This window comes from Drosophila tropicalis, unplaced genomic scaffold (assembly GCF_018151085.1).
Source record: "Drosophila tropicalis isolate 14030-0801.00 unplaced genomic scaffold, ASM1815108v1 contig_845, whole genome shotgun sequence".
Taxonomy (NCBI): Eukaryota; Metazoa; Arthropoda; class Insecta; order Diptera; family Drosophilidae; genus Drosophila; species Drosophila tropicalis.
In genome coordinates this window covers 9750898-9890322 of record NW_027173338.1, presented here as the reverse complement: position 1 = coordinate 9890322, position 139425 = coordinate 9750898, and the positions used below count along the sequence as shown (strand labels likewise).

Below are 139425 nucleotides of genomic sequence, written 5' to 3'. Positions count from 1 at the left end.
CTGGGGGATGCCATGGGAAGGAAGGGGGAGGCGTGTCTGCTGAGATATGGTAACCTAATACGATCTAAAGCTGCAAGATCTTTCGGCATACATAACGCACGCGCCCTCAATTTGCAATGTGCATCAGAGTCGAACGGAAGCAGCGCAATGCGCATGGAGAGATATCCTCATCTTTATCATCAACATCATGATCATGGTTTCCTGTGCCTTTGGCACACTTTCGTTTACATCTGTCTCCCATAAGGGTGGTTATAACCTCAAATTAATATCATATAGATAGATATTGGAAAATTGCAAATGTCACTCACATGTAACCCTTCCTCAGGTATCTACAGAAATGCGTTACGTTTTCTTAGGTTTTTCACTTCACTTTTGAAATTATTTTGTACAATTTTTTGCTTTGTTTTTTTAATTAGCGTGAGAAATATATTTCTTATTTTCATTTATTTTTGCACACTCTCTCAACTCTGTTTCCATTTGCACTAGATATTCTTGTTTTTCTATTCTATACATTTATCATTTATCACGCCTCTTTGAAGCGATCTGGAGAACTCGACATTTTGCCGACGCAAAAATTGTCACAAACTAAGCGTTTACTTAGCCTGCTACTTCACAATTGATTGCCGTCTCCACCCTCCGACTAGAGGGAAGCTATACCCTAACCCAACAGCGGACAACGCTCAGTGGGTCGACGGCGCTCCACCAATACCAGCACACACACTCATTTCGGGTGACAATCTACATAAAAAGTCATAGAGCAGCAGAGCAAAAGAGACTGAGACGAGACCAACAAAAAAAAAAAGCCTCTCGACGGCGGTTTTCTGAAGTGCCATGATACCAAAACTCCTAAAAAAAACCTCATGAGTGGGAGGCCAGCAACAGAAAGACGAACGAGAATGAGAACGAATCAAAGGCGTATAGGCATCGGGCTTTGGGATCGGCGTAAGCGTCTATCGTCACGTCGTCGTCGTCGTCGGCGTCGTGGAGCTCATAAAACCCATAGGCACTTGTGTATGCCATAGAAGTGTAGTCTCTCTTCGATCGTCTATATATGTATGTATATATAGAAAAGTGTACTATGCACTCTTTCCTTCTCACTCGCTCTCTCACTTGGGCTGATATTTTGCTATCTGAGGCAATGTTTTACTTATTGTACTATCTATTCACACATCACTTTTAAGGGGAATTCAATCTAAAGACAAGAAGAGCAAACAACAGTAAATGGGTTAATTAGAATGGAGAATGCATTTTTGCCTCGTCTCTGCTTCTTCTTCTTCTTCTCAGATGTGTAATACATTTAATGAATGAAAAAATCCCAAAGAGCGTAACCGTAACCCATAAACCGTAACAGCTTTCTAATCTTTACTACATTTATCGCTAAAAATAAAAAGGCAAAGAACAAATTATCAACTAATTAACCAATGTTTATATTTATAAGGCATGATAGTTCAATTACAAACTAATATGGTTACAAAATTGTAATCACAATTCCAAAGATTATCTATTTTGAAAATTGTTCATCCGACTAGCCAACTTGAGTAAATCATTCACACTTGGAAGTCACTTGCAGGTTTCTCTTATCAAATGTGATTTCCTCTCTTAAACACGCGTTTCCCCGATAAAAATGAAGCGTGCTGACTTAGGGCAGCATTTTTTAGGCTAATCTTAACCATGTAATTGTGCAATATATATTTTATCCAGCTGGCACAAGCCATTTTATTTAGTTCATGGATTATATTATATCAGAACTTTACCAAATTCTTAGTTTGACATGTGCCAAAAGAAGCGGAACTAAAATTATAGTGCGTACACGTATCGTTAGCAGCCTTAGTAACTATTAAACTAGTTATATTCCAGTTTTTGACAAGTGTTCCTTTCCATCAAATGATGAAGAGTGTGCAAGTGAAAGGGAACGATAGTCAACGATATCAACAAATTTAATATAGAAACATACGAATAAAAAGAGAGTGAGATTACGGTTGATAAGAACAATCACTTAAAAGATCCTGAAAATCAGCTCTAAGCAAACAAAATTATGTGTAGAATCCTTTTGAAAAAACTTAGTTGGGTATCGAAATATTTATTATTTAAGATAAATTAGCACTCAAGGATCAATTTTCAACAAATTTTTAAACATGGCCTTGATTTTTAGCCATATATACACGATAAGAAGAAATGCAGTCATTAGCCATAAATTTCAAGTTATCTAGTTAGATATAAAAGTAGAAGACAAATAGTTGTTTAGTTCACTGCTAATCAATCGTTTAGTTTGTAAGCTAACTAATGGTTGCATTTATTTTTAAACATGTCCATGTCCATATCGTGTATGCATTTATCAGTTGTCTTATGCTAGAAGCACTCGATTACAAGCCAACATAAATAAACGAGGAAGAAAAAGTCCCACACTCATAAACAATGAACCAGTGACAAGATACCGATAATGCAAAGCCATTCTCTCCAGCCTCAAGTCTCAAGGCGAATATCACTTCCAAGAACCTCCAGTGCATCTAACAAAACGATCTGACGGAGGCAATTACCCAAGGCGACATTATTTACTCTATGTAGTATAGTAAACACGATCTGCCTATAAGTTTTCTTTTCTTTCAGTATTCTCTGTAAATATGACTCTGAGTGGGTCGGACAGATAAAACCGAAGCTCGCTTAAAACAACAGTATTGGAAATCCCCAGGAAAGAAGATGTTTACTACCAACTTGCACGACTTGGTCTTGAAAATTGACACATACAACACAATAGAAATACGAACCCGGACTGATTGACTGACTGGTACTGTCTTTAGAATGACAATTCGATTGATTGATTATTGGCAAAAAAAAAAAAAAAAAAAAAAGTTAAATATAAAAAACGGTGCTTAACTTTTTTATGGACGGGCAACTGTCATATAAAATGCCAATATTAAGTATACGCAGGGTATGCCAACAGGGCTATCTCTCTTCTTCTATCTAAACAACGACGACGATCTAAAAAAAAAAAAAAAAAACTCAACTTAAACAACAAACAAACTGTTATGCTTTTGCTTTTTGGACAGTAAAACGTCTCATTGAATGTTGGAAACGAGGAAAACGAGCAAATAAAGTGTTCAAAGTATGTGTATTTGGTAATAAATTGTCGAAATTGGAAGAATAATTCGGGTGTTGTAAATTCATAAAAATATCAGGTGCGATGCATGTGCCTTCGCCTCTCCCCCTATCACTCACCCGTTCTGTCTCTCTCTCTCTCTCTCTCTCTGTTCATTTTGATGATATTTGGTTCTGGTTCTCTACTACTGCGTTTCGAGTCGATGAAGCAACAATCCAAACGAGTGCACAATAAAACTGTTGTTAGACTATTTTTTCTTTCTGATAGATGATATCATCAGGAAATACATATACCATCACGTCGTCCGCTTAGCCGCCTCTCGTCTCGTCTCTTCTGCTCTCTTCTTTTTTTTTTTTTTTTTTGGTTATTTTGTTTATTTAACCCATTTTCTTGTTATTGTTTTTTTTTGAAGAAAAGACATTGGCAACATTTATGAGAAAACAAAAGTCAAGTAGCTGAAAAGGAACTTCATAAATTATAGCTGCTTTTATAGAGCATCTGTGGTTTGGCTTACCAAAAAACCACCAGCTATAAACATAGCCACAATAGAACTGATAACCACGTCCAAAAACAAAAAACTAATCTTGATCCAAAAGCTTATCTGGCGTTTATCTCCCTCTGCGCCACCTCAATAGAAAACAAAAACGAAAAGGTGCCAAAATAATCAATCCAAGAGACTTGGAAACGCTTTCTACATATTGTCTAATAGCAAATTGTATCTCGGGGTTTTCAAATCTACTCGTCTTTGTGACGAGTCTCTTCCACATTATCTGCATTTGAGTTGTAAATTCTCTCCCAAGTGCGACACTTTTATTTTGATATATTTATGATGGCCTCTAATTGTGTTTAAGGTTGATTGGTTGTGTTCTCCTTCTTCTATGCTCTCGACTCTTCGACTCCTCTCCACAATTCCAATTCGAATTCATTATCAGCTTCAGAATGTGCTATGTTTTATGATCCTATATATAGCTTTTTCTTGCCTAATTGAATGATATGATAGGAGGTTTTAGAAAATATTTTAATAGCTGTTAATACAATCGATTCACAGGTAATAAAATACTGCCTGATACCGATAGCAATTGCCGACAGTTTGGGTTCATTTCTTCATTATCATCATTATAATGATAATTATGACTATAATTAAGAATGTAAAGAGAGAGAGAAGAAGTTGATGGCTATCAATTGAAGATTATACACGCGCTAAGTTAGGGAATTTTGCCAAATGAGTTATAAGTTTTTTTAATGCCTACTCCCAGACCTTTCATCAATTTGAAATTTTTACAAGGTCTAAAGGTTTTGTGGATTAAGAATTCGGCAAGATGAGACAACTCGAAGACAAGAGTCGGATGGAGGGAACTAGAGGATGAGCGAGGATCCGATCAAAGACATACATATGTTGGAGGTTGTCTCTTGCCTTTTCTGGACTAATATGATCTGAACGAAAGGAGCTTTTTGGCATACTTGGTTAGTCATCAATGACCTTGGGAATGCCCCAGATAAATATATTTCCCATATTTCTCTCTAACAACATCTGTTCCTTCCACTCTTCCAATCTTTATTACAATCTCTAAGCCATTAAAAAGTTAAAGTAACAGTTTATTTTGTTTGATTTACGATTTTGAAAAATTCCCAATCAAATCCCATTGCCTCAATAAGTCATATCAAAAGTGAAAGATATAGAGAGAGAGGAGAGAGAGAGAAAGAGAGACCCCCAAAGGAACAATATCAGAAACTCGCTGCATAATTAACAACCAAGCATATTTGCATCATCGTTATAAATACACTCAAATCTATATAAATATATATATAAATACATATCTTCATATACAGAAATACTTAAGTTGAAAGGGAAGGAGGCAATTACGTACATTCAATTATCCGGGAAGCTCGAAAACGACAAATTGATATCCAACTGATGATGAATTAATGTGAAAGAAGAGTAATAACGAATTCTTGGAACTCTATTTGATATCCAAACAGTTTGAAATAGTTTTCCCATAACTATTCCCCAGAGAACTGGGTTAACAAAACCATTCACAAGTATTCAGTTCATAACTCAAATGTGCACATTTCGCAAGAAATTATTCAAATACAAGTTAAACCTTATCTTGGGCTCGAAACACTTTCAATGTCAGACAATTGCCATGCGATTCCGCCACGTCCACGTTGACGCCTCCATCCCGAAACAGATTGCTTAAATTTGTTTCGGAAGTTTTCGACTGATAAACCAGACTTGAGGCGGCAAATGTTATCTAGAAACCAAAGCAGCAAATAAATGAAAAAAAAAAAAAACGTTACTTTTCCAACTAATTGAAACAGATGGAGCCAGATGAAAGCAGATTAAAGCACAAGCCCAGTCCGTCCCAGCAACTATAAATACTCATAATGGAGGCAAAATTCTGATCACCAAGGGATTGGATTAAATAAAGTGCCTTTTGGTTTAAATAAAAGTCGAAAACCAAATCTTAAATGATTGAATTAAGTTTGCTCATACAAGTCTGAGCAATTCTGACCAGGTATACCTACTAAATTTGAAAAAATTCCACGAAATTCCATTGTTTGGTAATTAATCTTATAACTGGCCTTAATTAGCTTTTCTTTATAAACAAAGTCTAGTCAACAATCTTGCTAGATCAATAACAATCAGCCGAAAAGATGTTTATTTCACAAAAAGATTTTGTGATGTTTAACTACTTCGATTGACATTGATATGAATCTATTGAAGTTAATATATCTCAATTGATAAACAGAATTAGGCTACTGACTTACTAGAATTGTCGTGCAGGTGCATTTAGAACTCATTGAGATGGACTTGTGACTTTTCAAGACTCAATCAATGTGATATTTGTTAACAAAAGTAAGTTCTAAGTAAGTTAACCCAAATACAGCTTATTGTATATAAAAACCAATGTTTACTTATATAGGAAGTAAAACTAAATCTTCTGAAGTCTTTTTCAATATAATTTTAGTCTAAACTATGCTTAAAAGGTGTGTAATCTAAATTGCTTGCTTTTTGGCCTATTCCTGCAACATTTCAAGAGATTTAAGTAATCGAATTGATACTTAAAAGTCGTGTGAACTTAAGGAGTCTTTAGGAATTGCACAAATTATGCTCAGATCCAACTTTAAGTTTGTTTTTTTCTTATAAATTTTAAATTTGGTGTCAGGAACAGAATTCCAGTTCTTGACAAATTTACTGGTTGAACAGTGGGACCACATACAATGCATTTTGTTTAAAATTCATTCATTTTTCCCATTAAGCTGAAACATCAGACTAGATACTTTGGCCTTTTGACTTTTTGTTTTTCAAAAATTTCGTTATGTATTTCAAAATTGCCTCAAGTACATGCTAAGAAAGAGAAACAAGAAAGGACAATTTATCATTTATTATAGATATTAAGAATGAGCCTTGTAAACCTTATGAGGGCTGTGATATTATATTTTAGGGTCTATTATCTAAATGTCAATGATCCTATAAGGTGTCCATTGTACTTAAAGGCAAAGTCTAGTCTCTTTGTTTTAAAGGTGAAACTTGAGTCGAACTCACCTTGATTATTAAATTTTCTAGCAATCGCTTTCGATCGCATGATAATCTCTAGTAGTGACGTCATTAATCTACAATTGTTCTCCGATTTATCCAAAAGTATATAAACTCGTCGTCAATTGAGAGCAGTAGAAGCCCTTTAAGAGTTCAAGCCACATCCATTGGGCCATTGGGCCATTGACATTGACATACAGGTGAGCCCGGTTAAGCCTTTGGGAGCCTTGGGCCTGATGCCTCAAACAATATATATATACACACACACACACACACTAGAGAGCTGCTCGGCTTCACTCAATACATATAAAGAAATGAATGGACTCGAATTGAATTGAATTGAGTGAGTGCTTGCTAATACTAGAGTGAATGTGTGTGAGTGTGAATGTATATTGCTTCTCATAACTCACAGCATCCAACGAAAAAAGTTCGAATGAATGAAGTATAAAACCGAATGAAAAATTTGGCTAACACAATTCGAATTCGAATTCATTCGAGTTATAGCTTACAAATTTTGTACAGTCATTCCGTTTGTGTCGTTGAAAAGATTTTGACCCATTGGCTTGGTGGAATTTGCATGCAAATTTTTTTCCTCTGCTTTATAAGACAAGTTGCAAAATATTGTGTATTCCAGCGAGCAGCGCAGCTTCGGAGCGAACATTTTCCAACGCTAGAAATTTGATTTCAGAAAAGTGTTGTCTTATTTCTAGTAACTCAGAAAATATAAATAAAATTATATTCTTGCATTCCAATATAAAATAGAAATAAATGTAATAAAATATATGCAAAAAAAAAATAACAGTTTACATTTCATTGGTTTTTGTCTCTTTCTCTCTTTCTTTTCTATTATACAAATAAATGAAATGAAAAACTACTTGGCAACTCGAATCCATTCGAAACCAACTCACTTTTCTTTACCTGTCACAATTCATTCAATTCTCTTATGTGTTTTAGCTTTGTGTGTATGAGTCCTGTGCTAGAGCACTCACTCACTCATACTTTTTCGGCCTCGCACTCGAACTCACTCAACTCATTTTGAGCATTGTCAATTCGAATAAGGTTTTTTGACTACTCATGCAGCTCTCTAACACACACGCACACAGTGAAAAACTCACAGGGTAGCTCAAAAACAATTAGAAATCACTTTTTGCCTGTTGTTTTTCTTCTTTCTTTAATCAAAATACACAAACCGAGTCCGAGAGGTTGGACACAACCGACACAATTCCATTTGCATATATGTATAGCTCAAGGGGGGCTAGGAGCGGGGGGTTCTTAATGTTTTTTTGTTTAAATCTTGGCAATTTTTTTTTGTTGTTTGGGTTCTATTTTGTTATGCACACGCGTCTCTTTGGGATGTTTGTGAGTTGTTTGTGGGGGGGCGGTAGGGTGGGGTGGCTGGGGTATTGGGAGAGTATATTGGTTAAAAGAAGCACCCAAACAAGCAATAACAACAATTATAACAAGAACAACAACAACGACAACAACAACATCGACATCGAGAGCAAAACGAAGACGAGATGTAAGTGACGAAGAGAACCGACGGCAAATTGGCAAATGAAGTTGCTTGATGTTTACTTGCAGCAGGAATAACAACTTTTTTTAAGGCACTGTAAGGTCTACAACGTTTTGGGTCTATGTTCTGCCCGAGAAAGGAAAACAACAACTGAAGACTATTGCAACAAAAACTTTGTTGTGTGTATCGAGAGTGTGTGTGTGTGAGAGTTTGTGTATGTATGGGTGTATGTTTGTGTGTGTACGTGGGGAACAACTGGAGCGACTTTTTCTTTTAGTGGCGCACACACCTGCCCATCGAAGCTCCTCAGACGCGACTGACGACGACAACGGCGACTGACGACGACCAACGAGACACTACGACTATTTCGTCTAAGCGGTGTTTGCTGCCTGCTGCTGCCCTTGCCTCTGTGTGTTATAGTTCTTTCTGTCGGTCTTTCTTTTCTATTTGCTATTTTCTTTCTTTCTTTTTTTTTCTCTCCGCCGTATTCAACAAAAAACTTTTTTTAGAGACTGACTACTCGGCGCGGTGACGGTGGCAATTATAAGCGGGTGGAGCAACCGCCAAAACCCGCCAACCACCAACCACATCACATTCGGCTAGAAGGCCTGCAGCCAAAGGACACTAACGACGACGCCAACGACGACGACTTGGACGACATAGTTCTCGAGGCTCTCACAATGAGAAGGGAGCAAAAAAAAGCAACGTAATTCATGCAAATGAAGTCACGCAAGTTTACAAACACACAAAAGTCAAGGAGTGAGTGGGTGTGGGTGTGTGTGTGACTCGACAGAGACTTGGGACACGGGCCAAGGGAACTGCCCACCCAATAGGCATTGACCAGGCGGGGTGGAGCAGTCATTAACAGGAATGGAGTTGGGGGAGTGCCTGAATACAATGGCAAACGGAAGAACTGTTGCTCATTTTCCGAGAGAACCCACAAAAAAAAAAAAAAGAAACAGGGAAAGTGACTTTTCAACTCCACTAAAGAGAAAGAGATCATTCTTACAAAAAGTTTCAAAAGGCTCAAGGAGTCGAATGCTTAACTTTAGCAACATTAAAACAAATAATTATAAACATTTCAATACATTTAGGACTCTAAATATATTCCTTAATAATATGACTTTAGTGAGCCCAACTAAAGGTTGATTTAACTCCCCAAAAATGACTTCAGATCCGCGTTTGTTTGTTGGCTGTCCTTTTTGTCCTTTTTCAGATGCCAGTCAACATAGTTGCTTTGGTTCGTTTGTTTGTTGATGCACTATCATTTCCTTAATATCATTAACCTTATTATTTTAAGGCATTGTTAATCCTTCATCCTTACTTCACTTTAGAACCCTTTTTCATTTGCTTTGTGAAGCTGGAAGAGAATCTAGTATCCTTTTTTAACACTATTTTTTACTACTATTAATTAACAATTAGTTAATAAAGTTAAATTTCGTTTCTGTTGATCATTAAAACCACTTTAAAATCTTAAACGAAAGCTTGGAAAGTGTTTAAGAAAGATTTTCTGATCATAAAGGATCTTATTTTAAAGTTATATCAACTCGATTTGTCTTAAAAATTTTAAATTCCATTTACGTCTTTCGAACGTTAAGGATAAGGATAACGATAACATATATATATATGTATCCTACTATGGCTTAGCACTGCCTTCAAGATCACAATTCCATGCCAATTTCCAATCCCCAACATAGACTAAGGTCATTACTGTAAGTTAGTTTCTTTCTTTGAGCCTTTTCGGTTCATATTTATTTACTGTACTTGAAACATTGTGGTCAATTGTGAGACCAATTGAAACGTGAAGCAAAAGTCGTTCGCCTAACCTGGCTATCTATGCCATCTATCTATATGGCAGTTATTAAAGCCCAACAACCCATGCACATGCCAAGCGAAATCCTGCTGCCCCTCTCTAGACGAATCTACCCCAACTTAGCTAAGAGTGGAATGAAATTTATGGCTTGTCCTGCAAACCCCCCAAGCAAAGTGTAGAGGGAAAGGACCACCCTCTGACCAATGGTCATAGTCGAGGGCCACCCCCTCTACCACATTGGGCAGTAAAGTGGCCAAGCTGAGGTGAGGGAGACTTTTGACTTTGGTTTTTATCCTTTTGCATTTGTCGCCTGCTCAGGCCGCGTGTCAGTCGTTTGTCATAGGGCAGCCCGACTGACTTCCTTGTCGTTGTCGTTGTCGTCGTTCTTGTCTGGGGTTTTGCCCAGTTCAAGTACATGGCAATCAATATTTTGCTAACATTAATTATTCATGCTAGAGTATGCACACTCCCCACAGGCACCCCCTCCTCGTCTAGTCACCACCTACCACCCACCTGTTCTATGGTAAGTCTGGACTGCTTGAGATTTTAGATTTTTCTTTCAATTTTCTATTTCATTTTTTCTTTTGTTTTCCGTTCTACGTTCCAATTCCAGCGCATTGCTCACATTTTTTCTTTATTACGAGTAGAAAACTCATAATAAAACTAAGTCAGCCGAGTGAAAAACATTTGTTTGTTGTTGTTGTTGTTTTTGCCATGTCGTAAAATGTGTAAAGACTTGGCCCGGTCAGAATTGAAGCCACCCCCCTCCCTATCCGCCCCTTCTACACGATGCTGGAGCACTTTTGGCAGCTTTATGAAACGTATAATTGCTCGAATGGCTTTTTGGCATCTCATCCAGAGAGTGCGATGTGCCTTATTAATAATCACAATTCTTGCCACTTTTATTTTCAAATTGTTTATCTAAGGTTTCTCTATGTAATTTGGGCGCCACACACGATTGTGCGAAAGAGAGGGAGAGGGAGAGAGTGACTGCAATCTCTTTTTTCAAGTGGTACAAAAGTCCATTGTTCTAATTTTAAATGAACTTGATCTTGTGATTGAATTATACATACGTACATATGTATGTAGATAGATTTCTGTTAAGTATATAGATTAATTTAAAAATACACACACACACACAAGTGAATAAGTGAGAGCAAAAATTTCCATTTAAATGATCAATCAACTGCATGAGAAATAATGTTTTTCATGGTCAAAGGAAACTTACACGAGAGTTTTCACTTAGTTTTCTTATCTAACTACGCAGTTAGAAAACTCTCTACACAAATTTCATCAAATCTTTTAAATCTTTTTCATATCCTTTGGAGGAAAGGGAATTTAAAGGAATCTGCAGTTTAATTTCTCTTACTAAACTTAAGAATGACAGCGAGGACTTGGTTCGGGAGACTATCTATTAAATGTCTTAGAACTCTGGATTCTTGGATAAAGCGATAATTTTTTTGAAATGGCCATTTCTAATCAGTTTAATACTTTATTTAATATACCAATGACCCAATTAACTAAAGAATATCAAATAATTTTAAATTCTTTAGTAAATTTTTTAAGTTTGAAATAAAAATATTAAGATTTACATTCGGTAATAACTATTTTTGTTTATCTATTGATCTACGTACATATGTATGTACATATATCTTATTTTAGCTATGAACAAACATAGAAAATAATGAAAAATAGAGTTTCTGATCAATAAAGTGGAAATACAGTAGAATCCGGTTATAACGACTCCGCTTATAACGTCCGTCCGGTTATAGCGACTAAAGTTCGAAGAGTGATTAGTTAGTCCCAATACAAACTTATATGAAAGGACCTCCGGTTAGTAAGTCGATCCCTTGAGCGTCGTTATAACTGGATTCTACTGTAGTCCTTTGAAACTCGAAAAACATTTATTTAAAGAAACATTGACGTAATGACACAATGATTTATTTTTAAAATTTAAACAAATTTTATTTGTTTTTGTAAAATTAAAATATCCATTTAAAAGTTAATTAATTTTGAACTAAAATTTAAAAAAAAAAAAAAAAAATAAATTAGTTGTGAAAAAAGGAGAAAAAAACATTTAAAGTAACATTTCGGGTTTTAAATTAGAAATCGTTGTACTTTTAGTAAAAATTTTATTATAATAAGTAGATTATTAAAACAATCTACAATTATCTTATATTAAATCTTCATCTTGGCATTATTTTATAAGAATTATATTTCCTATTTTTAGTGCATAAAATAAAATACTTGGACTTATTTAAATATAGAATTGATACAATCTGGGGACTTAATGGTAATTATAATTGCATTACGTTAATAGGTGAGAATATAAATTTTAAATACATTCATAAGTTTGTTTAGTAAACATTTGGCTTAGAAAATTTCTTTCATTCATTTAGCTGGCCAACACACTGGCCCACACCCAAAGAACGAATTGACCTGAATTGCTGAAATTTTGCTTGCCTCAATTGAGAGGCTAAAAATAAGAAATAAGCCATTTTTTGAAATTATTCTGAAGGCCTTTTTCATTAACCGACTTGTGAGTTCCTCATTAACCCAGTGCCTCCCCCTACCAACCGGATAGCCAGACATCTGAACTCTGGGAGAATGGCAAGAGAAATGAAATAATTTAGCTCACATATTATATAATAATCAGGAAATAACATACACACACACACACACACACACACACACCAAACTCATGTGTGTATACACAGACATTCATGTACATATGTATGTATGTATGTAGACGGACATTTATGTTATATAGCGAGAGATGCAATTTCCAGTATGAGGTAATCGTAAATTGCAGCGCTATACCCCCCACTCCCCCTCTGTCATCGTGTCATTCTCCCACTGACTATAATTGTGACTCTGCACAAATACACAGATACCGAAGCGCTCACACACGCGCACAGAAAGCAACAAAAAAGAGGAAGAAAAAAAACAACGAACGCTTCTGACTGGCGGGCATTGGATGGGAATCTTGTTGTTGTTGCTGCTGCGCCATCGCTGCTTCTGCTGCTGCCGCCGTTGCTTCTGCTGCTTCACGCTGTTGCCAGTCCGTCGTCTCCTTATCTCTTTGTCATTATCTCTCTCCCCCAACAACAATAACAACAACCATAGCAATGACGACGACGCCAACGACGACGATGAGCGTGTCTGTCATTCGTTTGTCATCGTTTCACCTCATCCCCACACACACACACACAAACTCGCACACTCTAACAGTTTGTCGTAAAAGCAACAGTCAGCTTTTAGCTCTTTCTCTCTTGTAGATTTTCATGCGTCTGCGCTTTAAAAGTTTCGGGGTGGAGCTTTGCGCTCACACACAAACACAAAAAGGCAGAGAGTTAGTCTGTGATTGTGTGTATGAGTGAGAAAGAGATAAAGAGCAGAAGAGAAGTGGAGAGAGAGAGAGAGAGGGAAAGAGTGAGAGAGATTTGTCTTGCACTTTTTGCTGCCTTTTGGCATATGATTAATGAAGTGTGTTAAGAGGCCACATCAGACACACACACACACACACTCACACATATCTGAGCAAGGACAATGCCTGAAGTGGTCCTTGGCTGGAGGTTAAGCCTAAAGTGGCATTGGTTTGGTCAGACAATGCGTAGGCGTGGCATAGACAACGTTTCGCTGCTGCTGCTCAGTCACTGCTGCTGCTGCCCCGTTATCATATCTCTCTGCTGGGCTGCTCATTTTGCGCTCTCTATCTATCCAAATATGGCCATCTCGCTTGCTCACTCGTTCATCTCCATCTGTTTGTCTCTCTGTTGCTCTTTCGCTTTGACCAATGGCGCCAAAATGTCGCCACCGTCGTTGGTCCATTGATGTGCGCTGATAGCGACAGTTGGCAGCGACTGCGACAGCGGCAGCGGCAGCGACTGCGAAACCGACAATCGGAACATTTTGCAAAATGGCGTTTTCCTAGTACATAAAATGAGCAGCTCCCCATCCTCTCTGCTCCGCTCTCCTCCCCAGGAGGGTGGGCCCTCCGTTAAGCACATTTTATCTTTCAGATATGTATCTGTTTTCTTAGAGGTTTTTCTGCAACTTTCTTGTTGGCTTAAAAAAATAAACACTGACTCTGCCCGATTCCCTCTTACCACAAACAACAACAAGCTGCTGCTGCTGCTGCCTCAGTCTGCTTGTTTTTGTGTTTCTTTTATGACCCTCAGCTGCCGTAGAGCTGCCTCAGAGAGCTCCTCTGAGTTTTATGTCTTCATTAACTGAAAAAGTTATGAGCCATAGAGGGCAAAACGGCAAACAGTGGGCGAGTGAGTGGGTAAGAGGAGTGGAATAGGAGGATGACTGACCACAGCACCCATACATACATATGTACGGCAATTGTGACTGACTGACTGCGTTGACAAGGCTCCCCCCCTCTTCCCACCGCACTTGGCACAAATCACTAACGACGCGTCGCTTCCTAGTCGTTTTCATGTTAAAATCCAATGGAAATGGCAACAACAATACATTTTTGTGATCTGCGTCAGGGTAATCAGTTTTACCTATAAGTATTTTCCAACCATATTCTCAACTCACTGGCACAGTGGTTAAAAAACAACCTACAAACATTAACTTCCTCCTAGTCATATGGTTTTTATACATGGAAGGATCCCTGTCGGTATACCCCCCAATTTAAAGTGGTCGCTTAACCTCGATATATCCCCATATAGACAAAATGTCTTCATCGTAAAATTTCCGAGCCGAAAATCTTGATCTTGATCGATTTTCTCTAAATTCTTTCATATCGGAGAGGCACATCTAGGACTAGGATTGGGGAAACGCTGCCCCTTAAAGTATGCAATAAACTGGAAAAGTATTCATTGTTATATTTTTTATATACCTGGTAACTTGATCAGCCATTGGTAAGTAAATTCTTATTAGATTTATATAATTAACCATTTCAGGACCAAAATTACCCTTTGGTAACATTTTCCGGAGGATAAATTGGGAAAGTATACCAATAAATAATTGATTTGTCTGATTTGATCTGATTGATTTCACACTAATTGTAAGATCAACAAATATAGTTAAATTTTACAACAATTTTGATTTGATTGCAATGCTTTTTGCACCACTGTAACCTGACAAGGTTCTTTTCACGCTCAGCTTTTGTTGATAACTCATTTCACGTGTCTAGATAGTATTACATTAGTTCAACGAGAGAACTCTGCCCCGTAACTGCCTCCGTTGAGTGACTTCAGACAACGGACACTCCATGGGACAGATCGTTCGTTGTTCACTTTTTGAAATGCCCTTTTCCAAGTCTGGGTATATTAGATGCGACAATAATTTTGCACTAAGTCGCCTTTGATTTGCCCGATCAAAAGCTGTAAAAAGTAAGATGCAGTTAAGAAATTATGTATAATCAATTGGAAACTAAGTTTTTGTTACTAACTAGAACTTATAGTAAGTCTAAATGTCCTCCTCTAGGATTGCTAATTTTAACCAAATCCATTAGGGCTGTTTGTCTAAATTTTGAGGATATCTATTTATATGGAAGGATTTACACAAGACTCATTGTCTGTACAGGATAAAGAACAGGTTCTTTTCGCAACAACCTTTAGAAATTTTTAGTGCTGATTTAAAAACCTTTTTTAGTTTTTGGGATTGAATTGAAGTAAATAGGATAAGCAATCCTTTGGTATATCTATTTTGAAGCTTATTGAGATGGATTTTTCTAAGTGTCGTTTAATTCCAAGGATTTTCTGTGTTTTCAAGAAAATGAAAACCGATTTTTGGATTGAAATTACTTGAACTTTTTGTGAGAGTGCAGAAAACTTCGTGAAGAAGAAAATAATTTGCAACTCTTTTTGTTTTTGGTTTTTGTTTGTTGTTCCTTAGTGGCACTCGTAAAAGTCAGGCACAGTAGCTTTGTTGTTGTTGTTGTTGGCATCAGAGAGTGAGTGAGTGAGTGAGTGAGAAAAAACTGTCGTCGTCGCTGTCCATTTTCTATGGTTGATTCCACACAGGTCTCACTAGTTAACTTCGCTTCACTGATGCGCTTTTTTCAATTTGTCACGTACAGTAGAGAGATTTTGGTTTTTCATTTTCTGTCGCTTTGGTCATTACAGAGACCTGCCAGCCAGCTCACCTCACCTCAGCTCTACACTCCTCTCCTCTTGAATGACAGTGGGACAGTTCAGAGGGCTGTAATGGAGGGACCTACTTAATTATTATTTATGAAATTCATGGAAAAATTTTCATTTGTCCTGCTAATCTAGAAAAATCACAGGACGTTTGCATGTGACTGGTCTATCTAATTATGCAGCTAGCTAGATTTTTATACTCACTCAAGTTCTTTGACTTTCCAAAACTAAACTAAACTAAACTAAACAGTTTTCTAGGCCAAATGATATTATATGGATGGATGGATGGATGTATGTATGGGTTGGTATGTATGTATGTAAAAATATGATGTAATGTTGACTAAATTATGACGTTGGGAACGTGAGCCCAGGACATTTATCATGGTCTTCGGTTGGCTCAAATTCTCAAAGCAAAAGCAATAATAACTTTATGTCTTTGACTTCTTGTGGCCACAACACGAGCCTTTGAGTGCCTTCGCGACTATGATAGAAAATTGTGTCACGACAGGAAACGAGATAAGAGCGTAATTTTCTTTCAACGTCCCAAAACCCCCAAAAAGCTTTACGTTTTCAGGCCAGACCTTAGTCCATCGAAAGGACTAAGGTCCGGATGTGAGCTATCGTGGTTACCGTTAGTCATTTTCAGTGATTGTTCAACGTTGGACGACGTTCGTCCACCCAGCGGTTGACTTTTAATGATTGTCACGCTCCCTTACCACCAGGCCGTTGGTGGCCTCTCCCTCTCTCTCTCTGACCACAACAGACAGGTGGATGGACGGTAGGGCCAACCATAGGCCTAGCTATGCTCCGAAAACTAATTTGCATTTATATTCATAATCTCAGGCATTGCGTCATGAAATATTGCATGTCCCGAACTTGTGACACTTTAATTGCCCATTTGGGTGCCACCTACAATAGTCCATAGTCTGGTGAGGAGGGGGGTGGGGAAGAAAACAGATCAATGCCACGTGCTTCGAGAAGCTCTTCCCTCCATACCTCCGAGTCCCTATTCACACCCTTTTTGGCTTATGCTCGCATAAATCGTTGTCTATATGGTTATATTATGAGTTTGTCTGTTCCGCTGACTACGTGACTTTTGCGCAATTTCTGTTCTACTATGTACTCACTGGCTCGAGATCGATTTTCAGACAATCCCCCGAAGACAGAGAGAGACCCATGCGGGTGCATAAAAACAGATACACAAAGACATAGACTGGCTGGAGTGCGTTGTGTCTGATATAGACTGAGATGGAGATGTGTTTGCTGATGGAGGGGGTGGAGAAGGGGGGAACTGGGGCGAACTGGGCACAGACAAAACAAAGTTAAGATATTAAGTTGTTGCTTCGGTTTTGGTTTTTGTTTTGTTTCCCCTGATAAATGTCTAAAAATATAAACAAAACACAAAACCCACTGAGTAAAAGATACTTACTTGCCGAGCCTTGGCTTGGCTTGCACTTACACATCAATATGATTTACTATGCGAGGGCCAATCGCAAAGTTTGGGATATGAGAAAAATAAGTTCTCTGTAGAACAAACCAAACCTCAATTTCTCAAGCAATTTAAGGACCAACCCTTGTGGCCTTACAATGTTTCACAGCTGAGATACTGCGATTGCGGTTGTAATTGAAATTGCACTTGAGATGCAATCTCTGCACTTTGTCGACAACATTATCACAACTCCACAGATTTTTGTGTAATAAACAATTGAATTTGAACATTAATCAAATATTGAACATGTGTTTTATATCGCACTCGGAGAGCGGGCGGGAGGAGGATGGCCATTTTGTGGTGTAGCACTTTGATTGTGGCACAAACGAAGCGTAAAAAGATGTAAAGACATTCTGAAGTATGCTACTCAATGTGGCAAGTTGCAGGCAGGCACAAGCAGGTAGTAAGTAGGCATCCATCCATCCATCCAACCATCCATCCTGGCAGGCAACAGGACAAAATGCCAAAACGAGCGTAAGCTGCCATTTTAGCATTTCAAGGAGTGGCCCAGCCACAGCAGAACAACTCGAATTGTATTTTAAGAAAAATATGTATATATTTTCATATTGTACTTTATAATTTCATTGAATAGGTACATTTTACCATATATTTTAATCGGAGCGGGTAGCCAGGGGTTGACTTAAGTGCCTCTCCACCCCCGCACCCACACAAGTGATAGACCTCGGGTTGGCTCTCCACTTGCTCGGTTGCTTCTGTGGCCAGTAAATTGGCTTAATTAACATTTATTACCTATGCCTGGTTTAATTCTTGTTAAATACATATACTTATAAACAATTGGCCTCCCCCTCAAAAAGGGCAACAGTTTTTCACCCATTTACCTCATAGAGAAAAAGGGCTCTTTGATGCAATTCAGGAGTTTCGTTTGACTCAAATCACAAAAGAATTGCATTTTATTTCATAAGAAGTACCACGAACTTAAAGAAAAATTCTTGTTAAAACTCTTGATCCGATTTTTTATTGTTGCACAGGTTTTAATCATTCGATAATCAATGTCTAATGTCATATTGGGGTTTTAATATACCTCCTTATTAAGCTCAAGAGGGTTTTTTTTTAGGATAAAACAATCTCTGATGAAATTTAAGTAACCAAAACTATAGTTTGTATAAAAAATTATCATTATAAAAAGCCTTTAAAACCTTTTGATATTGATTTAATCTAATTATATTTCGAAACAGTTAAAAATTAATTTTTGTTGCCTACTTCGCGGGTGATTTCTGCTCTAACTTTAAGCACTTTCTTGACTCATCAAAACATTTATACTCTAGACTAAATAGTGATTAAATTTTAAAGAAACTAAACCCGTTTTAATTAAAAATACAACAAAAGTATTTCACGTTTTGTTTAAACAATTGAGTTAACAGTAAATAACGAATAATACGATATCCTTAGCTCCATTGGCAATCAGCTGACTGACACTAAATGTCCTTAACTTTTGTTGTGGAAAAATGAAGGAAAACTTATTGGGATCTAGTGAATTAAAAAAAGATTATAATTTTAAGATTTCAAACCTCTTTGCAAACCAAATAGCCTAGATTAGAAGCAAATTCAAGAAGAACTAAGAGAGAGGGATTAGCTTTTTCATTTTGGACATATTTAGGGTCAAACTATTCAACCCATATGAAGTAGTACTTTGAAAAAAAGAAAAGAGAAAATATTTGAAAACAAATTAAGCCAATTTTAAGAACCAAACCAGAAATATTCTGAGCTTGCAACTTTAAATGCAATTGCCACCAACTCAAACCAGGTAAAGTCAGCCCAACCCCTCATAAAACTTTTGCCAACGATTTGATCAAGTGATTTTAGAACTTTATTGCCCTTTTGCGCTGTCACAAACAAGTGTGAAGTGTAAAGGCTGTCCAGAGACGTTACGCCCACTTGGTAAGTCCGCCCACCAGCCAAGATATAGTCAAAGGAAAAGCAAGAATGTCTCTGCAGCTCTCGATGGCCAATTTAAAATTCAATTTAATTTCAATTGATATTGGAAAATCTTTTACACTGCGAACAACCAAACAAACACAGCAGGGGGGAAGGAAGCTCCATTAACAGCCAAGAGAAGAAGGGACAGAGGGGGGCGAGGGGGTTTCCCACTCGGACTTTTGACTTTGTGGTTTGATAAATGAAAAGGTAAAAGCAAAAGTAAAAGCAATTACATGCCAAGGCTTTATTTTTCTGTTAGTTGGGGGGCACTTTATGTATATGGCAACATGGCTTCATTCCCAGACAGAATCCCAATCCTGGAATCCCAGTTAGGAAGTAGCAAAGAAACAATAAATTATGCACAGGACATAAAAGACAGAAGCTGGTTGAAAAAGAGACGGAGAGAGAGAGGGGGAAAACCTGTGCAAACCATAACGACAAGAGCAAAAACAACACCAACAAATCCTGGGAATCCTGGCCACAACCCCAGCAGAAAGTTACACTAATTGCCTGAAGGGGGGCGGGTAGTACCAAGAGCAGCAGCAACAATGGCAGCAGCAGCAGATTGCTTTTGTTTTTGTTTTCTTAGCGACGACGTCGTTGTCGGGTTCACTTGGTCCTGCCGGAGGTCTTTATTTACCCTCTCTCCCTCCCTCTCTCTCTTTCTCTGGGGGCTATCTACCAACATATTTTCTACACGTTTCAGTAATCTCATAAATAAAAGCAAAATTTCATTAAGACAAATTATTGTCTATCAATATGTTGCCGCAACTTGTCGAGAGTTTTTGGATTCCCAAATTTCAGGAGCGGAGTTACTTCTTATAATTTATTGAGTGTTTATTAATTAGCTTAAGGGTTGGAAAACGATATTCCTTGCATTTGGCACTATGTCTTAAAGTTCCTCTGATAGTTTCTCTTATCAAGGGGAAAGGTATAGTCTTAATTCGGTGTTATCATTCGGTGTTTAACTTCTCCAGTTCAGACATATATTGTACACAGTATCTTAAAGTTTACCCCTTAAGGTAGGCAACACATTTAGCTTCTATTTGTAATGTTGCTGCTGTCTTGTTAATGTATCAGAGTGAGTTCAAAATTTACTTAACCGGAATGGTTACGTTAATTCCATAGACAAGCTTCACATGACTCGAGGGCTAACGGGATGTGTTTCTGTGTGTGTGTGTGTGTGTGTGTGTGCTGCTCATTTGTGTGCCGCGCGACCATTCCCCGCCCTCGCATGTATTTGTGTGTTTACATAATAATATTTGCGGCTCATAATTGCATAAATTTTTAAAGTGAAACGCATTTGGGCTGTGAATTCAACCCATAAGTTCTCCTGCCATGTCCATTGTTTCGTCAACTGCTGCAGAGAGACTCAGTTCAGTTCAGTTCAATTCAGCTCAGTTTGGCCAGGTTGAGTTGAGTTCTGTTCTGTTCGGTTTGGTTTCCTTTTAGGTGAATTACAGTTGAAATTAAATTAAATATGCCCGCGGTTAAAATGCCCTAAATGCATTTCCATCCATACAAAAGACCCTGGCCGAAATTGAATTACGCTACACAAACACAAGTCGCGTGTTTAGGCCTATCTGAGGAAGGGTTGCACTCCTTCTCCAAGTGGCCAACAGACACTACAACTATCTCCCTTGAAGTTCTCACAGTCAACAACCAGCACTTGACTTTCCTTCTCTAATTGTAATGGTCGCATAAATTAACTTTTCCTCAAACTATGCGCTTGTCAGAATGCTCATCGATTTCCTCATCTCAAATTTGTCACACTCTGTGGAAAATAAAGAAAGGAAAACTAAACGAGTGTGAAATTCGATAACTGAGTGTGGCGCTGCGGCGTTGTCTGCAAGAGAAGATGTTGGGATGGATCTCACTCTGCTCCTACTTCAGCTGCTTGTTGTTTGCCATTGGGATTGGGATTGGGTTTTGGAGAAATAAAAGTTATATTTGAATTATGAATTACGCTTCAGTTTATGTTAGTTTTATGATGGCCATAAAGAAAAAGGAAAGAAATGAAACAAACAACGCCAGTAAAACTTTGATTCATGTTTGGTAAAGTGGTCAGAGAATTATACATTTTCTTTTCATTCTTTTCCCATTTTATTGATTGCTGGAAATGATTTGGAAAAGTTTTGAACCTCAAGATGATCTAAAAGAGTTTCAGAAAAAGTGGAAACAGATTGATCTGCCAATTCTTATTCCAATGATCTCTATTCCATATTAGAAGACAATAGAACTTACCTGAAATTCAAATCTGAATCTGAATTCCCTAAAGGAAAAGTGCAGATAATGGTAAATTGGCCTAGAATATACTCATATCGATCTAGTGTATTGCTAAGAAACTTTTTTCAACTCCCCAGTAATTGCTTATTTTAGTTAATACCTTGTGGCTAATGGAAGGGTTAAGGGTGGATGAGAAAGAAAGTTGTTGATGGCTAATCGGCCATTACTTTTACCTAACAAAAATACCTTCTCATTCTAATGACAATTCGAGAAATGATTTCCAAATGACCAAGCAGTTGGAATGCCAAGAAATCAGCTCTTGGACTCTTGGGTTGAATTAAATCGCTACTAAGTATTATACTATTTAGATTATAGAGTTGGCTACGCATACAGTAACTGTACACACACACACACACTCTTATACAACTAGAGAACACTAAAGACACTAAGCACGACAAAAAGACATTAAACACGACAACGAAATAAAAAAAAAACATTGAAATTCCTTATCAGCATTTCCGCTTTTCGTGACCAATGTCTTGGACTGAATGTGTGTGTGTGTAATACACACTATGTATGTATGTGTGTGTGTGTGCGGGTCATAGAGTATCAGTTTCGCACGCTCTGCGAACCACCAAAGTTTCCTCAGCGCATGCAAAGGTTATAGAAATGGAAAAGCCAAGTCTAAGTTGAGGCCTCCAATTCCAAGTTAACCTGTCATTGGTGGTTGAAGTGGTTCAACCACATGCTTTCACCACCCATGGGCGTAGCGATAAAAGGGAGATTGCCATAAATCGAAAACTGTGAATGAATTGGAGATAACAATTCAAGATCAGAGATATTAATTGAGAAGGCAAACAAAAGAACAACAAAACCGAGATGATGGATGGACACCCTGTTTCCTATTTCAAACTACTCCCATGACATGCTGGTTCTTAGCACACTTTGGTTATCCTTCATAAATATGCAAATAAGATTCGACTTTTGGTATATATGTAATAATAAATCCTTGATGCATGGCCAAAGGCTTCAGGTCAATTTTGGTGAGCGTGAGTTTGCCAACCAATTTGGAGCAGAGATCCCAGGACAGGGTCCAAGCATGGTAATCACCAAGAGCATGTTTAGCACTCAATCTGAGGTTACTCCCAGTTGAAGAGGGAGCAGCAGAAAGTACTCAGAGTAGGAGCAGCAGCATATGCCACATTACCTCCGAAACAAATTAAATGAGACTCGTTAGGGGCGGCGTATTTCGTTGGCTGTGATGTGCGTTGCATGTGCTGGGCGTGGCACACATTCAATTGTGAGTGTGCATGTGAGTGTGTGTAATCTGTGGAAACCACACACACACACACACACACACATGCACATACTCTGCAGGATATGCCAGAGAGATACGCGCAGATGCCTTGGGAAATTTTCAACTGGACATGGTTGAGTGTGAGAGACGAGAAAGAAAGCGGGCAGAGAGTGGTGTGGGGTGGGAGGTGGGAATTACATAAATCATAAATTTTCTTTTTGCTCCATCTCCCCCTCCCCCTACGGAATGTACCACCCACAGCAGATCCAACCAGACTGTGTATAATGCGCACAATCACTGCCAGGACACGAAGTCGGAAGTCCTGTTGATGTACTGGCTTGGATAGAAGGGAAGGGGAGGGGGACAGGTGGGGTTGCTGTTTGCGCAGCATAAAATGAATTTTCTTTTCGCCTGCTGTTCATGTCCTTTGGCATTGCCTTCCTTCTTTTGTCTGCCAGAACGACATTCGTCGCTATCGTTACTTACCGACATTCGACTTGGACTCGAGCTCGAGCTTGAGTTGCCCTAAGCAAACAAGCGTATAAATTGAGTTATAATTTGTTTCATACTCCTTCTCCTCCTTTCTTCTCTAGCGAACTGCCATTTTGTGTATTCCGGAAGTTGGCTTCTCCGTTATTTAAATGATTCCACACACACAGACAGAAATAGAAGCATACCAAGACAAGGATACATTGAAGCACACATACATTCATACATATTGAAGCATTGGTTTGTTTTTTGGGAAATGATAAGAAATTATGTAAACGTCGACTTCGGACATGTGGCAATTGGTTGTTATTTTCTCTAATCCTTTGCTTGACTGCATTCCATTCAAGCAAATTAGACACGGACTTTTCGGTACTTGGATCGCTCGTCGTCGAGCCGAATGGTCACAGTGTAACGGAACTTGGTAATTGAAGGGAAAGAAAAGGAATGGCTTCTATATGGAAGTGAATCGGATTGATTATGCAGATGTGGTTACAGCTAATTGTCTTAGGACTTAAGTAATGATCAGCTGTAGAAAATACAAGTCCTTTTAGAGAAGAATATAAAGATTAGGTGCAAAATAAGTAAGTGGGACAAGGATTTAACACATTATTTTGACCACAAATGTTAGACCAGTTAAATAGATAAACCTTTTGATAAGTCTCACAAGGCATTCCTCTGTATTATCTTTCAGAGTTATATCAAATTGGTGTCTAAATTCATATTAAGTGTGACGAAAACTAATTCTAAAAGAGCTGTCTTTAATTCGTGCTACAAGAAGTTTAAGACTTTTTCACTAGTTTACATTACTTTCCATCCCAATCGAAACAAGAGACAGAGACAGGATAAACAACTGTCTAAGTGCTTTCATCATTACACTCGTCCATGGGTTCGACCTCAGCAAGGACTTATCTTACGGACTATGACTGATCATGATCATAGAAAGATCTATATAATATATCGTTAAAATTTCGTATCTATTATTAGACGAATAATCAAAACTAAAGATTAGACTTAACTGTCATGACTTGGCCATGACTTACCCAAAATCTTAAAAGTAAATTGCAGCATATGCATAGCATAAGTTGAACCCACTCATTAAAGGGACAAGGCGAATGCGGAGAAGGAGGACGAGGAGGAGGAGGAGTAACCAAAGATCGAGGGGATTTTCTGTTTCTGGCTAGTGAATAGACTTGACAGCGAAACGCCTCTTCCCTGCCCAACGAACTCGAAACTAAACAAAAGTAAAAGTAGGCATGATGAACGACAACGACAATGAGTAAACCTCACTCTATGAATCATATATCCATCCATATATGTACATACATATGTATGTATATTTCTTTGTTAACACAGGACCTCAGTGCTCTCTAAAACCTCACATCGTTCGCGTTTGCTATTGTCGACATAAATGCACAATTTGCACATAAAAGCACTGCCAGGGAACACACACACACACACACAGACATACAAACAAGGGCATCTCCACACACACACACATACTTAGACACATATATAAGTATTCAATGTACTTCCGGTGGCAGGACCTATGCAGAAACACACCGGTCCTAGGGAGTGAGCGAGTGAGTGGTATGAGTTTTCAAGGCCCTTTGACAGTGCGCGGTGTTACCTCACGGATAATACACACTTAATTGCTCAAAATGATGCGATTGTGGAGCGATGCATATGCCCAACCAACCAGCCAACGAACCAACCAACACACTCACAACAAGCACTCATATATACACCCATTTATATCCCAAACATACATACATATAATACATATTGAACCACCCGAGCAGCGAATGGTTAAGTTCAAGCTTCGTCACAGCTTTTGGCGCGCTGTTTTGATGAGAGAAGGCGGCTGCAGGAGGAGTAGTCACCCTCCAAGCTATGCATATAGCATATAGCATGTAATAATGTATGTATGTCCGCATTTAAGCCACAACAAAAGACACTCGACAGCGTATCATTGGCGGTTTTTGTGACGAACTGCAGCAACAGAAGCAGCAGCATGAGCACATGGACCATAATTGTATTTAAAGGTCCTTTTTTCTCTTTTGCATGTGCTTGAAAACATGTGAGAGAAACCCACTTCCAGCAGGCACTAATGATTCGTGGCTGGAGTTTGGGTAGAGGCCAGAGGACACTCTCTTAGTAAGCTCTGCAATTGATCTTATTACCCAGCGTCAGAAGGTCGGACAACAAAGAATACAAAGTCCTAGAAGTGGTATCAATGTGATCTGATAAAAGTTATTTAGAATCTAATAGGAATATTAATCTATTTCAAGGATTTGTAAGAAGTAGAAACCAATAAGAAAACTTATCTGAGAATTTCGCGAATGTATGAACCACCAAATTCTATCATCCTCAGACTTTGCCAAAGAATCCTGAGTTGTAATGGCCATACCAGAAATATGAGATATGAGAAACAAACAGGATAAAGGACAACTTAAAAGATAAGTGAAGAAAAAGTAGCCTCACTCTCTCAGTTTCATTATTTTGATTATTCCCATCAACCGTAATGTTTTATCAATTTTAAACTCTCAATTTCACCCCACTCTCCACACCACAGACTTCATCATCACCCTCACTGACGAGACGTCCCACAAAAAGAAAAAAATGAGGAAAAAAAGAAAAATAAAAAAAAAAGCAACCGCATTTCTGCGTTTTTCTCAAGTGCCCTCTCCATGCACTCGCAGCGAACCAAACCAAACCAAACCACTCCACTCCAGACCCCAGACCGTAGCCAGACCGACCATGCCCCGTACTCCGACCCCGCCGAATCTGGTCGGAGTCTTCGTCTTATTTGTTGCTCCCGTTTCCACAGGGCAGGGCAGAGCGTCCAATTGCGACTCGCAGGCATTGCCATTGTTTCAGTTTACATGTTTTCATCTTGATGACCTCGCGATATTTTCGAAATCTATAAATACAAACCAAATACAAGCAAAGGTCTCATATTTTTATTGCATATTTTATAGAGATTTGAATGCGTTGCATGCCCCTTGCCAGGCCAGCAGCGGCAGCAGCAGCAGCAATCCAAGTGTCATTCCTGACAGCTGTCGATCAGCTCGAACACAGAGGAAACAGAAATGGCGGAATGAAAAGGAATTCGTGTTTGTTTTATTTGAACAACACGGGCGTGCTAGGGGGGAGATTGCTTTTGATTTTATTGGCAGTTTGCCCTTCTTCCCACCCCGCCGAGAGTTCCTTTCATTCCTGTACTCAATTGAATTGAGATTTTCTTTTTGGTTATTTTTTTCTGGTAATTGCCACCTTTTGTTTGGATTAGTTTGTAAATTATACTTTTGATATGTTTTGGTTTTTGGGTATTTGCATAATCATGATCAATGTCAGAGCTTATATCTTGTAATAACTTGGATATGATATATCACTTTGATGTTTATGTAAATTACGTATAAGAACTTGTTTTTTGGTTTGGCATAAATTACGATGGAATAAGAAAAACCTTTGGAAAATGCTATAGATAATTCAATCACTTTCTGAGACAGATAAACCTATATCTTCCTCATGATTTTCCTCCCGTTGTGTAACCGATGGTTGGACCTTTTCCTAGTAGTAGTGTCTATATTCCTACTCTATTACTTATGAATGATCAATGAAATACCAAAGTATATACATATTTCTGCAAGGGCATGGCCAGGTTCGAACAGGGAAGGGAAGTTGTCAACAAATTAAGGTAAACCCTGGCTGATAATCCCAAGGAGATTCCCAAGATCAGGTCAAATTCGAGTAGATTCCCCTTTGCTAACTGTTTAATGCCGCCATCTGGGTAAAGGTTATACTAAAGACCAATTAATGTATACGTCCGTCTAGTCGAAAATCTAGACCTTGGAGACATTAAGATTCATCCAGCATTCAGTTTCGCTTTAATATGCATTAAATGTATAAAATCAATGATGAAAGAATTGCCAGACAATCCATCAAGAGAAGAGTGAAAGACTTCCAACAGTTGCCCCTCATATGTGTCAACGGATGAATTTGAAATTGCACATTGCGAGTGTAAATAGAATATAAAATTGCGAGAATTTGTTTGCTGCTGCGTCACATTAACACCGAATCGCACCTTGTCTGCCATGTGCCGATGACATTACCTTTGCCTTTGCCGTGGAACAAACCCACCAAACACCTTTTGCCAAAATGTCAACGCCCGTACATATTATCATGTTCGAGTACATTCAAATACAATTCCAAAAATCAGCGACAACGGCTGCTGTCTGGCTGACTGGCGGACTGGCGGAGACATCCGCGCTAAGGAATTGCCGAGGCAATTGTTTCGCAAAGCGAGGAAGGCGGGCGGGCGAGCAACTTGTGTTCCCGCAGAAAAACATCTGTCGGATGTCGGAAGTTGTATCTGACGGCACGCCCCACACTTCGTTCGAGTGATAGCAAAAGCGGGGAAGGGAGAATGTCACAATTTTTCAATGCAATGTGCGTCTGTGTGTGTGTGTGTTAGGGATTCAGATTCAGTGTCTCGACAGAAGTTACGGATATTATTCATAATTTTCCACGTGGCATTTGACATATGTATGTTTGAATGCGTTTGTTATCGGGGAGGAAACCCCCCCATAAGGGTTGTCTTTCAACAGAAGCCCGTTTTCAGAGATAGAGATTACAGTCTTTGTGGACAATCACAGAGTAGATTCTTCTGTTTTGGCTTGACCATCATAACGAAGAAGAATGTTTCGAAGCACGTGCTGAAGACAGAGATTGGAAGAGGGGACTGTGAATGGGCGAGTGGGATAAACATTTGTGGGTTTTCTTGTGATAATGACGTGATAATTGCTTTTCCATTTCGCGCCTCTGCGACTTCAAATACGGACCGTTATCCATCCGGTTTCGGAATGAAGCCTTGCAAGTGACATATTCAACACAATTTTATAGCAAAGTTCAAAGGACACCTGCTGAGTGGTTTTAATTGCATCGCACACCAAAAGTGACAAATACACAGAGGCGCACAGGGATTTTCAACCAGCTAACAGATTCAATTAGTCCTCAGAGCTAAATATATTGGTTTGTTTAGAGTTTTTTTTGAATGTCCTTGTCTATTGATTGAGGAAATGGTCGACCGACTGTCCTTACCCTTTTGCTTGAAATCTTTGTGACGCCTTTGGAAAGATGCCAACATCCAGAGTTATAGACGACCGCCTGGCGCTTGGAAACAAAGTAATTACAAGGCGAGCAAACAAAAAAAACATAATAATAATGTCACGGGAAAAAAAAACAGTAAGGTAAAGCTTCAATTAGATTGAAAAGCATCGGCATCAAGTGTCGCACAATCTGACAGCTGCCCCCAGGAAGGAAGTCCAAAACGCCACAACATTTACAACAGAGATTGGGAGAGAAAGAGAAGAGATTCATGAAGAGGAAGGAATTCTATTAGCACATTCAAGGAAAACGTTTTTCCTAATAGTCAGCGCCACGTGCTTACCCCTTGTGTTCAGTCGTGTGTCAAAGGACAACCGCAGCAGCGCCCTTACTGGAAATTCCTTTCAATATCTCCCTCTCTCCCTCTCTTTTACCTTTAGAAGAAACCGCCCAGTGGCAAACAATACAATTGAAAAATTATAAAAATTCGCACTTCTAATCCAGCCGTAACGTAAATTCTAACGGCCAGCTACACATCCAGTGAGTCAGTCACTCTGGCGTAACGAAAACCGGACGTCGTCGTCGTCATCATCAACAGAATTGAGAGCCTGTGGCTTTGCTAGAGATACACTTGTTCGCTCATCGGCCAGGACACGCGCCAGTTGATAGGAAAAAGGTTGCTGTCGCCCTTGAGACGACATCATCAATATTGCAAACGAACAGAAAGACAGAGCAGTGAAATTGAAGGCCACATTGAGTCTGTCAAATAAGCGTGGCTAATGTGTATTAAGTGCACTTTCCCATCATTCGCATCATCCGATGTGAGGTGGTTGCTCGCTGGCTGGCCTTGGCTTGCCAGTCAAGGGTCCATAACATAAGTTGGCCTAATCACGCTAATAGCCGCAATTCATGCAAATGTTATAGACAGTTATTTATGCGATGGCATAAGTCAAGTGGCAATGTTTTTACCATGGGGTTTGAGTTATTGATGGATTGACGGCAAACATCAGTTTTGATTTTCTTCGTGTGGGATAGGTTAGTTAGTTAGGATGGAGTTGGGAATTCAACCTTTGTCTTACCCTCTAGATTAGCATAGATCAACATTCCTTTTGAAAATCTGGTTTTACCAGGAATATCTATTCCATGTCATGTCAACTAAAGTCGTTTATTATATTGATTGCATAAGCATTCGAGTTTTTATTTGCATATGCAATTGCGTACTTTTACTTCGTATTCAAATACCCTGTAGGAAAGGGCCATCAGAGAGGTCTACCAAGTTATGTGAACCACAATCAGCTGTTTCCATTGAAAATATTTGGTTTTCCAGGGAAGTAAGGAAAAATACTTCTAATGAAGAGAATCCAATGGACTTAAAATCTACAATTTCCATAATTCTTTTATAACTTATAAATTTGAATCCATTCATTTGCTATAGTAAAAAGTAGTAAAAGTGAATGACTACTAAGAAGACATCTCCAAAATCTTTCAAATCGAAATATCCATACTAAATATACATATCTGTTTAGATAATAGAGATACATATATATTCCCTATCCCTTTTTTTGAGCGATATTCTTAACTTGTATATATCCTCCTTCAATGTACATAATCTGAATTTGAATATTATAGTATAGAAAAAAAGGGGGAAAATGTTGTTTGTTTTTCTTTTTTGCGCATCTCTTTTATATTTTTACTTCACACTTTTGTTTTTTTGTTATTATTTTTTCATCAGTATTGAAATGTTGATGTACTTAGACTACTACGAACCCATAGAAACCAGAAATAACAACAATAATCTAAGGTATCTAGTATATATCACGTAACTATAATAGGCAAGCTCCGCCCCTTAGTTAGCCCCCCTCACATCACATCACATCACATCACCACTCCCACTACCACTTGAGAGGGTGTGACTTCTAGGAGAAGTGCATGCCATTGAACTTGTCACGATTATCCTTGACCATATTGTTGTACTTCCATTTCTCGTCACTCGAGGCCTTACTGCTCCAAGCGCCGGAACTGTGACTCGGCTTGTGGGTTGGCGTCGAGTCGATTTTGGGAGCGTCCTTGGGACTGGCTGAGCATTTGTCGGTGCGTTCAGAGTAGACCATTTTGTAACTAGGTTTTCGTTTTTCCAAAAAGAATTTTCCAAAAAAGTATTTGCCAATTAAACAGAAAGCTGGGCCTTCAAAATGGTTTCAGTGAGTGTTCAAGGTTCACGGGACAGTCTGCAGCAGGGTCAGCACTTTAAGTTCTTTATTATTGGCCGAGTTGCCGGTGCGAGATCCTTTTCTGGATGATAGACTTTTGCCCAATCTGCAAGGAATAATAATTCAAAATTAATGTACCTCCAGAGAGACAGTGAGAGATCCTCTTTACCTGGATTGTTTGAGAGATTTTACTTTGCTAATTTTTGGCATTGACACACAAATTTTGCACTTTGCACATTGAAGGAAATAAAAAGAATAAATTTCGAAACGAACGGAAACCCCTCAGCTGCAGTTGCGCTCGACTCGCTGGTGAACTTTCTACTGAACCTCTAACGACTCTTACAACTGGTTTAAATACGCCAGCCAGCCACGATCGCAGTGACTCGAACGAACGGCCTGAACGATGCAACGGCAAGTGGTTTTGTTTTGTTAGCAGAATGTCTGCCCGGACGAACTGCGTCATTATTCTAACCAAACAGCTGCAGATGAAGAAAGCCCTCGCCCTCACCCACACTCGAACCGCTTCCTCCCCGTCTGGTACTTCCTCTGTCTGCCGTTCCCCTGAAGTTTCTCGGCTAGGTCTGACTGTGGTCTGAGTTGTGAACTCGTTTTGGTCGACGACAATGCAAATTAGAGTTGCCAACCAACTGGTTTTTATCAGCGAAGCATTTGCAAACAAGTGAGAAGGTTTTGCTTTACATTCCTACGCAATTAGTCGACTCGATGATACTCTGTATTAGCAATAATCATTATTATTCAGCAGAAGATTGAAATTGTGAGTTTTGTCGTCGCTGGCAGGACTGCCAAGAATCTTTTTTAGGGAAAGGTAGTGACCTTATAAATCGATCAACTTAATATCCTGTGATGGTTCAGTGCATTCTTATCCTGTTCTTGGTATTGGCGACTAGTTAAAGCTATATTAACCGAATCATTTGGGAATCAACTAAACCGATACAAAGCGATAACCGATTTTCAAAAAAAACTTTGATAATCTTCGACTTCCACATGAGTGTTTTGTCCAAACTACCCAATCAAAATAATGAATTCATTGGCCCCGTCGGCGACTGAGGCCCCATTAAACCTGCTAATGCTCACGTAGTATCCATGTGGGTCTGGTTGTTTACGAACGTATTATCATCATCATCATCAGCGCAGCATCATCATCATCTTGAACATCATCTTTATTATCTATAGACGACCGGCCGGCACGTCAACATTTTTTTTAAAGAAGACACGTCAGCAATCCCTTTTAAATGAGGGGTCTTTCCCTTATTCTAATGAAGAGAGACTTTATTTTCATTTCACTGATTTGTTGTTCCAAGTTGTCGCGTGGCAATCTGGCCATTATCGTATCGGATAGATATTCGTATGAATATTTATATAGGGGGTACCAAGTATATCAAGATATTATGCATAAATTGATGGCTTATGAAAAGTTTACCCTGCATTGCATCAGCCAATTTCAGTTAAGAAAACAACTGAAAAAAAAACAGCTCAAAAGCCTGTTGCGAATTTTATAGTACATATTTTAATGTTGTTGTTATTGGCATTCATATGCGCTATAAGTCTGATCGATCTATGCTATACGATCTTGGGAAATGACTTTTAACTGACCCTGTCGAAGGAAGAAAGCGAAGACCGAGAAAGAGTTGAAAGAAGAGAGCTTATCATAACCTTATCTATCCAAGTTCAATGATCTGTCTGTCTTGGATTGCTATCACCCGAAGGCCGTTAAAAAATCCCCTTAGAAACAGATCCAAAAATATACTCTGACCGTCTCCCATTCGCAAAATGTCAAAATTTGCATCTATTTGTTATTTCTTATTCATATAAATTATTTGTCTGCCAAAAATTCCATTGATTGCATTATGCTAATGAGCCAGACATATGGCTTTCTCATGATCAAAGAGAAAAACGTGCTCGCTTTTTGCAAACAGGTTTATTCGCAAACCAAAAAAAAAAGAACCTCTAAAATCATTATATAAATTGTAAACTGAACCAATTGGCAAACATTTTGCTTACATCTCTCAAAAAGGCAATATCCTTGCTAAAGTGTCAGGTGTTAGTCCATGGCAAAAAAGTGGCTATATCTTTTAATCAGAGACTTTTTTAACTTAGACAAATATTCGTTTGACATCAATCCTTAATCAATATATCGTAACATAATCAACAATACGATACATACACGGTATTCTAGATACATAGAAGGCAAACCCAGGACTAATATATATTTCTGGATAAACCAAAAAAATAGTCGAGCAACAATATTATTATTTGATATTTGTCTAGATCTCGACCTTATTGAATGTTAATCAAAACTGGATTTTAGTTCGGCTTCAGGTTAATAAATCTTAATAATTTATAAGAATTAAAATCAAAAGGTGATCAGGTTGTCTGTATAGCTATTTCAAGAACCACCAAGTTCTATCATCAGCAGACTTCGCTAAAGAATCCACAGTTGTATTGGCCATACCATATCTTCAACGCTAAAAGTAGTTGGCAATTCAAACTACATGAAGCGAAAAAAGAACGGCAATGCTTGACGTTCCCTTGGGCGCCATTATTTGATATTATATGTATTATATTCTTCTGTATATAGAACCCTTTTTCCGGTTACTTTTGAAGGATAACTATATATTTATATCAAAGGTTTTGAGTATCCTTTATTATTTCTTTTGTCATAAAACTTTGTTTCAAAAGGTTTAAAAGTTATGAAGCACTAGAGATTGATAGATAACAATACTTGTATATGAAAGCCGTCAGAACAGATCGAACATTGTGAACTGATAACCCATTACCAAACCTTATCGAAATATTGTCCGATATCTAGAAAGTTGTCAAAGGGGTTTCAAAGATATTTTGCTATATGTATTTGGATATTTGTATTAGCTTTTAATGATTAATAGACTGAAGATAAAAGTAAATACGAAATATTTACCAATATTGAAAGAAAACAAAGTGCCAGAAAGGGAGCTAATTGTTAGATTATACAAATATTGATAAATAAACAAAGAAAACAATGTAATGTCACTTTTTAAGAGTTAAAGACAAGAATATATTTCTTGATTTTTGTCAACAAATTTGTAGTAAAAACTCTTGGGGAAATCCCTGGTAAATTTTGTTTACTTGCGACCTGTTTACGCATTTCTTCTCAGCCATGACGAAGAGGCTTGTTTTCGTTTGTTTCATTGACGCATGGCCTAAACGTTAGAGATCAAATGTTTGGCTAATTTGTGCAAATCTGGTTTGTTTTTTTGGCACATGTCTGCTTCGAAATTTTTGTTTTCGCCATGTTTTCATAACAATGCCAGAGATCTGCGTCTGTCGTTGGCCAGAAACCCGTTTTGTCCAGCGTCTCGACTGCCAGCAGTCACGCAGTGACCGCATGATAAGCACAGCCAGATCAGTCGACTCCGCGGGGTATAAAAGGGCCTCATCACAGCGGCTTTCTAATCAAACTAAATCCACCAACGTCGGCGTCTATATCTTTTCGTGAGAAGAGAAGAACGAGAAGAAGTCAAACATTTTACAAACAGTGGTGCAACAAATGTGTCAATGAAGACACCGGACACCAAAGTCAAACTCTTAAATAATATAAGGTGAGTTCCGGAATCAGGAAACTATATACTATAAGGTTGACTAACTGATTGGTCTCTTGCAGTCTCTCTAAGCATCTGTCTTCGAAAAAGGGCGGCTCTAGCACCAGCAGCTGCGGCAATTGTCTAGAATTTGCAGTCCTCACTCGTCTATCCAGTGTGCCCTGAAGGATCTTTTCCCCCTATTCATATCCTTGAACGATCAACTAAGTCTACAAAAATGGTTCATCAAACCCGTACACCCAGCAAGGCCATCCCAGCCAAGCATTTGAGTCCCATGCGTAGCATGGACACTCCCATGGGCAAATATGCTGTCTCCAGTAGTCCGGCAGACAGTTTCCTGCGGAACACTCGACTCACTGTGAACGCCGCAGGATCGGGAGGATCCAATGCATCGCTGTATAAATACAACAACATGGTTAGCAATAATCGGGAGCAGTTCAATGCCCTCCATTTCTGCTAAAACCTCGAGATAGATGCTGAAGAGAGACGAATGAAGTGAAATAAAATAGAATTGTTTCAAATCAATTAAGCTGCCTGTTTTTTTTGGTTCGTCCCTGTCATAAATCGCAGTCACGTGTCTCGTGAAAATTGCAATATTTATTGCAGATATATTTATAATTTTCTTTTTTTTTCTCTGCTTTGCCAAATTAAATTATTAGCGCAGGGCAAAGGGCAACTAAGCCGCCGCCGCCGCCGTTGCCTTCATTTGAAGTCATTTTTCATTGTTTGCGGCTGTCTGGGTTCACTTTGTCACATGCAAATGTTTGACACATGGATGTGTGTGTGTGTGTGGGTTGTGCGAGTGTGTGTTTATTTTTGCATATGTGAATTTCTGTCTTTTTCTGTACATGGAACATATTTTTACATTAACGCCATTTCAAAAAGCTTAAACTTTTGCCTCCCTGGATTTGCATAAATCTTCATTCTCTTTTCGCTTATGATAAATACATATATAACGTTTCAATTTCACATGGGATTATCCTTCCTGTCACTTGTTTTGGTCCTTAGTAACACCATTTAGGTGCTTAGAATCCTTTGATAGCCTGATCAGTGATAGAAAGAACATTTTCTCAGATTCAGAGAAACAAATTCAAAACTTGTAACTTTATTTTTGAGTCCCGATGTTCCAGAAATCGAAACACAGTGAAATCTCAAACGAAATAAAATGAGAAACAAATTTGAAGGAAGTAAAAAAGACGAATCCAAAAGATTATTGACGATTTAGCGGCTTAATAATGAAATATATGATAAAATGATAAAATCTGTGTCATATAAAATAATATCAAATAAACAGTTAGTTAGTTCTCCTACAATAAACAACATGAGAAAACACATTATAAACAAAGCTTATGTAGTTCTTGAAACAAAATAAACAAAAAATCCGGTTTTCAAAATTTTCGTATTGTTTTTTGTTTGTTTCTTATTGATTTCCTGGATTCTTTTGACAATCAAAGCATGGGAAATGTATTTTAAATAGATAATAAATAAATTAATATAAAAATACCATAGGGAAAGAATTGGCAATATAAAAATTGAATAAAAGGGAGTAAATCGTCTCTCAAATAAACTTATATAGAAATTTAAAATATGAATCAGATGATAGAGTAAATATTTGTCCTATATAGATCCTGTAAATGTTGTGCCTAGTTTCAAACAGGATTAACCCGTGACATGTAAGCCAAGGAAATTTACTATGTAACCTTGAACAAATAGAAAATCTCAAATTTAAATGTTTAATTTTAGATTTTGAATTTCTAAACATTCACTAAACTGGCTTCGTCTAGTCTAATCCAAGCACGAAGATCTCTTCGAGTTAGTTACAAACTCAAATAACCCAAAAAACAAAAAACTGTTACTATACTTAGTTACATACATTAGAGAAGACGCAGTGCCTTGCCTGCTAAAACCAGTTACTTCATTTGCAATTTATATCAATTTGAAGTCGAGTATGCAAATCAAAGATAAAGAAATCATTATTCTAAACTGGTTTCTATCTATCAGATGATTTCATTATCACGTGGAATAGAAATAGTTCAGATTTTATTCACAATGACTAAGGCAAAAAGACATCTTCCCACAGGGGAATGAAATCACACAATTCCAACCACCACCAACAGCAACCAAGAACGGAAATTCAATGATGTAACTAATAATTTTTGGACACACTTGGCTGGCTAGATTCCCAATTTCCGAATTGGAATCATTAAAAGACAATCTGTTACATCAAAAGTGCACAAATCATCGGCAGTCCACAGCAATTTAATGCCCCCAAAAACGGAAGAAAACATTTTTATTATTCCACTAAATTAAACGTTCAGCTCAAAATGCTTTGGAAGCTTCACAAAAAAGGAACTAAGGACAGAAAGGTCCTTTAAGCGATGCATCGTTGTTGTTGTTGTTGTTGTCGTCGTCGTCAGGCGTCGACAGTCATTAAATTATCACACATTTAACATAAAAAACAATTCAAAAGTAAGACACCCTCGACCCACAATCCTCCCAGCCCCCCGCCTCACTCACAGTCAGTTGGTTTGGCCTTTCCGCCCCTGCAACTTGACTTTCACCCCCTGGTTGTGTGTGTGTGTGTGTGAATGTTTGTTGCCCTGCCGCATTACAAGCTGAAAACATGGTTATTACATCAGTAAATGCCAAGCTATGGGATAGAACCCATAGAGCACATGTGGGCGTTGCAAAATGGATGCGATGAATGGATACGATGGATGGATGGTTGGACGAATGCTGTCTTGTGATGATTATGACAGCATGACGGCGACGTTGCTGATGCCGCCGATGAAGACCTCTTTGTCCGCCACCCTTATTTGGCTACTTGGTCTAATTTGGTTTTTGTTTTTGCATTGCCTGCAATATGTCGACCATTAGGTCGGTGAATAGAAGGGAATGACTTGCTTAAGTAAGTGACGATAAATCATAAACGAAACATCAATTCCAGCACTTGACCCCCCACAATTGGGCCAGCGATTGCTGATAAAAGTATGATTAGATACATATTCCCAATAGCGGAGTAAGAATGGAGTGTGACTAATCGTTGTGACTGTGTCACATCAATGTAATAACTCAACCATTCACTAAACACCAAGTAAGTGACTATTTAAGGTCCACCATTTAAATGGCTTTCGTTTTAGAAGACGCTATAAAATCGTAAGTGCTTACTTGGCTTACTCCCGCTGACCTTCTCAATTATTGAATCCTGAAATCCTTGAAGAATTGTCGACTTTCATTCAAGAATCTCCTCAAAATCATTTCAAGTTGTCGCATCTCTAAAGTGGTCCAAAAGTTGCAAAAATAGCGTGATGGTTGATAACTTATTTTCATTTCTTTTGTGGGTCACGTGACGTTAACTTTCGGCAAATTAATTAATTGACAAGAAAAGAGGAAAGAAATGGAAGAGAATGAAGAACTTGAGGGAATGAAAAGATTGATTAATCTAGAATTGAAAGACAACCCTTGCCTTAGTCTGGCTGTCAACTTATCTATCACGCCAACATTCTGCATGGGATCCGTATATGTCGATGTCGGTGTCGGTGTCTGCAACTACAATTTTGGCCCAGATGATTTATCGACATTTCTGCGGAAATCGCTATGCCAAAATGAAATGAAACGTGGCAAAAAAGTTGATCCGAGGAGTGCACAGGTTCAGGTTCGTCGATGTTCTCTCTCACTTGAAACGGAAACGCAATCGGCGCACTGCCAAAAATAAATTGATTACTGTCACGGAAATAGCTACAAAACCCAACATGTATCCCATGGGCGGAGGGTAGGCAACTGAGACTGACTGCTTCAGGTTTGTTTGTTAATCGATATCGAGACGACACCTGGTTTGAGCAGCACAGAAAACTCCTTAAATGTCTCAACAGACTTAAATCACAGCCGCCCACCAAAGTGAAGGAATGGAGCGGAGGTGGAGAGGGTGTGGGTGAGACTGTCTTCAGGTTGTGGCGTCACGTTTATAGATCACGTGACGTGGCAATAAATAGTTTGGCCTGTCAATTAAAGACACCTGCAGTAAGTGGAAGAAGCTTCTTAAACCAAAATCCAAGGGTCGACGCGGTTGGTAAACTGAAATGGAGAATGGGTAATAGGCATTAAGGGATGAGGCTGGAGTAAGGCACGGGCATAAGCTTGTGGGTTGCCAGAAGGCACAAAACAATGTTTACACCTTCAATTTGTGTATGTTTTGGTTGAATATAATTTATGAATTTCAATCGAGGGCTTGAATCTCAATTACTCTTAATTAATATAAACATTTTGTTTTGTTAAAAGTAACTGATTTATTATCGTAAATATGGGTCAAAGGATCAACCAAGTAGTCTGTAATATTAGTTTAACAGTTACGAGCTGAAAAGACTTCTTTTAAGTTGATTTTTTAGAAGTTGGTTCTAGGACAGCTTATATAACAAGTTGACCATAAGGCGAGATATTGTATACCCAATAAGACGATCAATGAAGTAATTCTTTAGAAAAACGTTCCATTGTTCATTCATTTTTTAGTACCAGGTAATGTCTGAAGACTGAAATTGATATCTTTAAAAAACAAAAGTAGTTATGAATTAGTTATTAAAGATTAATGAAATAGTCATTTGATATGGTTTTGTTTATTTACAATATTAAACAAATGTTTTAATAATGAACTGTTTTGCAACTTTCGATAACGTCTTCTCTCTTCTTTCACCGCTAAAAGTCTCTTCTTCTATCTGACGCAAAAAGTTTTCGTTCGACCAAGTTTGAAAACCCTTTTTGGTCTGGTCGGTAGACCGGCCTATAACACCTAATGCTAAAAAAAAAAAACGATTGATTGGCGGTAACAAATGTATTAGAAACTTTTAGCTGTATAATTTCCGCGTTTACCATCCAAAGAAGGGATCCGATGGTGGAAGGGGAAAGGCTGAAGCTCAAGCATTCAGTTCAAATTGCACTTCCGTGCGAAAAATTGTTTATCGAGTAAAGTTCGTAGCCCCCCTCCACCACACTCAAACCCTGTCACACACTCACACCCGCACTCATGTGTCAGGAGCAGTAAGTATGTAGTATCAATGGAACGACGGCGTTCACCGTCGATAAAGTTGCACCTATTGTCATTTTATTGATTTGTTATAAATTTCACACATTCGCACGTGTGTAGAAACTTTTCCCTCTAAACCACACTCCAGTGGGAGAAAGGTCGGCTGCTCGGTCTTATCTTTTCATGCACTTCCATTAAATGTAAATGGCTGGAAAATTTACAAAAGCCCCGCCCCGCCCTAATGAAATCGAATGGACACGCGCCCTGGTAACCCTTTTTCAAGTTACATATCTGCGATTTTTCAATGAGATTTCTATCATTTTAAATTTCGTTTTATTGCCATTAAAAATAAATGGCAATCGATTCAAACTTGAATAGAACAGAAATTCAGGACGTTTAAAATAAATTGTTGCACGGGCAAAAACTCTTTGCGTTTACTTTAGATTTGTTTGATATTGATTTTTGGATTTTAAAATATCTCAGGGAACTGATTAGAATCAGTAGTTTTGAATTTTTGACCCCATTTTTGAACTGGAAACATTTGAAACTTAAAAAAAAATAAAATATTTGAATGTTACACATACTACAGATGGAAAAACCTTAATAAAGAAAACTTTTAACTCATTAAAAAACAAATAAACACTTAAAAAACATTTCCAAAAATAAAATGTCAACTCTTGAATCATATAAAAATCAACTCCAAACGTTGATGATTTCAATTTGTTTTAATTGCCAACATGAAGTTCCCTGCAGAGGCGGATCTACGGAGGAACTTCGCCCCTTAAAGTATGCAAAGCTTTTCTTTTTTTTGCCTTTTGCATATCTTGGAGGGCAAATCGTCCCCCCTTTTCACCACTAAAGGTCCGCCACTGGTTCGCCGTGTTCTTTTTCTCCAATGACGAGAGAAGGACGGAACATCTGTTGATGCTTCGCAACTTTCACACTTGATTTGATAATCTGTTGTAAATTTTCACTTGCCACTTGTGAAATTTTAACAATTAAGTCACAATTTAATGACGTGCAGCAAATATTAAAACAAAACTCACCCCCTTTATGCCGTCCCACCCCCCTCCAGGCAGCTGTTGACATCGCCCGTCCGCAGCGTCCAGTTTAACCGAGATGCCAACAAAAGTTACAAAAATCTCAACCCAACCAGTTCCGTCTCTGGCTGCCGCGGCTGCTGCTTCTGTTTTGGCTCTCTAATTAAGCGGGACGTGAAAATTTTTCCTTATTATTTTCCTCAAATTTTTACGACTTGCCTCCGTAACGAAACGGAACGGAAATGCCATTGAGAAAGATATTTTATATATGGGAAATGTTTAGACGGGTGGTGGAGAGGGGTGTGAGTGCACGAGGAGGGTGCAACATTTTGAAATTAGTATCTTAAAAATTATGGTTATTATAAGACATTATCAAAGTCAATGGGAATTTTAATTAGGCAAAAGTCCAATTCAAAGTGAAAACTCAAAAGTTTTTGCAAGGCAAAAACACTCTCGACTAATACTTCGAGACGCGAGTGTGAAATTTGATGACTGCCGAAAAGTATGCCATGAAAAATGTGCGTTTGACAGGCATGGAAAATCGTGGAAAAAATATTTATGGTTATTTTGTGCGCACTTTTTTTTTTTTTTGTTGTTTTGCCGTTTGCAGGTGAAATTATTACAATTATAGACACAAAGCGAAAGAGACAGAACTAAACTAACTTGGCTTATACCAGAAATACATTTTGTATTTGTTTCCGAAAGATATTTGAACACTCAGATGGAGAAAAAAGGAAATCTTCGATATTCAATAACTAAAATGAGTTTGAAAAACAGAAAACTCTTTTCGATTAAATTTGATCAAATTTATTGCTTTCGACAGGATTAATGCACTCTTTAACCTACTTAAATGCTATTCAACGTATCCTTCTTATGATATAAATTCGAGTTGATCGTTGCAGACAAGAGAACAAGTTTTTAATCAAGGGACTAATTTGAGTGCAGTCAGACAATCAATTCTATGGTAATCCCAAGCCAAGATCCATCTGCATATTCCATTTGGACTGTGTTTCCCTTTACTTGGTCTGTCTCTCACTTATGATATTAACTCTCTAACGGGGAACAACTTAAAGAAGTTTCATATAATTACTGTTTGTTTTCCAGGTTAAATTTTTGTTGAAAATGTTCTTTAGTTTTTACATTTTATTTATATCTATCTATTTATTAGTATTAACTAAACAATGTTTCTCTCAAGTTTCACTTATCATGTTTAATTCGAATTGATTTGCATATTCGTTACATCAATTCAATAGAACCCTACCATACACCCCCGATCACCTCCCCTCGCATCAGGTTGATTAAGTAATTTCAGAACTTACCGCAAACAAATTGCTTATGACTCGCCACATGTGGAGAGGTACACTGAAAAAAAAACCAATAGCAAACTTCGTTCTAAGCTAAGGTACAATGCTGGAGGAAGGGGAAAGTGCAAATTTAAATTACATTTAAATTAAATCAATGCGAAGTAACAGTAAACGTTTATATTTAGTTTAGCATCCAAAGGCCAATGCAGTAGATAAAAATAGAATAAATTCATTCGAAAATATCAACACATGATTTGGTATCTTAGATTAACATTAAGATATATGAATAGATTCATTTACACAATGAACTCAAATCGCAAATGAAAAATGAATACTTCTATTCGTTGTATCCTATACATGGCCCATGAGTCCATGAGTCCATCAGGTTTTCTATTACTTTCAAGAAATCGAATCAAAGGAAAGAACAAAGAGTTGGTAATAAGATCATTAAGGTTTAGCTTATGAAATGCATTGATAGGAAAGTTTTCCTTTAAGATCAACAAAAACTTTGTTTAAGATTACATAATAATTGATTTAATATTAGAGCAAACATCGAGATAGATTCTTATCCCTTAAATTTTTGACCTCGCGGGTCATGAGCCCTAACTAAGAAAGGAACCAAGACCCCATAGAGCCTAAGACTTCCAATCAGTTTACATTTGAAATCGATTGAAGATTGCATTCTAGTTTTGTTTTAGCCAATTCAGGCCTCTTTTTTTTTTTAAGTGTAGTCTCATCTACTGCAACTTAGGGCAGCATTTGGCCTCAAAGCACTGCAGTTCTCTGTAAATGTCTGTGCTTGACTTGGTTTTTGTGGCGACTTGCAACTATTTTCAGTTGATCGCGAATGGCGGCTGTGACTAGTTGGTTAGAATTTGGCTTTTGCTTTGTGATGTAAACCGAAATTGTGATAATTTTAGTGGAAAAGTCTTGACGATGGCAATAAAAACAACAATGTAACGTTGAGAATTTATGCAGATATACAGAATTATAGTTAAATATTGGGGGCGTGGCACAATTTAAATGTTCGCTACTCAACACCCGTCGACAATTACGGAACAAGCAAAAAAAAAGGTCTCCAAGTTGGCAATGGCTTAAATGCTGGTCACGATCATTTTGCATACAAACACAAATACACAGAGACAGAGATTGTTGGCAATTAAAGTTGTTTTTTTTTCGTGTTGGTCCAACTATCGGACCCAAAAAAAAGACAAAGTATCTATATCTGAAATAACTTTTGAACTTTTGAGGAGCGACGAAACCTTTAGAATGCTTCTGTGGCGTTTAATAGCCATTTCGATGCTTTTGGCTGCATGGGGCCCAGTTAGAAACGAATCGGCCCAAATTCTTGGCCTCTTTCAACATCCCGGCAAGAGCCACTTTGCCTTCTTTCGTCCCATATTTGAGGAGTTGGCTAAGCGCGGGCATAATGTCAGCATGTATAGCTACTTTCCGCTTAAGAAACCCTTGGCCAACTACACAGACTATGTGTTTGAGGGCATGGGATTGCTTACGGATGTGATTGATCTAAAGGTAAGTCGTTTTTCAACTTAGTTGCTAATAAATCCGACTATTTGTGGTCTTGCAGTTTTTCGAATCGGAATGGAAGCCTTTTGGTTTGCCTTTCAAGATACCCACCTACTTTAGGCTCCACGATTGGGGCATGAATGCATGCCGCGTGGCCATGAACTCGCCGCTGATTGACCAACTTTTGAAGTCGCCCCAACGCTACGATTTGATCATCTTGGAGAACTTCGCCAACGATTGCATGTACGCGGTGGCTCATCTTCTTGAAGCTCCTGTAATTGCCTTGAGCAGCTGTGCCATTATGCCGTGGCATTATCAACGCATGGGCACGCCGTCTATTAACTCGGTGATGCCAATGAACTTTCTGCCCCACACGGATGCGATGACGTTTATCGAACGCTTGAACAACTTCATACATTTCAATACAGTCAATTTCCTATACAAGTAGGTCATCGGAATACAATGACAAGACCTTGAATTCGCCTAACTTATCTGTTGTGCCTTTTTGCTTACAGCTTTGTAACCCAACCGGCCACAGATAAGTTGATTCGTGAACGATTTGGTGTCGGCTTACCCCCAATTGACGACATTGTAAAGAACACCAGCCTCATGTTGATCAACCAACATCATACACTCACCGGCTCGTATCCCTATGCTCCATCTGTGGTGGAAGTGGGTGGCCTACAAATCGCCCAGGCGGAAGAGCTACCTGCGGTAAGTGTTGTCGCATAGGTGTAACCAGATTTTGATATTCATTCCATTGAATTTTCAGAATTTTAAAAGCCTTTTTGAACGATCGCATACTGGCATTGTGGTGATAAGCTGGGGCTCCATGATAAATCCAACCACTTTACCAGCAGCCCAGAGACGTGCCCTCTTCGACAGTATTTCCAGCTTGGACGACTATAGCTTCGTGATGAGGTGGGCCAACGGAACGCCACCTGAGCAAAAGCCGCAGAATCTTCATACTTTCGATTGGCTCCCACAACGGGACTTGTTGTGCCACCCACAGGTTAAGGCCTTCATCTCACATGGTGGTCTAATGGGCACCACCGAGGCGGTGCACTGCGGTGTACCCATTTTCGAGAATTCGATACGGATCACATTACTAAGGCGCTTCATGCCATTCTAGACAAGAAGTAAATGAAACAGATCTTATAATTAATATGTTAACAAAACATGACACTTTTCCTTTCGTAGCTTTGCCGACAATGTCAAACGTCTGTCAAAGTCTTTCCGTCAGCGTCCTCAAGCCCCAATGGACTTGGCCATTTGGTGGATCGAAGAGGTGATCACAAGTAAGGGATCGCCTCAATTGCTCTCTCAGGCCAGACATAACAATTGGTTTGTCCAGAACTCAATCGATGTTTACTTGTGTTTGCTTGGCATAGTCTGGCTATTGGGTCGTTGTATACGTCATGGCACTAGGCTTATCAGACGGGTCTTGGCCCTACGGAGACGGAAACCCGATGTGGACAATAAAATGAAACAGCATTAATTGTAATTCATTCTAGAAACAATTCATTTGCCAATATTGTGAAATAAAATTACTCTCAATATCTACAAAACTTGACCTTGAATGGTCGTTCAATATTACTTGAAATGAGTTCAAGAATCTTTTTAATCTGAGAAATCTTTCTGAAGAGCTTCTACGAACATGCATATCATCTACGGATCATCATTTAAAAATCATTAAAGAATTCATTTTCATTCAATCTACATTTTCTATATCTAAGACACGATTTTCTTTTCAGTCACTATTCCAGGGGGATGATAGCGAAGGTCCACAAGCTTCCTGAAATTTCAAACTTCAGTCTTTATTCAAGACACTGTCCTTTATCTAATCTACCTATATCGTATACCTTACAAGTTTATCACACTTTATGCCTTATAATTGATCATCTATCGATAATTCTGTTTCTGTTTGATGGAAATCCATCCCTTTTTTCATTACTTTAATCAACCACTTAAATCAACCACATCTAAAAGATAGGGTATAACTTTAAATGTTTAACTTATCACATTGTAATTATAACTTTTAAATCTCTTAATCTAATATTTCTCATTTCCCTTTTTCACACTTTATCGCCAATCCCCAACGTTATAATTTGCAGCATTCATCTCGCAGATAGCCACAAGCAATTAATCGTTGCACAATTTGGTTGTGAAATTCATTTTACATAATATAAACAAATGAATGAATGTGACCCCGTTTCAAACATTTACACAACTGATTGATAACAAAATAGAGTGGCAATTTATAAAACAATCAAAACACCTTTTCAGAACTGATAAGGAACTAAAGACACACAAAAACCCCCCGAAAATTATAAACAAATCAGATAACACGCATTTCTGTTTGAGTCGAGTGCGATTTGACCGATTTGCCATAAACAAGACTCTCGCGGCAAACACACTAGTAATAAGTACAAACTTATATACATATATGAAACACAAATTCATCACCGATCTCTAACTGAATATGGCACTCATTTCTCTTTTCATTGTTTTTGTTATTCGTTTGAGGGGGGCCCGAGCATTGCCCTAGCTCCCACTAACGTTTTACAGCGCTTACTTTCTCAGTCGTTCATCTAACGTCAAACAAGTAAGATCAGAAATGGGTCATTGGAAAAGTACTGAGCACTTTTGAGCTATTCAATTAAACATTTAAATAGAAACAGTCAAAAACATTAAAGCCAGATGGAAAAGTACCATCCTCTCAGTGATGCCATTGACATCGTTTTTTTCGCGCGATTTCCCTTACATAACTTTCGTGTTTGTGTCATTTGCGAAAAACAACAACAAGGTCAGATAAAGAAAAACTGTGTGCTTGATTTCTAGGTGACGATGTTCGTGTCCAACGTTGTGCTAGTCCTGCTCTTGGGAATGGCCATTCCAGCGGAGATCGAAGCTGGATCTCCGCTTAAGGTGCTGGGTCTTTTTCCTCATCCCGGCGTTAGTCATTTTCAATTTTTCTATCCCATCATGCGGGGATTGGCGGAGGCTGGTCATGATGTTGATGTTGTCTCACATTTCCCAGAAAAGAATCCAATCGAACACTATAAAGACTTCCCCTTGTCAGGCGCTGAGAAGTTAACAAACAGTGTCGATGTAAAGGTGAGTAAACAAAATTATATACAAGTTTCGTTGATAATGAAATATATGAGAGAGCCTATGTATATACGATTTCTATATAGGCAGGTGAGGAAATTGAGAACCATTTTGTTCAGTACAAAGAGTATAAGGCAGAACCTCAATAAATATCAAATTGATCTATTATTATAGATATAAATTAATTTACTGTATTTGTTTTTAAATTTTTGTTTAGTCCTTTGAGAAACGTCACACCTTCTACAATCAATTTTTGGATTTCTTCCTCTTGCACGATTGGGGCACGGAGACTTGCAATTTCACCATAAATTCGAATGCCTTGCAGCAGATTCTGAATACCCGCAAGAAGGGCTACTACGATGTGATAATCATAGAACAATTCAGTACGGATTGCATGATGGGTGTGGCCCACCAATTGGAGGCACCTGTCATAGCTCTGAGCAGCTGTGCGGCACTGCCATGGCACTACGAACGGATGGGGGCTCCGATTATTCCCTCCTATATACCTGCCATGTTAATGGGTCAGTCACAGGATATGGATCTGGGTGGTCGTTTGGCCAATTGGATTAGCTTTCATATCCTAAATTGGATGTACAAGTGAGTAGAGGATCAACACAATATTAAATATTTCAATGGATCATATTTTGTCCAGATTAATATCCATTCCTGCCGCTGATGCGATGGTGGCACAAAAATTTGGAGGCGTGGTGCCTTCGGTGGGTGAGTTGGTTAAGAATACATCAATGTTCTTTGTGAATCAACACTATTCGCTGAGTGGACCCAAGCCTCTGCCCCCCAATATCATTGAACTGGGAGGAATACACATTCAGAAAGCGAAACCCTTGCCCGCTGATCTCCAACGATTGCTGGACAGTGCCGAACATGGAGTAATACTCATTAGTTGGGGTTCCATGATAAGGGCCAACTCCCTGTCCGAGGACAAGCGAGATGGCATTGTGAGGGCTGCAGCTAGACTGAAGCAACTGGTGATCTGGAAGTGGGAGAACGACACTCTGCCCAACAAGCCGGACAATATGCACATCATGAAATGGTTGCCACAGCGCGACTTGCTCTGCCATCCAAATGTCAGGGTATTCATGTCACACGGAGGACTGATGGGAATATCGGAGGCGGCCTATTGTGGTGTTCCAGTGGTGGCCACGCCCATGTATGGTGATCAGTTCCTCAACGCAGCTGCCTTGGTGCAACGTAGGATGGGCACTAGACTGTACTATAAGGATATAAGCGAGGACACGGTGACAAAGGCGCTGAAACAGACTCTGAACAAAAGGTGATCTGATGGCTTTATCGTTTCAAATATCATTATACTATAACCCGTTTATATTAACAGCTATGCCGATGCTGCCAAAGCCGTTTCCCAATCCTTCAAAAACCGTCCTCAGCAGGCCCTGGAGACGGCCATTTGGTGGGTTGAGCATGTGGCCAGTACTGGTGGCGCTCCTTTGATGAAACCCAGTGCTGTCGAGATGTCCAGATTCGTTTACTACTCACTCGATTGCTATGTGGTCGTTGGCCTTGTGCTGACCATCTTCATTGCCCTTTTTGTATCTCTACGGCGTTGCATCTGCCCCTCTAACTCTTCCAACAAATCTAAAAGGGATTGAAACCCCAATGAGTTTTATGTGATATTTTCTAAGGACTCTACATATTTAGAGATTAGGTTTATTTCCATAATAAATTTTTCAAACAAACTACAAGCTAACTTAAAATTAAAATATAAAAAAGGGTTCAGGCAATTCCAAATGCTTGGTCTAGTTGTAATTCCCAACTAGTTTTAGGGTTCTTCTTGGTAGACAATATTCTTGCCCTGTTTGGCTCCAAAAAATGATCCGGGACTGATTATTAAAAAAAAGTTCAGCCGATGACAATTTTGTTCGTTTGTTCTCTTATCTAAATGCACTAATAAATTGTTTTTATTTATTTTAAACTTATCAATTAATACCTATCACTTTCTAGCTTCTCTTCATTTTTTACTGTTTGCACCAACTAAAAGCCGAGAGAAAATTGAAATTGAGAGTATTGAATAATTTGAGTATTGAACATAAGAGAATTGACTGCATATTTAAAATGTTCTCTTTAATATTTTTCTCTTTGTTTATACGACAAAATGTTAGAAGTAGCTATATAATTTAAGATGATTTACTTGGAAACGATATTGTTAATTAGTTAATTTCAAAATTCTTATATTTAATATTTTTATATCTTTCCATATATCCGAAGATATGGAATATCCTACACAAAATGAGGAAAGGAATATTAGTACTTTGTCTAAATCTTTTAGACTTCCCTCTTTGACTTATAAAGGTCCAATACTTCACTCAAAAGAGTGGACGAATGGAGTTTAGTACTTCACGAGTAATGCCTTAACAATTCACATTTAAAATATAGTGACTTTACCTCAAAACATAAGTCTTTGTGTGGATACAGAGCATTACTTTCGTCTCAAGTAATGAGGTAATTATGTAGCCAGTTTTATACATTTCTATCCTCCTCCTCTCGCTTGCAGTAGGACTTGGGTAATCTCGTTCTGACATCTCATGATCTTTGGATTAAAAGGAGAGTGGTATAGGAGAAACTTCGTGAATCAGCCATGAAGAAAAAGGAGTAAATGTATTTAAAAGTACTTATATTGATTAACATTAAAGTATATTGATCTTTTGCTGATCAAACGTTGGCAAGATAGCGCACAGTGAGGCAGTGTTTTATTAGCCATGTTGTGAATACGAGATTAAGTTATATTTGTATGTATATTTCGAGTTTATCAACCAAAACACGTAGGAATCGGTTGAAATTCGATAATTGTTTATGCTTTCTGTGTTATCCGAGTTCTCCCTTAGCCGCGATACTTTGCATATATGAAGTTCTACTGTAATTCAATAATATTCCTTAAATATCTCATGGATATACAAACTAATTATTGTGACTATGCATTTTTGTTGTTTTAGAGGTAAGTATGTCTACTTTGTTAATGACTCGACGATTACTTACTCATCCCAAAGAAAGTGTCATCTGGAGACCACGTGAAGTCGTCTGACTGATAAGAAAAATTTGAGACAGACCGAATTAAAGGCAGCAGACAACCGATAACAGATAGCCTTGTTTGGGTCTCGTGTGAGTTCCATAAAACCAGGCCAAGTGGTCCCCCTCTCTCTCTCTCTCTCAATCACTCTCTCTGGCCAAGGCCTTCGGCAGAAACATGAGGACGGAATACATATCAACGAAGATTCGATGTTCGATCGCTGACTGAGCATATTTTTCTTCTTTTAGGAAAGCAACCTGTAAGTATATATGTAAGTGTATATGTATGTGCGTAGGTATATGTATTTTTGACGCTGCCGCTGGCTGCCGTCTCGAGCATTGACCGAGCGTTTCTCAGTTGCCTTTCTCAGTCGTTCGCCAATAGTCAGACAAGTAAGAGCTCGAGAAACAGTGGAGGGAAAAGAAGAAGAAGAAGAAGAAGGGGAGCAGGAAATAATTGAACACCCCGTTTTGGGGGGGACTGAGGACACTTCCCGTGGTCATGAACCTGAATGCATTACAGTCTCCGTTTTCAGTATACACACACAAAGTGAATTTTCGAAAACGTGACAGAAGGAAAATCAGAATTCACAACCTTCTGAGGCCTCAGTTCTGTGTGTGATGCAATTTTCATTTGGCTTTTGTTTTGCTTTCTTTTTCACATTCTTTACATAATTTAACGTATTCGTGTCATGCGCAAAAACCAATTGCACTCAAGGTCAAATTCAAAATAATAGAAATGAACACAAATCGAAATCGTAAATGCAACAAGTGTTTTTCCGTTTGTTTTCAAAATGTTCGTAGATGAGAATGCTGGTGCCAACTGTAGTTTGTGTCCTCCTATTGGGACTTGCCAGTCCAGTGGAGATCGAAGCTGGATCCCCGCTCAAGGTGCTGGGTCTGTTTCCCCATCCTGGAGTCAGTCACTTTCACTTCTTCTATCCCATCATGCGGGGATTGGCCGAGGCGGGACATGATGTCAGTGTGGTGTCCCATTTCCCGGAGAAGAATCCAGTGGCCCACTACAAGGATTTTCCCCTTTCGGGCATTGAGAAACTCACAAATACTGTGGATCTTAAGGTGAGTTTTCCATTTTCAATTATTTTTTCAACTCATTTTATAAGCAAAACTTTGAATTAGTTTGAAAAATCAGCTTTTGAACCCTTTTTTGCTTACAAATATGTAAATTAAAAACAAACGCGTGGCAATTTTTGTTAGTTTTTTCAAATTTCATTTGTCTTATAAATATTAATTAATTAAAACACAAGTCAGAGCGTCTGTTTACATTAAATTAAATAAATGACTTGCAGACAAACCATAAATTTTCGATGAGTATTTTTAAAGGGAATCGAAAACAGGTTCAATACATTTCAAAAAAGTTTATAAATATTTGTTTTGTTTTTCTCTTTCGTTGTGAATTAATGGATACAATCCAATTTCAAACTGATTGCTAAATGGAGATTGTTTTCAAAAGTTTTGTCATAGTTCATTACCGTGAAAAATTGCAATTGGCTAACGAATAACTCGGAAAATAGAACAGCTGTTAATTTCAATTCGATAGAATTGGGAAAAGGAAAATGAAGTTAAATTGGAAATGTTTTCAGACGATTGACTATTACTTGACAGTTGAGATCTTCTATTCTTAAGAAATATAGGTACATATATATAGAAATTAAATATATTTTTAGTTGGTTTCACTCTCATCATTTTGTCATAGACATAGATTTTTAGTACGAGTCACTTAGTCATCAATTTAGAAAGGTCATAAAGTTACTATCAAGTACCTAAGAAAGGTGCAAAAATCGTAGCTTCAATTATTTAAGTTAAGTTAATGGAAATCTTTAAAAAAATCAATTCTTCTTTTTGTTTTTCTAATATTCTTTTCAAGATGTTCGAGAAGCGTACTTTTTACAATCATTTTGTAGAGTTCTTTCTCCTGCACGATTGGGGCAAGGAGGCGTGTAATTTCACCTTGAGATCAGATGCTTTGCAGCAGATCCTGAAGCGGAAACAAGGATACTTCGATGTGATAATAATGGAGCAGTTCAACACGGATTGCATGATGGGTGTGGCCCATCAACTTCAGGCCCCCGTGATAGCCCTAAGCAGCTGTGTGATGATGCCCTGGCACTACGAACGAATGGGAGTTCCGATCATACCCTCGTATATACCGGCTCTGTTTATGGCCCAGTCGCAGGATATGAATTTCGGAGGACGTTTGGCCAATTGGTTTAGTTTCCATACCCTCAACTGGATGTACAAGTGAGTAAAGTGAGATTCTTTGAGAAGAAGCATAATTTAATAATGATCTCTTTGCAGATTGATCTCCACTCCAGTGGCAGATGCCATGGTGCAATATAAATTCGGACATGATGTGCCCTCAGTGGGTGAATTGGCTAAGAATACTTCATTGTTTTTCGTGAATCAACACTTCTCGTTGAGTGGACCCAAGCCTCTGCCTCCGAATGTTATTGAATTGGGCGGAATTCACATACAAAAGGCCAAAGGATTACCCGCTGATCTGCAGCGTTTGCTGGACAATGCCGAGCATGGAGTAATACTCATCAGTTGGGGTTCGATGATTCGGGCCAATTCCTTGACCACCGCCAAACGGGATGGCATTGTGCGAGCTGCAGCTAGACTGAAGCAACTGGTGATCTGGAAGTGGGAGAACGACACTCTGCCCAACAAGCCGGATAATATGCACATCATGAAATGGTTGCCACAGCGCGACATTCTCTGTCATCCCAATGTGAAAGTTTTCATGACACATGCTGGTCTCATGGGCTCTTCGGAGGCGGCCTACTGTGGTGTTCCAGTGGTGGCCACACCCATGTATGGTGATCAGTTCCTCAACGCAGCTGCCTTGGTGCAACGTGGCATGGGCACCTTATTGAACTTTGAGGATATCAGCGAAAACACAGTTATGCGGGCACTGAAGAAGACCTTGGACAAAAGGTGAGTTGGTGGAGTTAATCCATTAGAAATGGTCATCATATTGCCTCTCTATACTTTTAGCTTTGCTGATGCTGCTAGGGCGGTTTCCTACTCCTTTAAACACCGTCCTCAGCAGGCCCTGCAATCCGCGCTCTGGTGGGTGGAGCATGTGGCCAATACTGGAGGAGCCCCCTTACTGAAACCCAGTGCTGTGGAGATGTCTAGATTCGTCTATTACTCACTCGATTGCTATGTGGTCGTTGGCCTTTTGCTGACCATCATTATTGGCAGTTGGATATGGTTGATCCAACGCATTTGCGGCTCAAGTTCATCGAAAAAGACTAAAAAGGATTGATAACTTTTGTATCATTTTCTATTCTTCTATGTATGTATGTGATATTTTCTATGTTACTTGTAAGAGAATCTGACGCCACTTATACCAAGTGTATCCTTTAGCTTTATCCCTTCTGACTTTCATATTTGAATAAACTGTAAACTGATGGCGCCCACCTGTTTGAGTGTTTTGACCATTTGGTCATAGGAGAAAGCTTTCTTTTGAAAAAGCTTTAAGCCTTTTGTTCCTTTTATTTTTGTCTAGTCCTCCAGCTGAAAAAATCTATTCTATTCTAGTCGCAAGAATATTTTTCAAGATATACATTTAAAAGGATTATTTTTTAATCTGATGTTTCGATATTGGAAATTGAAACTCATTCAGGTTTATCTCTACACCAAAAAGAGGTAAGTAAGATAATTAACATAGAAGTAAATTAGAGGTCAATTTTAATGAGCAACTAAAAAATCAATAATTTAACACTTTAATTATGACGAATGTTATTTCACTTTTGTTTGGACTTTGCAGGCAATATATGGCTAATAATGACTAATTCATAACTTGTCTATAAACAATATTTGCTTCTAGGATTATAGATCATTCACAGGACAATCAAAAATGCATTTGTCTTTTTCAAATGCCAATTAATGGGCTGCTTATTGCATACGTTAGGGAGCGAATTCGTAGTACTGCTTTGATATTTATTTAAATGAAGAAACTTTATATTTCTTTCATACAATTTTCAAAAAAAAGTCCTACAAAGGAGTCCATTCTTGAGCTACATAAAATATGCACTAGTTTTTTTTTTCTATTTTGCCCTTATCTATTTTGTCGGTACTTTTCATTCGGCTTGTTTCTCTTTAAATTAAGTGAACTGAGAGTCGAAATGAACATATGATTTTTGATATTTAAGAGAAATTGGTCTCTGATGTGTGTTGTTCTCTTAATTATTTTGTTTTGTGGTTTTCTATTTATTCTTTTCTTCAAATATTCGAGGTTCACTTTCGCTGACGTTGATTTTTGGATACATCTATGAGGGATTAGTTTATTCGTGTAGTGGGTCACATATAGACGAAAAAGTCGCACGAATCATTACAAAATAATATATAATAAAAAAGCGGTGAGTTTTTTCTTGGGTTTTGTTAATTGTCCCATGTGAAATATGGGATGAAATAGGCGAAAATTAATTTTAGATGGGCTACATACATTTGTGTGGCTATATTCGTACATTCGCAGGGTATATAATGTAATTCCATTGATTTACTAGATATTGAATAACAAAAAATGTAAAGTCATAAAATACGTAAAGTAATTGTTTTAGAATGCCTAATGACTAAAGCGTAACGAAATGGGCAATTCATCAAATGATGTTCACACTCTCACTCTATTTCAGATTCAATATGCCTCGAAATGATCTGGGGAACTGGTTTTTTATGCTCTTGTTACTGGGCCTTGGGTCTGAGGTTAGCCCTTTGAAAATATTGGGAATGTTTCCCCATCCAGCCATCAGTCACTTTCAGTTCTTTCATCCCATTATGAGAGGATTGGCTGAAGTGGGTCACACAGTAGATGTGATAAGTCCTTTTCCCGATGGGCAACCTCTGCCCGGCTATAGGGATTATCTCTTGCCTATGGCCAATCTAAGCAATGCAATTGGTTTTGACGTAAGTTGGATGAATCGACTCTTGGTTCACTTGATAATCCTTTCCATTTGCAGTCGTTTGAAGAACAAAAGTCTTTGAATCTGATTTTGCATTATGGCGAATTCTACTATCTGCACTCATTTGGGAAGGATGCCTGCAATCTAACACTCAATGGAGAGGCATTGGAGCAAGTCCTGAGAAATCCTCCTGGCTACTATGATGTCATCATGATGGAGCAGTTCAATACGGATTGTCTGATGAGTGTGGCCCATCAGTTGCGGGCACCTGTCATAGCCATGAGCAGTTGTGCTCTGATGCCCTGGCATTATGAGAGAATGGGTGCCCCGTTGATACCCTCATATATATCGGCTCTGTTTATGGGTAAATCCCAGGAAATGTCCTTCGGTGGACGTCTGGCTAATTGGTTTACAGTGCACTCACTTAATTTACTCTACAAGTAGGTGAGATCGTTTACGGATTTACAAAATATATAACGTTCTTTTCTTTAGACTCTTCAGCATTCCCGCTGCAGATGCTTTGGTTCGACAGAGATTCGGTCCTCAGATGCCTTCGGTGGGGGAAATGGTGAAGAATACTTCCTTGATGCTAATCAATCAACACTTTTCACTCAGTGGACCGAAACCTTTGCCGCCCAATGTCATTGAAGTTGGAGGAGTTCACATTAAGCCGGCCAAAGCTTTGCCCTCCGAGTTGCAACATTTGTTGGATAATGCCACAAAGGGAGCCATCCTCATCAGTTGGGGTTCCCAGCTGAGGGCGACTTCTTTGCCCACTGCCAAGCGAGAGGCTGTAGTCCGTGCCCTGGGACGTCTGGAACAGCAAGTCATTTGGAAGTGGGAGAATGATACTTTGCCCAACAAACCTCAGAATGTGCACATTATGAAATGGTTGCCCCAACGTGATATTCTATCCCATCCGAATCTCAAAGTGTTCTTCTCTCATGGTGGTCTCATGGGCACCACTGAGGCAGTCTCCAGTGGTGTTCCCATTGTGGGAATGCCCATATACGGTGATCAAAGCCTGAATATCGCCTCCTTGGTCCAGCGGGGAATGGCAATTAATTTGGATTTCTATAGCTTAACTGAGGATGCGGTCTACGAGGCTTTAACCAGAGCTCTAGATCCATCTTTTAAGAGGAATGCTCGAAAGGTTGCTGCCGCCTACAATGAGCGTCCGCAGAAGCCGTTGGAGACGGCCATTTGGTGGGTGGAACATGTGGCTGAGACCAAAGGAGCCCCTCTCACCCAACCCAAGGCAGTTCATCTCTCACGTTTTGTCTACTATTCCCTGGATGCCTATGCCACTGTATTTGGAGTCTTGCTTTTGCTTCTAGCTACTTGGTTAAGCTTATTCCGCCTTTGTTGTGGTAGAGGAAATCATCAAAAGGGCCACAAGACTAAAGCCAAGAGCAACTAAGTTAAGTACGAAGAATTAATAAATGTTAAATCTGATAATTCTAAAGATTAACAACTCATATTATCTTTGTCTTCAACAACTTCCCTCAATCGAAATATACCTTGTTATTGTTTATATCATCCTCTGATAAGATAACTCTAAAGGTGAATTCCCGCTATATGGATCAATTCTACGTACTTTGGAATCCTTGGCAGAGTCTACAATTCATTCTTCATCTATGGAAGTTCTTAACAAGGATTCTCTCTATGGTATTAGCAACAAAGACCTCTTAAGGAATATAGAAAAATAAGTTTACATTTAATATACAAATTCAAAACCATCAAGGAATATTTTATAGTTTGGCGTTGGCTGCCGCTGGGAAGCCCAGACGATACAAGGCTACGACAACGGCTCCGCCCAGACCAAGATTATGTTGCAGAGCCAACTTGGCTCCATCCACTTGACGTTTCTCGGCCAGGCCACGCAATTGCCAGCACAATTCGGAGCACTGGGCCAAACCAGTGGCACCCAGAGGATGTCCCTTGGAGATCAGCCCACCACTGGGATTCACCACGAATTTGCCGCCATAAGTGTTATCTCCACGATCGATGAACTCGCCAGCCTTGCCCTCGGCACAGAGACCCAAAGCCTCGTAGGTGACCAACTCGTTGGCCGAGAAACAGTCATGGAGCTCCACAACCTGCACATCCTGTGGCTTGTATCCACTCTTGGCAAACAGACGCTCTGTGGCCAGACGAGTCATGTCATAGCCAGCAATCTTCATCAGACTCTTGTCGGCAAATGTGGACTCTGGATCGGAGGCCATCTCCATGCCAACAATTTCCACAGCCTGACGTTCCAAGCCATGACGGCGAACGAATTGCTCGGAGGCCAAAATGGCAGCACCGGAACCATCCGAGGTGGGGCAACACTGCAGTTTGGTCAGAACACCCTCCACCACCTGAGGCGACTTCATAATCTGCTCCAGGGTGTATTCATCACGGAACTGGGAGTAGCTAGAAACAATGAGAAAAGTCCATAGATAAGCCAAACGACGCGTGTTGGGGTTGGACTGCAGTGCAAGCAACGAAGTGGATGAAGGCAATGATCATTATGATGATATGGTTTTGGTGTTCTGTGGTCGGACCCCGATAAGATAAGCGGGGCAAGGAGCGAACTTTCGACCGTACTTACGGATTATTAACTGAATGTTTGTGATTCTTCCATGCAATTTTACCGAAATGCTCGGGTTTGGTGCCATATTTCTTCATGTGCTCCTTGCCGGCATTGCCGAAGATTTGGGCAGCCATGGGTCCAGCGCCAATTTCAGTCAGTTCACCCATCTCGGTGATGTGACGCTCCATGGGATTGGCACGGTCAAAGTACTAAGGTGAGATCAAGACGTAAGTTTAAAGCGTTTATACTTCTTTATTCGACAATTACCTTCGATGAGAGGGAGCCACGTTCCATCTTCTCAAATCCCAAAGCGAGCACACAATCTGAAGTACCCGATTCGATGATCTGTTTGGCCAAGTATAAAGCACTCGATCCTGTGGAGCAATTGTTGTTCACATTGTAAACAGGAATTCCAGTCATGCCCACTTCATACACCGCCCTTTGGCCACAGGTGGAATCACCGTAGACGTAGCCCACGACAGCCTGTTGAACTTCCTCGAACTTGATGCCAGCATCAGCCAGAGCCTTGGTGACCGCTTCCTTGGCAAAGTCCGGATAGCAGACATCAGCACGACGTCCAGGTTTCTCGAACTAAAATAGGAGTCTAAGGTTAACAGTCCATGAATCCACAAAGCTCAAAGTTCAATACCTTGGTCATGCCCACTCCGACGACGTAAACTCTTGTTTTGGTCATGTTGACTTTGGTTTCTTGTTTGGCTGGCAAAGAACGCTGCTCCCACTTCGGACGACAACTGCGGCTGAACTAGGCCCGGTCAGTCCATTCGGTTTTATATTATATAGAAGAGCACGATAATGCTTATCTCATTCTTTATCAGCCATGTTAACTCGCTGTTAGATTACCCTTCCATTACGATGAGGTACATTATTTTTAAATCCATTATGTTGATTGGATTTGACCAACTGGGAGCCCCTTTTCTTTTTGTTTACTCTTTCAGAACCTTGACCTTTTTGACATTATCAATATTATAACAAATTAACAAAGTTTAACAATTCAAAATGTAGTTTTAGTATTCTTTGATCCTTCTCAGAGTTTATTCTGTGTGTTTCAACTTTGTTTAGCTTTGTTTTTAGAAGGATTATTATGAAAATGCATTTAAAAATTTTTTAACATAGAACATAACCATATACAAAAATTTATTCTTATTTAAACTCGTATTAAAAAGATTAATTTTGAGAATTAAACAAGTTTTTATCACTAGAAATAATACAAAATTGTAGAATATTAAATAGTATATATAAAAAAATTAAAACAGATCCAAAGCCCATCAAATATTGCAAAAGATATTGTAGGGAATGCACGTGCATGAGACAACGTGTCCCAACTGCTTACAACTTGGAGCGCAGCTCCTCAATACGTCCTTGGGCGGAACGCTGCAAGTCCATTAGCTTCATGGCGAAGCCCATGTTGCCTTGGATCTTGATTTTGCCCTGGAAAAAGGCCTTCTGTGGGGGCAGTTTGCCCGTGAGTAGCTCGAACACATCGTCATCGCTGATGACGAAGGTCACATCGCACTTTTCTGTAAGCCAAAGAGATTAAAAACTGTCGCAAAGCTTAATAGTTTAGAGATTCAGTTCATACGTGTGCCATTAAAGGTGATCTTGCCCTTGCCCTGCTTGGCATCGATGACCCAAAAACCGCTTTGGCCATTTGGTCCATTGTTTACTTTGAAACCATAAATGGCGCGCACCTTCTCGATCAGATTGTCCTTGTCCTCCTGCATGGCCTGCTCCAGCAGTTTGAGTAGAGGCGCCACTTTGAATCCCTCCTCACTGGTGGCGGCCTTCGAGGCAGCGGTTAAATTATGCACCACATTATTTGAAGCCGGGAAACCCAGTCGATAGAGGCCCACAACAACAGCTCCGCCCAGACCAAGATTGTGTTGCAGAGCCAATTGGACATTGGGCACTTGACGTTTCTCGGCCAGGCCACGCAATTGCCAGCACAACTCTGCACACTGAGCCAAGCCCGTGGCACCCAGAGGATGTCCCTTGGAGATCAGCCCACCACTAGGATTCACCACGAATTTGCCGCCATAAGTGTTATCTCCACGATCGATGAACTCGCCAGCCTTGCCCTCGGCACAGAGACCCAAAGCCTCGTAGGTGACCAACTCGTTGGCCGAGAAACAGTCATGCAGCTCCACAACCTGCACATCCTGTGGCTTGTATCCGCTCTTGGCGAACAGACGCTCTGTGGCCAGACGAGTCATGTCATAGCCAGCAATCTTCATCAGACTCTTGTCGGCAAATGTGGACTCTGGATCGGAGGCCATCTCCATGCCAACAATTTCCACAGCCTGACGTTCCAAGCCATGACGGCGAACGAATTGCTCGGAGGCCAAAATGGCAGCACCAGAACCATCTGAGGTGGGGCAACACTGCAGTTTGGTCAGAACCCCTTCCACCACCTGAGGTGACTTCATAATCTGTTCCAGGGTGTATTCATCACGGAATTGCGAATAACTGGAGAAATGTTAAAACATTTAGAGACCGAATTGCAAGAGTAATCTATTCCACTTACGGATTATTAACAGAGTGTTTATGATTCTTCCAAGCAATTTTGCCAAAATGTTCGGGTTTTGTGCCATATTTCTTCATGTGCTCCTTGCCGGCGTTGCCAAAGATCTGAGCAGCCATAGGTCCAGGTCCAATTTCAGTCAGTTCAGCCATTTCAGTGATGTGACGCTCCATAGGATTGGCACGGTCAAAGTACTATAACGGGATTAAGGTGTTAGTTTGGAGGATCCCCATATAATCAAAGAGAATTACCTTCGATGAGAGGGAGCCACGTTCCATCTTCTCAAATCCCAAAGCGAGCACACAATCTGAAGTACCCGATTCGATGATCTGTTTGGCCAAGTATAAAGCACTCGATCCTGTGGAGCAATTGTTGTTCACATTGTAAACAGGAATTCCAGTCATGCCCACTTCATAGACCGCTCTTTGGCCACAGGTGGAATCACCATAGACGTAGCCCACAACAGCCTGTTGGACATCGGTGTATTTCAATTTGGCATCTTGTAACGCCTTTGTGACAGCCTCCTTGGCAAAGTCCGGATAACAAACATCGGCACGGCGACCAGGTTTCTCGAACTGCAAAGAAAGTTATACACGGGCATAAATAACTGGTTTATCAATTTATTAATCGCGGCATAAAAATACAAATTTAATCGCGACCCTTCAGTGGGGGCAGTCCGATAATGATAATACAGGGAGCTATAGCTTAAGCTAATGCTGATTATTCCGTCAAGTGCCCCTCACCGGTCAAAGTCCGGTGGCGATAATTTGCATTGCTCAACTCCAATTGTCCAACTTTTTGTTTTGCAATTCCAGATTCTGCGGCACTCGATCTCTCTTTGTCCTCCTTTCAATCAACCTGTTTCCACATTACCTTTGTCATGCCCACTCCAACAACGTACACTCTGGTCTTGGTCATTTTGTAGCCGTAAAATAGTTTTCCGTTCGAATTAACCAACCGCAGCTAATGCTCTTAAGAAATCGAATAAAAAACAAAATCCAAATAATGTAGTTTTTCAAAGTGAGAAAATAACAGCTGGCCCAGGCTCAAATTGAGTCTGTAAACGGTCTGTTAACTTTTAACAGAGTAATACCCATCATCGGGAGAGTACATTAATTCATTACTCGTTATGATTTTGCTGAGGAATACCAAGAATAAAGATTGTCCCATCGATGAAATGAATAAATTAAAGAAAATTAAGGTATAAAGGAATAAGAAACCTATTGTTTCATAAATAAACACAAGTTCCATCGGATAGTCAAAGATTTGCAGGCCAAATTGCAATTCAATTATTAAATTTCCGTCTCACACATCGATTCGAAATTTGATTTTTCAATTTATGTGTATATTTTTTTTTTCATAAATTTACCATACAAATGTTATATAATTAATATTCTGTGTTGTAATGCAATTCCCAAATTAATCAAGTTAACTGTTTTGATATATTCGAACACAATCACTAACATATTGTTAGAATTTGGATTTAGGCAAGTGAAATGGAGAAATTTCGACGCTCAAAAATATGAAGTATAAAGAGTATTGAACAAAAAACAAATTTAATTTAATAATGTTTGAAACGAGTGTAACTTTTTGCTCCAGGACATTAAAAAGTTATTTACAATTCTATAGCATACTTTAAGGAGCAAACTTGCCCATTTCACCTTCTAATCTTATCGGCTTTTGCATTTGTTTTACAAAACTGTAAATTTTATATATGTATGTATGTTAACAAATCTAAATTTGATGTAAATATTCCTTGAGTTGATCTCGCTCTGAGAATCGCTTAAAGTTGTTGTTAATTGTATTAAGGTTTATAATAATAGATATACATATTATCTTTATCCTATGGTATAGGTGTGTATATAGTCGCCATATTCTCCCTGCGCATGATGAATCATGGAAACTAAGGCAGCAGATTTTGTTATTTTTTTTTAAGATTTATTCGCCAGTTTTGGATATCATAGGCGTTAGTTACTTATAACAAGAGCTTTCTAATATTTAACATTTGTGTTTTCTTATTTTTGTTATTATTGTACGATCAGAATCTTTATTGATTTCTTCAACGTATGTATAAGGAGGTGGTGGCTTATCAACTAGTACATTTGCTGGTTGTGTGGGTGTGTCTGTGTTTACATATATTTATATATAAATTATATATTTATATGCTTCTCTCAATGTATTCTTCTAAGGGGCTTTACCAATGAGTTGGCACTTTCATCAACTTGTTTCTCTTTTGGCTTCAGGATATTAGGAAACATTTTCCGTATCTGTAATACTTTCCAAGTGACAGCCTTTAAATCGGAGCGATAATTTGGATCTTGATGCTTTAGAAATCCTTTCTTGTTTCATGCAATAAACTCCCCAAAAATCCCTCAAGTTCTCTGCCAAATTGTTTATTGGTGTAGCCCCTTCAAAACCTTTTAGTAAAAGTCTTTAAAAACAAAGTAAAACTGGGACCTTGGTCTATCTGAATACATTTGCGGTCAATGTGCACATACAAAGGTGTGTGTGTGTGTTATACATTTGATTATATGCAACAAATTCTTGTATCTAAACAGTGCTTGATAAATAAATTAAAACATAAAGAAATCGAAAAAAAAAGAAATAGAAATTGTGTTCTCTAGTTTACTAAGAGAAGACGTGGTCTTACAACTCTAGAATTATTAGATTTATATAAAATATATGTAGTAGGGGGTGCTGTATATAGTAACATATGTATATATATATGTAAGTAATTTTATATAAGCCTTTTGTTATTTACAAAAAAAGGGAGCGTTTACACTGCGATCGAAAAATTATATATATATTTACTTTAAGTACAAATAGTTGTCAAAAAATAAAACAAAAAATAATTTTTGTAATAATTGCACAATAAATCAAAAACTTGTAAATTTCGAAAAAGAAATGTAAGGAAACTATAAATAATGATAATTGCCAAGTATTTATGGCTTTTAGAAGCAATATCTACTGCCTACGATGGATATGCTTCTTCGATTCCATTGAGACTAAGGCTTAGAATCAATTGGGATGCAAACTTTTCGCTTAATTAAGTTCTTATAGTCCTACCTACTTATAATTGTCTGTTGCAAATTGGTTCGAAAATACTTCAAACTTATGAATCTAATCTGTAGGATTTTGCGATTGGGATTAATGGTATACATTTTATGTGTATAACATCCAAACGATTATTATATAATCAAATATAACTTAGATATTTCAAAAACTTAATATTAAAAAAGGATTACAAACCGAAAAAAAAAATAATAGAGATCGAAATATTATTTTTGGATTTTTAAACTTAATGTTAAGCGAAATCGAGTGAATTATAGAAAATTTTGAAATATTTTGCGACCTAATGTCCCCTAGGGTGTCTGTTAATCTTATCGGGTTGCCATTGTAAATTTCTATAAAACTTACTTGTACTAAATGTCTATATATATAATGTGATTACAATCTTTCCTAGTGTAAACGTTCCCCGCCAACTGTTTTGTTGGGCGAGGAGTTTTGAGCTCTCTCTATCATTCTTGATCTGCTTCTTGGGCTTTGCGTTAGACGACATCGCCCAAGGAGGAGGATTCTCAATTCATTTAATGTACAAACAAGTAGAAGGGAGCCTCTCGCAGCTCAGCTCTTGTGTCACTCAATAACTATTATTGGACTTGGCATAAGAGTTTAGCGAAGTATTCGTTGTTGCCGAGGATGCTGATGATGACGATGATGATGAGGTGCTGCTCGTGGTGGTAACGGCTGGTTTATCCATGCTGGCCATTATGGAACCCAGTAGATCGACTGGTGTGGTTGCCGCTTTTGATATTCTATTGGCTGAATTTGTCGTTGCTCCCGCAATAATGATCTTGTGTGGTGGCAAACTGAATGTTTTATAGGTGGGTTTCAGTGGGCTACTGTTGTTGGAGAAGGGTGGTGGGGGTGGTGGTGGAGCGGTTACCCTTGAAGGTGGCAATGGTGGTAGCGGGGGCATCAGCACTGACATTCTACCAATTGGAGTTAATGCAGCGGCAGGCAGGACAACTTTAACAATCTGAGGGGCAGCAGCAGCTTGAGGAATAGTAGGGATAACAAGCGGAGCTGCTGCTGGGGTGGGTTGAGGAAGTGGTGGTTGCTCAGGTACTGGAGCCTCTTGCAAGGGTATTGGATTTGTTTCCACAATTTCCTCGGCACACACCTCGGTAACCTCTTCCTCATGATCCACGTCCAGTTGAGGAGTACTCTCCACAATTAGCTCTTGGCCCACATCTTCGACTTCGGGATTAGCAGGGGATTCGGCAGGTGTGGCGGTGTTGGTAATGGAGGTGTTATTAGTATTATTTATATTGTTGATATCACTTTTGCTTGTTGTAGTCATAGGCGTCATTGTCGTCGGCTCATCGGATACGATTTTTACTTGAATTTTGATTTCGGGTTCCTTTTGATTTAAGCGGTGAATGAAACTCGTCTGAGGCACTAATGGCGGCGGCAATCCCGGTAAAATGGCAAGAGAAGGCGTTGGCAGAGGCAAAGGCAAGGGCAAAGGTTGAGCTGCAGTTGAAGTTGGAGGAACTGTTGGAGTTGCAACTTGTGTATCGTCATTTGTGAGACGTATAACCTTTGCTGGAGTTGGCGCAGTTGTCACTGCATTTTCTGCTTTCTTTTTGGGCGTATTATTTTCTACTTTCCGCTCCTTTTCCTTGTTTCTATCCTTTTCCTTGATCTTTTCCTTCTCCTTGTCCTTTTTCGGTTTGGCCTTGTCCTTCTCTTGACTGTTTATCACTGCCGACTTGGTCAGTTTGTATTTATGCTCCAAAATCATTTTACGCATATCAATTTTGGAATCATCTTTGCTGAACTTCTTTTTGGGTGTTCCACCACTTTCTGCACTATTGCTATTGGGACTACTCTGGCTACTGGAACTACTACTATCCTGTCTGGGAGAATTGCAGCTATCTTCCAGACTGCTCTCACTCGAGCGTCGCTCTTTGCCATCCAAATCGATGAGTTTCCTCTTGGCCAATTTGCCATCATGCGTACGCTTTGAGGGCGTCTTTTTGCCACTCTCGTCATGACCAACAGGATTGGGTAGAATTGTTTGCTTCTCTTTGTAGTGCGGTGTCTCAGCCAGAACTGGATTATTCTTCTCATTGATCACCTCCTGGCCGGGATAATACTGTCGCAGACGCAAATGCCAAGCTGAAATTGAGAAATTCACATAATAGATAAGAGAAATGCAACTAAATTGTTTCAATTAGCTTCTTACCAACACTTGTAACAGCCGTTACAGTGCGGAACTGATGGATTATGTTGCGTGGCAGAAAGTAAATATCATTGTCGCATAATTGTATGCGTGCATATCGTATGCCATCCCGTCGCAGTTGATTGAGCTTGGCATCCTCAATCCACTGAACACACTGCGATATGGGTGGCTCATGGAGATCCAATTGTAGCATCTCCACCAGCGTATTAAAGTCTTGAGCGGCAAAGGCAACCACATCTTTGGTTATACGATTCTGTGTATAGGATTGACCACTGTGAACAGCTTTCAAAATGCCTGCGAAATGTTTAATGTGAGAAATCATTTCTTCAATATATTAATATCTTTAAATCTTACCAACTGCAGCTGTGGTAATGCGTTCGTGTCCATGGCCCACATGATCGGCATGCGCCTTGGTCCGATCCTCAATCATGGTCTCACGAGCCTCTGATAAACGTGGCAAATACTGCAAATTGCGAAGCTCATTGATGCGAGTTCTAAATGAAATTAAAGTGAGTCTGTTAATATCTCTTTGTGGTTTAAATATGTTTTCTTAAGACCCACCGTTGACGCTTTAATGGTGTTTTACTGTTCAATTCAGCAGTAGGCACCAGTTGTTCACCCGCACGAATCCACAAGATGGGACCATCATTCGATTGACGTGGATCCGTTTGTAAAATAGATTTGACACCCCAGGGCATGGTCTAAAAGGAATGAAAAAAATGTTTAGTTTGTTTATTAATCTGTATTCATTTTATTCCTACCTTGCGCAGAAACGGATTCATTTCAATGCGTCCAAGCAGATCAGGAAAATAGCCGCCAACCTCTTCGTGTACTTTTCCCACCAAACTGATCTGATGCAGTGGTCCATAGCGAAAAGTGCCCTGGCAATAATTTCGAACAACCTGGAAAGATGAGGAATAAAACATTTATTTTTCTATTCAAGGGTTTATGTCATCTTGGACTCACCTGCTCATTGTACTGGGCCATTGTGCAAGTCTCAATGTCAGAATTTCGGCCCAATACGCCAGCCTTGACGGTCAATGTGGAATAATTCTCGGCCATATGTTCTAGCAAGTCGGGTATATAGCGAGCGGCATCATGTACGATGCCCATGACATGATGGGCAAAACCTTGCTCATCTTCGGCAAAGCAGACGCTGAAGAATTCATCGACCAATTCATCCATCTCATCCGGAGGAAGGGCATCGATCTCGTGCTGATACAAATGGACAATGGAGGCGCCACCATTGGGATATTGCTCGACTTGAATGTATTTGCCATATTTGAGATGTTCCAAGCCAACGGGAGCCTGGCGATTGGGTGTGGGGGGTAAGCTCTGCACTGTCTGCCAGGGACCAGCAGTCGGGGCATGTTGGAGGCACTGAACTCCGACACTCGTGCGACGAATCTTGGAGCGTTTGTAGCATTTGGAACAGTCACGCGATGACGATGACGACGAAGACGATGAATGTCGCGACGACGACGATGAGGATGAGGAGCTACTTTTATGATAGCTACTTGACGATGAGGACGAGGAGGAGGAATATGATTTGCGGCTGGACGAGGTGGAATGATGATTACTGCTGCTACTTGTCGACGACGACGAGGACGAAGAGGTCTTCGGTGCCGGCGAGGGCATCAACACCGAACTGGACTTGCCAGAACTGAAATTTAATTGACGTGTGACCTCATCCCGGGTCTTGGTCGACAACACCGCTGACACATCCCCATTTAGCAGAGGTTTGCCTGGCGTTTCTGTTCCAACAAGTTCCTTTTTGATATCCTTCTCAATTGTATTCACTTTATGATGTCCATCTTCGGTTTTAATGGCATATGAATCTCCTGGTGGTTCCTGCTTAATGTCTTCCACTTTGACTTGCTGCTCAAAGGCGGCCACGAGAGCCATTTGCAGCATTTCCCGAGCATTTGGTTGATGGTCCTTCGTGCTGCTGGCCTTACTCGAACTATTTTGACTACTCCGACTACTATCGGAGCTGCGGCGTCGATGAGAATGCGATGAGGAACTAGACGATGATGAAGGTATCTGAAAAAATTGAATGCATAATTATTTGAAGCTTTAGAAAAACCAAATGATGTCGTCCAAACCGTTTCAAACCTAAAATATAGATATAGTATAAACGAACCTGGACAATAAAGAATTGAATCGTAGTAGAGACAACTACAACAACATTGGTATCTTAATTCACTTTACGAAATGATAATTAGTTAAATTTTTAACCATATACCTAAAGTGTAAAACATTCAATACACATTTGCATTTCAAAAGCGAATTTAAGTGTAAATCAATATGGCTTTTGACCTACAACGTTTTTTTTCGGTATTTGAATTCACAAACATTTCACGTACGTCATAAAATTGTTTTAGAAAACGCTTTCTTATAAGTGAAACAACAGTTTTTGGTAATTATTTTCGTATTTAAAGGATTCCTTTTTCATTTTAGTGCTAGTCTTTATCTTTAGAACTTCAAATATTTCTAAAGTTCTACAATGATATTAAGGCGCAAATAGTTTCAATAAGAATCTTTCTTATAAATTATATGTATTTGTTTCGATATTGATTTAGATAGCAGAATTTTTAAATTCAATATAAATGCTTTTCTACTCTCCGAAAGTCTTGATTTATCGCTAGTGTCTTCATAGAATTTGCTTGCATTTTTCTAGACTTTTCTTGAATATGAATGTATACCTTTTCCCGGTCGCGCTCCCGTTCTCGTTCCTTATCCCTTTCCCTGTCACGATCTTTCTCGCTTCTGTGATATTTTTTATCCTTGCTGTTGCTGGTGCGGGATGAGCTGCCGCTGCTGCTGCTACTGCCATTTCCTCTATCGCGATCTCTATCCCTTTCTCGATCCTTGCTGCTGCTGCTGTTGTTGTTATTATTATTGTGACGATTCTTATCTTCCTCATCTCGTTCGCGTTCCTTATCTTTTTTCTTCTTCTTGTGATTGCGTTCGGCTAAATAGAAAGAGCGAAAGAGAATACCATTTGGCATTAGAATATATATTTACTTCGGGAAATTCTTTTCATTTGCTTTTCTTCATACCTGTCTTATTGTTGCTGTCTGATTCTGTTGTGGTTGTTGTCGTCGCTATTGTTGTTGTTATTGCATTCTCAGCGCTTGACGACAACAACTGCGACTGCGACGGCAGCGGTGGCTGCTGATGTGGTTGTTGTTCTTGGGGCTGTTGCTTGCTGCTGTTGTTGTTATTAAGGTTCTCATTTGCTGCTGCTGTTGTTGTTGTTTGTATTATTGTTGTTGGGGCATTTCCGCGGGCTGAATTAACATTGTTTTCAACTAGCACTGCTTTGTTAACTGATTCCGTTTGTTGTTGTTGTTGCGGCTGCTGTGGCAAGGTCATCTCAGGGCCATTGGTAGCTAGGATGACTTCGCCTATCATCATTCCCTTGCCTTTGTCTATGTCCACCGCTTGCAATTCCTGAGAGGCGGCAATTTTTTCGCCCTCGTCCCCACCTAAAATTGTGTTTTCCATTTCGTTATGTGTGTGCGTCTCGTTCACTATATATTTATGTGTGTGTGTGTGTTCTGAACGTGTGTGTGAATATCGATCAACCGCACTGGGCCGCCGTCTACGTGACGCCTATCAGCAAGCCGTTTTCCTTTTTATCTTACTTTCAGTAATTTATTGTTTGCAACTCACACAAACTAATAGTGCTTATCTGTGTATTAGTAAACATTTGTATTTGTTTTTTTCCCGATTTTCTGCGCAATTATAGAATTTTCGCCAGTGTCTGGTGTTGACTAATTTCGACTGTTGCAGTGTTGCAAAGTGTCGGCAGACGCTTCGAATTTTGTACACAGGGTTGATTTGGATATAACACAAACGTTTATTTTCAATTGCAAAAAATAATGTCATGTCCATAAATTAGTTTTGTTCTACTTCTTTGAAAATCTTTTTGTGAAATTTTCTTTATCGTTAATTTAATGAGTTGTACCATGGTTAATGTAAGATTTTTACCATATTCGTCTCAAGTCGAAAGACTCAATTTAATGTTATTGATTTTCACAACACAACTACACAAAGTTTTAAATAAAATCATTTTATTGTAAATTGCTTGTTTATTTTATTAAATGGTTCGTTTTGAAATTTAGGGTTGTCTCTTCCAATTTGAAATTCAGCGGTTACCATGACTTCCGGCCCAGACCTTAGCACTTTTAACTGGACCTTAGGATTTTTTACTAAGACCTTAGCACTTGACAGCTGGGCGCCACCGAGCAGTAACGGTTATAACGAGTATAAAATTTGAAACACATTTTAAAAATATGAAATGTGCGCCAATTAAGAAGCTAGATGTAAGTGTTGATGTAGAAAAGAAAAGCGAGTTTGAACACCATTTCGCTTAAAAAATTGAGCTAAGTAAAATTGCAATAAAAGACAAATCTTTGTCCAATTGTTTCTTTGTAATCCAAACATTCTAAACATTAAAATTGAATCATTTATAAAAATCGAACTAAAGACTAAGTTATTATGTTATGTATGTAGATAATTGATTAGTTTATATATAAATAGATAGTAAATTAGTAGAAAAGATAACCACATTGGTTTATCCCTTAGATCCACTATTAAATCTAGCACATTGCAGCTAATTAAAACCGCTTCAGCTAGGAAAAACGATAATCCAGTTTGTTGCCTTTCAATTTTTACGGTTCGTTTCGGACATGCAGCAGCTGCGGGTGACAACTCTTTGGACACAATAAACATTCGGACATTTGGCCAAGAGTTCGGATTGTGTGCCATATTTGTCACTTGTGTGTGGGTAAGTTTGCTCACTCACTCCCAAAAAAAAGGAAAAATTGTAACTCCTGCCGCATATTTTGATGGCCAAAAATGTTGCAATTTGCAACTTTTGTCGTTTGCTGTTGCTGTTGTTGCTGTTTTTTGGCGCCTTGGTTTAAATTATGCATACAAAAGCATCAGAGCTACTTAGAAAAGTAAGGACAGACAGACAGCAGGATGGTCAGGGGCAGGGCGAGCGAGAGGGATTGAGAGTTACACGAGATTATTCTTTGCAGCGAGGAAAACTTTTCCACTGTTTTGGCACTTGGCGAATTTTCCGCATGAAAAATACTTTTAACACTTTCTGTTTGCCTTTTCCAGCAAAATTGAAAACGAAAATAAAGTATTATAAACGGGGGACAGATAAATTTATGTATGTGTATATGGAAAGGGAGGTGGACACAAAGTGAGAAAGAGAGGGTGGGCGTGTCAGAGCGAGGCAGGATTTACTTGTTCTTGTTGCCGTCTCAGTCTTGTCGCGACAAATCCTTTTACACTTTATTAATTTTATAATTTTGCAAATTTAATTTCTTTCCCCTGCATCGCATCCTTTCCTTTCCTTTCCGTTTGGTGGTCGCGTCTGGTGACGCACTTCAGAAGTTCCACACAATGTTTCCGTTGCCGGCGCCGACTTCATTGGGCGTTATCCTTTATCCTTTTCCACATCAGCGATTTGTTATTAATGAACAGTTTTGTGCTTGGCTGGCCTTGTACTTGTGGTTAATTGCCAGGGAGCAGTCATCAGCCAGCCTCAGTTTGGCTTCTCGATGTCTAAAAGAATTGCCCAAGCTCTGGAAAAGTATTAACCTTTTCATATATTCTATATTTGAATATTTGAAGGTCTTTGAATATGTTTTGGATTCGGAAACTGACAGCAAAATTTGTTGTTTATTTAAACATTTCGCCTACAGTCAATAAGAAGTATTTCGGCAAGCTTTTAGCTAAATCTGGATCGAGGTCAGAATTTCTATAATCTGTTACATGCATTTGGTTTAGCTTAGTGGACAAAATTTAAGGAAGACAAGGAAGGAAATTGCAAAATGCATGAATTTACAAGAGTCCTTCAAGAGAAGTCAAGAGCTTAGTGAGCCAAAACTTCTTACTGAGAACCCAAAAAAGTTAAAGTTATTTTACCATTTAAATATTAGAAATATAACTTGGCTGGTCCAAGCCAGCTGAAGGCCCAAAAAGGGCTATTGTGACCAATGAACTTTAAAATTGAGGAGTATTTTTAAAAAAGTTTCTAAAATTTAGGTAAAAATTGAAATAAGGGTAATAATTTTCTTAAACCTTTTTAGATTCTATAGGCCCTTCTTCTATAGAATTTTCGCTTTTCAAAATCTAGTCTTGATGTAAAATCAAATTTATCCTTGATAGGTGATTTAGTTGACTATTCTCATGGATTACTTTCTGTCTTTTCATTACTTAAAATACTTTTTAAGTATAAAATCAAGACTAATATAAGCAAAACTCCATTTAATTTGTAGTTCTTTTTTTAAAACTAATTCTAAAATCGAATTTTTAGTCTTGAAATCTCATCTTGAACTTTTAGTTCAGAATGATTTTAAGGAATTTCAATGCTTAATTTCGATTTCTTATCAATGTTTAGAGACCCTCATATCTAAAGAAATGTGATAACATTTTCGCCCGTTATGTTTTTGTAGTTTTAGCCAAGTTTCAGCAGGACACACAGAAAGCAACCGTTAATTACAGTAATTTAGCAAACTAGCCGCAACAGAAAAAGGGTTGCAGGAGGTGTAAAACCACGTTTGCGATAATGTTTGTCAACGGAGAATGGGAGGAGAAAAAAACGAAGAAGACATTGAACAACTCGGAGAGGCGTGACCCAACCGCAACAGACAGCCAACAAGAGTCCCTGCGCCCTGTTCCCATTCCCTTTTGGACCCCAGTGCCAAAACCCAGCATTAACCCTAACTAGCAGACACTTGTTAACTGGTAATTAGTTTCGGCTTACAACGCATTCATCTGCACTCCTCTGCTTCTTCCATATAAAAGTTCCAATTGCTATTGCAATTTCAAGATTATCTCCCCCAAAAATTATCGTTATTCCATGTTTATCTTATCGCCTTAATCAGTATTACTTTTTGTTTCTATCCGCCTCATAGGCCATGCTATAATCAACCACCAAATCGTTGATAACCTGCTTCACCTGCAAATTGTAAAGATAGCCAAACAGGACAAAAAAGGTGTCCCAACTGCAAACGAATCGTCCATTTAATCGCCTGGCAATGCACATAAAAAAATGTGAAAGCATTAAGGGCAAGCTGCACAACTTGCAGGTAGAAGTGTATCGAATAAAAGGCACCACTTTGACGTCCAAACTAAGCGCAAAAGAAATTGTTTCTCTTCCAGGAACAGCCACCTGGCAAATGTTGTAATGTAAATCCTGGCGTTATGGTTTCTTCTTTGCTTTTTTGTCTTTTATTTGCTGCTACTGCCAACAGGCAGTAGGCAAATAACAATTTGCAAAATGTTTCATTAAATTTGAGAAATTTTCAATGTATTTACATTTACAAACAATTTTTTTTTCCACTTCTTCTGAGATTGGCGATGTTGCCTGCACAACTAAAATAATAGGGATGGGACAAATGTAAAATCCCAATTGAGAAATTGAAATCGAAACAAATGGGAAATGGGAAATTAATCCCAATTGAGATGGGAGTAAAATCGAAATTCAAATAAAACGGAGATAAAAGTCGGGCTTTTTAAAATTGATAAAAATTAATATAAAGTGAAAGAAAATTGAAGAAAAAAACAATAAATAAAAATTCCAAAGAAATGCAAAACAAAGAATATTGGAGAATTTTAACTCAATGGATGTTTTTCTAAACCCTGGTAGGTTAAAGAGAGTTAGAAAAATGTATAAAAATTATATTAATATTGTTTTGTATGGGGGTTGAAAATATTTCTAACAATAAATTAGAGTTCTTTGGGAAATTAGTTTTAAGTGCAACTAGGGAATATTTTAATTTAAGAAAAATAATTAATGTTAGTGAGTACGATTTAGTATTAGACGGGGTATTAGAACTAGTTTTCATTTTAGCTTTTAAGAGTAATTGGTCATGGGGAAAAAACTAAACGTCAAAAATGAAAATGGTGCATTTATAAATTTTTGGAATGTTGGGAATGGGGAAAAAGGGTAATTTGAAACTTGCGGCGCATCCTTGACACCGCCATATTTTCGTAACCGCCAAACGTTGTAAGTATGGAAGAAAAACTTTATAATTTTACAAATTTTTTTAATTCCATTTAATTCTAAATTTTGTACAGACAAACATGAGCAAATTCGCAAAGGCACTGGAATTGTTTCTGCACGCGAAGGAAGCTGTAAGTACATGTATAAAAATTTTCTAGAAATTTCCGAATAGCTTTGCTTTTTTACATTTCAGTCGGACCGGGTTATTGGTCTGGCGGAGGATGCCATGAGGATGCTTAAACAGGTACGTAATTGTAGTGCCTTTACATTTCTTATCAGGATCGGACTACTATATCATTTAGCTCCAGAACAAACATTTTCATAAAAATTGGATTATCGCTATGAAATTTACATATGTATGTATGTGATAATATTAGATATAAAACCCCAAATCCCAAAATTTGGATCGGATCGGATAAATATAACACAAGTTACTTGCTGTCTACTACGTCATACGTCATCAACAGAGCACATGCATACACACACAGGCGCAACGCTACATAAAGTGTATGTGTATGTGTGCGTTGCTTTGCTTTGGGAATGAGGGAACAAGAAGAACAAAATGTAAAATAGAGAGTAAAATTGTTTTGAACATGTAAAATTATTATTGTCAAAGACTGCGGGTATATAAACTTATAAACTCGCCGATGTTAGCTTCTTTGATATTTTAAAATTATAATTACATACATATATGTATATATTTTATATAATTAATTTTTAAATACATACATATGTAATTCTTATCTTTTTCTTTATCCCACAGGAGATAGTCGCAAACGAGGAGTTGCAGGGTGGTCTACGTCCGTTGGCACCACCACCACTGATTGTGGTTGACCAGGCACTGCCTGTTGAAGCAAAACCACTGGTTGTGGCTGACCAAGCTTTGGCTCCGCCTGCTCAACCAAATCCACTGGTTGTGTTTGATCCGGCATTGCCTGCTCAGCGGCAAGCAGTGATGGTGTTGCCAGAACCAACACTGGTTAAACAGGAACCACTGGTTGTTCTGCCTCTTGAGCCAAAAACAGAGCCAGTGGCTTATGTTGAACCAGCGCCGGTAGAGGAAATAGCTCCTACGGCGGAAAAGTACGAGCGCTCCTCAGCGGTGCAGGTGGAAACCGTAGACTCGCGTATATGGTTTCTCTTTGGTAAAACTCGCGTCTGTGCGCTGTGTGCCAATCGATTTTCGACTGTTGCGAAGATCGAGGCACACCGCACAGACTGCGCTGAGCGAAGCACAAGATATTGCACTAAGTGCAATATTTATCGTGCTTCCAATTACCGAAGCTTGTCGAACCACAAACGTTTTTGTGGGGATAACAAGATCCTGCAGTCGCTTATACAGCAGAAGCGGGTGGAGTTGGCAGGGTCTCAAGAGGTGGCCAATACAATGGATTGGCCAGCGTATGCCGCAAGGTACTACGCAACTCATGAGATCACGCCAACTTCACCTGTGAGGCAGCGGGCAGCAGCTGTGCTTAGTACGCCGCAGCAGCTCTTTGAGGACGTGCTCTTCCAAACGAAGGTGAGTATGATGGAAACTAAAGTTTTTTATTATATTATTTACAACTTCTAATTAAATATTTTTTCTCCTCCATTACAATTGCAGGAAGAAGCCCTATCTCAGTCCACACCCGCCAGGCCAACGACACTTTGAGGGAATAAATACAGGTGAGTTTCATTAATTTCATTTTGAATAACGGCTAAAATGTTGCCCACTTTCAGATCCCATCAAACCGCCCGCACTTACAAACATTTTTAATCCTCTGCAGAAAGCTCGATAGTGGCGAAGTCGCGATGGGCAATTGCACTTGTTTTCATCATCATATCATTAGTTTTTCCTTTCTCTTCGCCCCTGTATCTATCATCTATCAAAGAATCAATCAATCATTGTTGCTAAACATCTCAATCAAACAGTCATATGGTGAAACCGATCCTACATTATAGCAGTTGAAAATTTGATATTCTTCCATATCTCAGGAACGTGTCAACAAACGGTAAGAAATATAAAATACGACTTTGAATTGTTTATTGAAATCTTTCTTAATGCATTTTTAGAATGTCCATCGTTTTTCGGAGAATATAGTACAGGCTTTGGCCGATATACGAAGCATGTTGGAGCAGCATATGAAGGATCATCCACCAAAACCGAAAGCATCATCCATCAAACCACTCCAAAATGGTTCATCTACATAATGAAGCGACCTCCACTGTACTCACACAACCACACACACAGTTAGTCCTAGTCCTATTCATGTATAGATATATGTACATATGTATATGTCTATATATAGATTATTAGTAGGACATCTTGTTAGCATTTGTTTTAACTTCTCTATTACAATCATCATCAACATTTTTGTCTATTCTAACGTTTGAAATTTGTAAGTACGAAAGTCCAGAAAAAAACAATGCAATTTTTTAAAAATATTAAACCAATTGTGACTTGTATGTTAGGTTTTAAGTCAACTTTTGCACAATAAATTAATCAGTATTACTTTTTATTTCTATCCGCCTCATAGGCCATGCTATAGTCAACCACCAAATCGTTGATAACCTGCTTCACCTGCACGGCAAACAGAAAGTCCAAATGGCCCCATGTGGGATCGGGCACCTCGTGCAATAATGCTAAGTTTGGCAATAGTTCCGGCAGACGAGATATATCCATTTTGTTTGCCGAACCATCAGATAGTCCATAATAGAGATAGACTTCGCTTGTGACTTTTGTTAAGTCATATGACGGCGGCTCTTCAGCATTATAATATTCCAAATTCTTTTTGCTACCCCAATCGTATAAACGGAAATCATTCGACACATACGATTGTATATAATGTATTGCCTGATTCGAAGATACTCCAGCTGGATGGGTTTCTGCTAGTTGAGGAAGAAGCGTCTGAAAGAACGAGAGAGAAAATATATTGTGTATTTAGGTGGGAGAGCTTACTGGATATTTGCTCTTGTTCTTACCTGATTGAGATTACCGATTTCGGGTCCATTCCAAAGTATGCCCAAAGTTTTGCAATAGCTCAACATGATCGGTTGATTACTGCATGTCGTGTCCAGTAGTCGTTGAATGAACTGATTCTGGGGCAGGAGTACCTGGTTCTGGAGCAGAGATGAACCCAGACCAGGAGTACCGAAAACAGAGGCAGTGGTCACAATTAGTTCCTCGGTGGTATTGCCCATGAATACTGGAGGAGCCAACAAATGAGCGGTTTTAATTTTCTCATTGTATTCCGGCCGATAGGAGGCCATGACAAAGAATGAGGTGCAGCCTTGAGAGTGACCCACATAGTGGAGGGATGGCTCTTCAGTGATATTCAGTATGTAATCAATCATTGTGGGCAGATCAATGGCGCCAATTTCATGCCAACTGAATCTCCAGAAATATGGATGTTTTATATTAATTTTCGTGTTGTTGCGCGAATAGAGATTGCCGCGGGCGTTTCCTAGCCAAACATCAAAGCCGGCATCGGCATAGTTGTAGGCCAGAGCATTGTCCGGCCCATTGAGCAGGAAACAATCCGAGCAACTGAACAATCCGTGCATGATGAACACCACCGGACGATGCGAATCCCCATTGTTCAGTTTGGAGGAGTAGGGTATGCGAAACAGATTCAACACATAGCCATCAGGAGTTTCTACTGAATGTGTTTCGGCTGGGTAGCCATGCGATTCAATGCGTTCTGCCTGCAAGCAAACCGAATTTAGGATTCCCTTTCACAAAATATCTTACATAACATACGATCATGCGATCATACAAAAGGTCAGCAACAACTTTTCCCGAATTATTCGGACAAAGTTTGCTTCCAATTTAATATCTTTCTTGTATTCCTTACCGAGGTTTTCACTGTTTTAAAGGGTATATCTATGTACGGATCGAATTTGAATTCGTCGGCTTTCCCTAGCACGGCAAACACTGCTAAGATTAGTGTTGAGTATTTTAGCATTTTCAATTTACGTGTCTTTACGGCGGAATTTGTTGAAAGACTGAAACGTCTTTTGTAAAATCTAAAACAAATGTCCAAAACTTTTGAATGACTTTAACCGAAAGAAGGGAAACATGATTTTTAGTTATCTAATCTCATATCGATTAGAAGTCAAGTGGGGAGGTCTTTTTTTATATTTCGCTACGAGATAATCCAAATGAGATTTATGAAACTTGCTGTCCATTTACGTTGTTATTCATTATCGTTAGGCTGATAAGGCTTCTGGTGGGGTATATACAAAGCAGGGGAAACTGATAACGATAATTGCTTTATTGCCCAAATATAAAACTATAACTTCGAGGGAATTACATTTTATTAATATATGCACTTGGCTATAATTATACACTTGTATCTGATGTTGAAAGGACTATCCCTTTCCCCACTAGACAATTTATAGTCGGCTATGATTTATTTTAAGTTCCAGATTTGTTTAACTTTTGGATCAAATATATATCTTCTGAAAAAGATTAAATCTAGGAATCAAATGGGTCAATAACAATAACTGTTTTAACTGTTAAATTAAGGACATTGGATACGATTATTCTTAGCGATTATTAAAAATTTTAATATAGGTTTTAATGATATAAATTTATCGATAGCTCCTGGGGAAGCTTCACTTATCGTCAAAGTTTTGTGAAATTTCTTTTGAAAAAGAAAAATGCGTTACGCAGCTGTATAAACTTTATTGACAAACTACTTAATGAGTTACTATCTCTATGTGAATGCTCTTCGGCAAACGAATAACCATTACATCTATGGAGGATTCTCAATGTGCTGGAGCTGGGCACTTAAAATGTCAGACGAGCGTGAAAAAAACGCGTATCTACGACTTGCCGCCAGACTTGCTGCGATTTTTGTATTATGTCAGTGAGTTGTAATGTGGCGATGTGCGATGGCGGTTAGAGTGGATGGGCACGTGGGTGGGCGAGGTGATTGTGGGTGGCCAAGGGGTGTGTATGGCCCACTGAGATTGGCATTAAGCATGGCAAAAGCCACAAAATGCGAGCAACAAGAATCGAGGACTGACATCAACATGAACAGCAATGACGTTGCTGCTGATGGGTATTGTGGGGGGGAGGGGGCGATGGATTGCCATTGTCATACCGCACTATCGAAGAACAAGGGAGGGGAAAAGAGAGACAGATAGAGAGGGGAAGAGAGATAAACCAAACGTAAATGCGGTTCATTGAAATTATGTGGAAGTGGAGTTCGAGTGGTGCGGAGGAGAGTAAAGGGACAAGAAATGGAAATACATTTTGTTCAAATTGCCAGGCATACAAAAAATAAAAAAAAATTGCACAATAAAAAAGAGAGGAAGACTATCGAATAGGTTAAAGTCCAGGCCGTAGTTTCTATACTCTTTTAGATCTAATATTCCTTTATATTCCATTTCAATGTATACATAGTAAAATTTAGGTAAACTAGATATTATACATATGTTTATCAAATTATAACATTCGAGGAGAAAAGTGACTTGGTTTAGTCTTAAGGGTTTGCGTATATAACGTATACGCAGTGTGTGCCATAAGAATAGATATACATCTAATAAGTTAATTTGCATCTAATAACTTCAAATTTTTATTCCCTTATAATAAACAAAAACTTTTTAGATTCTTTAGCCAAGACAAGTTTTGGCAGAAATGCATATACCCTTCATTTGTGTGTGTACGTGTATATAGAGAGAAAAACGGAATGGAAAGAAAACTGTAACTATTTTTGTGAAAATTGCAAATAGCGTCAGACGAATTGTCGATAAGCAAAGCTAAGCCCATCGAACAGTCCCAGTCCAAGCTCCCTTTTCTCGTTAGAAAGAATTTGTGTGGAAATTGTTTTGCGGTTGCATCTAATTCTTTTTCCTCAACCATTCCTTCTATGTAGTTCATGTTACCCCAGCACTTTCTCCTCGAAATTCAATTAAATTCATTTTAATTGGCCGCTGATGAGTGCCAACTGTTTGCAGTAACTTGATCAAACGTTTGGGCCGTGCCGTGCCATGTTGGCTGATTGCATGAAAATCGCTTAAATGCTTAAACTTTTGCCAGCCAATTGAATCGTGACTTATCATAAATCAAAGTTACGCCACGGATAGACTCTTAGCCAAGTGTTAGATGACGACGCGCCGTTGTCAACATGTCAAGTCTTTGCCTTAATGGGCAAAGTCAAGAGGCCACTTGGAGGACGTCACCTACGTACCTCGTTCGCACCTCCACTTGAATACTTGGCTCTGCTCTTGGGTCATGGCAAAGTTGAATGAAACAATGAAAAATTTTACACTTTGAGCCAGTTAAGGTCAATAATCAAGTGATATCATACATATATCGATTCTACCCACATGTCACGACATGAAGCTGATGATGGATAGAGCGTTAGAAGGGTCTACTTCAAAGTAGCTAAATGTGTCGGTGAACTCGTGGATGGCTAGAATATGTTACTAATAGACGGATTTGTCGATTTGTGTATTAGACAGTTGAAAGAGGTGAGACCAAAAGGGTAAACTGTTAGTTGTTAATTAATCTAATCAATTATGCAAGTACTCAGCGTTTATATAAACATAAACAGTTAATATTGATACATAAAATAATGGAATTTTCTTGTTCCCACTCTTGCACATATATTCTGTACAAAGTTTTGCAGCAAGTTATCCAATATGTAATATTTCCACACGAATAAATTTGCTTATTTCACATAACATGGAAAGAGACTTGTATGCAGAAAAAAAAGGCGAAATGCTGTATTGTCTATAGATACATCATATCTGTCTATGTATGTATGTTTCCAAATATATTTTATACAAGTAAAATATTGGGTGAATTTTTTGTCTGCTGGCAATTGACAAGGACAATAAATTGTGAAATATGGCCAAAACTTTTTGCATATCCAGACGAACGAACAGTGTGACTTGGCTTATCTCAGAAGAAACCCTCAGAAAAGTAAATTTTCATGGGGATTTTGTTTGCATTGGTTAGAATTCAATTTGAAATATAAAAGAATATTGAAATCGTCAACAACTAATGCCACATTTAATAGAAATAAAAACACATCTAGTAGGACTTGAAATAATCGATTCTAAACACTTAAATAGAAAAATGCAAAGTTAAAGAACAATCGGAAATAAGGTATTCTAGTTATCGAGGTGAGAAAGTCATTGCCAAAAATAAGAAGAGAAGATTATCGATATCAGGTGAGATTCTCTAATATTGGAATCCTTAGAGAGCTCTCACTCAAATTCCTAAACTCATGACAACTTTAAAGAGTCAAATTTTATTCAATCAAAATTGATATTTCTTTTTCCTTTTTAGCCAAACCTCAATAAATGGGCCAATATATGCATACAATATATAATAAAATGCAGAGAAAAAGTTAAAAATGTTCAGGGGAAAGAGAAGTTTGGTTAAAGGACTAGGAATTGCCAAAATTCAGAGTCAGCCAGAAAATGTGAAAGAGTGTGAACAAATGTTACAAAAGTAGCCAAGAAGTATAAGGGAAAAAGAGAAAAATGCGGCAACTTCTTACAGTTTGGCACTTATTTTGCCTAGCCAAAGATAAATCGGTTTATTTTTTTTTTTGTCCGAGTGATTTTTCACATATTTTGCCGTTGCCGGATGAATAATAAATAGTTGCATAAATTAAATTGCATTTAAAATGTGCATACTTAACACCCAAACACGTTGTCGTCCATCCATCCATCCTTCCATCCATCCATCCAACGAACAACGTGTCATGTCACCAGCAGGCCACAGCATCATCTGAAAACCAAGCCAAACATGTGTCAAGCTTTAATTATGTCATAACATTAGCACATCACGAGGAAGAATGGAAGGAAGGAAGGGAAGGAACACGATATGACACTCTGTTGGTTTTTCCTAAACAAATATAATGTGCGAAATGTATTCAACTTGCATTTCAGAGATCGAACAATCGGCCAAAAATTCATTTGAAAACTGTTCTGCGGTTGTCATGATTTGCAGCCATTTTCAGAATTTACTCAGGGTTACCACATTTTAGTAGTTGGCATAGATTCAGTTGAATTGCTAGTTTCAAATTGTCATGAAATGCTCCCCAAAGGCAAACAGTTTAATTAGAAAGTTCATTCAATCAACCTAAATTGAAAACATATTCTTTCATTCACAACCACCGACCTTTTGAAACAATATATCAATAATTAAAGGTTTGAACAATGCCATGTGTCGGGGGTGATATCTCTGATGTTACCTGTAAATGAGTCAATTAACCCAGAAGTTGCAAAGTGGGCCAACAATGTGAATAAAACTAATGGACTCAGTCATTTCGCCCTTTGCCCTTAAAATCGCACTTCTTTCTATAACTTGACTTGACTTTTTTTCATTGGATTCAATTATATTCTCTGTAATATAGATCTATGATCTATTAGAAAAACTTAATTAACCCTAAAAAGACTAAAATTTAACTAGAAGATGAAAGTAACAGACAGATAGAGCTGAGAAGGTCCTTATCGACTGGACTGGACTCTGTAACACAAATATACTTCAAGAGGTCGAAATAGATGGCTAAACAATCTTCAATGAGAGTTCATGTCAGTAAACATCATTTAAAATGTTGTTTTGAAATGTTTCAAAACGTCAATTAATATCTGAAATGCAAAGACATTGTAATTTTTAATGAATTTTTGTTGTCAATTGACAGTAACAAAAGAAACTTAACTGAAACCTTTGTGAACAGTTGCCAAACCTTTAAGTTAACGCACCATAAAAAAGGAAACACTAATAAAAGTTGGCAGATAACAAAACATGAGGCCTTGGAAATATTTAGTGTCAATTAGCTTTTATGTTTAATGGCAAAGAGGCCATAAATTCTTTTGGTTTGTCTATTATTTTAGTTGGCCTTAAATGGCTTTAAAAAGTAAATCAAAAGTAGCGCTTAGTTCTTGAGCTTTTTGGAAGCTTAAAGTAGGTACATTAGTTCTTTTTAAGGACAAATGGATTGTGATTGAATGTTTAACCCTCCAAATTGAATTATTCCATCCCTGGCACACAACTAAATGGAAATTGGTTAAAAGACATGATTCGCGTTTTATGTTTTGATATCCCCGTTTTTTGTTTTTCCCTTTTTTATTTGCAACTTATGCCACAAATTTGGTGTTGGCAACTGGCAACTCAGTTGCCCATTCCTCAGCGAACTGCACACAATTTGCTACCTCTATTCCTTCTCTCACTAACTCATGCAAAACCAATTAGGTGCGGTCGTCTCGCATCGCGGCATTGCATTTCCATCTTCGTCATCCCATCCTCACCTCAGCCTCCCCCGCATTGGTAGCGTTTAACCAACTTTTAATTATTCCACCGAACATTTGTATGTATGCATCGTGGTGCTCCATAAACGACAAGTACGAATCATTCAGATGTACGAAATGTGCATGTTGGAATTGTTTTTTCTCATCTCGTCATCGTAGTCATCATCATCATCATCATCATCATCATCATCATCGTCGCCGTCGTCTTCTTTAGATGCAATTTTTGTTTTGTTTGCCGTTCATCTAACAACTAAATATAATCTGCAGCGGTTGTTTAGCCACACCATTCGGAGATGGAGTTGGAGTCTTCCTTGAAAATTCAGCTGCTTCGTTCTGCACCTCTCGTCTCCCTCATTAACGGAAACTCTTGAGCGTTGCTCATGCATTGCATTTGGTGTTCGCCATTCGAGTTTCAAGTTGATGTTGGCTGCTTGGTTGGTTGATTGCTGCAGCGGTCTCTATTGCTTCAGCTCGAATAATTTCAGCAACTTTCTTAACACCTCAAGATGTTTGGCACTAGGTTGAGGAATGGCAACCAGCCACTAATTGTTCCCCAATCGAACGTTTTTTTGTTAAGATGCAATTAAAACAACAAGAAAAAGTTTAACCACAAGGAACACAGCTTAAAAGCCAATTTGAATATCCTAAAGCTTTAATTGATTAGTCTTAGTAATCAATCCTAAACGTCCTAACGAAAACTATGGCCAACTGGCGTATCTAAATTGAGTCGGATGTGTTTTATTTCTTAAGTAACATTGAAAATCTCCTTCTATTCTCTAAGACAACTCACTAGTTCTAACCGAATATTAAAAGTAGATAGCCCTTATACGATCGATGGTTTTATCAATAACTATCAATAACTCTATGATATCCTTCCTACTCGAACTTTGAGGTGTCCGATGTGTTTTTACAGAAATCAATAATCTTTCTCAAGAGCCCCTATTAAAAAAGAGTTTGGTCATCGATTGGCTCTCTAGTCTCAATGATTAACACAGATTAGAAAAAAAAGTATCCCACAAATAATGACTATTTACTTTAAAAGGTTTTAAAAGTTGCAAAGTCTTGATGAAGGCCGAAAACATAAATAAATATCAATCACAGAAATGTAAATAAAAATAAATGCAAATAAATAGCTGATAAAATTATTTAACACAGAAATTGTTTATTCAAATCCTCAAATAGTTCTTAACAGACAAAATTTCTAAGGACCTCAAGGCTGACCAGCAAAAGTTAAATAGAATTTTAAAGGCCAAGTTATTTAAGTTATCTATATTATATGGGTGGATGGAAATGTTAGAGATTTTAAAGGAAATTTAACTTAAAAACGTAACTAAGTCTAACTGTTTATCTATGCCATCATTTAGATGGATGTCTCTAAGGGTCCTTTTAAGGTCTCCCATTCAAGAACAATGGGTGACAATGAAATTATGATGGAATAACTAGATTTAAATAAAAAATAACTCAATCTAATGCCATCAGAGTACTGGGAATACTTTTTGTCTCAAACCTGACATTTGCAACTTGTTGGATCGAACCTGCAGCAAACTCTTATAATTTGTGCAAGGTAAGGAAAGGTATGGAAGTGGCTTCTGCTGCTTCACTTGCTCGTTGATGAAGGATGCCATTAGGCTAACTGAGCTTTCACAGGATAATAACTAATAGCAAATGTCCATCACATATCCTGCGAGTAACTAACATAGTAGAAACTTCACTTGCCTCACAACTAACTGATTAAAATGGTCACAGTAAGCCAGAGACGGGAGATAAGAGAGGCAATTTCATTGAAATCAAGAGCAATTGAAATTAAAATGATTAAATGAATGAATGACAATTTCATGGAGTGAAAATCAATTATGCACAATTTTATGTAATTATTAAAATTCAAACAAGTACTACTCTTTATATGTATATGTATTGTTAATGCAATATGTTTGTCCAGTTGTTGGAATTAAAAATTGATTTTAATTGAATAATTTACTATGAAAGCGTATTATATGCTTGGCAATTTGGCAATAAAGTGATTTAATGAATGAAACAAAAAACACGAGACGGACACGAGGGGAGAGAAACGGGGAGTTGTCGTAGCGAAAAGGTAATACAATGGGAAGGGAGTTTTGTTTGGGTGGGCGGGTGATTGGATGGTTATACGATACTATGTGGCACTTTTAGACAAAAGACTGAGTCAAGACAATGCAGCTGAGAGAGGCCACATCAGACGCAGGGTGTTACAACACACCAAAAAGAGTTGTGTCTTACACTCACTTTACACACATACACACACATTCGAATGAAAGTGTATGTGTGTATGTGTAGACGTAGTCCAACCAACTGTTGATATGCCCGGCTGGTCAAAAGAGTTTCGCATTATAATTTACTAGCCCCGTTCCCGAACCAGCGCCGCTTTTACTCGAGCGTTACAACAGTTGATGTGGATCGGAGAGCGGGAGGGTAAGTAGATTGAAGGGATTCAAGCGGCACCGACTTGGGCACTTGTGACGCTTCACCCGCACACGCCGGCCAATTGCCAACTGTGTAAATGAAGTGCACTGAAACAAAATTCTACTCCATTTATTATGACATTCAATTGGATTTGTTCAAACTTCCCTTTCAGAACAGGCATGGACTGGAAACTTACATAATCTTCTTAGACAGTTTGTTGACACGATCTCCCGATTATGTATAATATATAGACTCTTGATCAAATAAATCGAAAATTCTCTTAATTTAAGATGGAATTTCCTTCACTTAGAAAAGTTCCCAACCATTTTTTGGATGGAGTTCCCACAAAATAATCGCACCTCATCCCTAAAATTGTAAGTAAAATGATTTCAATGAAAGCTAGAAACTACAGAAAGAGTATTTTTTAAATGAATTTTTCAACAAGTGAGAAATATTATGACTTAAATAAACTTTAAACTTAATATTTTCAAAAGACTTTGATTTAAATTCCTACAAAAAGTTAATCAACAAAGTTGAATCAAAATATAATGAGATTTTACCTTAAGTTTAAAGAATTCTTGAAAAAATGTTTATAATTTAGCATAACAGCTTCCCCCCTGCCCTTACCTGACCATGCCCTTGCCACAGTGACTGCAAAAAATGAAAAATACCTTAAGATGTAAGATTTTTGTGATATATTTGAATCCAACTTAATTTGTTTTGCTTTACTTGCTTGTTGTTTTTTCCAGTGTTGAAATTTTCTGCTAGTTAATCTGAGGGCATTTTGCAGCCATTCCCTCGTTGAATATACCAAAACTTAAGCCACATTTCAATGCAGCGGTAATTACTTGATTACTCTTACTACTACTACTACTCTTACTCACCGCTCCCAGCTCTAACTATCACTCCCTGGCCCTTTCTCGTGAATGTAACTTTAAGCCAACATTTTAGCCGGCCAATCAATTGGTTGCATACATTAACAAAGAGCATCTAGAAATGTGTGTCAACAATTTGACTAAAAATTCAAATTCAATTTGCATTTGTTTCAACACGCTTGACTAAAGGTGCCGGAGAGCTCTTAAAATGAAGGGGGTGGAAGGGGGGGGGAGAGACTAGAACCAGGGAGAACCCGACAAAGTTGTAGCCAAATGGAGACTCGGACTGAGACACAGACTCTGACTCGGAAAAGACAATATAAAATGGGCAAACTAAATGACCAACGAAAAATACACAAAGAAAAGAGAATGGAAAATTCTATGCAATCGTTGGGAATATTTAATGAATACTGAATGAGAGTATATCTGAGTGTACACAGAACTCGAATATCAATTGGGTTAGAATACCTACGGGTTCAATATACAGACTAAAGAAGAGACCAGGAGCGGGGAGTGGGGTGAATAGACTTGGTGCCAACCAGTTTGTTGCATTTTAGATGACTTTTGTTGGTTCGAAATGGTTTTCGGTCGGTCTGGTTGCCCTTTTCGTTGTTTTTTGGGCCCTTAGAATGTGTTAATGGAGGAAACTTTATTGATTTTAATAAGAAATTAGCAAAAGAAACGTAAGGAATGGCAGTGGGAGTAAATTGGTAGAGAACTCAAGACCTTAAGATAAATGCAATACCTGAACTGAATATCTATTTCGATCCAACTTGGTTAATAAACTGGGTTAAAGTTAAACGACCTTTGGATTTTTTATGGAAATGTATACGAAATGCAAATGTAATTTTCCTTCAGTCAGCGGGAATCGAGATGGTTTAAGTAATTCAATGTCACGAGGCCAGACATAGTAAAGAGAGGGGCCCGTTGAAGTGGAGCTTTATTTTAATGATTGCAGTGAACTTCATCAGGCTTGAATTCAGTTGATGGATCTTGATTAGGAACAAGTTTGATTCACTTTAAAGAACCGACTACTTTGGATTTGTGAGACGTTTTGTTGACAATCTAAAAACTTTTTTTTACAATATTTTCTTATAAAGGCATTTATCACATCTGATACTTTGTTTACTTTATATTTCATTTTCTAGCACAAGGTTATTTTCCTCAATTAATAATTAACGGAACATTATTACAAAAACATGAAGTAATAATAAAATATCAACAACCACGATAGCTGGTAGTCTTTAAGGCTTTGAAAGTGAAAGACATAATTGAAATCACTTGTAGAGAAAACATGTCCTTCAGTTTGCTTAATGGAGTCGACTATTCCTCTTATGGAGTATGTATCTTTCAATTTACATATAGTCCAAGGTCAGATTGTACATGAAAAGTAAATTCCGAGTTCTTTCTTGTACTTCGCCGGGTTGCAATGTCTCCTCCTGAAATTTCATTTTTGGTTTCGTAACCCAAGTTAGTATAACTCATACCTCATTTGGGTTATATATTCATATAATATCGTAGATTATAATTTATTAGCACTTTTTAAAATATTTTGTAAGCCAAAGCAAATTTAATCATATTTGGACTCACAAGTCAACTATGTTCTCTAGGTCTGGGTCCAAGTCTGGGGCTTGGACCACTTTTCTAGGCCTCTATATAATATATCCAACTACTTATCGTCTATAATCAATGGCAAACACAAGCTCAAACAGTAACAGATCTAACATTAGTTTGTTTTATAAATTTCTAACAATTTTTGAAAACAATTTTAATTTTAATAGAAGGTTATCCCTTGTTATAGTTGGCCCAAACATTTGGCCATGCAAATTCATGCCCGGGGCAACTAAAATTAACTTTAGTGAAATAAATTAACGTAGATAAATCGATTGTAGGGAGTGTGTGTGTGTGTGTATTGGCTTATAACCTTTTAACCTATTGAAGGGAATCGAAACACGGTCAAATCATGTAACTAGTTAATTGCCATAATTTGATATATGTATTTCCCATTTTGTTTTATCTACCGTGTTGAATGAATTAATAGCCATTTTATCAATTAAAAGGAAAAATCAAAAAAACAAATAAACGTTTGCATAAATAAAACACACGAAATATATTAAATTGTTGTTGTTGCCAATGCGAAAAACATAAATATTCAATTGGATATGTAAAATTATGCAATGGCCTATGCAAATAAAAATTGTTTGTAATATTTTTATGCCAATTCAAAAAGCAACAACACTCATTCACATTTTTATTTATGCAACAAAAATGCAAAGAGCTATATTTAGATAAAAACAATGACAACAAAAACCTAAAAGAAAGAAAGAAAAGGCAAAAGCAAAGCAAAGCCAAACTGAAAACTCACGCATTATAAATTAGACAGAAAGTATAATAATTCACGAAATTACAAATCAAGTTGTCAGCAAAAAAGTATCCAAGAGAAGAAACAGAAACAGAGAAGAAATGGGAAGATGGAATTAATGTTCAATTTAAAGACGAAGCGTTTATACTCTAAGAAAGTAAGCAAGTGAGTGGTTGGCCATTTGAAAACTATCATCTTGTAAACAGAAGAAAAACTAATTCATAAAGGGAAATCTCTTAATTCTTTAGACTTGATTTAAGAATAATAGAAAAGGCTTATCCAAAGTGTACTTAGGGTATAAAAAGTTATACGAAGTGATTTCCAAAGCTAGCCAAATTAAATCTCAGTCTAAAAAGCAGCTGGAAGATGTTATACAAACTGTATAACCAGAACCTTTGGGCCAAGCCGATAGTCGCAAACTTAAAGACAAACTCAATGTACTCAAATATTAGATAGTTAAAACACAGTGAACGCTATTTAACTGACATTTAACAAAGAGCCGAAAGGTCGCTGGCCAAATCACTTTCATTTGTAACTCATTAAAATCATAATGACGGCATTATTGCTATTATTGTCGTTTGGGCCAACAATTTGGCAATAGGCGAGAGACTTTTTGTTGATTTCGCAGAGCCATAAATCATAGGAATTTTGTCTAAGGAGTTGTTTAGTTGGCCGAAAGGTTCCAACGGTATTTGCTTACGTTCACCTCAATGAATTTTAATGGCTTATTAGCGATTGCGCGAATTACAATTTAATTGCTTGATAAATGTGTTAAAGCTGAGATCAGGTAATTGAATGACATTAGATAGTCATTACCGATGCATGACATGTATTAGATGGCCATAATGAGATATTAAATCAAGACACTTTAACTAAAAACCTTAAAAAATTCAAGTTACAGGAGTTTCGGTTAGGTGTGGATTACTTTTGTTACCCCAATAATCCCATGACAATGAAATAAGTCAACAATTGTTATCAAGTGAACGTCTCTAAAGCTCTGTGTTTCGAGCGACTTTGTGGCCTTTTCAGCCAAAGTTTCATTTCATAAACTCGTCGTCTATTGAAGTAGCTGGCCCTGCAGAAAAACAAAGCAAAACAAGTACTGAATGTGCACTCCAATATGATTGGGACGTCTGCCCCCCGCCCATCCATGGGGAAACATAGAAAAGCAGACAGACAATTTTTATTTTCTCATTTTGTTAAGTTTCTTCTATTGTTTGTCCCATTGTATAGCTTTAGGGGCAAAGGTAAAGTAAAAGTAAAACCAAAAACTTTTCATTGGACTGTTTTTTCTTTCGATTCATTTGGCATCCTCATTAGAAGATGGAGTGAACCACTTTTCAATCATTGCTGACCAAAAAGTTGATTAAGTTAAACTGAGGTACAATGTTAAATGCCTTTAAGGTACCTCAAACAAAAAAGGCGTCAATAACTAATGGTTAATAGAAAAAGGTACTGCCTTAAGGCCTTACTTATTACCTTTTCACCCATAAACCAAACGTTTGGATTGCTTGTGATATTTTTGCTTGATTGAATATAAAATATATTAAGTTGAACTTTGATTCAAATAAATCAACAAGAAGCAATAATTTATTACTAATATTAAAAGACATCAGCCTTCAAAAAGCTTGAAAAGAAATGAGACGTATTTTAAGTGCATTGACTATGTAATACTTAGTATGAATTTAGCATTAATCATTCAGAAAAAGACAGAAACTACCATACACTCTATTCTGGGATTCGAACTCTGATCAGTTGCCTACATAACTCATCTACCAAGAAAGCTGAATTCTATAATGGTTCACAGTTCTATAGTTCAAACAAGGAACAAGATAGGCAAGGATAGAAAGGACTTGCAAAATATGAAACAGAAACGCTAGGAAAGCAAAGTTCTTAGACGAAATGCGTTGTTCACCAGAAACCCAGACAAACTTCTTTTAATCACTATCTCTACCTTTAGAGTAAGTATTTAGAGTAAGTCCAGCCTTGTCTATAACTACCAAGAAGAAAGAATTACTCAATTTTAAGTCATTTTCTTTGGCAAGAACTACCTTCAACTAGTAGTTACTTGGCTGATAAGCAGCTGAGAAAAAAGTTTAGTAAATCAAAGGTAAGTCCATGACTTGTAACAAATATTTTATCAATGATAGGTCAAAACTCAGCCGAGTTTAATGAATTGGTCAAAAGTAAAAGTCAAATTTAGTTACCTTTTAGCAGCTTTTCATTAAGTCACACTTAACTTTTAAATAAAAGTGACCAACTAACAGCAAATTTATTTTTTCCATTCAACAAAGAAAAACGAGGAAGAACACATTTTAATCTCGAAATAATCAACCTCTGACAGAGGCATCATGCTCCACTTTAATGAAGAAAACCCCTTGACAGGGACAGAGTCATGAGGAGCGAGGAACATGGCGAGGTCAAAGAAAGGGAAAGTGGAAAATAAATTGAAAACTCAAATCAAAGTCAAAGCAAAAAACCAACTGGCAGAAATTGTAATTATTGCATGGTAGTTTTTCAGACTTTTTTATATAAAATTTATTTAATATTAAATATGGGTACATAAATATTCATTTTCACAGGAAAAGAAGATTAATGCAGCACGAATATTTCGGAACGCGCTTTGGGCTCTTTGGCATGACTTGGATGACTTATGTTGCCGGGTCTTAAACTCTATGGGATGAGGGGGGCAAACGGAGGCGGGAAAATCGCTGGCAGATGGATGAATATATATTTTTTCTTTGCAGATTCGCCAAATCGTGTTTGCACGCGGGCATTATGCAATTTGCCTCCTCAACTCGTTATTTTCATTTTAAGACTGGCTTTGCCTCACTTGGCCAGTTGCGTTTGTTTTTTCTCTCTCTCCCTCTTGCCTCTCCATCTGTTGGCAACTCTTGACGACCTTGAACAAAAATGTAAACGCCTTCCAACTATGCCAAGGAATCGGCATACTCAAAAAAGTGGCAAGAAAAAAGGTGCGGACCTCAATGTAAACCTTAGGTCCACCACAGCTGGGGACCTCATTAAACAAATGGTCACAATGAACTTGAGGGCTCTGAGGGTCAACAAAAACTGGTAATCTGGAGGCAGAGATTAGGTTGGTAAAGTTGCAGCACCATGACTAGTAAAATAGAGGATATCCATTGGGGGATAAGTAAGTCTATGGAGATGGACGTTAATAAAAAGATTGAGGAAAGAAACAATTGTCTTTTTCTGATTTTATTCACCACTCAAACAGTAATTACTAGTTAACAACTAGCTTTGCTTTTCAATAGTTTTAAGTAATTTATGAGACGTTGTTTCTAAAAATAAAAGTTAAGTATTTTATCTGGTGATACCAGCCAGCTTGAATTTGGTTGATGAAGTAATCGCTCACTTCGATTAAAAAACTTAATTATTATATATAAGTAAATACTCTCATTACTCTTAAATGTGATAGCTTACTGTTAATAGAAATCACTACAAAGTGTTAATACATACTAACCTAATTACTAAGTAATACTCACTTTCACGACAATGATCCTTGAAACATTAACACTTGCTTCAAAATGTCCATTGAATGCTATTCAATCTTACTCACATCGGATCGAAACTGTGTACATTGGATCAATGCATCTAAAATTTGAATTATTTCATGGAAGGGATTCGAACCCAAGTCTCATTAAACTGTAATCAAGACTTCTTATCAGCCATCTGGATTCTCGATGGCAAAGAGACTCCCATGAGTACTCACAGATACAGATTGTTGTAGGGAAGTTTTATTTCATGAGTCCTTGAAACAGTTGCATTTTTATCAAAGCTTACAAAACCAACGGTAGGTAAGAGACAGTGGTACAAAACTAACGTGGATCATTAATTTTTTAATTGACTAGGCATTTGCACTTGTCTACCCACTAAGAATTGCCTTTGCTGTACTAATCATTAGTCGGTAATCAAAAATCAGTGCGGTTCTCTTAGAGAGTGTGGACGTAAATTGATAGGTTCAGAATACATTGAACATGGATAAATCAAAGAAATAAGTTACGGCACAAACAGTTGACTTTTTAGTATAGTAACTAACTAATCTTTGAAGACCAACAGCAAGTGCTCATTCAGCAACTGGTTTGGCACTAGTTAATGCAGCATTTTATGTAAATTTAAACCCCATAGATAAGTAGATGGCTTCAAGAATATCAATGTGAAATGTGTGGGGTTATGTTAATATGGCTTGGGTCTCAGTTTGTATGCCAAATAGTTTCCATCATTTATATTTATATTCTCTTAAGACAATAGAACTATATTATAAATTTGAAAATGTAATTATTGTTTTATCGATTGGCTCATAAGTAGCTCTCTAGACGCAGTAACTAATTGGAGAATGCTTTACAAACTAAATTCAACAGTTGAAGGACCTTTTGATTGAAATGTTTTCAAATATCGGTGCAATAATTTCTAATGATGCTACAATTAATATCAATTGCATATTATAAATAATGAATGCTACTTAAAATTCAAATTGCAATACTCATCTCTTCATTCTTGTTGCAAATGTTAAATATTTGTTAAATAAATGTTTTATTATTGAAAATGCCCTTTTCCACATAATTTTCAATATTATTATTATTTCAGGAAATGAAATTAATTAGACAATTTCAAATTGCAATTGAATTTAATGAGAGAATGCTGAGTAGTTGCCAATACTTCATCGTTTGTCGAGCATTTTGCGCTTCAATTAACGAAAACCCAAATAGTCCAGAAGCCCCCAAAAAGGAGAGACAGAACAGAGGCAAATCCCCGAGCCACGATTTCCACTAAAAGAGTCCAAAGGCAAAGAGAAACAACAACGGCTCACAGGCCGACCATTCGACAAAATGCAATTTAGGAGTAGGGAGTGTGAAAATGCTGGGAATCGTAAATTTTGAACAATTTGAACTCGAAAGTCGTTAAATGTAACACAGGCCGCACAGGCAGAAAATGAAGGAAAAGGCACATGGCATGGATAACATGAATGGGGGATGAGGCGATGAGAAGGAGACACGCACACCACATGCCCATTTTCACGAAAGCCAAACTGGGAAAATTGGGTCACTGTGGCAAGTAAAGAAAGGCAGCCATAGCAGAGGCAGAGAAAGAGTCAGGAGCAATAGAGAAATGATTCGCAATTGGTTACCGTAAGTGCGCAATAGAAAAAGGGGCAGGAAGTGGTGCACCTGAGTATGTGAGCACCTATCGTTGTAATGGGACTGCAGTGAAATTAAATTTCCCCACTTCTTTTCCTCTTTCCATTAAAGGGAATCAAATGCGTTTCAAGTGTAATAAGTAAATTTTCCCTTAAAATTTTCGCCTAAATTGCTTAGAGAGACTATCCCACTGCTTAAGTTTTTAAGGGAACCCAACAGGACTACATGATAACTAAACTATTTTAGTCTTTAAGGGTACCTTTATGTATGTGCGTAAAGTTAGCCACACTGTTAATGCCGAGTTATCCACAACACTATTGTTATTAACACTCTTTATATTTATTAGTCTACACTACATTTTCCATTAGATAACGATATCGATAGAAAAATTCAACATGCGTAAATTTGAAATCGATTAGTCAAAGAATTTAGAAAATTTAGAAATACAAATCAAGTAGGCAATGCCAATTTGGAAAAGTCGACATTCCAATCCCAGAAAGGCCTTATGTTCAGTGTGTGAAAGCATTCAGTTCGATTCGGTCGTTCATCTCATCTCGTGCTACTTGTAAAAATGTTTTAAAAGTTAAAACACAAAAGTCCTTTTTAGATTAAAACAATCAAAATTATGACAAACAAAATTTAAGTTAACATTTGAGTTCATAGTACCGTGAGGATTTCTTGTAATTGTTCCTACCGTGTGGGCGAAAGCGGAAACTCTGATGTGTGGAATGCTGTGAACCGAGATGCCACAAGGATCGGACTTCAAATTTCTTCTTCAGCTTGGTGACTGCGGCACGAAATCGTTAATCATATCTATACTGACGGTGTAGTGGTGGAGAATGGAGAGGGTTCTGTGTTGGCGCCACAGCGTAAAGTATCCTTGGATGGGATAAAAACAAATAGAGGCTTTTGGATAACCGACTCGATTGAAGGTCTCGTAGAAGAGGTATGTATTTTCCTTTGAAAATTTAAAGTCCCTCACCCTATGTAGTGCATTGTCCAGATACACGTGGAGCGTAGGGGAATAGAGCCGCCATCTCATAAACTGCAGGCTAGACGCTTATTATTCCACATAAAGACGTAAGATCGACTGAAAAATTTAAGAGATTATCTTTAATAGTATGTGATTTCAGGAATATAAAGACCTAAAGAACTAAAAGGACGTCGAGACGAGATGAAGAAAAGTAATCGACCCAAATAACTTCAGAGATATTTCGCGCCTTGGCGCCAATGCGGTAATACCCTATCCATTGTCCACCACGACTCCGTTTTGATCTACCAAGGATGAGAGACGACAAGAGCAGATTGGTCCTTTGTGAGCTTTGAATTTGGTTCGACCTTTATATCTTGGTTTTATCGCATAGTTGCCTGAATGTCGATATTTTACATTCATTGTTTCCGCTTTCGCCGATACGGTGGTTACAAAAACAAGATGTCCTTGCTGTACTACGGGAAGGCAAATTCTCCGTCGTATTCGGTGAATACGGCGTACACTTTGTTCTTGCTGAATTTCATGTTAGTTTAATTTTTTGGATGGCAGCACGAGATGAGAAGGAACGGTCGCCATTGCGACGGCCATCACCACCACCGCCGCCGCCACCTCCGCGATCATTTCCGTAGCGAGAGTAGCCACTGCCGGCGCCTACACTTTCGCTCTGACTTTTGCTTTGCAATCCTGCCATCAGGACAAGCGTTTCCAAATGAAGCAACGAAACGGTGTAAATCGATATTGTATAGAATAAATATTTTTAAATGTCATGGATGTTAATACTCTGCTACAGTCTTGTGACGGGAGTTTAATTTCTGGTGAGAGAGAGAAATAGTTTAAACGAAGTCTTAATCTTTGTTGGGTGGCTTCGCGTCGTTCTGATGGGGCACAACTATTTTAGTTCATCCTTAAGCTATTTACATACATATATAGGACTCAAGGCAGTTTTATGTTTTTATACACATTTTGTAACTAGTATGAGGGCCCCTTTTCTCCTCATCTTGCGAAATAGAGATGAATGGGCTCTTGAGCTCAAGCGTAAGTGTTTGGACCCTCTGAAATACAAAGATAAGTCCGAGTTGGAGAGGGCATAAGCTTTTCTAACGTTTTCCATCTTTCGTTTTGGAGGAAAAATCATTTTTCTATGCTTAAATATTGTTTAGTTCAAAAAATGGACTCTAAAGACAATAAATCCTATAGACACGTAAACACACACACACACACACACGCACACATGATAAGTGTAAAAATAATGTAGTAAGAATAGCAAAAACGACGGAAAACTACAATAAAATTTAGAGACAACTAAAGAGAGAGAGAGAGAGAGAGGGAGACGGAGACGGAGAGAGGTAAAGAAGCGGAAGAAAACTAAACAAAATCGTTATCTCAACGGCAAACAAAACTTCTCGAAGAACAAAATGCAAACATTTTTTTCCCTTGTTTTCTTTTTTTATTTTCCCAACGTTTGGCTCATGCTTTTCCCTGAAAATGAAAACACTATACGAGTATATGGGATGAAATAGGTGCCATACACAAGTGTAGGTAGATGTGTGTGTGTGTGTGTGTGTGTGTGTGTGTGTCTGGCATATTTGCGGGAATATTTGCGATGGCTGTTAGCATTTTTGTAGTCGCCCTGCGGCACTCGGCACACACACACACCCACACAAACACACCCACACACACACAGACAAGTCCCACTGGCAGACACCTATTGCATACATTTAACTTTTGTTTATGCATTTCTTTTTACATTCAAATTTGTTGCATTTTAATATTTCAAAATAGTTGAGGCGGAAATGAAAAATATATTTTCAAAAGGACAAGTTTTTCCATTAATTATAAATTATCATGTATCCTTTCGAAAAACATTTTAATAAGGAAAAGGAAGAAACAAACAAATTCTGTTGGTGGCAATTTCCAAAATATAATTGAAATTGGCAACAAAAATATGCATTTAAGAGTTATGCTAAAAACGTGAAATGTTTACAGTCCAATCTGTATGTTATTTTAACCACCACTTACATATATCTCATCTCTTACTTTTCTATTAATTTTTCAATATTATTTACCCTTAAAATATTCCAGGATCTGCAGGGTTTCACTTTATCTGACTTTTGGCTTTAATATCGATCTAATCTGTTAGTTTAAAAGATGGTTACTACGACAAAGATGGTTTAACTTATGCAACATTTTTGCAAACGTTTTTGAAATTCCTATGAACATATTCTTTTATTTGGCACTCGACTCGTGATAACTGAAATCGTGACAGGTTTATGTCATACATTTATACAGGTGGGATAATTATGAGTTATTCATTAAAGGTAATAAATAATTTAAACATTAGAGAAGCAAATTAAAATAGTTGATTTGAGTCCATTTGTAGATGGAAACACTAGAGTCTACTTTGCTTATACAAATCCAAACTTAAAGATTTTCACTGCCAACCATCCGATTCAATTGAAAAGTTTGAAACTCGCCAAGTGTTTAACAAACAATCGAGGATAACTGCATGAGATAGCCTCATGGGGTAATGTCAATGCCAAACTTTGGCGTCCATGAGTTTGGTTTACAATCGAAATTCTTTTTTGGTTTACACCCACGGATTGACACTTGAAATCATGTAAAACTCAAACACGTAGTGACACGACGAGTGATTCTAGTACAACATAGGTACTAGATGGATGGCAAGACCATAAATTTCACTTCTTTGTAGTATGTGTGTGTGTATTTGCTCCTCTTTTCTGTGGCAAACAGACAGAGAAATAAACAAACAAACAAACGAACGAATGAACGAACCAAGCAAACAAATAAAATGTCAGAGCTAAACGAAGTCGGATGTTTGGGGCTAGGAAGCAGCGCCAACAGCAGCAGCTGGAGCACCAGCACCCAGGCAATCCAGGCAAGGCTAGGTTCAAGGACAAACAGCGTTGTGGCTCTACTTTGTAGCCCACATGCATAATTTGCGGTCAACGCACACAGAGAGTAAGAGAGAGAGAGAGAGTGGGAGTGGAAGAGAAAATTTTATTTAAATTAAGTAAGGTTTTGCCTTCCTGAGGGTAGTCAACTTGGTCTCCTAGTTAGGCTAGAGGGAAAATATTTTTTTTCTTTCGTGTCATTATTCAAAGCTGTGGCCTAAGTCGGCTTAGACGTTTCACAATGAAAATATCACGTATACGTCATGTTTGACACATTTATGTTCTCCAAATCTCTGTTTAAAGTTGACCAAGAAATCTTTGCAAATCTTTATCATGGATTAAGTGACTTAGTTAGCCAGGACATGGATTGCTTCAATAACTAGAGTTACAGAGGGTAATTGTAAGGATATATGGTGTTCTTTAAGATGTTATAAAGGAGGAAAATTCACGTCAAAAGACAACGAACGACTCAGCATTTACTTTTCTTCACTTTTAGTCACCTTGTGATAACACAAAAGATACTTTTCAAGTACAAACCTTTTGTATTAATTAAATTCATTAATATTTCCAAGAATTTCTAAAAGTATTAACATTCAATTAGTAAGGAATTTTATTATCGACACGCCATTGCGATATCTTAAATGCGTAATCAAATGCTCAGAATTTTTAGCCAATTCATGCTGCGTCTGTGTGTCACACAATTCGCTTTCTGTCTGGGGCCAAAATAAGCAATAAATCAGTGAAATATAATACATCACCTGTGGCCCAACCAAAAGTCTACCTTAACTCATATTTCGCCAACGATACGGATTCTCGCCGCCTTCTACAAATATTTTGCCTCATAAATAATAAGGGCAGTAAATTTGACATATTTCTTTATCAAGCCCAACCAAAGCTTAGCCTAGGTCAAAGGTTAATATTTATATTGTGTGTGTCTGTGTGTCAGAAGGCCGCCTTTGACTATTTATTAGCTACAGTTTTTATTTTTGCTCTTTCCTTGCACAAAGGCAGAAATTAATTAAGGTTCAATTTGGCTTGTCAACACAAAAAGTAAAAGAAGATGAATAAATGCAATTTTCCTGCTTTTAAAAGCGAAACACGTTAGTTCAAGGTGAGTCTTCGACTTAAAGATACCCAGTACTGCACAGAAGAACAATTGAACAAATTGTTCCATGATTCCATTCGTTTAATACTTTCGACTAATGCATAAAGTAGACGTTTAAATAGAACTTCGTAATATGCATGTATGTACCTTTAACTTGTTTATCAGCCCAAATTTCTTGAGACTTCTGCAAATCGTTCCTTTTCTAATATACCCATTTTGAATTCTATGGTTAACCAATGCACAGATGAAAGCTCCTTTGGTGCTCAATGAGATTGCATCAGAAGAAGCCCGTCAAAGTCTTTGACATAAAGTATCTATAAATGATGATTATGAGTATATATAAAAAATACTGATATATAAAAAGCCATGCAAATTTCAATTACTTTATTACATTAAATATCTAATTCTTAAAGAAATGAAAACTGATGTAAGTAAGTCTATCTAACTATTCCCTTATACAAATGTTGTTTTGGTTTCACTAAAGACTAAAGTAGGCATTTCCTTCTCCTAACACCATAAACTTACTCACATGAAATTGTATATTTTAGTTTTGATATTCGAACAACTTCAATTGGTCTTAATATTTCTGTTGATGCAAATGTATTCGAATTGCTTCCAATATTGGCCAATAAGCCAAATAATTTAATGAAATTCTCCATCTCAAAGATGACCCAAATATATCTTCATTCGTATGTACATATGTAGTCAAAGTGCAATTGCGATTGCAGTTAATTGCATTCGAGAATGCTGCCATTGGCACACATCAATAATACGAAAGCATTTGATGCGAGTCGACTAGTGTATCTCCAACCGAAACGTATATTAAACCGCAAAAGCAATTGTGAAAATAGTATTTGGTTTCCATGTCTTCATTTTTATAAAGCAAACACCTGCTGTGTGATGACACGTGGCTTAGAAAGTCCTACGGATTCAATGTGTAACCGCAGCATCAAACTCGTAAAACCCCCATGGACACATGCTTCTACGAAGTTTGATTCAGATGTGTGTGTTCAGGTGTTGTGTTGATGTTCAGATGTTCAGATGTAAATAACTAAAACTAGGCAAAGAGCAACTATTTTAAGAACTTATTGAACTATTTGCTTACCTTACTTTCGTAAATTTTTCAATCACCTCTCGTTAGTTTATTAGTGCTTTGGGTCAGTTTGTTTTTGCTGTCAAAAATGTTGTAGAGGACCAATTTACATATGCAAATGAAATTTCATTACAAAGGAGTAAGAGAGAACCTAAAGGACCTTGACAATTCACATAGGAAATGAAATTTCAATTTCTTTTACAGGAAATGATTTGCCTGCTGATTTCACGTTTGTTCAAGCCTAAATTAATTTTTACCCAATTTATTTAGATGTAGTTGGACCTATAGGACGAGGGCCAGCAGGACGAGTGGAATTGGAGTCATGGAATTTGTTTGACTGTGAAATATTTCTGAGTTATGAAATATTAATATAGTTGTATACCAAAAACATTTACCCGAGCAGAAAATAAAAAAGTTTCCTAGCAATGGCATCTGGACATAGTGAAAATTCACCTAGCAACAGTCGAGAGTGGTGAGAGGAGCGTACAAAACGCTGACTAAGTCAAGTTAGTGAGTCTTGTGATGCAGAAAAATGTTCATTAAAAGTTGATGAAAATTATATTACATAATTGATGCACTTGCAAAAAATTTGCCCTTACATGTGAGCTAAACTGTGTGACTATTCGATTAATATGAACCTTTGTTGTGAATAGGAACTACGAAAAATAAGAAACAAGGATTTTCATGTAGCAGCAAACGGTTAAGTTTTAGTTTAAAGCTTTCACTATTGGAGCTAAAAATTTAATAGAGCTATCAAAGTCAGTATAATATAGTATAGAACATTTCATTTTTATGTCAAAGCTACTCCCCCCAGGAAAATGAGATTTTCCTTATCGTATAAAGAGAAGAGTTAAAGTTTGGTGGCTCATCCTGACTTGTTTTATTGCTTATTGCGATAACGACAGGAAAAAGCTGAAAATAATTTATTTTTCTTGGTCAAATGATGAAAAGCAGAAACTGAAAATGAGAGAGCGTGATTTAGATAGTCTCATATGAAAAAATGGCTTGGTAAATTATTGTTGGCAGGGTATCTGAATAATTAGTTTTAAATAGTTAACACAGTATATATAGTATACACAGGCCATACATTGTTTGTGTGTCCTTATCCATTTAAATCCGATTGTGGTCAAATTTTAGCCTGTCTTTTATATGGACAATTGTAATCAACTCACTCGTAGATTTTTTGACATTAACCCTTATTTGTAAGAAATCCAACTGAAGCTTGGAATACACATAGCCTGGAACATGAGAAAGATTTTCATTATTTTGGTTAGACATAGCCACCCATTTAGGAATACATTGCGTATACGTAATTAGAAAGCTGCATTAGAGCGTTAACCAAACTATCAAGTTAATGGTAAGGCCAAAATCGAATTTCGTGTGACAAAATATCGGAGATTGGGCCCATGGTGTAGACCTTGGCCATCTTCTTTTCTATAGTCAATTTTTCGTAGTGTAAAAAGTAACATAAAATTCATAGTTTATAACAATTATAAATTTCCAGGAATATTTATTCACTACTAATAGCAGTCACGGCATCTATTGCAATTTCTCATCATTAGAAAGGCAACTAGTTCTTGGGAAAATAACTTTCGGTTAGTTGCCCTCATTGACAAGTTTGGCAACAAATGCAAATGCCAGTAGATTGCGGCGCCATCCACGCATTTTGCTTGTTACTCATAGTTTGGCTCGTTAGCGTGGATATTATGGCCCTTATTGTTGTGAGAATATAATGGTAAAGTGCACAATATTGCACATAATAATTTACATTGAGACGTCAAATAATTTATGACGAGTCACGCGCAAAAAGTGGCAAAAGTTGTGTTGGCCTAGCCTCCCGGCTAACGATATCGCTTATAAAGGAATCCGATACTTTGATTGCCGGGTTGGGGTTAAAGTGACTTGTAATTTGCTATGGCTGAGTTGGTTTGGCTCATCTTAAACATGGCTAAAACTGCCTCCCAATGCTGTGCATACCCTTTTGCATTCATTTCTCTTAAGCTATTAGCATAATCGATGGCACTTTGTTTTCTCAGCCTGTTTGCTGTTTGCTTCTGCTCGGACGAGACGCCTGAAAACAAATTAATTAACCATGTCACGAGAGCATGAAATTTAAACAAAAGATTTTCACGCTTACAGGCCAAGTAAAAGTAGAACAATTGCAATGTGAAAATGTAATTAAGTTGCAGCAGCTCAAAGGGAAACTTCCAACAAACCTACGCACAAAATTAAACACAGGCAGCTAAAGGCAGTTTGCAGGACGGTAGAGTTAATAAAGCAATTAAATTGGCTAAAAGTTACTGGCTGATTGTTAGACATTTGTTAATTAGATTTATAAGCAGACAGCAATACAATGAAAGTTTCTTTAGCTAAATAAACGTTTAATTGCTTTGGCTACTCTTTCAATTAGAATACATTTTTAAATTCTGTTTGCTCTTGATTCAACAGAAAACCACAACGAACCGTTAACCACTCTAATGCCATGCAAAAGCTTACTTGAACTAGTTGAAAATTACAACTCGATGGAAAAAGAAGTTTATCTTGCAACTCCAAAGACAAACGCTTGTCTCTTATGATGTTTGAAAGGGAGAAATTGAATTCAACGGAAATTCAAAAACGGAGAAGAAGTAGCAGTAATGCAAATATAATTCCTTATCAATAATTAAAAAGCATAAAATACGGAGATACAACATGTGTGTTTGTGGCAGGGATTTTCATTCATCATGTGAACGTCGCGACGTTTATATACGAATTAAGTGGCCCACGCAACTTTATTTGAATTTCGTTTCGTGTGAAATCAATGTTTTTATACTTTTACGGTCTCTTTTTTTATTTTTTTGGGTAGTATCTCACGTACACGCATAATTATAATGGCATACAGCGACCGTTGTGACTATAAATACCAATTAAGCCATTACAATGCAATTACTTTTCACGCTACCATTGTCAACTGGCGAATGGTGGCATGACGGAAAAATCATCTGAAAAATATTTCTCTTCATTATTTTTCAATTTTTTATTTGACAGGCAACAGAGGTAAGCAGGAAAACACACAGATAACCAGAGACTGCAGAGCGAAGGAAGGTGGAAAAGGCACGAGACAGGAGGACAGAAGGCGATGGGTTTTAAAGTGAGCTTGATGGATAACATGAGTGGCGATTGTGACATAAAACATAACTCAATGTGGATAGGTGGAAAGCAGGGAGCTAAGAAGGAGCAATGACTGGGGAGGGGGGCAAGAAAATACTTTAAAATATAAAGTTTCAGACTATGGTGAGACTTTTGAATCGTTGTAAGAGTATGTGAAGTCTATTAGACAAGAGATGTAACAGTTATTTGCTGATATCAAAGCTGTTCGTCATATATCGGGAAGTTCTTACATGTTATACACAATTCATTTAACTAATTCATACATATACTTAAAATCTTATTTGATTAGTAATTATATCGACCATGTTATCAAAATATTGATAGGTTATCACTAAAAGTATAGGACTAAAGTACTAAGGACTAAAGTAAATGTTTGAACTAAAAAGTACAGAGGTACAAAGGTGTTACAATATTACCCAAAAGATATAGAAACATTGTTATTTTGGTGCATCTGTTTACAAGTTTAAACTTTTTGCAGTGTATAGTCCACATTTACATAATTTTCCCCAACCTTTTGCTATCGATATTCTTATGACTTCAAAAACAATGTTGCATTTCGTAAGGGGTATCATCTCTTCGATCTTGTTCACAAACATGGCTACTGTTGTTGCATTGTTGCACTTTGAAATGAATATTTATTAGCATGTGTTTTTTTTTTTTGCGGGTGTTCCATATGCCATGTCATTGAACCTTATAGCTGCCACTTTAGGTTTTTTTGGTTTGCTTTTTTGCTTTTGTGATAACACTAATTCCCCCGTCATGCAGCAGCACACCGACTCATCACATTGGGGCATTGTGCATTGTGCCCCCAATGCTGTTTATGAGGCAGGTGGCCCGTCTGCTTACGTTTTTGGTATGGCATGCCGAATGGTCTGCGGTCTATGAATGTATGCTGTTGTGTGCCTTTCACTTTCCGCTCTCCAGCCGGCTGGCTGGCAAACAAAAAACAAACAAACATTGTCGAGTAGCTGCCGCCAGCATAGGCTAGTCACGAAAGTGTCGTCTTTATTTTTTTGTTTTTACGGCATTATTAACCCGTTTTCCTAGTTATGCAGTTTCAGTTTTCTGAGAGCGATTACGTCGCCAGTTTAGTTTTTGTCTATGCCTGAGTCTGGGCAAATTACTCGAGTCTAAAAATATCATATTGCAGCCATTCGAAATGAGGAAAAGGAGTGTGCTAAGCTCTGTGACTTTTTGTGTTCGAGGGAGTGCTAAATCAACAAAAGTTTCGAGAGCACTGTGCCAAGCAATTAGATATCTCTAGATAGGGACGCATATAGGAAATATGCACATACATAACTAAAATGTTTAGTCTGAAACTTCAAGGTTTCAAAAGTCGAAGTTACTTTGTGCAAATAGATTCAAATGAATTGTGGCAAAAGTACTTCGAATACACACCTTAACCAGTTAAAGCAAATCAAATGAGTTCACTTCATTTAAGAATCAGATTTATGATTTCCCTAAAATATGAATAAATATCTTAATATGGAAAATGGCAATATTCCACATACTATTTTCTCATTCGTCTTTCAATCCCTTAACTTATTCAGATGCAATTTGGGAAACTTCTAGAGGACAACTAAAAATAGGTATAAACATATGAAGCATACTCAAACATATCACAATCAAGTTTATAAGCGTCTTAAGCATCTTATTTTACCTAGAACTTAACTTGAAATAAATACAAAACCCATCACACTCATTATCATGATTATTAAGAAGAAGCGGCAAGGATTGCAAAGGATGTGGATTGAGAAAAGAAGAGGCCCCATCTTATCAAACTCATACAGACAACACCCAGCAGGAGAGGGGGAACACAGCTGGATGGAGATAAATACAAAAGCTTGTCTTATTAATTTTCATGCCACACTCAAAAGACGAAAAACAAAAAACATTGTTATGTAAATTTTCGCGCAAAGCGTCAGCCAAAATGCCAAGATGGCAAGAAAAACAAGAATTAATGATTTTCATGTATAATCCATATAAATTGCAAAAAGTGCGAAAAGTTGAAGAAGGGAAAAACAACCAAACGTATACAGCATGCTGAATATTAAATATAAGCAACAAGGACATGACATATCCTAAAAAGATGACACCTATTTCAGTTATAAATTGTATATCTAATGGAATGAGTGAACAACATAGCGTAGGAATCATTAACCCTTGGTAGAAATCTCACCGTAATAGTCCACTGAAAAGTTCCAAAGACTTTTCAGTACTTTTCCTTTTTTATCAGGCAATCTTGGCGGGAGTCACGTGCCTTTTATCTGTATTCGCTTCGGATTAGCGTTCACTCTACAGGTGACAAAAAAAGAACATCTCAACGAGGGGTCATTTACCTTGTACACCGAAGACAGAAACTCCAATCATAGAGTTCGTTTTTCTATTTCTTTCGACTTAACTTTTACCTTACTTTAGTTGAGCGATTATGTGGAGGAAATACTTTCGCTCTGGTTATATTTTGGGATAATTTGTTATTAGTTAAAGACAAACACAGAGTTTCTATACTCGAAATGGTCTATGGATTTCTGGATAGAATGTATTAGGGCCCATTAGATGTCCTTATCCTTGTCTTTTTTTAGTCAAACACAAGTGAAATACATTCAATCTATTACTCACGCTTCCATCTCTATTATTACACAACTCAAAGCTTAATGTCAGTAAAGTTTTTACAAGAAATAGGGGTGCGAATCCTTTTGGACAGCACTGTCACTGTCTTTTGTCCATGTCCTTGTTTAACTTATTGTGTTTGGGGTTTGGGTAGGGAAATGTGAAAGAAGACCAAAACGTGACATGTGCCAAAGGGTTAAACGATTAATTTCAATATACAATACTAGATGTGTCTATGTATGTGTATATTCGGGTGACATGTATGAGTTTTGTGTGTATTTGTGTCTCAGCTAATATGAATTTATGTGTTCCCCATCGAATATGTGCGGAATATGATGCGCGTGTTTCAATTGCTCTCATATTGGATAAAATCAAGAAATTATTTATAGTTTGCATGTGGGCGACCAATTTAATATTTGAAATCGCTTGGCAGATGTTGAACGTTTTACAAAGAAGCTAATTTTGAGCCAAACAAAAAAGCTTTTTTAAGCTGATGATGTATAAAATTAAATCCTTTTCTGCTAAGGCCATTGATGACAGATTTAGACTTTTTAAATGAATGAAATTAAGAATGTTTTCCTTCCTCTTTGTTAGTATTGAATAGAATTTAACTAGAAGTTTATGTTTTTTTTAGTTTTCCTTGTGTTTGACTTTCAAGGTTTGTCCTTCATACTAGTTTAAAGAAAAATCCTTATCGCAGAAACGTTCACGATTCCCTATTATAGTTAAATTTGTAGTTAAATGTTAAAGATCAATCTAGCGAATGATTATGTGAACATAATGCAGCTTAGGTACCTATATAATCCTTATTTACATCAGCGAATAAGATCGAAGAACTAAGAAAAGAAATTTATTTAGCATACTTTTTGGGGTATTAATTGGTTGTAGGGTTAACCAAATAAATAAATCGTTTCAGTTAAAAGTGTCTTTTTATTACCAACAAAACTTAAATAAAGTAAAACTAAAAGTATATAGACTTGAAATGCCTTGAGCACCATAACAACGTTCATAGTACTTGTATTTCCATTTGAAGTAATGCAGCATTTGAGGTCATTCCACTTGTCAGAGGCCTAAGGCTGCTAGAAAACTCAAACATATGATGAATGCACTTAACTGACGGCATTCTCCATGGCATATAGTAAACACATTTTTGAGAGCATGCGCAGATAAAACCATTTAGGAAGAATCTTTTGGCCACGTCTAGAATGTACCCTGTAGTTAGGTGAGGCTAAAAACAATAATGAACTCATTTGCAGTCTTTGTGGGATAAAAGATCTCAAAGGACTTAACTGAATTAGCAGAATATTTAAATACTCTTTTAAATTGATGTCCTTTTCTACGTAAAATTAAGGATCATTTTCGAAATTTGTATCTTGGAAATAGTTTCCTGGTGTGTCAAGTCTAGCCCTTGTCCTTGCAGGGTATAAAAACAGTGAGAGTGACAAAAGAAGAGAGAATTAGAGAGAGCAAGAGTGAATCAACATGGTTAAATTCTCCCTGTTGAAATCCACCCCAATCGAAAGAGAGGGAAAGAGAGAGACTAGGAAGCAAAGGGTAACAAAATACGGAAATGCGCGACTAAAGAAAAGTTACTTCACACACACACACACACACAAAGAGAGACAAATGGAAAGCCCGAATGAGATAGCCAAAGGAGAAGAGGAGAAAAATGTGCGAGCTTCTTCTCTCAGTGTTGCCTGCGTCTGTCAAACGAACGAACCAAAGAAACAAACAAATTCGAAAGTTAAATAAATATTTTTGAATCACAAATGACTTGTTCTATTTTTGTAATAAAAAAAAAAAAAAAACATTAAAATATAATACTAAATAAAATACACCGAAAGTGCATTTAAACAAAAAGTTAAAAAAAATATAAATATAATAACAACAACAAGCCAAACAAGAGCAATAAATAATAACAAAAAAAAGTAGCAAATGGAATCTCGTTTTTGTGTCTGCTAACAATAAAAAGTTAAGAAAAAAGTGTTCATCATATTTTTCATGTAAGCCAAGTTAACAACACAAATAATCAATGAAATCTTGGCTAAAATGGGTGTGTGTGTGTGAGTGTTGGTGTGTATTTTATGTTTGTGTGTTGTTGTTGTTGTTGTTGTGTTTTTTCGTAAAAATCGAAGGCAGACAAACAAAGTCACAAGTGACGCCGTCTAAAAAAAGGGCAAAATTGCAGTTGAAGCAGCTGACAGACAGTTTATTATGATGAAGCCTAATGAAAGTCAGTCAGAGAGTGAAGAAGAAGAGAGAGAGAGAGAGAGAGGAAGTAAAAGAGGGGGGGTCAAAGAGAGAGGGAGTAGAGGTTGCAAGGCTATGGGAGGGTTAACATTTATATAGGTTGGGTAACGCACATTTTGACAGTTGCAATTCTCTCATCCCCCTAACAAGTAGCCATGAGTATTAGTAAGGGTGCGGAAGAATTCATAGTGAGACAAACACAGAGAGAGAGAGAGAGAAAAAGGTATGAGAGACTGTTAGAGAGAACATAACAAGGCCGGCTTTGGCATTCCAAGAGAGTAAAAACTCAAAGAGAATGACAGTTAAAAGCATGGCTAAAACACTGAAAAAAATTGTATTTATCATTTAAACCAAATGACTGTAATCAAGGTTAAAACAAACCTCACCCATAGGGCTATATATTTTTAGCAATTTTATAGTCCTTTCATTCTCCTAAGTGTCAACTTTGCAGGACGAAAATATGTCAAGTTGCCTTAATTGTATTTGAAATAGATTTGTCTTTAGTTTTTTTTTGAATTGACTCAATCCAAACAGAAATTAAGAGATCAAAATATAAAAAGGAAAAAACTTTATAAACAAAAAGGTTTAACATCAATCAAAAAGGACGACTAATAAATAACGTTCATATTAACATGCATTGACGGGAAAAAGGAATTGGAATTGGTAACAAATTTGAGATGTTTTGACCAATGGAGAAGTTAGTCAGCTTCGGTTTGTGTGCAGTAAGAAGTACTTCAATTTTAGTTCCATTCTGTGTCTAATCAGTTATTTATAGACTTATTAAATTCGGCATTACCTTAGCGTAATTTTGAATGGCACATTTGAATTAAAGTTCTTAATCTCTTAAAGTTTTACAAAAGAGTATTTTAATGCTTCAATTTGCATTTGCTATCATCTTTTATCTCACCACATGCGTTCTTCTTTAACCCTTTTCAAAAACCCTTTTCAAATTGCCATAAATCCACACACACACACACATGGACACGCAGTAGCACACATTCTCACATGGATAGGGAAGTCCCATAATACTTAACGCCACTTATCAGCTCCTCTAGCACCGTCTGTCATCAAGACATTAAGAACAAAAACCACAGAAGGATCTTGGTCCTTTCATTCGTGCCACATCTTGCTACATACATCCCGCCCGTTTCGCATACTAAATTGCAACAAATTTTTGGTGGCAGCATCGGGGAAGGAGGCAAACCGCATCCACAAATAAAGTGACTAATGCAATTATGCATTAATTTGGAGCAACGTTCTTACAATATTTTCAACATTTCCGCAATGGGAAAAGGAAACTTTTGCTCCAACAGTTGACAAAATACATTTGCACTTTGATTTCCGTAAGAGGGACTAGAGCAATGAGGGAGGAAAACGATAGAAAAGATAGTAATAAAGGAGAATTCTAGTGGCACACACACACATACAGACACACACACCCGCTTTCCCATAGACCCTGTCGTGGTAATGAGGAAAACTAGAAGACAGCCAAATGTGCAATGCAGTTGAAATTTTTGCAGCATTCTTGCTGGAGGTTTGTGTGTAAATGAGTGTGTGCCTCAAATGGTGTGCAATCAAATGTATGTGTGTATATGTAGTGTGTGTGTGTGTGTGTGCTGCCATAAAAAGAAAAAGAAATGACTGAAAAAGACGAGCCATAAAGGAAGAGCTGAAGGAAGCTGCAACTCATGCCACATTTAACCAACTTTTAATTATCGTACTTGAGGGCCAAAGAGACTGCTCGACGTTGAGGGCCTTCGAGATGAACTTTAGAAAAAGGAAACTTAACTGGTTCCGTTGTACCAAAATAAAATTGGGAACCAGTATGTACATATCAATAAAGAACAAATGTTCTGGCAACATTCTTGAACAAATTCTTTGCTGAGATCTTCAAAATATGTTCAATTTCAGTGAAACAATTGCAAATCCTGAGATTTTCCTTATTCTCCTCCACTTTTATCCTTAATTTGCTCTCCTTCTTCTTGAAACTCATTAAAGATCTTTTGGTCATACCGTTTCTGGCTTAATGAACTTCATCAGATGACCTAAAATGTACAAAAAATACAAAAAGTCCGAGTAAATTGACGTTCTCCCCAAAGTATGCAACAGTAAACAATCAGCAGAACTAGTTCTCCTTTAACAGCACCAAATGCAGCCGCTGCAACATCATTGCAACTTCAGCCAGCTAAATTGTTTCCCAACACAAACCTTCTGACATACAAATGCAGCGTATAAGATATATACACATGTATGATATATGTATATATATATATATATAGAATATATATCTTCAGCCAACTGTCTGGCAGGTTTGCTGCTTTGGAGCTTGTTCTGTGTCTGTCTATCTGCTGTTGGCTTTTCTTAACTTTTTCCTCTATGTTAAATGCTCTAATTACGCCTAATGGAATAGGAGGGAGAAGTCAGACAGGCACACCAACACACCAACACACACGCACACACTACCCCTCACACATTTGATTCGTATTTTGTGTAATTGTTTGAGTGTTGCTGCCCTCTCTTTCTATCTCTCCCATATTCATGACTTGTTCGTTGGGTTTTTAAGCCAATTTAAATAAGTGAGAAGGGAAGGAAGGGTATACCTATATATGTATATACAGTATTCATCTGCTTTCCCTCCCATTTTCCTGATGCTGATTGTTTCTCCTTTTCTGTTTCTTATTTTTTATGATTTTATGTTTTTACTCTTAAAAAGTTTTTGCACACACACACTCCACACCGACACACACTCGATCATGAGGGGGGGAGGAGAAACTCACTCCGGAAAATTGACCAACAGCAGCCAACTGAGTGGCCATTGTTGCTGCCAACAAAGTTGTTCCTTTTATTTAGATTGTTACAGAAATCTGCATAATTGAAGTTAGTTCTAACAATTTTAAATGAATATTTCATTTGTTTTAATTGAATGTAAAAGATCCGAAAGCATAAGTATTCAAAAATGCACGTGGATAAATTTTCATAAATAGTCTAATTGAAAAGCAGTCCAACTAAAGTTAATTAACTGCACTATAATTTTTGATAAACCATGAATGGATGCATTTGAATATTTATAAGTTGCAGAGAGTGAAGTGCCGGATTCCGGTTTATGAACTTTAATTTCTGAGTGCACAACGAATGGAGCTTTACAATGGGTCGATGATGAACGTCTCTAGCCAATATCAGTAGTAGTTGAAAAGCAAATCAAACACAACGAGTATCAAGTGTCTTATAAGCGAAAAGGTTTTCAAAGTAACTGGCGAGTAGCGAGTGTAATGAATCCATCACAGCGAGAAACGAGCACCTCATATGGGTATTGAGTACAAAAGAAGAAGGAAGAAGAATCTAGAAGGATTCTATTTTGAATCTTTGAATGTACTGTAGCGAGTACCTTTAGATACTTATCGATTCATATAATGATAGCTTCGAAGATTCTGCTAGTGAACCTTTTAATGATTATTAACGAGAGAGCTTTTCTGCATAAACATTAATAGATATCATCGAGTACGTAGAAGCGAGTACTTCAAGGTATAAGAAGCTTGATATGAGTATGTAATAAGGAGTTTCTAAGAACTTATGGATATAGAAGCAATTACTTGACGTGTTTTAGATACTCACAAGTGTAAAGATTATGAAAATAGATTAATGCATCTAAAGATCAGCTAAAAATAAAAGTTCTTTCACTTTAAAGAGCATTAGAAGATGCAATTTAATGTGGAAAGTGTTTTGCTTCAAGAATTGATTACAAATAGTCAAAGAAAGAAAGTCTAAGCCATTTCATTTTCTCACTCACATTTCTACTGCCTATGGAAAACGAAAGTGAGTCGTTTTTTGGACCTCAGAGTCACTTCGGGGCAAACAAGTTCGCTTCGAACCACATGGAACTCTTATACTCTTATACCCAACTATGATATGAAGATACAGATACATTTTGAACGGTGTTTTGCTTTGGTAGGTAGCATAGAAATATACGTGATAGCTGCGCTTTTTGTCAATTGCTGCGTGCCGTTTGATGGCAACGTGACTCGTCGTCGTGGCTCTCGGATCGAACGGGATTCCCTCGAAAGAATTGTAATAGGAGTGTAATACCAACAATAAGTGTAATCAGATAAATGCAAACGGCAGAACAACAATCGAAAACGGTAAATGCAATTGAGAACAAGAGCAATAAATGGCAATAAATCGAGCCAATCATCGTAAAACAAGCAACCAATAAAACATAATTATCATAAAATGCTGGCAATGTGAATAAAACAAATACAATGTTTATTGTTTATGCCATTCATTGATATTTGCCGGTCAATTTGTGTCTATGAAGAAAGTGTGTGTGAGAGTGTGGAGGACCAATTAAAATCAAGGAAAATGGGCAAAGAGCGTGAAAAATTTATCAAACTTTTCAACTAATCTTATCTTATCGCCCTCTAAGCACACAAATGATTGATTCAATGACACAATTCTGTCAGCTGTGACTTCGCTTTTCCATTCTCACCAACAAACAAATATAAACTAAAAAAAAAAAACGAAATTTGGATACACATAAAACAAATTAAGATCTATTAACAGCATGTGATGTAATTTCAGTCAATGGACTATAAATTATTTGTTGATAGAAGAAATGGAATGGGCAGCAAATTCGTATAAAAGTTGTATCATGTTTGTTTAATCTATCAAAGCCAAAGTGTTTGTTGTTTGAGACGGAGAACGCTAAATTCTGAATGTTCTTGTTTTATTTGTTAATAGAATGATGAGATAGGAGATGATGAGATATGAGATTAATCTTATCATTTGCTTTTTTTTTAATGTCAAAGTGGAATTCTGAAATTTATCATTCTATAATGTATTTTTGTGTAGTTAAACGAGATAAATTTGTAACTTGTTTATCAACATTTGAAACAAATAACAAATAAGTAATTGAAAATTGGTCTAAACTATTAAAGGCAAAAAAACAAACTTAGAATTGTACATACAATTTTTTTTTAATTATCCACATTTGAATTACATTTCTAACATTTCGCCTTGATAAATTCAATTAAATATTTAAATGCTAATTTGGTGAAAATTCTGAGAATCTAAATTTGATTGTTGGCCTTTAATCCACTTGTGAATTAGAGATAAACATTTGATGCACACACACACACACACACACACACACACCCATGTACCCAGAGGCCAAAGTAATTAAATCAAATTAATTAATCAAATAAAAGAGATGAAAGCGAAATGTTAATATAATTTACAAAAGTTTCTGGCAGCTGTCTAATAAAGTTTTCTATAATACATATTTAGTGAAATCAACCGCCAAATAACAAGTGCAAATACGTCCCTATAAATAGATATATATAAAGCAATTGTTCAATATGCGTCGGAATATCAAATTGATTGTCTTCGTTAGCATCATTTGGATGTTTGTGATGGTCTATTACTTTCAGACCAGCACGGAGAAGGTAAGTCCCATATATATGTACATGTGTAATATATATTTAAAATTTGAATTTCTGAACTGAAAGTTTTATCACTCGTTGGCGTCTTCCTCTTCCGTTTTAACGGATCGTCATCGCGGTGTGGTGTAGTCCATGGCGTATGCCTTTTGCATAGTAATTATTTGATTGCCAGCTTATGGAGGTAGCTGGCTACTGTCTGTTTTTATTATTTTCATTCGCATTGTTTTCTCCTCTCCATCTGCACATAATTAGACTCACGTATTGGGTGGGTCTGCCACCGTTGCCCCCCATCCACGCCCCTTTTAACTATATATAGTTTTCTCATGGTAATTCCAACGAGTGCTTTGTAGTTGTTGGTTGTTTTAAATTAAGTATTTTATATAGAGCGAATATCTGGCACATTCGCGAATTGGTGTTGTTTTATCTTTAGTGTTTGAGGTAAAGTCCTAATCTTATCATATTAAACTTACAATTGTTATCAATAAACAATAATATTATCAAAGGGCAATAAATGTATGTGTTAATAATCAAGGTCTTTACATTTCAAAGAGCATAATACAAAAGGGAATGAGAAGAATTCATTTACAATCTTTCTATTTGGCATATCCTTTATATTAGCCAACTTCAGGCCAAGAACATTGGTAAATGGATTTGAATTACACAGGGAGTTGTCTGTAAGATCTGACTGTAGACTGTGGAGAAGTGAATGGTTTTCGAGTTTGCACAACCCTCAAAGAAGTTGTCTTTGAATGTCTGTCTCTTGCTTTTGGTCTTGGCTTGACAACAAATCTAAGGAGCGTTTCATATTTATTTATGGGACATTTGACTTTCATAAAACTTCATACAAGCACCGAATAGAAGGTTAACTCTCTTGTCAAACAACTAAATAATTTAATGCCTTTTATCTGTTTAAATTGGCAAAATCTTCCGCTGGATAAAAAAACAAGATCTATGAAATTTAAAAGGTAGAACTAATAAATTAAAAGTCGGGTTTCTTTTCTTTCTCAGCATTTAGAGAAAACCAAAGGAATATTCTTTGGTAATCTAAGGATTAAGGCATCGTAATAATGTTAAGAAATATAAATATGCATTAGAAATGGCCAAGATATATCTAGAAACTAATGGAAGTTGATCTTTTCCACCTCTCATTCAGTCTGTAGTCATTTTTTGTAAGATAGTGTTCTCTTAGAAAACTATTTATAACCAGAAACCATTATGTAGCATCCTATAAATGTGGGTAATAACAATTGAAAATATATAATATTATCTAAGAAGTCCATTAATGATAAAAATAAGTTAATAACGAAACTGTTTTATTTCAATGGGTCATTCCAGTCTTCAATTTATGACAACTCAACCCAGATTGAAAACTGAAGTGTGTGATTGTGATTTGAAATAAGCCAAACTGATAATTCGAGTTGTTCTCACATTCCATGGCTATCATCTGCGCGTATGGCCTATTAGCAAATGATTGAGCTTTAAATTAAATTCATTATCTGATTGGCTATAAAACAACAAACACTTCATAAATGTATATACATATAATATCTTATCCCTCACTCCTCAAAACTTATCGCTCTCTTGAACAAACAAAAAAACCCTGCAGTAAAATTTATTTATATACCTTGTATAAAAAACAAACCTTGTTAATTAAACATAACAAAAAAAAACCAAACAAACATTAATAGATTTTTGCTATGACCATATTTTAATACTCTATACAATTAAATCAAATGTATTATAAGAATCTGATTTCATTTGGATATTTTAGACAATAGAGAATTGTTATTATATCGGTCAATATGCTATTTGAAAATGCAATGAAGCAAAGCTATTTAAACCGAGAGTCAAACTCTTAACAAGCTGACAAGAGCTGAGAATCGTGCCCAACCAAATGTTACCAAAATGCATTGAAATTGACTGCAGATATGAGAAATGATTACGGCCTCTCGGATTTCTGAAGAGGAGTTGGGGTGCAGACAACAGGGAGCCAACTAGAATTGGCCATGTAAATTGTTGGGCCATAAGTACATATATCTCTATAATCGGCTTTATTTGTGCAGTTTCCTGTGGCCTTTTCACATTTCAACTCTTTTCTCTACTTTTCTCTCTTCCCCCTGCCTCTCTCCCTCTCTCTCACTGTGTTTGTCTGTTTGTTTTGACTGTTCGGAGCCATTTACTATAATTATTATTTTCCCTCAATTTTAAAAACAAAAAAAAAAATCATTGCAAAAGATCAAAAGTGTAATTAACAGAGTATTATTGAATTGCTTTTCGCACTCATTATGAACACATGTGTGTGTGTGTGTGTGCGGCGGTGAGGTGGGAAAGGTGTTGCAGGTGTTGTTACGTGGGCGGCTCTTTACTCTTAATTTGAACAAAATGGCGCCCACATTTACCATTTACCATTTGCTGTTAGCTCTTTTTTTTAACTTCTTTTTCCTATCAAATGAAATTTTCATTTTAAATTTAAAATGTTCCTAGCAAAAGGTTTTCCTGTTGGCCAACAGAGATAGTCAGAGAGTGGAAGAGAAGAGCGTTACAATCGGCGAAGTATATGGTCTGACATATCTCTGTAACCATTTTTTATGGACACCTATAAATTGCTAGTGCTTTTTTGTTTAATGCAATTAAAAACATTTATAAAAGTGCCACATGCAATGTTTTTTGCAGCCAAACAAATTGAACGCAAAGAAAAATGCTCAAATTAAAAAAACTTTGTCCTCCAACCATGCAGAAAAAACCTGAAACTTCAAATTTAAATTGACATTTTCTGTACGCATTCATTTCACATCGAATGTGTGGGTGAGTCCTCAGTACATATGACAGGAATATCTCGTTATCGAATATGTAGTTTTTGCATATTTCCTCTAAAGGAATTTCAAAGCTGCAAATATGTTCAATGTTTCGAAGTTGAAGCTATATTTAAGCTCGTAAACAGAAGCTAAACTGTATTTTGGTTGGATTCCAGGTTGATTGATTTAGGCATTTCAAAAAGGTTAAATATTTGGATTCAACAAATAAAGTATTAACAATTTCCTTTCCAACTCAATGTGTTCTTCTTGAAAAAAAGAAGTCTTAGTTTCTTTAAACCAGAACTATTTTCTGTCTACAAGCTTATCTACTAGCAAGAGCATGTACCAAATCAAAATATATGATATGCTTTAAAATCTAAACCTTATTTCTCCATATTTTTCAATATCTTTATCTTTGGATTAGCTAGGTTCTATGAATACTATTAGAGAAATAAGGTCGTAGGAGGTGTTTTCTAGGAAAAGGTCAAATGGATTAAAAGCTGATATGCATGATCAACTACTTCAAACATATCCTTCGACTATTTTATCTTTAACTTCTCACAGTTAATATATACTTAACTTAAATCAAATTATGACTACTTATTAGTCAAGACAAAGTAGCTCTAATTAACCTATTTAGCTCTTAATTACGACTTCAATGTTAAGTATATGTTCATATCAACCTAAACGATGTTGACCTACCACAAATCATTATTAACTTCATTACACATTTAAGCCCATTGAGTAAAATGATTCATTCATAAACTGAGTAATATTTCGAGTAGATTTTATGCCTTCTCATGGCTTACGTCTTGGAAAGCATTGTTGAGATATGAACTACAAGTAAAACTCAATCACACATTGTGTTATTAAATTTAATTGTTAGCAGCATGGCGTTAGAGTTATATAAAGGTAACATATGATTTTGGGTTAACGAAAAATTCGAAACCCCATGGCTATAATTAATCGTCACGGGCGGGCAGCATCAGCAGATTGCGTTACAAATTGGAAAAAAGAAACTTTCTTCTTTCCAGACTTTTTGTTGCTGTTGTTGTAAAGATTGAGACACAGTCACCACAGTCGTTTCTGTTTCTGTCTTCATATACTCCATTATCATAGATGATATGCAAATGACCCTACACATCTCATAAATGCAAATTCTGGCTAACTTTTTTACCAACAGAGAAAAAGTTTCATTGAAAATGATATGAGAATTTCAATTTTCGCACTTGCACGCTTCATCCACATAACGACTTCCCCTACAAACTTCGATGGCCTTGTTGCTGAAAAGTGAAGCTCCAAAAATAAAAATGAGATGAAATTGTGTTTCAAGTTCAGACTAAAATGCTTTCAAAATGGCTTAACGCATCATGAATTCGATTTATGGTCATAAAGCTCTGCATATCATTGAGTGACTATTATACTATCATATACAGTATAAGTTCGGATATATGTATATTTGATTCTATATAGTACGATGTCATGCAAGTTACGCTCTGTTTGACAGCCAAATGACAATATTACGTTTGTGGGAGCAAAAACTTTATCAAACAAACCAATGGAAAATAGATGAACCCAACAGGCTGGACATTAGTTGGCCATGTCGAAGTTTCGATACTCTTGCATTGATACTTTAAAATTTTATAAGTAATGGCAAAGATTAGTTAACTCTTGTTAAACGGAAAGCATTGGTCTAAGCCAGTACTTATATCTCTCAAGTCAATCTTACTAAAACTAGATCTAAGTCACTTTAAAGCCAAGTTAAGTGTCCTCCCAAAGAACTAATCTTCAACTGACTTGTTAAAAACTTTGCATAAACTCTGGTTGATAGGGTATAAAAGGTCAATTTTGCTCTTGAAATACTGTGAATAGAAACTGAAAAAACAAAACACATTTTGGAATGAGAAGTTAATTTTAATTAAGGTTCGAATTCAAAATGGAACTCGTTTTGTTTTCTGGTTTTTTGTTTTTTTGTGTCTGATGACTGTTCTTTTTAGAGACAAATTAACATTTTATCAGCAAGTTTTGATTTTGAAGGCTTGACGGACACAAAAAGTTGTAAAGTTTAGTTGCCTCGTTTGACATTTTGTGGTTCTTTGATTTACTATGAATAATTAAAGATTTCTATCATCTATCTGCAGGCAGATGACTTTTTCCATCCCTCCCTCCCTCTCTCCCTCTCCATCCAAGTTGACTAATTTTAGGCCCAAACAAAATAAATAAGTGTCTGTATGGCTATAATTGTGCTTCTGGCCTAACCGGCTCTTGATATACTTAACATTTGTCGTGCACAGCAGCCGGTTTTTTTTTTTTTTTTTTTGAACGTCTGCTTTTTGGCTCCACCTCGGTCCTCAACATCTGGTAGCTGTTGCTCTTTTGGTCTTTGTTGCTTTTTCTCTCTTTTCGTTGTCGCTTTTGCAGTGTTGCCATTACGCAACATAACCGTAACCCAACGCATGGACACAAGGTCGTTCGTTTCGGCGTTCGCTTAATAATTTTACTTTTTATGGCATCCAATACCGCCTTCTCTTCTGCTTCATGTACGCCACTGTAGTGTTCGATGGTTTCGATTAGAGATGGCCTAATCACTCACATGACTGACACACAAAATGTAGATACATCCATCAAATTGAAGATTCGCATAACTACCATCACGACCACATCCCAAAATAACTTTTCAATCGGACCCTCCTCAAAAATGTTTTCTAGATCCATCCATGGTATTGGTTCTTCTATTCTATACATAATTAGTATAAAGGACACATGTTTGCATTTCTTTTCCTTTGTCGGGTTTATTTTGTATTATTATTACTTTTAAATATTTAGTCTAAAAACATTTGAAAAGTGTTTCAACTATAGAAGAAGTGGTAAGCTTTAATATCCCTTTGTCCAGACTTTCCCTTTAGTATTCCCATTATCTATTTCTAAATTTCATTTTATGAAGGAATATTTCAATTTTCCAAGACAACAAAACTTTTAGACTAAGAAATATTCAAAACTAACCATGGAAAAGTTTAAATTTTAAAACTTTTGCATTTAAACTGACTATAAATTTCATTACTCAACTCGTTCTTGAAATTATCGTGAGTATTTTGGCCATCTCTAGTGTCGATACTCGATATTTAGTTGGTCGTGCCACTTTCAATTTCATTTCGCTGATTTTTATTGTTATTTTACAACTTGTTTGGATCCCCAGTCTTGCCACTGAGTATGTGCGTGTGTGTGTGTGCGTGTGTGTGTGTGCACCGAAATGGCATAACAATGATAAATGGTACAATCGAAAGGGAGGAAGAAATGATTTTGGAATTGGACGATGGTTTTTATTGAGGGTTTTTGGCCCAACAAATTGAGCAGCCCCACCGGTTAGTTGGCAGTAAAGCGCAGAAAGCCACAAAACGATGCAAAATCTGACACTGACAGCTGTAGCACCAAAATCTCTGGGCGCCGAATCCAACCAAGAAGCACTTGACTTATGGACACTTGTATGAGAGAATTTCTGAAAAGATAAAATGGTTGAAAACCAGATTTCATCTAATCTAGGCAAGTGTATAAAAGCGTAATTAACACTCATATATCTTTCTTAATTGGTGTCTTCCTCTTTGAAAACTATTTTTGCACAAATCTCTGCCCATAACCTTTACCCAAATATACATTTGTATTTCATAATATTTTAATGTTTAAGTGGTAAAGTAGTTGCCCTACACTCAGTCACTCAGAGTCCCTCTTGTACGTCAACTTAACATGTTTTGCGTCATAAAGTTCAAGTTCATTATGTTAACCAAACAGAAGACCTACAACAACCAGTTAACACAACGCACATACATACATACATGGATACATGATGATGGCTAAGATGATCATGATGATGTTGTTAATAATAAAGCCCAAGCCAGGCCAAATAAGAAACAAACAGAAAAGAGAAAAAGAGACCTGAGGAGGGGGGCAAAACGGTTAAGTACCACTTGAAGCGATTACACAAAACCAAAGAAAAGAAGCAACAAAAACACTAGTATACAAGTTAAATAAGTTCATGCACTTTGTGATACCCTGTAACGAAGGATGAAAATCTGTGAGAATTATTGTTAAGTGGAAGTGGATAGGAAAATGAGACATTCTGCTTAAAGAAGCAAGTCAAGATTTTGAAGGGCCCGAAATTAAAGGTCAGAAATCTTAAATTTATTACCCAATATATGGGTAATCGTTTGCTCACGACCTACTCAAGCTGTTCATGTAGGTACTCAAAAACTCAATTGAGTATCCAATTGATATCGCATTTACTTATGTAAAGCTACAAGATGAAATCTTTGCCTAACACAACACAAAACGAAACTAAAGTTAAGAGCAACTAAAAGTTCTTAAAACTTGCTACAATTCCCAAGATGGCAATATGGACTACAGGATAAAAATAAAGCCGAATAGAAAAGAAGTTTAATGAACATTCCTTACGCCAAAGTCAAATTGGAAATGGTCAAGTGGACTAAACCACCCCATAGTTTGATTACAGGGTATGCCATAATAAATAAAGTGAAACCCACAATAAGAGGACAAATGTTGTACATTAAATAATTATTATTTAATGACATTTACACAAGTTGCCGATGTCGTTGTCGTTGCCATTGCCAGTTGACAAACAATGAAACGAATGCAATCTTCAGTTTTCAATCACTCTCCTCCACTCTCGCTCCACTCATTCAATGTTCAATGCTAAATGCGCTGCTAAAGTTTATCTCATTTAAATAAAAATTAAATTTAAACAAGTGAAAGTACATACAAAACATTGAGGAACAACTTGAGAAAGTTGAACACAGAAGACAATTTAAATGCATGAAATACTATCAACCAATTGTCGACCATTCCGGTTGTCTTTTTTTCTCCCCCTTCCCTATTTCCTCTTTGTATTTTGGCTTATTCCGAATTTTTTTTTTCTTCTGCAGATGCAGAAACCAACCAAAAAAACCTAACTGAATAACCACTGAATGGGCATTTGTGCCACTTAAGTAGTGGCATTCACCTCGAGTCTTTGTGTTGAGCTGCTACTTTTCATGCCTGTTAGCGGTAGTCTTTTCATTTAGACGGTTGTGTGGGCTTTCGAACTACTAATATTTGCAATTAATGAATTGCTTTCAAATTTTCCAACGTTTTTGATTAGAACTGAACTTTAATGTAAAGACCTTTGTAATATCATTATCGTTCTACTTATACGTTAATTAATTGGTCGTTGATTTTGTTCAGAAATTGGCATTTAAGTTGTATCTTAAACCGGAATCTTACAATTAGTTTTAGTTTGACTAAAAACGAGGCACATGACAACAAAGAATAATCTCAAAATCTTTCAATTGCAAAATATTTAAATTATCCCAATACCATAATTAATTTCAGAGTAAAGTAAGTTTATAAAGTTTTATAACACTTCTGGCAATATATTTCCCGATTGATAACAGCTTTTTATGTCCTTAATCCTGTTGACTGTACAAAAACAGGATTAATATCACGTCTTGCATGAAGTTTATTAAATTTAATACATTAGCTTGGTCTATTGATTCCTGTTCTAGTCAAAGTCTTTTTGAACTAAAGTTTACTTTGAAGTTAAACTAGGAGAGTTTAATAACAAATTTTAATAATTAAACTTAATAAGAAGTAAACTTATGACGACTTCATTTTCCTCTTTTTTGTTTCTTTTAAATGTGACCCAACTTTGCTCTATTCGGCTAAGTTTAGAGGTAAGGAATTTTGTTTTCCCTTCCATCTTCCATCTTCTTTAAAATATTCTAGAAAATTACAATATGAAACATATAACTTCTATAAAATGATTACTATTATCAAAAATAGTCACACATTTTATACTTTTTTTCTCTTTACTTCTTCAGAATTAGTGTCCATCTTATTTACTTATCGTTCTAAAGTAGTAATAAAACACAGCTTCCCAGCAACATACTTATAATTTAATGGCTTAAAGTTAATAACAAGGCAAATATGTATTAGAAATCTTTTAGTGGTTCTTCTTTAATATTGAACACATGCAAGCCTAATCAGGGTAATCAGCACTTAACACTATAAATCAATACTAAACTTAGAACTTTATTTAAGTTTTACTAGTCTAATACATTTAGTTGCCAATTTATATAATGGCTTAAATTTGAATGAACCATAATTGAAGTTTTGTTATAGACAATTTCAATTTGGTTCGAGTCGTTGGTTGCTTCGTTTTTCGTTTTTTATTTTTTCTGGTAGCCTCTTCAAAGTTAGTGCCACCAGAAGTTGCAATAAATTGCATGTTGCAGCTGTTGCATGTTGAGGTTTTGTACAGAGCCATATCTGTCGGTCTGTCTTTGTGTGAGAGTGTGCAACCAAATTGCCCCTGCGACTATGTGTGACTGACTTTGCCTAAGTGCCTATGAGTATATGTCTTGGTTTGTGTCGCCGCCGACGCCGCCACTGACAAGACAAGGCTGCCTTGCCCCATTGCTGTGACACTGCCACGCAGACACAGCTTGAGCTTCAGCTTCAGCATGGTTGCGACAAGAGATCTTCATAAAATATATTGAAAGTGCTTTGCATAAATTTTACGTCTTATGGGGGTCGTTGATGTGGCTATGTCTTTGCTTCGGTCACTGTATCCCTGTCTCTCTCTCTCTATGTTGGAGGCTTAGACAATGCATTATTGCCTTTGGGCTCTGTTTTGTTGACCGAGTTGGTTTCTGTGTTGGCCTTTGACTTTGGGCCTTTAAAAACTTGAAAATCAATTAAGGTCATGCCACAGTAGAAATTTTACTACTTAAATTTCAACTACTACTATCGCCTGCAAGTGCCTTAATTCGGTTCATTCATTAATGCGAATGTTGTCATACCATGACTAGTGGGCGTGAAAAGGGGTGGATGTGGGGGATGGCACAAACACACACACACACGCATGTGGCACACATAACGTAGACAAGTATAACAAATGACAGACATTGTTATTGTCTGCCACAGCAGAATGAATGACTCATGTACGAGTGTATAAAGAATTTTCAATGATTTAGCACAAGCTTGATACAACAATAAAGACCAACAACAGCTGGTTACGCCCAAAAAAATAATAAACAAAAGCTTCCAAAAAACAAAAAAAAAAAAAAAGGAATCGCAATCGTTAAAAGGGAAGGAAAGCCAAATTCTACAGTGGTTCAAATTTTACCAAAGAACTAAACACACAAGATGTAGTATGGTCTTTTACGAACTATTGATAATCTATTGATAACAAGATTTACAAATTCAAATATCAAATACTTTGTTCTATAAAATAAGTGATATAAATAGAAATTGCGATATTGTCATGGTTTGTATCTTCGATCTCTATAGCTCCCATAGACCCAAATTAGTTGTGGAATACTATGAAAAAAACATTTTAAAGTTTATATTTATTAACTTATAATTTCTTGTTGCATATATCACGATTTGTAGTTTTGTCAGGTAAATTCCTCTTTTTCATCAGTTGGACTTGAACTTGTATTAACTTATCTATTCCAGTGAGTAAAGTTCAAACCACATTTTATCTTCTTTACAAGAAATTTATAATGATTTTTAGGAAAAAACAAAACAATTGATTAAATATTCGTCAAACTGACTAGTTTTGATACCAAAATTGACTCAATATTAAACCACTGTGCCTAGTCGGATAGGGCAACGCATCATTCAAACTATAGTTCAAATACGTGTGTCTGTGTGTGTGTGTGTGTGTGTACAGAATGAGTAAGCTCACAGACCAAACCATCTGTTATAGATACAGATGCAGATTAATTTAGACATTGCCGCATTTGATGAATCCATGGGGAGACTTCTACATTGTCCTCATCGTCGTCGACGACAAATTGCCAAGAATGTGAACGTACGAAATCAACAAAAACTACATAGAAACGGTCACAGAACAAATAACCGCGTATTGGTCGGTTGGTATCACATATCACATTCTCGGTTAACCAATTTAATTAATCTTTTCATGATGATCCCGAAAAGACAAAGCCCAGCCATCATTAGCATCATCATAATCATGATTCGAGCACTTAATTATCTTCAATTGGAATTGGGTTTAGTTCATTTATAATTTTTGTTTATTTTAATTAGTTCAATTTTAGAAATTGTTTGGCAATGCGGTAAAATTTTGTAAATCAATATTGAAGCAATTAATTAGACAAGCAGCAGAATGTTGATTATATCCCAAAACCAATGAGTAAACAATTCGAAGTTTCAATACTCTTTAGAAGGAAGAGTCAATTGTAAATGCTTGGCATTTAAAGCATTTTCCTCTTAAAATATATGCCCTAGTTTTTCCGACAAGCTTAATAAATGGAGGGCAATAAAAAATTGGCTTAGATCAATCATTTTGGCTAATTGCAAACAATCTTCTCCGATAAGTTGCAAAGCTCTCCATTGGAAGAGCATATAAAACCAATTTGGTTTCATGGTAAATAGGTTTTTGGGGTGAACCGCACTAACTAAGCTAGTTAGTAGATAATAATAATTAATGTATTTGTGCATTGTCTGTTTATTTTGCCTACAAGATTATGTTGCAATATTTAAATGGTTTCGATTGAATTTGATAAATTTTCATAGCAACTCCGTGTGACCTTAACTGTTAACATTTTTGGGGTTTTGGTTAGTGAGAGGAAGTTTTTTGTAACCAAATGTAACCAAAAATTAAATAATATAGAAAATAATTTTGCTAAACCTAACTAACAGCTCGCGACGAGGAAGCCAACAATGTTACCCATCTGGCTTGTTATATAGAAGAAGCTCATGATCATGATGATGATGATGATGATGCTACCACACACATTTTGCTACCAAACAATTTGCAATTGTTGCTGAGGCGGCCGCAATTTGGTCTTGGCATGGCACACATTTCCATCGTCATCTCCAACATCCATTTCCATCTTGGAGCTCGACGAGAGGCAAATGAATTCGCTACTTGCGTAACATTTGCAGTTGCCACAATCACTAAAATTACTTCAGATACTTGGAAAAGACAGAGAGAGCACACGACGGAGTGAGACAGACTAACAGAGACAGTCAGGGAGATAGTTGTATCCCATACGAGATACAAGTAAGTTTTTCAATTAACCTCTCGGGTCAAACTCTCACCGAGACAGCGTAATGTTTAGATATCATGGTATTTGCTTAGATATATATGTGTGTACATCTCAATTTCTTTTTTTTAGGTCAATAAACACTATTTATAATACCATCAAAACAATACCTAATTATGAAATTTTGTTGAATTAAAGTAAATGAAAGTTGACTGTTTGAGAAAAGATCTGTTGATCGTCCCAAAGGATCACGAGCTGTAAACATTATTAGTTTTATGTCTAACAATTAAAATAATAATTTGACATTTTTGGTGAGAAAATTTGTGATACTTAGGCTTAGTCAATTAAAACTCTATGAGGCAATTATGAGGAGAGAAAGAAAATCTTTCATTTCCATGGAAGTTTTGGGCAATTAACCAAACACTTTAGATTACCATGGTTAATGTACCATCAAGAGAATTCCAGGAAATTATCTAAGTCATGAAATGTGTAAAGCTGAGAACATAAGAAGTTTACAAACCTTTCTATATACAGTTACCTGTTCATAGTTCTAAGAGATCGAATAAGAAAGAAAATAATTTGCCTTTGACCATTTGCAATCTGTTATCCTGGACAATTCAGATGAAATTGTTAACTTTTGGTAATAGCTAGGGCAAAAGTAATTTGTTGACAATTTTAAGATTGAAAATACTTACCAAAGTCAAACCGAACAAAAAGTTTTTAGAAGCCAAGATTAACTTTTTATATGGCGGTTTGAAAAGTTCCTCTTCAAAGCGCCTTTACTATATACATATATGAGTGCTTGGAGAAACATCAACGAATTGGAAAATAAGTAAAATATTATTGACATAAGTACTTGGAGTCTTATTAACAGCAAATATGTAAGACAAATTTCATTGGCATTAAGGCTTAAAGCCAAAAGCTAAATAATTTGTCAATTGCCTATTCAAATTTAGTTGGCTTAGACTTGAGCTAAAGCATCATCTATTCTCCCAGAGTTGATTCAATTTTAAAGCCACAAAGTTTAGACACAAATTCTTGTTTGTCTTGCCTAAGGGACAAAAGAGAGAGATAGAGAGATAGAGAAAGAGAGAAAAAAGAACCCAAAATCCCAGAATTATGTATGTATTTGATTATGCCCCATGTCGTGTCTCATATTCAGTTTGCAATTCTTTATGAAAGTTCAATGGTTTTCGGATTGGAGTGTGAGTTTATTTTTCGTTTATCCATTCTGTCTGCCGACTACAGAATAAAAAATAAAAAAAATATTTTCTTGTATTTTTACTTTCAAGCGTGCATAGACTTTTAATTGAATTTTGTTGTTCTTGTTTGGGCTTCGGTCAGTTTATTTGGTCGTCGATTTTGAGGTCGTCTGGGTGTGGTTGTTAGTTTTCTTTCCAAAGTTCTTTAAACTTATATGAAGAAATGAAGTTTCGATTGCATTCACTTGATAAGTTTTCCAAATTCTTTATTTTCATTTCGAGTTTTTTAGCAGAGACATTGTTATAGAATGGGTGAAAACTAAATTTGATACGTTCCAATTACTAAATTATGCACTTAGGAGAGCTCTCTGGCTTGATGTTGAAACGCATTCAGCTGGAAGACTGAACAACATGCCACAGAGGAGATGAGAAACAAAATGAGAAAAAAATGGAGAAAAGAAGAAATGGCAACACGAAGATTAAAGAAATATTGCCACAAAACCAAATAATGGTTAAGGTCGAGCGATTTAGGGGGAAAAAAAAACAGAAATAAAACAAATTAAGCAAAAGAAAGACAAGACACGAATGTGAGAGTGAAACCAATAAAGTTAAAGCTAAACGAAAATAAATAAATTTCACTAATTACCAAATGAAATTTTTCAAAAATGAAAATATGGCCCGCTAAATGCTTAAGAGCATGGTCGTAGAAAGAAATATGGATAAGGGGGGTGTGAATGCAGTTTTAATCTAAAGACAATAATCATCTGCTTATTATTATCTCAAATATTAAGAATTCCCGCTTATTCATCTTCTTCATTTGCTGGCAAATTGGGAAGTTCATCTGGTTCTCCCTTTTCGGAGGCGATTCCGGCCAACATTTGTTGGGTTTCCTTGGCCAGATTAACCAAAGTTCCCAAGTCGCTTTCAAGTGTCTCAATACGTTGCCGCTGCAGACCCATGATTCTTAGATAACGCTTATTCTCTTCACCACGGGCTACCGCCAGATTTTCCCAGTAGGTGGCGTCTTTCTCGATCTTGGCCGAGGCTCGCTTCAGACCCTTTTGAAGTATCAAAATAAGATTTACCAGATTGCGTAGAGTACAACGATGCGCTTTTGGTTTATCCACATCAATGGAAGAGTTTTCATTGATTGAAACTGGGGCAATTGGTTTCATTTCGATCGATTCGTTGTCCATTGTGAATGATGGGGAAATATTTATGTATACTAATGTCGATTATATATATCTAGTCGTTACGGAGTATATGAGAATAATGTGGCAATGATATGGTGATTTTACATTGTTTCAGTTTTCAGTTGGCCATTTTGAAGGATAAACACAAGACGACTGTGAGCTCTCTTGGTTATGGGACAACAAAAGGCTATTTTGTGGCCAAGGAAAAGGAGTTTAAGCCAAAAGCATTGCGCATGATGTGTGGTTTACCATATCCCTTTTCTTTCTTGCTCTTTGCCGTAACATTGTTAGAAGTTCATTTCTCTCCAACTCTCTCTCTCTCTCTGTCTCTCGGTTTTGGGGAATTTTCGTTTGATTTTGCTGCGTATCCTGCATTGTCCTCAACCATGTGTAACTTAATTAGTTTCATTGTTTGGACAGCATATTGAGGCCAGAATTTATGGCCACTGATTGGCTGGGATAAATACACACACACACACACACACGAGACCAAGCAATAAGGAAGGTAATCGGCTTACTTCTATATTAATATAGTTCATATTCCAGTTCCATCGGATAGTATCAAAATCACATTAAATTCTCTTGTAGTCACTTTGTTTCATTATTTTCATATTAATTTCTTGTTAATCTTAATTAGATGGGTATAAATCAAAGTTTATCTTTCATATACATAATATAAATGATTTATTAGACTCAAATTCCTTAATATGAAAATTGAAAAAGTTTTTTGCCCTCACCCACACACACACACACTCACTTCTAATTTATTACATTCTATAAATAGAAGTCTCTAGAGAAATTTCAGAGACATCTCAGTTGCCAACTGCAGACGTCATTCGATTGAGAAATCAGATTCTTGTTCTTGGTATTTGCAACTTAAATTACAAATTGCCATTGAATAGAGAGCGTTTCATATTTGTGACATTTATATATCAAGCAGCAGGCCATAATCGAGTTTGTTACACTTAATGACGACAGTTAAATAACTGTAAGTCTTATGTTACCATTTACTTCTGAGTTCAATCTGTTTCTTAGCCACAAGCAATCTTTTGACAGAAATATTAGAAGATTTTTAGATCAGCTAAAGTTACTAGGAGTCAAGGTGATGCCTATCTTCATTGGCTAAGAACAAATTTGATGTTAATAATATATCAAAATTTGATATTAGGAAACTGTAATAACCATCGAGTCGTCATTTTTCTTGTAGTTTGTCAAATTCATGTCATTAGTCAATCAACAAAGCCAAAAAAAATAACTTGCAAGAAAAACCCCCAAGCAATAAAAAGTGGAGCAACAAGTTGCTTTAAATGGTTTCAATTTTTGTTTTTTTTTGTTGGTTTTCCTTCAGATGAACAAAAGTAAAGTTCAATGGTATTTTACCTCTTTTTGGTTCCCCTCTCTGTGTCTCGTTTGCTCCATGAGATACCCAAAAATAGATAAGTTTTTTGAGGAGAAACAAAAAAACCAATGTAGTTCAACGTCATTTAATGGCATTGGTCGTTGGGGTCACTCGAAATTGAAAATCAAAGCCAGCGAGCAAAATGCGATTTATGTTAAGATTCATTTTGAGCATCATAAAGACACAGGTTGATTGCTTGGCCAGTCGGTTTCTTAGCCTTGTGGTGTGGGTTAATTAAAGTTACCTCTTTGTAGGATGATTTTATCGTTAAACATAACATTTATTTTGGATTCCCTTGGCATCTTTAGGTCATTCCATAAAACACCTTTTCTTAATATACTAAACTCAAAGTAAGGCAATTGAAAGTTGCAGCATTTGGATTACCTTTAATCTCTTTGAGAGAGTTAGGAGTGGGTTAAATGTTGGGCGTGTTGCAATTTCTCTGCATTTGATTAACTGACTTATCCTTTGGCAACTAAGTTAAGTGAAACGAATTAAACTTTCTATGGTAAATTTAATGGAAAACTCCACGCGAACTTTGGCTTTGGAAAATTTAAACCAATTTGTTTTTTACTTTTATTAATAAACTTTCCCTCGGGCGCCAAATTTTAATTAAAACTTATGAATTGAATTCATGTTTGTGCATTGCAATCAATTTTACACTTCAGAAACCAGAGATTTAATGCAGCTAAGCGAAGCGAATTAATTCAATGCATTAAATATAAAACAAGAGAGAATTCTAATTTGTCAGTAATAAAAGTATTTACCTTTTCATAATAAAATAAAGTAAAACTTACATTTGATTCAGGTCAACTCTTACACTTATTGACCATTGAAAGCATTTCTAGCTGAAGAAGTTTCAATAAGCCTCAATCCCTTGGGTTTCTTGGCCATTGACAAATGATGCAACGAAGCCCGAAGTAAATTTCGAATTTCTATGCTTCAAACATTGACCCATTTTTGCCTTCTTCTGTGCCTCTTTCACTTTTGGGTCAGGCTTTAATAGCGGCCTGACTCGATTATTAATTGCCTCTTGCATTGAATCTATTTGTCATGCCCTTTTTGGTCTTACTTTTTTTTCGTTTGTCGGAAAGTGTTTTCGTGGGGGTCGACAGAGGGGTGAGAGTGCTCTTAACTCTGATTTATGTGCGCCTATTGAATGATCCAAAGGGGATGCTATTGCCGCTGACTTTGGCAGTATTTTTTGGGTTTTCATACCTCGTGAATAAAAGGGAACAATGGAGGAGTGTATAAATGGGAAGAAAGCAATTTGTCAGGAAAAAGCGGAAAGATATTTTAATTATTAACTCCGATATGAGAATGTCTAGAGTTTATTGAGTCTAACTGACGAATGCAAGGCACTTTCCAACTAAAGTTCAGACTAAAGCTAAAGCAAGGTTACAGTTTGTAGCCATTTTCCACAGCATCCCAAAAGTCTATCTCATGTGAGAAGAATTTTCTTCCATTGAGTGTTGTTCTACTCTGCGTATGCGTGTTTTTAATTTTAAGTGGACCTTTTTCTCTGCCAGTTCAGCTGCTCCCTTCTCTAGCTTCTTGGGTGAGTTTCAAATTCGCCAAAGCATTTCGGATTTGCTTTTCCTTTTTGTTTGATTTACATGGCAAACGTGTCGTCTTTTAGCGTCATCTTTAAACGCATTTTTATCGCTTTTATCGCCACGCCCCTGCTCCTATGCGTACCTTTCCTCCCACCAGCACCACCACTTGCCATTTCTTTAGCTTTCATTTTGGCACATTCATTTGATATGCAAGATTTCACTTGACAGCAGCTTTTGCACACTTTTTTATTTTAGTACATTTAGAGCGCTTTTCTTTGCCATGCGTTTTGCATTGTTAAATTATTTAAAACGCTCTCAAGTGTCGAATTATGTGACAAGCAGAGAGTACAAAAGCATTTCAATAGACTGCCGTTGAGTGTGTTATTTTGCTTCAAATAGATTTCTATGGAAGAGATCTCAGGGTTATTTGCGTCTGCAGCCATTAAGCGCTGTTTGTTTGCTTCCATTATGATTTGGAGGCATGCGAAACGCATTTGAATTTGAAGTAAAAGAATATGTTTTGAAGGTTGCAAATGGAATACATTGCATGCATTGAAATATCAGTGAACAATACTCGGTACAAATTGACATAATCCTGTCTTAGTGGAAGGCTCTTTGCGCAAATTGGTTAGTACCTGCTTTTGGTAACCTTCTAGGCGAAGTGGGTTAGTGATTCAGGGACTCCGATAGACTAGTCGATGTTCATTGCCAAATGTATCTCTTAGAAAAGTGTGTGAGTTAAAGATTCAGCTCAATCGAGATTTCAAAATTCTGGTTCACTCAAAATAGTCAAAGAAGAAGTAGATGATTGATAGGCTCGCACCACTAAAATGTGCTGTCGATAATACCTTTTGAAGGTTTTTCATGGACCTAAGATACATAGGTGCAAAGAAAGTTGTTTTGGGACAGTCTAATGAAGAAAAGTTCTTCTATAGTTAGCTTAGAAACAACACGAAACAAAGGTTATTCTTGTACATTTAAACAAAACACAAACTTTTATATTCACAATGTTTAACTGGGTCAGGCATTTCGTAACATATGCAGTTTATAGATTATAAATCTTAAAGTACATAGCTGCAACCAAACAAAAACCTATAAATGAATGTATGTATGTATGTGTATTTGTATGTGTGTATATGTTGTATTGTCCCATAAAGCAGCCAGGATACTTCTCTGAACTTCTCCTTTTAACACCGAAAGCAAGCAAATGCTTTCGCTTCAGTTGAGTTATGACCGCATTGGGGGCGACGACATCATCCGAGAGGACGCGTCGCCAATGTGGCGCAGATTAAAGAAATAAATTAAAACACTTTTCTTCTTTATTTTGTTTTGTGTGTGTGCTTTTAGGTGGAAAATCGAGCATTGCGGCTACGTGAGGTGGCCACAGCCATGCAGCAATATCAGGACGAGTCGTCGTCGGGCGCTTCAACAGCCCGACAATGGGCTTCAGCTGGTAACACGCCAGTTCGGGTACTGGGCGGAGGAGTTTCTGCCGTTGGAGGCAGCGGGGCCGATGATCCTGGTGGCAATGTTATACTAATCGGTTCGGTGAAGGACTTTGAGCGAAATGCTGTGCACGGCTTAAAATTAAATGGGATTGTGGCTCTGGAAGATACGTCACAGGTAAGTCGGATTATTGCGTGGATAAATCATTATTAAGGGGGGCGAGGTCAGACAAGGGTCAACTCAAATGGCTATGCGGTAATCTTAATAAAGGGTTACTCAAACACTGATTTGATTGGCTAAGAAAATAATCCCTTTCATTATCGATAAACTAAAAATTTGGTGGCTAAAATTAGAATGAGTTGCCTTTCAAGATTTTCAATCAAAAGATAACCAACTAATGTTTATGATATCACAGGGTAATAGCGGAACTGGTGGTCCTTCAGGCGGTCGTTTACCCATGGCACCAAGTGCCCGTGGAGCCGGTGAAGTAGAATACTTCGATGAGGCCGGCTATATACGTGCTGGAGCATTGCGCAACGGGGAAGATCCTTATATCAGAAATCGTTTCAATCAAGAGGCCAGCGATGCTTTACCGAGTAATCGAGAGATTCCCGATACAAGAAACCCCATGTAAGTATAGAAAGTTCTTAGGTCTTTGTACAGCGAGTGTAACGAAAAGAAATTATCTATAGGTGTCGCACCAAAAAGTTCCGTAATGATCTGCCAGAGACGAGTGTTATCATTACCTTCCACAATGAGGCCCGATCCACCCTGTTGCGCACCATCGTTAGTGTGCTAAATCGTAGTCCCGAGCATTTGATTCGGGAAATTGTACTTGTTGATGATTACAGTGATCATCGTAAGTATATTTGAAACATTATTCATTATTCAGACACTCATTATTCGTTTTGAAACAAGCTGAGGACGGTTTGGAGTTGGCCAAAATCGATAAGGTTCGCATTATCCGCAATGACAAGCGCGAAGGTCTAGTCCGATCACGTGTACGCGGCGCTGATGCTGCTGTTAGTAGTGTCCTGACCTTCCTCGACAGTCATGTGGAGTGCAATGAGCAGTGGCTAGAGCCTCTGCTGGAGCGAGTACGCGAAGATCCTACACGAGTGGTTTGTCCCGTCATCGATGTGATCAGCATGGATAACTTCCAGTACATAGGAGCCTCGGCGGACTTGCGTGGTGGCTTTGATTGGAATCTGATCTTTAAATGGGAGTATTTAAGTCCAGCGGAAAGATCTGTTCGCCACAATGATCCAACTACTGCCATTAGGACACCCATGATAGCTGGCGGGTTGTTTGTCATCGATAAGGCGTACTTCAACAAACTGGGAAAATACGACATGAAAATGGATGTCTGGGGTGGCGAAAACCTGGAGATTTCATTCCGTGTGTGGCAATGTGGCGGAAGTCTGGAAATTATTCCATGCAGTCGGGTGGGACATGTTTTTCGCAAACGCCATCCTTACACATTCCCTGGGGGCAGTGGAAATGTTTTCGCACGGAATACACGAAGAGCTGCGGAAGTTTGGATGGATGACTATAAACAACACTATTATAATGCTGTGCCATTGGCCAAAAATATTCCATTTGGCAAGTAAGTAAAGGGGGTGGGAGAGAAAGAAGCGAGAAAGAGAAACTAACAGAGTTCAGCAAAAGAACGACCAGCTAACTTATGTGTGTGCTCATTGTTTTCTTTTTTCCTCTCTCCTTTTTCACATTTCACAGCATTGACGACCGGCTGGCTTTAAAGGAGAAACTGCATTGCAAACCATTTAAATGGTACCTGGAGAATGTTTATCCTGACCTACAGGCACCTGAGCCACAGGAGATTGGACAGTTTCGTCAGGATGGTACCGAATGCTTGGATACAATGGGCCATTTAATCGATGGCACTGTTGGTGAGTACAAAACTCTTTAGTTGTTTTGACCTTAAAAATTGTTTACAAAGTGGAAAAGTTTGGTATAAGAAACAAAATTTTCAATTCCATTTGATTTCTTTGTTTTTAAGCTTATCCAATTCAGTGAGTTTAATAGTTGTTGATTCTTTTTACTATTGCAAAACATCTAATTTTATAATTGAAAATTACACTACTAAGTAGCAGCTTATAGCTTCAGTTCTCACAGCAACTGACTTAGCCTTTGCATACAGTTAAGTGTCAGTTAGTTAAAGAGATTAGTCTGTCAGTGAAAGGTACGTTTTGGAGCCAGTTGCTGTCTCAGCCATCAGCTTAGCAACCGACTATGCATTTACAAAAATAATTAATATGGGTCCCTAGCAATCCCGGGGCTATCATAGAAAACATTTGAAAGCAGCTAAATTTGTGCAGTAACTGACTGCGCTTTGCAGTGAACTGAATAGACATGTAAAGGAATAAGGAAAGAAATTTGAGTTGCCAACCCTTTTTTAAAGCTAGATTAAGTTAATAAGGACGTAACAACTCTGGGCATCATTAAACGCCAATCTACTTTAACAGCTTAAGCTTCAGTGTAAGAGAAGACGAAACTATATATTTCATTTTATTTCTTTTTTTCCTTCAGGCATTTTCCCTTGCCACAATACGGGCGGCAATCAGGAATGGGCTTACTCGAAACGTGGAGAAATCAAACACGACGATCTCTGCTTAACACTCGTCCAATTCTCCCGTGGATCTCAGGTGGTGCTGAAGTCATGCGACGATTCGGAGAATCAACGTTGGAATATGCGCGAAGGAGGCCTAGTGCGACATAACAAGATCAATGTGTGCCTCGACTCCAGGGATCACACTCAACAGGGAATCAGTGCACAACGCTGCAACTCGGCTCTATCCACACAGCGTTGGTCCTTTACCAAATATGCGTGAGAGAAAAACTGATCAACTGAAGCTTAAAGCCGTCTAATTAGTTTCAAAAATGAATTGGAAAACTGAGCGAAGTATAAGAAGCGAGGGAAATTCAGAGGAAAAGGAAGAGCTGCGGTCGTGATATTTGTGCAAGTTTACTTACATAGGTAAACTATCTTCTCAGTACTCTATTGATAAATGTGGATTCTATATGTGTACGTATATGGAAGTATGTATGTATGTGTAATGATTTAACTTGTTAATTTGTTGCTGAACATAACACAAACAAACACACACACACACACACACACAGCCACAAAGTACATTTCAAACATATACTATCTATAGGATATATGTATGTACGTGTATATATATTCAATGACTATATATATTTAGTTAGGTCCTCATTTTACAATTTTTCCAAAAAGCAAAAACTTAAACAATTCTTAATTTTTGGATTAGTCATTGGGTTCAACTACAATATTATATTATTTAGTTAAATTTTAAGGCGGGGATTAAATCGTTTCATCTTTTGATTGTTATATAAACACACACACATATATATATATAAATCTATATCTTTTCAATCGCGAGGGGGGTTAAAGACATACAAAAAATGTACTTAGACTGATTAATTTTTTGTATACATATGTAAAAAAGAAAAACAAATATATAAACACAAATGAGAAAAAAACTTCACTTTCAATAACTTGCATTCCCTTTGCAACAGAGAAATCCTAATTCCATTATTGGCGAGGTGTGTTAAGAACATTCCAAAATACCATTAGAGTAATTGACAACATTGTAAGAAATACTTCAGTTTTAAGGATTGATGAAACAGATCCTTTACTCAGTGTCCAAACAGAAAGCGCTTCCAATCCTAAAGTAAATAACAGGTCATATAAAAGTCAAGCGAACTTTATTTTGATTAATGATTACTTGTTATCAGTTATCTAATGATTACACCTCGTCTAACTTACATTCCTCAAGTCAATTACCTACTAGAACTACCTTCTTTTCCTCACACAACAAATCCAGCTCATGCTCAGAGTCTTCTCAAATGCAAAATGTACTTAAACAAATACCAACATTGAATGTTATCATTAGTTTTAGTTACCCTACATTTAAGTCAAATCATTTTAAAACTAAATGTGTATATATCAAATATGATTTTGACAAAAAACCAACAACAAAAGCCAGTCAAATGCAAAAGAAAACAAAGACGAAAAACAAAAAAGAACAACAATTGTAATTGAATACTTTTCAATATGCAAATCGAACAATTTTTTATGTGTTACACAATCATTTTGAAAGCATAAATCAATTGCTTTTATCGCTTAGGCGTTCAATTTATATGTATCTCAAAAAGTAATTTTATTTTCTTTACCATTCCATCAACGAATTTTTGTTATGTTCTGTTTTATGTGTAAATTATTTGTATTGAGAGAGAAAAACTATAAAAAAACAAAACAGAAAAGATAAAACCCAAAAAAAAAAGACAAAACCAAATATTGTATGATTGTTTCTAAGTGTACAGTGCGTATACTTAATAATAAATTTAAATGCGATTTTCATTTACATCAAATATAAAAATCCAACAAATGAATAAAAATAAAACGAAAGTAAAAAAAAACCTAAAAAACAACATGAATATTTTCGTGCAAACACTTTTAAGGAAATTTTGCATCAAGTTTTGTGTTGCTATACAAGGCGTATACTTAATATGATTGCGTATCTCTCTCTCTCTGTCTTCGTTCCCGCTGACTGTCATCAAATCTGGTCCAAGTGCTTTGGGTATGTAGGTTAAACGACTTAACTTTCAACTCTAAAAGCATGAGTTGGCAAATTTCTTGCTTTTCTTTTTTTTGAAATGACAGAACCAAAAGATCCTTGCGTCCAACGTCAGTGCCGATGTTTCTATACTCTTTTGGCAACTAGCAGGACTAAATTCTCAAATGTTAGCTTAAGGTTTCTGAAAGCTTTATAGGTAATTTAGGTAAGTTTAAACAGAAAGTCAAATGCTTTACCAAATTGATCAACTTAATATGCTTAGCTAATATTCCCTGTTAACAGGACACAGAGGGAAATGAAAATGTGAGGAAAACTTGGCACATTACGCATATGACACGTTTTCAGCAACAAAAAATCTGAGTTCGTTGCGCTAATTTTGTCATTTTAAAAATGGAAAAAATGTACGACACCATAAACCAGTACAAGCCAAGTTATGGAAAATGCCACTGGCAATGCGTGTGGCAGGTATGTAAGTGTGTGTGTGTATAGAGGAGGTAAACATGCTCAGCATAAAACATGACATAAAATAAAGTGCCATATATGCCTTGTCCTCCTAGGCTTGTGGAGATAAACAAAATTGTGCAAAAAGGATGTTCTAGGAAATAAATTCTCACATTCGAGATGAAATAACAATTTATGGAAAGTTCAATTATAGAAAACTTGAAAAATTCACATGTTATTGGAAAGATCAGAAAGGTCTAAGAAATTGATGACTACAACTCTTATTCAAAAATCTCCTATATTTTCTAGCATTGGTTCCTATTTTTCTATATGTTGTTTAGAGGGGATTCCCAGGCATTTCAAAAGGGATTCTAAATGTCTTTAAAGGAATCTGAGAGGATCTAGATGTAGACATTCATTTAAAATGTCCAACTAGAAAGAGTTTACTATTGTTATTCTCTGTTATGAGTGCTGTTCCAGACATTTTCTTGATGTGGAATATTTCTTTAAGATATTTGAAGATTTTCATTTCCAGAACACGCATTTATTTGAAGTTTTCTATCATCTTTGTGAGAAGAGAAAAAATCATCGTCATAGAAATGCAAGCCGCAATATGTGCAGGCAGCCAGAAGACAAACCGATTTCCGTGTGAAAGCCTTAACGGAAGCAAGGAAACTCGGCTGCGGATATGACAGAGTTGCCACTGTGAAACGACAATGCAGGCGACAAGGTTAAGACCCAGTGACAACATATAGAAGGCAGGTAAATCGTTTATGTGTACCCAATCCCTTTCCACCCCCCAAATGGCCAAGGCGGTGGCTGGTGGGTGCGGTTGTTGTTACCTTCAACCCACTTGGCACTTTGTTTGTCGGCCGACAGGTGAAAAACGTTGTTTTTGTTTTGCCTTTTTGTACCTTATTTAGCAGGTGAGCATGTGCCAGGCATACACAAAAAGCCAACTGGCTGACTTGACTTGACTTTAGCTGAACTGTTTGCTGAGAGACTTCGCATCAGCTCAGCTTGTGACACTCCACCCTCAGATATTATCGGCATTTTTTCCGCTTCCGTAATTCTTATCATGGAGTATCAGCATTGCTTGCTTATGCTGGAGTTAGTTAGCATGATGTGGCATATAGTCAGACAGGAAAGACTAGCTATTCAGAGTGGCTTAAACCTTTTCATTTCAAAAAAGTAATTTAGATACTGAAAAACATATCGTAGACTTTGCTTTCTATATATCGAGATGCAGTTCATCAGAGATTTCTGTATCTATCCAAGCTAAATTGTATTTTATTAATGAGAATAAATTTTGTTTTCTTATAAACTTGCCAAAACTCAAAGGTAAAGGTAAAGTAAAGAGAAATGGTTTCTAATGTTGTTTCATTTTCTTCTCTGAGATGCAAAAAGGAACCGAAGAAGATTTATAGTTGCATCGAATCGAATGTAGCTCAAAGCAAAAAATGCTTTTAAATTATATTTTCATAGAAACGAAAGAACAAAACCCTTTTCCAGAGTAAGCTTCAAATTGAAGCTATCGAAAGTCCATTACTTTCGATGTCCCTGAGTAATATTTTAGGACAAATCGTAGTTAATATTCAAAGGAAGACAATATGATGTATTTGTCTGGGTGAAAGAGGGAAATTACATTTCCATTTGCAAGTGAAGTTATTACCTTGAGCTTCAGCAAATTTCAGCACTTTGCCAAGTAAAAGTTAATGCCATTTTGCATGGAGTTGACTTCAGAGACAATAAGAAGGCTTTACTTTTAAGAGGTTAAATCAAATTTCTGAATACAGAGAGAATGAAATGTGTAATTATTTATAATTTGCAATCTTAATGATAGCAATAAGAGATAAATTAAATGATACTCAATTATAAGTTGATTCAATTTAAAATCAATATATACATTGCTACTGAGTTGAGCGCTTTTTAATCACATAATTACAAGCCAACAAGCAGGACATGACATGCCATGTCCTTTCGCCTTGATCTGTGTCCCTATCTCTCACTCTCTTTGTCTCTCTCTCTCTCTCTTTCTCTCGTGTTGTGTTTCATTGAATTGGAATGAATTTGAAATTCACATATTATAAATATGAATTCAAATGAGTTTCGTTTGAGTGAATAAACAAGGACATGTGGGTGGCCCCGGCAAACATGTGTGATTGTGATTACATGCACAAAATGTGCTGATTGCATTGTCCTAACGTCCCGTCCGTCCGGTCAAGCTTCCATCCTGCATGGTTGTCGGGGGGGCGACAGGGCTCTAGGACTAGTTATGGTCACGTTGCTCATTTTCGCTTAATGTTTTATGCACAACTAAATACAAATGCGCTTTAATGAGCGAAACGCTAACCAGCCATGCGGTTAATTTATTATGCAAAACTCGGTTTCACACACACACACACACATACGCACACACAATACAAAAACATTCTCGCACACAAATTTATACACATATGCAGGCCATGGTTGAGGAGAAAGGATAACTAATAATACGGCATTGTCGTTGCAGAAAATTACTAGGGGAAACCAAGACTAAAACCAAATCCATACATATATGGAAGTATTGTATGTGTATGTGTGTGTGTGACCGCAGCAAGTCAACTCGAATGCATGTAACAATTACTTGCAGAGGACTTCGAAAACGACTCTTCTCCAATGCCTTTGCACTCTTACCGAATGCTGCCTCCACGTTTGCGGCAAAGTCATAAAATGCAGGCAGCCACACAAAAAAAAAAGGGAAAAATTGAAACCAAAATTTGCAACAATAACGTGGCATACTTTTCGGGGCAGCAACTTAACTGAACACACTTTATCCACTAGTGCTGGGCATTTAACTTAAAAAGAACTAGTTCGATGTATTTCGAACAAAATATTAAACATAAAATACATAAAGAAATATAATTTCAAATAGGCAACTAATTTCTCGCTTTGGAAATCAATTATCAAGAAAGAGAAGACGCATATTGTAGAAAGGTTGGTTAACTTTCTTGACAATTAGTTTACTAGAAATACACCTGAGTTTTCTTCAAGATATATCTAAGAGAGGAACTTAATAAGTATTACTCTTTTAAACTAATAAAGACTACTGATAAGTTCTGAATTACATTTTATCTGAAAACTGCACAATTTCTGGACAATTTCAAGTGGCACGACCTTAATTTAAAGATGCCTATGCATACCTGTATTTCATTCCGAAATAAAAATAGCACAAGACTTTGCTGCTGAAGGAAGCAAGGCCAAAGCCCGGACTTAAATGGGAAAACTTGGTAACAAACATTTTTAGACATTAATCATGTG

The 139425-nt window shown here is 37.3% G+C and overlaps 12 protein-coding genes and 2 long non-coding RNA genes across 15 annotated transcripts; 9 read left to right on the top strand and 5 right to left on the bottom strand.

Annotated features, from left to right (window-relative positions):
• Positions 1 to 30657: 30657 nt before the first annotated feature.
• Positions 30658 to 31162, bottom strand: LOC137580668 (uncharacterized). The gene is made up of 2 exons (XM_068294779.1): positions 30984 to 31162; positions 30658 to 30920 (listed from the first exon to the last, which is right to left on the bottom strand). The coding sequence occupies exons 1-2, from the start codon at positions 31022 to 31024 to the stop codon at positions 30821 to 30823; spliced, it is 141 nt and encodes a 46-aa protein (XP_068150880.1). The 5' UTR covers positions 31025 to 31162; the 3' UTR covers positions 30658 to 30820.
• Positions 31163 to 34257: 3095 nt separating this feature from the next.
• On the top strand, positions 34258 to 34725 carry LOC137581070 (uncharacterized). The gene is made up of 2 exons (XM_068295234.1): positions 34258 to 34413; positions 34476 to 34725. Exons 1-2 carry the CDS (start codon positions 34370 to 34372, stop codon positions 34576 to 34578), a joined length of 147 nt encoding a protein of 48 aa, XP_068151335.1. The 5' UTR covers positions 34258 to 34369; the 3' UTR covers positions 34579 to 34725.
• Positions 34631 to 34938, top strand: LOC137581069 (uncharacterized). Its single transcript, XM_068295233.1, has one exon. The coding sequence runs from the start codon at positions 34631 to 34633 to the stop codon at positions 34871 to 34873; it is 243 nt and encodes an 80-aa protein (XP_068151334.1). The 3' UTR covers positions 34874 to 34938.
• A 7672-nt stretch (positions 34939 to 42610) lies between these two features.
• Ugt36F1 (UDP-glycosyltransferase family 36 member F1) lies at positions 42611 to 44799 on the top strand. The gene is given in 6 exon segments (XM_068294959.1): positions 42611 to 43307; positions 43363 to 43745; positions 43817 to 44015; positions 44074 to 44377; positions 44380 to 44440; positions 44502 to 44799. Coding segments are annotated over 6 exon segments (1680 nt in total). The 5' UTR covers positions 42611 to 42872.
• A 1098-nt stretch (positions 44800 to 45897) lies between these two features.
• LOC137581416 (UDP-glycosyltransferase UGT5-like) lies at positions 45898 to 48124 on the top strand. Its single transcript, XM_068295640.1, has 5 exons — positions 45898 to 45906; positions 46143 to 46418; positions 46630 to 47009; positions 47065 to 47703; positions 47764 to 48124. Exons 2-5 carry the CDS (start codon positions 46149 to 46151, stop codon positions 48035 to 48037), a joined length of 1563 nt encoding a protein of 520 aa, XP_068151741.1. The 5' UTR covers positions 45898 to 45906; positions 46143 to 46148; the 3' UTR covers positions 48038 to 48124.
• A 1702-nt stretch (positions 48125 to 49826) lies between these two features.
• On the top strand, positions 49827 to 56122 carry LOC137580826 (uncharacterized). The gene is made up of 9 exons (XM_068294953.1): positions 49827 to 49844; positions 50256 to 50531; positions 51340 to 51713; positions 51771 to 52409; positions 52470 to 52742; positions 53019 to 53126; positions 54113 to 54383; positions 54437 to 54819; positions 54872 to 56122. The coding sequence occupies exons 2-9, from the start codon at positions 50256 to 50258 to the stop codon at positions 55797 to 55799; spliced, it is 3252 nt and encodes a 1083-aa protein (XP_068151054.1). The 5' UTR covers positions 49827 to 49844; the 3' UTR covers positions 55800 to 56122.
• On the bottom strand, positions 56076 to 57738 carry LOC137581417 (sterol carrier protein 2). Its single transcript, XM_068295641.1, has 4 exons — positions 57604 to 57738; positions 57222 to 57545; positions 56973 to 57163; positions 56076 to 56794 (listed from the first exon to the last, which is right to left on the bottom strand). The coding sequence occupies exons 1-4, from the start codon at positions 57646 to 57648 to the stop codon at positions 56131 to 56133; spliced, it is 1224 nt and encodes a 407-aa protein (XP_068151742.1). The 5' UTR covers positions 57649 to 57738; the 3' UTR covers positions 56076 to 56130.
• A 401-nt stretch (positions 57739 to 58139) lies between these two features.
• ScpX (Sterol carrier protein X-related thiolase) lies at positions 58140 to 60520 on the bottom strand. The gene is made up of 5 exons (XM_068295639.1): positions 60367 to 60520; positions 59745 to 60068; positions 59497 to 59687; positions 58555 to 59438; positions 58140 to 58492 (listed from the first exon to the last, which is right to left on the bottom strand). The coding sequence occupies exons 1-5, from the start codon at positions 60409 to 60411 to the stop codon at positions 58302 to 58304; spliced, it is 1635 nt and encodes a 544-aa protein (XP_068151740.1). The 5' UTR covers positions 60412 to 60520; the 3' UTR covers positions 58140 to 58301.
• A 1350-nt stretch (positions 60521 to 61870) lies between these two features.
• On the bottom strand, positions 61871 to 68531 carry LOC137580409 (lysine-specific demethylase 9). Its single transcript, XM_068294431.1, has 8 exons — positions 67804 to 68531; positions 67447 to 67715; positions 65708 to 66784; positions 65503 to 65643; positions 65303 to 65442; positions 65096 to 65235; positions 64745 to 65035; positions 61871 to 64677 (listed from the first exon to the last, which is right to left on the bottom strand). The coding sequence occupies exons 1-8, from the start codon at positions 68249 to 68251 to the stop codon at positions 63134 to 63136; spliced, it is 4050 nt and encodes a 1349-aa protein (XP_068150532.1). The 5' UTR covers positions 68252 to 68531; the 3' UTR covers positions 61871 to 63133.
• A 4241-nt stretch (positions 68532 to 72772) lies between these two features.
• Positions 72773 to 73831, top strand: LOC137580823 (uncharacterized). The gene is made up of 5 exons (XM_068294951.1): positions 72773 to 72776; positions 72848 to 72904; positions 72967 to 73017; positions 73537 to 73725; positions 73799 to 73831. Exons 2-5 carry the CDS (start codon positions 72854 to 72856, stop codon positions 73829 to 73831), a joined length of 324 nt encoding a protein of 107 aa, XP_068151052.1. The 5' UTR covers positions 72773 to 72776; positions 72848 to 72853.
• An 82-nt stretch (positions 73832 to 73913) lies between these two features.
• Positions 73914 to 75016, top strand: LOC137580685 (uncharacterized). Its single transcript, XR_011033031.1, has 4 exons — positions 73914 to 74295; positions 74380 to 74441; positions 74496 to 74767; positions 74829 to 75016. It is a non-coding gene; the product is annotated as an uncharacterized lncRNA (long non-coding RNA).
• Positions 75017 to 75090: 74 nt separating this feature from the next.
• Positions 75091 to 76770, bottom strand: LOC137580684 (lipase 3). Its single transcript, XM_068294801.1, has 3 exons — positions 76610 to 76770; positions 75738 to 76460; positions 75091 to 75663 (listed from the first exon to the last, which is right to left on the bottom strand). The coding sequence occupies exons 1-3, from the start codon at positions 76718 to 76720 to the stop codon at positions 75265 to 75267; spliced, it is 1233 nt and encodes a 410-aa protein (XP_068150902.1). The 5' UTR covers positions 76721 to 76770; the 3' UTR covers positions 75091 to 75264.
• Positions 76771 to 93415: 16645 nt separating this feature from the next.
• Positions 93416 to 94141, top strand: LOC137581413 (uncharacterized). The gene is made up of 3 exons (XR_011033139.1): positions 93416 to 93809; positions 93867 to 93943; positions 93997 to 94141. It is a non-coding gene; the product is annotated as an uncharacterized lncRNA (long non-coding RNA).
• Positions 94142 to 106450: 12309 nt separating this feature from the next.
• Positions 106451 to 135477, top strand: Pgant2 (polypeptide N-acetylgalactosaminyltransferase 2). Of its 2 annotated transcripts, none has more exons than XM_068294628.1 (8): positions 106451 to 106727; positions 112255 to 112412; positions 130964 to 131239; positions 131478 to 131692; positions 131755 to 131921; positions 131981 to 132668; positions 132800 to 132972; positions 133613 to 135477. In XM_068294628.1, exons 2-8 carry the CDS (start codon positions 112326 to 112328, stop codon positions 133912 to 133914), a joined length of 1908 nt encoding a protein of 635 aa, XP_068150729.1. In that variant the 5' UTR covers positions 106451 to 106727; positions 112255 to 112325; the 3' UTR covers positions 133915 to 135477. The 2 variants fall into 2 exon arrangements, with proteins under 2 accessions (XP_068150729.1, XP_068150728.1); XM_068294627.1 differs by lacking the exon at positions 106451 to 106727 and adding an exon at positions 110973 to 111110 and having other exon boundaries at positions 133613 to 135476.
• The last annotated feature ends 3948 nt before the right edge of the window (positions 135478 to 139425 follow it).

What these genes read in the sequence shown, in the direction of transcription:
- LOC137580668 (XM_068294779.1), bottom strand. Translation starts at nt 31,024, where the DNA reads ATGCCAAAAATTAGCAAAGTAAAATCTCTCAAACAATCCAG. An exon ending in AAATCTCTCAAACAATCCAG is followed by an intron (nt 30,921 to 30,983) that starts GTAAAGAGGATC and finishes TATTCCTTGCAG; the next exon opens with ATTGGGCAAAAGTCTATCAT.
- LOC137581070 (XM_068295234.1), top strand. Translation starts at nt 34,370, where the DNA reads ATGAAGACACCGGACACCAAAGTCAAACTCTTAAATAATATAAG. An exon ending in AAACTCTTAAATAATATAAG is followed by an intron (nt 34,414 to 34,475) that starts GTGAGTTCCGGA and finishes GGTCTCTTGCAG; the next exon opens with TCTCTCTAAGCATCTGTCTT.
- LOC137581069 (XM_068295233.1), top strand. Translation starts at nt 34,631, where the DNA reads ATGGTTCATCAAACCCGTACACCCAGCAAGGCCATCCCAGCCAAGCAT.
- LOC137581416 (XM_068295640.1), top strand. Translation starts at nt 46,149, where the DNA reads ATGTTCGTGTCCAACGTTGTGCTAGTCCTGCTCTTGGGAATGGCCATT. An exon ending in CAAACAGTGTCGATGTAAAG is followed by an intron (nt 46,419 to 46,629) that starts GTGAGTAAACAA and finishes ATTTTTGTTTAG; the next exon opens with TCCTTTGAGAAACGTCACAC. An exon ending in ATCCTAAATTGGATGTACAA is followed by an intron (nt 47,010 to 47,064) that starts GTGAGTAGAGGA and finishes TATTTTGTCCAG; the next exon opens with ATTAATATCCATTCCTGCCG.
- LOC137580826 (XM_068294953.1), top strand. Translation starts at nt 50,256, where the DNA reads ATGAGAATGCTGGTGCCAACTGTAGTTTGTGTCCTCCTATTGGGACTT. An exon ending in CAAATACTGTGGATCTTAAG is followed by an intron (nt 50,532 to 51,339) that starts GTGAGTTTTCCA and finishes ATTCTTTTCAAG; the next exon opens with ATGTTCGAGAAGCGTACTTT. An exon ending in AAGAAGACCTTGGACAAAAG is followed by an intron (nt 52,410 to 52,469) that starts GTGAGTTGGTGG and finishes CTATACTTTTAG; the next exon opens with CTTTGCTGATGCTGCTAGGG.
- LOC137581417 (XM_068295641.1), bottom strand. Translation starts at nt 57,648, where the DNA reads ATGACCAAAACAAGAGTTTACGTCGTCGGAGTGGGCATGACCAAG. An exon ending in GTGGCTCCCTCTCATCGAAG is followed by an intron (nt 57,164 to 57,221) that starts GTAATTGTCGAA and finishes ATCTCACCTTAG; the next exon opens with TACTTTGACCGTGCCAATCC. An exon ending in AAACATTCAGTTAATAATCC is followed by an intron (nt 56,795 to 56,972) that starts GTAAGTACGGTC and finishes CATTGTTTCTAG; the next exon opens with CTACTCCCAGTTCCGTGATG.
- ScpX (XM_068295639.1), bottom strand. Translation starts at nt 60,411, where the DNA reads ATGACCAAGACCAGAGTGTACGTTGTTGGAGTGGGCATGACAAAG. An exon ending in TTGGAGTGGGCATGACAAAG is followed by an intron (nt 60,069 to 60,366) that starts GTAATGTGGAAA and finishes CTTTCTTTGCAG; the next exon opens with TTCGAGAAACCTGGTCGCCG. An exon ending in AAACACTCTGTTAATAATCC is followed by an intron (nt 59,439 to 59,496) that starts GTAAGTGGAATA and finishes ACATTTCTCCAG; the next exon opens with TTATTCGCAATTCCGTGATG.
- LOC137580409 (XM_068294431.1), bottom strand. Translation starts at nt 68,251, where the DNA reads ATGGAAAACACAATTTTAGGTGGGGACGAGGGCGAAAAAATTGCCGCC. An exon ending in TGGCCCAGTACAATGAGCAG is followed by an intron (nt 65,644 to 65,707) that starts GTGAGTCCAAGA and finishes TCATCTTTCCAG; the next exon opens with GTTGTTCGAAATTATTGCCA. An exon ending in TGAATCCGTTTCTGCGCAAG is followed by an intron (nt 65,443 to 65,502) that starts GTAGGAATAAAA and finishes CATTCCTTTTAG; the next exon opens with ACCATGCCCTGGGGTGTCAA.
- LOC137580823 (XM_068294951.1), top strand. Translation starts at nt 72,854, where the DNA reads ATGAGCAAATTCGCAAAGGCACTGGAATTGTTTCTGCACGCGAAGGAA. An exon ending in CCATGAGGATGCTTAAACAG is followed by an intron (nt 73,018 to 73,536) that starts GTACGTAATTGT and finishes TTTATCCCACAG; the next exon opens with GAGATAGTCGCAAACGAGGA. An exon ending in TGCCTGCTCAGCGGCAAGCA is followed by an intron (nt 73,726 to 73,798) that starts GTGATGGTGTTG and finishes AGCCAAAAACAG; the next exon opens with AGCCAGTGGCTTATGTTGAA.
- LOC137580684 (XM_068294801.1), bottom strand. Translation starts at nt 76,720, where the DNA reads ATGCTAAAATACTCAACACTAATCTTAGCAGTGTTTGCCGTGCTAGGG. An exon ending in TTAAAACAGTGAAAACCTCG is followed by an intron (nt 76,461 to 76,609) that starts GTAAGGAATACA and finishes GTTTGCTTGCAG; the next exon opens with GCAGAACGCATTGAATCGCA. An exon ending in AAATCGGTAATCTCAATCAG is followed by an intron (nt 75,664 to 75,737) that starts GTAAGAACAAGA and finishes TCGTTCTTTCAG; the next exon opens with ACGCTTCTTCCTCAACTAGC.
- Pgant2 (XM_068294628.1), top strand. Translation starts at nt 112,326, where the DNA reads ATGCGTCGGAATATCAAATTGATTGTCTTCGTTAGCATCATTTGGATG. An exon ending in CCCGATACAAGAAACCCCAT is followed by an intron (nt 131,693 to 131,754) that starts GTAAGTATAGAA and finishes AATTATCTATAG; the next exon opens with GTGTCGCACCAAAAAGTTCC. An exon ending in TTTAATCGATGGCACTGTTG is followed by an intron (nt 132,973 to 133,612) that starts GTGAGTACAAAA and finishes TTTTTCCTTCAG; the next exon opens with GCATTTTCCCTTGCCACAAT.